Source organism: Pelodiscus sinensis, chromosome 3, assembly GCF_052426305.1.
Source record: "Pelodiscus sinensis isolate ZL-2025 chromosome 3, ASM5242630v1, whole genome shotgun sequence".
Classification (NCBI taxonomy): Eukaryota; Metazoa; Chordata; order Testudines; family Trionychidae; genus Pelodiscus; species Pelodiscus sinensis.
This window is the reverse complement of record NC_143054.1, coordinates 124958200-125080095: the sequence shown is the minus strand read 5'-3', so window position 1 is coordinate 125080095 and position 121896 is coordinate 124958200. Positions and strand designations below refer to the sequence as shown.

Here is a 121896-nt window from a genome sequence, read left to right as displayed (position 1 = left end):
TTGGTACAAAAACTCCCTAAAAACTAATGCACATACCAACCTAGGTTCAGGACCAGGTCGGAATTGACAACATGAAGGATAGTAAGTAAGCCCCCCTTCTATAAGGTGAGGGGTGGTAACTAGGCAACAGAGGGTGGTAACCTGGTATGTAAAGAAATGATGTAAGTTGTTTGTACCTGTCTATAAAAGGACACAGCAGAGGGTGCTCTCCAGCCGACCTTGGGGGGGGGCGCACTAGGCGCCTAAATGGCAGGTGGTATTGCCTAAACTTACAGAATTCACAGTAGCTTAACTTTGACTAACTGCTGTTAATATCTGATATATGGCAATAAGCCTGCCCGGTGTTGGTACCTTGTCAATGTGGGCCATAGTGCCCAGTGGTGTAACATTGTTCTGATCTCTGTTACCAACTGGTAGAGCTTCACATTTGACAATAAACCTGCTCGATTGATTTCAAACCTTGCCTGCATCTGTCATTTCCGGGGCCTCTCAGAGATCTCCTGTGTTGACCCAAGTGAACGGGGTCTAACACTCTAGATAAAGGGAGTACCGATTGTTACGCACGCAGCCGAAAGTTTATCAACGGAGTAGAGGTCCTGTCAGGAGCGCGCCAGGACGACCCTGACCAGACGACGCTGACAGTGACAGTCCAGACCACCGAAGGTACCAAGGTACAAAAACACTGAGGTATGACATTACTTTAGCTCTAATGTACCCCTAAATGTCTTCTAAGAGCCCAGCAAGCAGTGGAAGTGTTGGTAATGCTTCTAGACAATATTGATCTCCTGTGGTTTGGTATTGCTCAGGTCCTGAAGGTGCCAGACTAGAGAGGTTCAGCCTGTGTAAGTGCTGGCATAGACTAGGCTTTGGCCTTTGTGCATGAAGCCTTAAGAGGGATGGGGAATGATGGGAAGAGAGGAGTGGACTGTGAACTCAGCCAGGGACAGGAAAAATACATAGATGGAAACGGAGAGGCAGCTTATAGAGAGGGCCTTTCCCCTAGAAGGGAGATGTCCCTGAAGCTTTCAGGAGTGAGGGCTACTAGGTGTGTTGCCTTCCCTGGAGAGAGCTATGGGAGAGGTAACCCGTATCTTTGGAGTGTTGCAGTGGCGGGAGCAGGGGTGCGCAAATTTTGGATTTTTTTGGTTTTCTGCTGGTCCTGCAGAAAATCATTTGCAGAAAATCATGCCAGTCTAGATGTAGCCCTTCTGTGTAAATGCATCCTGGGTGATCAAGGTTCTAAAGGAGCAGTTCAGGAAGAGAAGACCAGTGTGGCAAAGCTGGATGAATTCTTTGCATCAGTCTTCCCTACCACGGATATGAAAGAGATTCCAGCATGCATGCCATTCTTTGTAAGTGACAAATCTGGGGAACTGCCCCAGAACGAGGTGTCAATAGAGGAAGGTTTTTGGAACAGCTTGATTAATTGAAGAGTAGTAAGTCACCAGGACCAGATGGTTTTCACACAAGTAAAGGCACTCATGAAATTGCAGAACTACTGCTTAACTCAATCCCTCTGCCACTTAACTGGCAGATAGATAATATAATACCCGTTTTTTAAAAAAAGCTCCGAAAGTGAGCCTGGCAATTACAGGCTGGTAAGCCTAACTTCAGTACCAGGCAAAGCAGTTGAAACTATAGTAAAGGAGACTTAGCAGACACATAGATGAACATAATATGAATGTGGTAAAGTCAGCCACATAGTTTTGTAAAGGAAAATGATGCCACTAATTATTAGAATTGAGTGTGTCAACCAGGGTTATCCAGTTGACACAGTTGGGCTTTCAGAAAGCCTTTGACAAGATCCCTCACCACAGTAACATAAGCAAAGAAAGCTGTCCTGGAATAAGAGGGAAAGGCTCATGGATCAGTAAATGGTTAAAAGACTGGAAGAAAAGGGTGAGAATAAATGGTCAGTTTTCAGAATGGAGAGACTAATATTGATGTCCTCCAATTATCTGTACTGGTACCGCTGCTATTCAACATATTCATAAATGATCTGGAAAAAGAGGTAAACCATGAGGTGGTAAAGTTATCAGAAGATCCTAAATTACACAAGATAAGTCCCAAGCAGACTTCTAAGAGTTACAAAAGGAGTTCCCAAAAGTGGGTGACTGAGCAACAAACTGGCAATAAAATTCAGCATTGATGAGTGCAAAGTAATGCACATTGGGGAAAAAAATCTGAACTAAAATGAGGTCTAAATTAGCTGTTACATTAATGAAAAAGATCTTAGAATCATTATGGCTAATTGTCTAACAGCCACTCAATGTGTGTCTGCAAACAAAGTGCATAGAAACCATTATTAGAGCCCACGTTTGTGTGTGTGTAAATACCATGTCAGAAAGCTTGTGCCCCGCTACATCTGTTAGTCTCTAAGGTGCCACAGGACTCCTCATTTTTGCAGATACAGACTAACCCTTGTCACTAATAATAAAAGGATGGAGGTGGCAGCTGTTGCAACCTCCCAAACACATACACAGTGCTTCTGCGCTGACTTCTCCAACTGCCAAAGTTCAAATACAGGAAGCAGAGTGAGGTGAAGATCCAGCATTCATAGATTCAGCTCCTGTCAGGCCAAGCCTGCATTCTGGTGGCACTAGGGAGGGAGTGCTATGAGTGTACTCAGCAGACCACTTTGGGACTCTGGATGATGAAAGGTGCCATATGAATGGAAGATGTTATCCAGATAAATCCTTACCCTTTGAGGATACATTACAATACAAGGCCAGATTTCCTCCCACCCAAGCTGGCGGTGCAGTATACATCATTCCACTGCTGTGGGTGTATCAGAAGTAGCTTTTTCTCTTTGCCAGCAGGTAGGTGTCTGCCATGACAGAGCTCATGTGGATGTCTCTCAGAAACGGTGGTTTCCCTCCATCAGGTCTCTGCAGCACCAGTTTCCTTACCAAAGGCAGAGATGGCAGTGAGGGGAATTGTCTGGTGATCATCTTGTTCCAGCTTCTCCCTGTTGGTAGAAACAGAATTTGATTTTTCTCACATTATTACAGGCTGAGAATAACAGCTCTTAAATTAGCCCTGCAGAGGTGGGGAGATAAACCCCTCCCCCATGCTTACTATGAGCACTGAGATGAGAACATAGAACTTGATGTGCCAAGTAGCCAGCACCGCCACACAATTTGATGAAACCTTGTCAAATGAGGAGTCCTCTCCTACTTTACTAATGACTCCGGCCAGCCAAGCCACACTTCTGTGGGTAAGTCTGCAGCTGCACCACATTGTCGTTGCCGAGTTATACAGGGAAGGCTTTGGGCCAGGTCCCATGCTACCCCCACATAGCACTCCGGCCAGTTCAGGCATTGCAAAGGTATCATGCGCTGCAATGCTCCACTGACCCTGGGCCAGTTTGCTCTAGAAACCTCTCCACAGAGCAACTTAGAACAAACTAAAGGCTAATCTTAGGCCAGGTCTACACTAAAGGGAAAAGATGATTCAAGATACACAACTCCGGCTACATTCATTATGTAGCGTTGACGTGCGTTGATTCTTGTATCCCCGCCTTCCCCACAGTGGGAGGCCAATGGGAGCAAATGCTCCTGTCCGCTTCCCTTACTCCTCACAGGGGCAGGAGTACCGGCCAATGATGGGGGCACCCTCTGATTTATTGGTCTTTATTAGACTGGCTAAATCGATCGGCAATTGATCACGGCAGCATCGATCTTCCCTAGAGCGAAGACTTGGCCTTGGTGGTGCTGGCTGCCTGGGGCTCCAATGGACAGTATTGGTGGCTGGCATTGCTAGGGGACACTTCCCAGCATTGCCTACAGGAAGTGGGGAGGAACTATAGCAGCTCCTCACTACCCAAGTTTCCCCCCACACATGACCTTTGGGATGCATTAATCCATCTTACGGGCAATTGAGAACTTAGTCCTTTGGATGAGCTGCTGTGGAAGGTATGGCCGAGGGGTCTGTTCTTTCCACCAGGGTTGGCTATAAGAAATGCGGGGCCCGATTCGTGGGGGCGGGGCTGTGCATACCTGGGGCACTGCGCACACGTCACACGCCTGGGGGCTGCACTGCACATGTGCGGTGCGCCCAGGAGGGGGGCCCTCTTAAGTGCGGGGCCCCCCTCTTAGTTACAGGGCCCAATTCGGGGGAATTGGCCCAATCGGCCTAAATCCGGCCCTGCTTTCCACCCTGGCCTTTGTATGCCACAATGGAGGTGGGGAGTGTACAGAGACCATTAAAGGGCCTTTTAAGCCAATCTCATCATCTTGCAAGGGGGATGACTCATGATTCCTGAGCACTTGGGGTTAGCACGACTCTCGTTCTGTGCCAGCCCCTAGGCAGCTCTCAGGGGGCTGCTGTAAATTAGAGCAGTCCAGGAAGCTACTCTAATTTATGCTTGGGGGAGAAGAGACACATTAATCACTTCAGCAGCATAAAATGTGGGTGGCAGAGATGTGGCACACAACTACCTTAGCCCATCCTCCCTGTCCACCAGGCTGTGTTCTCTGCTGCTCCTCTTTGAGGGCAGAATCCTTCCCATCTAAACCCAACACTAGGAGCCAGGCAGTATGGGGCAGACGCATCCTGTTTGGCCTGGAAAACACTCCTGGTTCAGCAGAAGCGGCGTTTCCTTGTTTTGAATGTGGAAAGGTGGCTTTGTGCCCACCTACTTGAAGTAAATCCATGCAATGTCTCTGTGCTGATTGCTGCAGGGGCTGCATTCGTTTTAACAAGATAATGCTACAAACCCAGGCACGGTTGTTTGGCTCATGACCTGTAAACTCCTAGGGCAGCAGTGGTGAGAAATAAAAATCCAATTCACCACGGTTTTTCATTAGCTAAGTAAAATTGGGTTAAGCTTGCCCACGCAATATAATGCTGCAGGCTACTGTGCAATGGTGTAGTTAAAGGGACTCCACAATTGAAAAGAATCACATTTCCATCTGAAAATGTTGCACGTGAAATGGTTATAAGTAAACCCCCGCAGGTTAGCAGGAAAGAGCCAGGTTAGGAAAAAAAAATGTGGCACCGTTCTCTTTCCCACTTGGTTCCCATTCTGGATTTGACAGCTGGGGGAAGAGCAGCTAGTCAGTGTCCCTGGATTCTGGATGCATGCTGCTCTGAAAGGAGCTCCCAGCCGTTCTGCTAAGGGTGTTTCTTGGGAGCAGCAGCAGCGCAGCTGACTTTGTGTAAAGGGATTGCACATGGAAAAACACTTTACTGACAGTGCAATAACATATTAACATAGTGCAATATTAACACAGTGCAATAATAATTTCCTCTGCTGCTGTATAACTGTGTGTGTGTTATAGTAATCAAACAGGAAGTAAGGGAGGGGTGGAGCATAGCTGCAACCCCCAATACTCCGCATAAGCAGTTATGACCACTTGACTACACCCGCCCCCTTAATTTACAGCCTGGATGCAGTCTTTCAAAGAACTAGACTCTTCTGTCACAGCACACAGGCACCGACGTCCCCCCAAGTTCCTGCAACCAGTCTCTGTCCAGTAGATTTGGCCTTGGTCCCCATATCACTGGCCCTGGGAACTTAGTCTTTTGGCTCTTATGTTTTACAGCAGGGGTAGGCAATATTTTTTACCAGGGGCCACTTCAGAAGTTTTTGAAGTGGCCCCGGGGCTGGCTGCCCTGGAAGGGGCGGGGCCTCAGGCAGAAGGGGCAGGGCCAGGACACTTCTGTGCTTCCCCACCCACAGACCCTGATTGGTCTGGGGGAGCGTGCAAAGTCTTTGCCCCCATCCCCCGAGAGAAGCGCTAGCTGTTCTGAATGGCTGATGGTTCCCCCCAAGTACTTGTGCCCCTGGCTGTGGGAGGAGACTTCACATGCTCCCCCCTGCTGCTCCCAGGTCAATCAGAGCCTGGGGAGGGGGAGCACATGAAGTCTCTTGCTCCCTGCCCCCACCCTGCAAGGGAGCACTGTGCTTAGAGTCAACTGAGCAGCAGCTGGTGGTTGACTTTAAGTGCTGAGCCCCTTGCAGGGCAGGAGAAGACTTCGTGCGCTTCTCTCCTGCTCCCAGCCCCTGATTGGCCTGGGGCTGAGGGGGAGCGGCAGGGCCTCCATGGGCTGGATCAACTTGCTTGGCAGGCTGGATCCGGCCTGCACCGGCCCCTTTGCCCACCCCTACTTTACAGCAATAAGCCCAGAACTGACCCCTTGGATGGGTTCCCCGGTGGAGGTTGGCAGGGTCACTCCTATGTTGACATGTTCACATTCACTCATTGCAGTAGCTGAAGCCTGTGTCTACTTCCATATGTACTAACGGCTTAACTCTGCCATTACCTGATGAGGCCCCACCTCCCCCTCTGACTCTCCCCACTCCTCCCCTGCAAGAGTAAAAAGCATTCTGCTGCCTTCCTTTTCTTCTGCTCTTTGGGTCTGCCCTCAAGGATGTGAGATGCCATCTAGTCACCTTTGCATTTGCTATCTGAGTGTCCAGTCTTGAGGCATTAATGACACTGAGCTGTTTTCAATTTACAAACTAATGCAAATTTTACTCCTCTGCTCTGGAACATCCTCCCTCCCCCATGCTCCAGGAACCTGAGTCCCTTCCAATTGGTGTTGCAGTTTGTTTATTGATTGGCCCTGCATTGTAAGAGCAAAGCCTTGTCAGTTTTACATGGCTGCTTCTGCAGGTTTTGCTAATTCTACTGCTTTGGGCCAGGTTAAGTTCCCCACTGCCAGCAGCTGTAATTGAATTTTCTCATTACCAATGCCACAAACAAATCTATCCTGCCGTGTAGCCTCTAGGCCACTTCCAAATGAGCAATAGTCTGTTCATGTTTTTGACTCTGCCACATACACAGCTGCACATCACCTTGCCCTCTCATTCTGGTACGAAATCACAGCCAGGTCTAGCTTTGGGGTGCAGTGCTGGGGTCGGGTGTTTACCCACAGCCAGACAGAAGGGGTTAAGGCAGGGGTGGGCAAAATGCAGGCCAGATGCAGCCCACCATGACCCTCCCACCTGCTAATGTCCAGCAGCTCAGCAGGATACTCAGGCTGGTTGTACAGCTGGCTGCTGTGGTACCACTGGGCAGTAGGACTCCACATGCTTCCCCCCCTCCCCCCCCCCAGCACTATCCTCAGCTCCCATAGGGCAGTTTCCAGCCAATAGGGGCTCATGGGTGGTGCTTGCAAGCACAAGCAGTGTGCCATGCTGGAGTCCACTACCCCGAAGGAGAGCCCAGAAACATACTTGCTCCAGCAGCTAGATGCTTTGAGGGGCATGTAAAGCCATGCCAGGGAGCTAGCCTGAGTGCCTCACTGGGCCATCCATTGATAGCTGCCTATGGTAAGCACCTCCCAGCCAGAGCCTACACCATCTGCCGCACCCAAACTCCCTCCCTGATTCTGGACCCCCTCCCACACTCTAGTCCCCACCCAGAATTCACCCCTGCACCCCCACTCTGTTCCAGACCCCACACGTCCTCCACTAATGTAGTGGCCAGTAGCCACTTACCACATTCTTGGAGTGTTCCCTCTGCAAAGATGATTGCCTATCCTTGGCTTGAGGGAAGCTGAGAGGCCAATTAACTGCCTAGGCTGCACCTGAGGGTAGGGGGGGAGCCAGTGCTCAATAACAGTTAAGGAGGCTGTTCACCTGGGCTGGAACAGGCAGAGCTTTCTAAGGCTAGGAACAGGAGGGGGCTGGGATGAAGGAGTTTGCAGTCACTCCCTGACAAGAAGGAGATTTGTTAGAGGTTACAGGGCCTGGCTAGAATTTAAGGGGAGAAATAGCCACAGAGAGCAGCAAATGCTCAGATGGGGGGTAAACTCAGAGGCTACATCTACACTGGCAGTTTCTTGCACAAGAACTGTTTTGCAGAACGGTCCTTGTGCAAAAAGTCTTCCACCAGAGCGTGTCTACACTGGCATGTGCTTTTGCGCTAGAGTGTCTATGGCAGTGCGGACGCTCTCATGTGCAAGAAAGCTCTGATGGTCATTTTAGCCATAGGAGTTTCTTGCACAAGAAATTCATATTGCCTGTCTACACTGCCCTCTCGCGCAAGAGTTCTTTTGCAAAAGGGCTTATTCCTCGTGGGGAGAGAAATAACTCTTCCGGAAGAAGCCCTGTTTTCCGACGCTGTACTGTACATTTTCTTGCGCAAGAACGCGCGTGCAGTGTAGACACCTGGCAAGTATTTGTGCAAGAAGCTGCCAGTGTAGACGTAGCCAGAGACTAGAAGGAGGAAGCAGGAGAGAGCCCAGGGAGGTAGTAATTAGGTGGGGCGCAAGCATACATAGCATAGGTCCCTAGGTTGGAACATGGAGGCGTGTGAGTGGAGCCGGGTTCCCACACTGGCCCCTGGGGAAATGGTACAGCCTTGGAGAGCAAACAGAAGCCTGCCTGGAACAGCAGCTTGGCTGGAGAGCCCTTGGCAGAGCCTAGAAAGGAAGAACTAAAATGACCTGGCCAGAGGGCTGAGTCACGGAGAAGGTTCTGCATAATACTGAGGGTGTGGTTGAGAACAGCTGAACAGCCACAAGCAGCGATGAGTGTCTGACTGCGGCGCACTAATCAGGTGGGCAGTGAGGAGACATGCCAGCGGTGAGTAGTGAACCCCAATACCCTGCTCTGTTAAGATCTTTTGCAGGTCTTCTGAACTTGTATCTCCTGGTTTCTGAGGCTGCAACAAACCCCCGAAGAGGGAGGGAGTCTTATTGCCACAGGTACTTAACATTTCGTACAGGTACTGTCCTGTCTCAACCCGGGTCCCTGCCAACTCTTTCAATAGCTCCCTGCTGGCTTTTGCTGCAGCTCAGCCAGCTCTTGCCAGAGCGGCGCACCCACTTACGTTCCCCTCTGGGCACTAGGGAAAACTGCTTCTGTTTGGCCTTATCGATCATCTACCTTGCAGAGGAATAGTGGCCCAACCTTTTGGTATATTGCTGTTAATTCTCATTTTCTGACTAAATACCTCCGTTTTCTCATAAACTGCCATTCTTACTTTTTCATCACCAAATGTGTCGGGGGACCACTCTGGGTACGAGACGCACACTTCACCTGCAGGACTGCAGGCTGGGAACCTGCTGTTTTATTCAGCCACGTAACAAGCTGAGAGCCGGAAAGCCAATATTCCCTCGAGAGAGCGCGAAGGCAGAGGGGCACATGGCTCTCGCTTGTAATGTTCAGCATAACCCCGTGAGGTTCACTTTCCTCCGTGGGCCTGAAGGCTCAGACATCACGAACAAAGAGAGGAGGGGAAAGCCTGAGGCTCTGTGGTGGTGCTTGTACACCAGTGGATCTTGGAGCCTCTGACACTGATCCTGACTGGTTTGGCCAAGGAGCTATCCAGCATTGACACTTTAGCTGCCCCTCCCCCACTGTCATGCTGCTCCTGCCCTTTGTCTTGGAGCTACCCCACTGGGAGCCTCCTGCTTGTTGTGCAGCATGTGGGAGGGAGAAAACGTGGGACGCTGATGTCAGGGAGTCCCTCCTCCCCCCACTTCTGTACCTATCTCCACACCGAGAGAAGGGGCTGGAGGGAGCTTGGCAATGCGAATCTCTGTCGCTCTCACACCCTGTGGCTGCGTCTAGACTGGCAAGTTTTTCCACAAAAGCAGCTGCTTTTTCAGAAAAACTTGCCAGCTGTCTACACTGGCCGCTTGAATTTCCGCAAGAACACTGACTTCCTACAGACTGAAATCAGTGCTTCTTGCGGAAATACTATGCTGCTCCCGTTCGGGCAAAAGTCCTTTTGCGCAAAGCTTTTGTGCAAAAGGGCCAGTGTAGACAGCTCAGATTAGTTTTGCACAAAAAAGCCCCGATCGTGAAAATGGCGATCGGGGCTTTTTTGCGGAAAAGCGCGTCTAGATTGGCACGGATGCTTTTCCACAAGAAGTGCTTTTGCGGAAAAGCGTCCGTGCCAATCTAGACGCTCTTTTCCGCAAATGCTTTTAACGGAAAACTTTTCCGTTAAAAGCATTTGCGGAAAATCATGCCAGTCTAGACGTAGCCACGTGTGTGTGTCTGTCATTCTCTGTCCTTCGTGCTCCTTTCCCAACCCAACGCATACGTGGAGGTCGTTGTTACTACTTGTACTGGATTATTTTTGGTTTTTGACTGGTCTGTGCATTTCAGAATTTTCATTTCTCTCTTACACGTAAGTGTAATTCTTTGAGTAGTGCGTTCTCAAATGCCGAACCTGTTGTGGCTGGAGTCATTATCCCTGTGGTAATTGTTGCTTCTGGAAGTAGCTGGCATGTCCCTGCAGCCCCTGAGAAAGGCAGAGCAGGGGGTCTCCACACGCTGTCCTTGCTTGCAGGCACCACTCCTGCAGCTCCCATTGATCAATAACGGGGAACCGTGGCCAGTAGAAGTTGTGGACTCAGTGCCTGTAGATAAGGGACAGCACATGGTGCCACAGAGCCTCTTGTGTACATGCCAACTGCTTTCAGGAGTGGTGCAGGGCCAGGCCAGGATTAAGCCTGCAGTAGCCCCATGGCTCCACCACCCAGAAGCCATCTCAGTTAAACGGTGCCCAGGCAGAGCCTGCTTCCTGAACCCCTGTCCCATCCCTGAACCCCCTCCAGCACCCAACCTCCTGCCTCACATGAGCCCCCCTGCCCCCAGACTCCTTCCCAGAGCTTACACCTTGAACCTCCTCCAAGATCTCAATTCCCCACCCTGGGTTAAGCTTGGAGCCCCTCCCACACTCTGAACCCCTTAGCCCAAGACCAGACCCTGCACCCCAACCCCCTAGCCCATCCCAGTGAAAGTGAATGAGGTCTGGGAAGATGGAGTGAGCAGAGTGAGACCTCGGAGAAGGAGTGGAAGGCCTCAGACAAGGGGCAGGAAGGAAGCCGGCCGGGCAAGAGTATTTGGGTTTGAGGTAGATCTTGCATTGCACTTAAATTGAAAAAGTGATCCAGGTCTACAGCCAAGGCCTTTGGGCTGAGGCAGCCCTGCCACTGCTTCTGGGGGAGTCCTCTTAAGAAGCAGCCACAGAGCACCCTGGGCCAGCGCTAAATGGAACGGTGGGAGTGGCAGCTTCTCAGCTCATTATCATTCAATCCGTCTGAGTCTTCCCACGGAGTGTGTCTGCTTGCCACCGAGCAGTCTGTATAGAAACATACTGTGCCGCGCAAATGCTTTTCTTTTTTTTTAAATCGGTCTAGTGCACAACACCTTGAAATTGGCTGTAGTCATCCCAATTAAAAGAGAGCCCTCATAAATATTGATGACTTATTAAAGCCATCTGGCTGCTGTTTACTTTATCAACCTCAGCCAACATTGTGAATATAGATATTCAGCAACTTGTAAAATAGCCAACTAAAAAACATATTTCAGCAACGCTAATAGCTTCCCCAGAACTGCATTGCATAGAACAAACTCCTGGTTAAAACTCTGCTTTTCTGGTTAAACTAACTGCTTATATCTTTGATTGTTTGTTAGGCTTCATTTGCGGCATTTAATACTGAGGATTGCTTGGTAGTGCTCTGAGCCATGGATTGTCACAAGGCACATTTAAGGCTCAGAGCATTGTAGCAAACCAGCTGCATGGGACTCAATGGTAGAACACCCAAGCTATCAAAATAGGTTGACTTTTTTTTTTCTTGCTACTCCTGCAGTCAGTGACGGGCATTTCATTTTCTAAGCATTCCATTTATACTCTGAATATTTACTATCATTATCTCAATGGCTTTCATTCGAACTGCCCCGCTAATCTTGCAGAGAGTTTTTGATGTAAATATCTCCGTGTATCCACAACCAGTGGTGGCCCATCAATACAGGCGAACTAGGCGGTCGCCTAGGGCGCCAAGATAAACGGCCATTGAGGGCTTTGGAGGTGGGGGCGCTGATCACGCGTTTCGCCTAGGGTGCCAGTTGCCAGCAGCTCACCTATGGCTGCTTCTGTCTGCAACATCACTCCTCTCAACTTCAGGGACATGAAATACAGCACCAAGTGCCTTTTCCCCCTACAGATCTGCATAGTTTGAAGATAACCGTTATCTCAAGGAAAAACTAATGGTTAAATCTACCGATGGGTATAGTCTTCAGGAAATATTTATATATTTTGCAAAATTGTAAAGAAAAGGCCAGTCTGGATCTGAAGACTATCTGTGGCAGCAGGCGGCAAACTGTTAAATTGATGTGCCAGGCAATGGATGCATGCTACATACATCTAGGTATCCCTCGTCTGAAACATTTTCTCTCTTCTTTGCCTTGCAATCCTCTTTGAACTCTGATTGTGACAATGGCCTCTTCATATCGCTGTGCAGACAGCCCCGAACTACAGCGCCTTCCTACAGGCAGTCCCATGGACAGCTCCACACAACCTCACCTCCTTCATTTCCCCAGCTCTGACCTCTGACAAGGCTGGTGGTAGGAAGCCAGAAATGTCAAAGTGCAGGGCAGCTGGTGCCGCAGAGCCATGGTGTTCCTCCTCCTCATCCCTCCCCCAATCTCCTGCTGCTGGCACTGCCAAGGTTTGCAGCTGCCCCTCCACTCCCAGCCCTCTGACTGCTCACACAGCCTGTTAGTGCTTCCGGGGTGTGTGTGTGTGGGGGGGGGGGGATCCTGCTTTGGGTGCTGGCAGAGCCCTGAGGAAGCAGAAACTGCATGGGAGAGGGGAAGCTCCTTCCACTCATCCCTGCGCTGTCACCCTGCCTACACTCAGCACCCAAGCCACCTGACTCCTTGCACCCTGCCTGAGCTACTGCCCTGCCCATGCACAACTGAGGAAAAGCTAGGAGCTGTTTTCCACCTTGTAGAACTGAACACCCCCCCCTTTGAGTTACAATTTTTGGTTGTGCACCCCCCCCCCCAAAAAAAAATACTCCATGTGCCTGGAGAAGATAGGGAAAGCTCTAAAAGGAAAAGGTTGGAGAAATCCTGTTCTAGACCTTTTCATTGTTGGACTCCTCTGGAAATGCTCCAGTTTTTCTACATCTTTCCCAAAGTGTGGTGCTCAGAACTGGACACAACACACCACTTGAGTCTGAGTGCTGAGTCAAGTGGAAGAATTAATTCTTGTGCCTTGCTGACAGTGCACCTGCTTATGTTTCCCCAAAGCATGCGCAAGTGCTCAGGTGATGGGAATTGCTGTCAGGAGCCAGTTGTATTGGATAGAAATGTCAGAGAGCTGCTTTCTTGTTGAATCCACACACATACAGGCCCTCTGGTTCTGCTCCACCTATAGTGGGGTGGGGAACCTCTTGTAGCTCGGGGGCTGCTGACCCACAGACAAATCAACCGGGGTCTGCACGCAAGTGAGGAGCAAAACAAAAAAACCCCTGATACTTTTACCAATGTGGCTCCCGCCTGGGAAGGAGAAAGATGCTCTACATGTTCCCCTTGCACACCAGAGCCAGGGGTCAGGGTGGGGGACTGGGTTAGTAGATTTTGTGTGCTGCAGCTCTGTGGAGAAACAGTTGGGGGGGGGGGGGCTGGAGCACCAGCATGGGCTCCCTAATGCTGGGGTGGGAACCCTTAGCCTCGGGGGACAGGTCCAGGCAAGCCAGGGGTCACATCTGGCCCCTGGGCCTTAGGTTTCCCCACCCTGACCTATAGGATATTTGGTTTTGTTGGTTGTTTACAGGATCTTTAGCTGTGCTGGTGTAACCAAACCTGGGACCTCTGGAGCTTAGTGCATGAGCCTCTACCGCTTGAGTTAAAAGCCTCTCCACTAAAGCAGTAGACAGAGCAAACTTATTCTTCCTCTTTGACAGTGGTCTAAGTGCCACTACATGGGACAGTGAACCACACCCAGTAGGTGTGTGAGTTACACTGATTTTAAGCAGTGGTGGTGGTGTTTTTTTCCTGGAAATACTTGATGGTGCAGTTTGAGTGGTTCTGCTCAAATCATTTTACTGACTTGATACAATGACAGATTCCTGCTTCCTGGACGAAGATGCCATTCTTGACTTTCTGCTGATGGCAGGTGTTGATCAGGGAGTTGACAAAACAATGTCTGCTGCTTAGTTCTGCAGGAGCAGTTTGTATTAACCATATTTGTTTTCTTTTTGTTTTGTAAAACCAGACCTGTGTTTATGCTTTTGACTTTGACATTTTCCAGTATGAGTGCTAGTTGCAAGCAAAGGCTTAAACAAAGTGTGTTTGTGTTGCTTAATTTATCCTTTAATAGCAGGGCTAATCCTAAAAAGTTTTGGCTTTTCTGTGTGCTTTTGGTGTGCTCTGCGCAGAATGTAGCCGAGGCAGGACTAGCATGGGACTGGCTGGGGAGAATGCAGCACAGTAGGCTGGGAAGAATCTGGAGCAAGAAGACCCATGCCTCTGAGCCCCACGTCAAGGGGAGGCTATGGAAACAAATTACATTTTCCAGCAGCAGCCCCTTCAGCACAGGCCCGGTGGTTGTGATCTCTGCAGGATGAGACAGGAATAGGGTCCCACCAAATTCCTGGTCCGTTTTAATCCATTATATGGTCGTAAGACTTCTAAATATCTGAAACTATGAGACTTGTGATTTTTAACGTGAAATTTCAGTGTTGTGACTGGGAGGGGCCAAACCCAAAAGGGGATCATTGTGGGAGGGTCACAAAGCTATTGAGGGTTGTACTGCCACCCTTACAGCCTTACTTCTATGCGGCCATCAAGAGATGGTCAGCTGGAGAGGAGCTACCGGCCAGGGGCCCAGCTCAGAAGGCAGCACTGCCACCAATAGCGGCACAGAAGTGAAGCTGGCAATAGAGTTGCCAGATGGTTTAAACAAAAATACCGAACACCCCGCCCCCCAAAAAAAATCCCCCTGAGGAAAAAAATTCTGTTGAGAGGAGGAAAAAAAAAGGGGGAAGACCACAGTTGTCGAGGGGGAAAAAAAAGGGGGGGTGGGAACCCCAACAGCAGTTAAGAGAAAAAATAAAATAAAAAATCAGCATGGCACCTTTAAGAAGAGGCTTTTTTTGCTGGTGGCCATTTTGTTCCAGCCACAAGACAAGCCCCTGTGGAACCAGGTAAGCGGGGAGTAGGCTGCTGCCATTGTCGGTGGCTGCTGGAGTGTCTAGGAAGGGCAACGTGCTGTTCCCCACTGCCATGCTTGAATTCCCCCACAGAGGGGACTTCCACAAGGGTGGCTCGGCCATTAATTCTGGTTAGTGGGGCGGAGGCAACATGTTGGTTGGAGGCCCCTACTTCCTTCCGCTGCCTGGGCAAATTGAAAAGCAGGCAGCAGGACCTGGGGGTGCAGCTCTTCCTAGCGGCTCTGGCTCTAGCTCTGGTGGCAACAGGTGTGATGGTTCACGGATCTGACACCTACAACAGCAGTGCTGGCTTTTTGCAGTGGTGCTGGCTGTAATGGCAGCAGTACTGATACAGGGCCTGGGCAGAGGAAACCATGTCAAGACTGGGACGAGCATGGAGGCCAGATGAAAGAAGTGAGTTATTTGGACACGTGGGAGTGCCCAATAACAACTTGACTGGGGGCTCGTTTTCCTGCCTCTGCCAGTGGCAGATGGGAGAAGGAATTAGGAGGGTCTGGACCAGTGGGATACCAATGAGCATTTGGCTGACCTTGCTGGCCATGACATCTGCCACTGGATTGTTACCACGTTTAGCTATTAAAACTTTTTTTGACCAGAAAGATGAGAGCTGGAACCCTACAAAGACATTTTTGGGATCACTTCTCAGAACAGCAAAGAACACTTTGCCCACTTATTTGTTCAGAGGGTGGAAATATAAAAGATGGCTATTTAGAGGTCAGGATGTTTAATCGTGAGTGGTCCTGTGGTACCTTATGTCTAGACTACTGAGTTTTGTCGACCAAAGTGGACTTTTGTCGACGAAACTATACCAGCGTCTACACTACCGCTGAGTTCTGTCGACATAACGTCGACAGAACTCAGCAGTTTTGTCGATGCTGGTATACCTCATTTTACGAGGCATAATACCTTCTGTCGACAGAGTTCTGTCGACAGAAGGTGTTATTGCCTGTAGGGTTGCGTCTAGACTACAGGGTTCTGTCGACAAAGCAGCTTGTTTTGTCGACAGAACTCAATGTGTCTGGACGCTCTTTGTCGACAGAAGTTTTGTCGACAGATACTGTCGACAAAATTTCTGTCAACAAAACCCGGTAGTCTAGACGTACCCTTAGAGACTAACCAAAATATATAGAATCCCGAGCCTTCATGGGCAAACCCCACTTCAGCTGAAAGCTCATGATTCTATATATTTTGGTTGGTCTCTAAGGTGAAACAGGGCCACTCGTTTTTAAAGTTATGGACTAATCTTACCTAGCTACCCCTCTGAGATTTACTAACTTAATTGTTTGGGTGTTTCAATTAAATCCACTTCCAGAAGGCCTTATGTATGGAAGGGAACACAGAAAAGAAATGTCAGAAAAGAGTCAAGCCATGGAAACCATGGCGAAGGAGAAGGAAGGACAGCATGTGCTGAGGGAGACTGGCAACAAACTGAATTTTTCCACATATAGGATGGATAGGGGATCATACTGCTGAGGCTGACCTCAGAATCTGGAGATGCAGCTTAAGCTTGAGGACCTGCATTTTCCACATAGCAGGAATTGTGTTGGCAAAATATGAGAGAGAATTTATGTGTGGGTGTATATAAAAGGGCCTGTTGGTTTAAAACTACAGGACTGGGAGTCCAGAAATTCTGATCTTACTTCTATCTTCTCCAACAATTCAACTGTGAAATCTTGAGCAAATAGTTTAGGTCCAAATTCTCAAAGGTATTTAAGCTACTAACTAAATCAGTAGGAGCCTAAATGCCTTTGAGGATCAGGGCCTTGCTTTCACATTCTTTATCTGTATAAAGAAAGATAAGGTTTTTCTGGCTTCACAGGGGTTTTATGAGGCTTAAGTCATTAATGAATGTCACGTGCTTTGAGAACCTTGGATAAAAGGTCATTTAGAACCTGTATCTCTAATACTTAGGGATGTTTTCTCTGCCGTATCTGCGCCTAGACATCTTCCTCTCTATAGCTAGGAAAGTAAAGAGGATCAAGTCAGCAAGCAATATTAGAAGGAATCTTAAATTTAGTTTTAATTAAAAGGTTAAATTGTGGAAACTAATTGAAAATGCTCAAGTTAAATTTCATGGAAGATTAAGTGAGTTAGTACAGCCCCCTTGTCTAAAATAAGTGGATGTGCATGCATCTGGCTTTCAGTGGTAATCCGATTCTGGACTTCATGATTTCCCAATTTAAAGTTCTTTGCTTTATTCAAATAGCATTCTGAAGATTATTTGCATTGTTTCTTCCATCTCTGATCATACAGAATATTACACGCCTCTTTGGCTGATGTCACTGAGAAGTGTGGGGAAGAGAGGGAAGCTTTGTCAGCTTGGAGAGATCTCAAATCATGATGGAGGGGCCGGGGGAGAAATGCTTTGATACTGACTGCACAAATCAGGGGTGCTGAGCTGGTAACCTCACAGAAACCTATGACTTTGGCTTTGACTTCCACACACTAACAGTGGTGTGTGGGGAGGAGAGGTGGGCGGGGGGCTGCTTGACATTTTTCTGAAAAAACTTATTTTTGAATAGCGTCTACTTTCTGTAGGAAACATTTGGGTTTGTTTTCTTTATTAAAACGCTTACAAACCAAACATTTTTGAGTCAGAAATGCTACTACTGTGTCTCCTGGGAGCTGTAGTTGAGGTGTGACTTTAGGCATCATTCTTCCCTATAGGGCGTGTTCCTCCTGCTGGAACACATCCCTCCTCCAGTGTCTTTGCCAGGAACATGATGGCTCAGCAAGAGAAGAACTGTAAAGCATCATAAGTGAGGGGGAGGGGGAAGTCTCACTAGCTAGGAGCTTTTCTTGTTCCCCAGCCTTTGACACCCTGAATGTCAAACTGCTGTGGAAAACTTTGAAAACTAAGTTTTTACCAATTTTTTTGTTGACTTTTTCCATGGGTGTGTGTGTGCAGAATTTTGACCAGCTTTACTGCTGAGCTAGTGACTTTACAGGGAGGAATGAACCTTCGTTTCAACCTAACAAGAGGGAAAAGGGGGGAGCTAGTGACATTACATATGCTTTGAGGGCTGAATTGAAGCCTGTTACTGTAGTTCAGGACATGCCTTCTGTACAGTAGTAGTGCAATCAGGAGCATGGGGACAAACTAAAATCTTCCTTCATGGATTAGATTCGAATATACATGAGGGAACTCAGATTTGGCTCTTGTCCACAGACTAATCACCACTTCGATGGATTTTTCTTCCTATACTGGGAGGGAACCAGGGTGTCCAGTCTTCATGGACAGTGTGTGGAGCTGGGTCTCACATCCTGAGAGTCCCAAGCTGTAGGATAGTTGGACCATTTACATGCTCCTGGTGTTTTAGTCCCAGATTCCTGGTACCTGAAACCATGTTTACACAGGGCTCATGCAGTCAGTGGCTGCCCTTGGTGCTGCTCTTAAATGGAAGTTGAGGGGATTGGTGTGAGGAAGGCTAAATAATATAGATAGACCCTGTGAGTCCCTGTTCACCTGTTTCCTTCTCTGATCCTTTGTCAGGGAAGTCCTTGGGACAGCGGCAAAATGGGGCCACGGAGATGGCCAAGTTTCCTTCCCCCGGAGGAGAGGTGTGATCCGTGTGCCGCCCAGCCTGCAAGGGAATGATTTAGGCCCTCTGTTACTCAGCAATTTCTCGGGTCAATATCCCCTTGGAGTTCAGTGAGTGAATAAAGATGCCAGGCTTTGGCTCCTAATCCTTTTAAAGTGAGAGCATGGAGTACAGTTGGACTTTGTTGCTCCTCTTTTGAACAGGAGACAAGAAATGTCGTCGTTTTTCCTCCCCCACAAAAACATTTAAAAAACGAGGCACAAAGAGGCAGCCAGTACTATTTTGACTGTATTTCAAAGTTGCTGATTGTAAACAAACTTTGTTGAAGAAATAAAATCACATGACAAGATTTGAGTGATATTATAAACCCATTTTTGTTGTTGTTGCCACACTTCACATTTTGGAACTCAGAATTTAGCTCATGGTGTACAAAATTCGTAAAAACTTATTGCAAGCGTGCCTTTGTGTAGAACAAGAACCATTGTCACAAAAATAGTTTCCTGCTGCACTGAGAAATGCAGCTGTGGGCCTTACCATGCATTGGGGCCCGCACATGTTTGTCTGAAAGATGTCTATTATAAAATTGCTCCGAGATGTTTCGAACCAAAGAGAACAAAACACGCTGTACGTTTACTCAATGGTCTTTACAGTTTCAACAGAACTCTAGTTTTGGAAAGAGAATGGAAGTTTGCAACTAAAATGCAATTGTGTGTTGTGAGCACAGTCTGACAACAGTGGTGTATCATATCAATTGCACTTACAGAATTATGGACTATCCTTGTGTCCCATACAGCCACATTATTTGATGGGATGTAAGTTGCACAGGTTAAAAAACATAATAATGAGGAATTCTAGGTGATAGGACTCCCTTAATCTCTGTGCCTGTTACTACAGTTGGGCTGTGTCTAGACGGGCCAGTTTTTCCGGAAAATCAGCCGCTTTTCTGGAAAAACTTGCCAGCTGTCTACACTGGCCGCTTGAATTTCTGCAAAAGCACTGACTTCCTACTGTAAGAAATCAGTGCTTCTTGCGAAAATACTATTCTGCTCTCATTCAGGCAAAAGGGCCAGTGTAGACAGCTCACATTTGTTTTCCGCAAAAAAGCCCGGATCGCGAAAATGGCGATAGGGGCTTTTATGCGGAAAAGCGCGTCTAGATTGGCACGGACGCTTTTCCGCAAAAAAGCCATCCATGCCAATCTAGACGCTCTTTTCCAAAAATGTTTTTAACGGAAAACTTTTCCGTTAAAAGCATTTCTGGAAAATCATGCCAATCTAGATGTAGCCTTGTTGGCTACATCTACACTGGCAGCTTCTTGTGCAAAAACTCTTCCTCAAGAGTGTCTACACTGCCATGTGTTTTTGCGCAAGAGCATCCATGGCAGTGTAGACGCTCTCTTGCGCAAGAAAGCTCTGATGGCCATTTTAACCATAGGGGCTTCTTGCGCAAGAAATTCATGTTGCCTGTCTACACTGACCTCTTCTGGAAGAGCTTGTGGGGAAAGGATTAACTCTTCCAGAAGAAGCCCTGTTTTACAATGCTGTACTGTAAATTTACTTCTGGAAGAAATCTCGTGCAGTGTAGACAGCCGGCAAGTTTTTGTGGAAGAAGCTGCCAGTGTAGACATAGCTGTCCTCTTCAACCTATCCTGAGAGACTCAGTGATGTTGAGACTGAGACCTATAACCATTCTGTCTTTCTAGGCCAAACAGTGGCAGACTGATGCCCCTGGTGGCTTCTCTGTAGCTAGAGCAGCTGCTTGCTGGGCTACATCAGACACAACCCCTGGCTTTTATATTTAAATATGGCAGTGATAATGGGGGGGGGGGGGGGAGATGACAACATAAGGCCGAAGGGGCAGCTGTTGGAGCTGAACAGCTGGATCTCTCTGCATTCCTAGCCTCTAACCCTTTGATCTCTTCCAAATGCAGCAGTGTGCCACTTGTATCCAGATCACTATTTCGGGATTCTATTGATCTTCCGCATACAGGGAGCTAGATTCATCCCAGGTGTAACTCCATGACTGACACAGGATCCAGCTCCCCACCTATTGTAGGGCTACTGTTTTTAGTGTGGCTTCTTTTTTTTCCTCCTTTAATAGCCAACATTTCTTCTCGCTCTACTAATGCAATTTCACCTCTGTATTCCCCCTCTTAGATTCAAATTAGCTGGTAAATTAGGGTACATCTACATAGTAGCATGTAGCTTGAAATAAACTATGCAATTTGAGCTATGCAAATTGTGTAGTTTATTGTGAGAGAGGCTGTCTAAACAGTGCTAATTTTGAAACAGAGCGCTATTCTGACAAGTTCCTTAATCCTTGTGCAACAAGGTTTATGGGACGTTGGAATAACGAGTCTATCTTGAATGTATTTCAGAATAACGGGTTTGCTGTTAATGCGCAGAATGCTATTTCGGGATAACGGACATTATCCCAAAATAGCGCTTCTGTACAGATGTACCCTAACAGAATATGACCTGAGAACAAATAAACCAAGTTGTAAAATTCTAACTGAATTAACATCACCTGCAACTTCTTTACCATCAAATAAGTAACTTCCCTCAGCATTGTGGTGAGGGGTGAGCTCTTCATAAGTCACTTTTGCACACACTTGGACACACTAATTGGAGGACAACACCACAAAGTTACTTTGACAGCACATGAGTTGGGATTTGGGATGGATGACCCTATTGTGACTGGATTCAAAATTTACTGTCTTGAGCTTTTTTGGGAACACAGGACAAGATGCTCTGCTTAAAACTTCCTACCCGGAAGAGATCTGTGGATACTCGGTGAGAGGAGAGATGCAGTAGAAATGCTCTCTGAGGCCCCTTTTCTTCACTCAAGAGTTGAATAGTTATGGATCTCAGAATACAGTTTTTAATCTGCCCCTGGCTTCATACTGGGTTTGTCTGTCCCTGTCTTTGCAGGGCTGAGTGTGGCTACTTCTAGAGCATCTGACATGACCCATGTTTGAGTATCACTAGACATCCTTCCACAATCCACTAATCCCGGGGCTTGGAACCCCAACACCGAGTTCTCTGCGCCTCGTTCCTCGTTACCATGTGTCCCTTTAGACCACTGAACTCCAGGAGTTAATTTCTTGCCTGTACAACCAGGTTGTCCATCCCAATCCCATACTTTTTAACAAAGGACCTTTTTTTTGCAGTAACACTAAATGAGCACTTCTGCAGAGTAAAGTGTTTATATTGTGACATTTTGACACTACATATTGTATGAACCACCTTGACATCTAATACAAGCAGGTATTACTCCATAAGAGTACTATGGATCTTGTTAGGATAGTTTCAATAGAGTAGCTGAGGGCAGCATGGGGGTACAACAGAACATGCTAAGGTCCCATCTGGCAGCAATGACATGTATGGGAAATAGTGTTGCATTGAGTGGGTGTGATACCTCTGGATCTTTGTGTTGGGAAGCACCGTTGGAGCTTGGCACGCAGGACCTGTCCAGTGACTGCAGTAAATACAGCCTTTGAAAACGATACCCTGTTTTGCTATGAAACTTAAAAATGGCAAAGTAATATTTAAAAAAACAAACAGATGATCAACCCTGTCTGACATTTCGCCTTCCAAAATAAGCTACTGCATAGAGGGGTAAATATCAAGAACTAGTAGGATGATTTTCAGAGCATATATCTTCATTTTTTGAGCAGGAAAAACTTCCTAAAGGGATCTCTGTTAGCATGTGGACCAGCCCCTGCTCTCCTCACTTCTCCCCCTGACTCCTGCAAGCAAGGTTGAGGAACCTCTACTGAGTGGAACATTGATCAGTAAAGGCCGTGGTGTCCAACATGCTAGCCACTAGCCACATGTGGCTATTTGGTCAGTTGGGTGTGGCTAATTCACTGTAGCAATAGCCACTATAGCGGCCTGTGCTTCAGAACTGGTTGGATACCATGGCTCTAAAGCATACCGATTCTGCACTCCGCCCCAAGAACTAGATCTACCTGGGCTTTTCCATCTCTAGGTTTCAATAATCTCCCTAAGAGGATAGTCTTACATCATAGCCCGGACAAGGGGAAAGGTAGTGAAAAGAACTGTAAATAGAATTACAGATAAAATGATATTTGCAAAGATCCCTCTTCAAAGGCAGGCAAAATAAATACCTATTTCAAGCTACAACAAAGCTGTCTCACTCTGCAAATGTTGTTGGCTTTCAAGATGAGCTTTGGGCTCCATGGGAATTCCACAGCAGAGAAGGATGCAAGATTTTATTTAACCTAGAGAGCAGCTTGTAAATGCTTCCATTATTCCCTGGATTTCACTACACTGTACATTCCCTGGATTACAGCTGTGCCTTAGACCTCCGTCTCCCTGTTCTGGGCTCCTCCAGTCAAGTTAGTAGATCTCATCCACAGCTTGCTGAATTCAATGGGAATCTTTCCACTGCTTGCACTGGGCTATGGTTCAGATTCACAATGCCTCATGAAACATGAAATGAGTAAGGTACTTGAATCACGTGGTCCCTACACCAGAGGGAAAGGCCAATTTTGTTGAGTTTTTCATTTATTTTTCTAGTTTAGAAAAATACATCTCTTTTGACCTCTTGGCCTATCAACAAACTATAAATCTCTAAAAATTGCATGTGGTCCTAAGGACGGGGAGTTGGGAGAATCTAGTCCTCTTCCCAGCTCTGTCATGGCTTTTCTGGGGTGACCTAGGGTAAATCTCTTATTCACTCTACTTCCCCATTAGTATATGTTTTGATACTTCCTGCCCCCTCACAGGGGTTTACAGAGACGGGCTAATTAATGTTGATATTGTAAAGCAGTTTAAGATGCTTGGATGAAAGGTAGTATAATGCAAAATATTATTACAATGCTGTGTATTCCCCAAACCAGCCTAAAATAAGCTCCTAAGGTGACCTGTATCTAAAGGGAGCACTGGCTTGCGCTAACAGAGGCTTCATTCTTGCCAACTCAAGGAATCAGCCATTAGGTAGCTGCTCAAAGAACAAAACTCTGTTATAAAAGGAGCAAAGTGAGGTTTGCTGGAAATTGGGAATGAAAATGCTGGTTCTGGGTCAGTGCCCTTTGTGTAGCTGGTGGAAAAAGAGATCTGTTTTCCTTTGTGAGATGTGTTAGAACCTAAAAATTATATCGCTGAATCAATTATTGAGTGACACTGAGAAATCTGAGTTCTTAAAAGATCTGTTAATGAAAAAGAAATGGGAACAAAGATTAGGAGAGCTGCTTGGACAGAACATAGCCAGAACTACTGACAAAAAGAGAAACTGAAGAGATGTCTCTCTCAATCATTCCTTTTCTTTTCAAATGCACAAATGGGCTGAGATAAAAAGCAACAGGGTCAGAGTTCCAGTGAGCCCTTACAATCATTTTCCACGGTGGAACAAACTATTATACAACACAATTTGACATTTGCTTTTAGCTTCAGAGAATGTTATATAAATGTTGCACACCGTAATGAACCTTTTTCAAAAACTTATCTTGACAGGATGTGAAAACTCCTTGGAAGAGAGAATGTGCATAGAATACGGTCTGCATATCAAACTGTCTGACTTTAATTCTTTGAAGCAGTTTGCACTCTATAGCGAACAAAGAATTTCCAATGCTAGGAACTGCAGGCTGAATGAAAACAAATTTAACAGAAGAGGGACAATTTTCTCTACCCTCATTTGCTCCACTTTCTGAGAGGTAGGTAGAAGCTGATCTCAGGTAGTTGGGCATTTCCCTCAGTTTTTAATTTATGCTGACCTTTAAGGTCTTTTCCCAGAATGGGTTGAGGATTCCAAACCATACCAATCTCATAGCACAAGCCATCATGCAAACTATGTTTACACAATCTCAAATGGTATCACTTGCTCCTACAAAGTCATCATCAACAGTGTCCTTGCACTATTCTGAAATTTAGCCCTTTGCTTTATTGACCCTTAAACTAGGGAAGAGTCTCATATTTCTGTGGTCAGGTGGGAGAAATTGCAAAATCTAAAACAGAAAGGGAATGAATAAAGACTGAGATCTGAGCTGCTATTGACACTAAACTGTTCTAACCAAGAGAAGGCTTTTCCGTGGCTTGTAATATTTAAAGAAAAATTGTGAGATGCTTTTTAACAACAAAATCAAACCCCACAATATCCCCCACACTTCCTCCTCCCAGTTAAATATAATGGGAAAGACATAGTGGATCACAGTCGTTTTATTAGCAGAGGTTAAGTTTTACTTTGTATTTTTTGCTTGTAAGCTGTGAAACCCAAAGTCAGTCATTTTATATAGAGTACAGTGGATTTTTTTTGACTGTGTAGCAATCTTAAGGAAACCAGCTTAAGTTGGTGGGAGAAGCTTGGTGGTGCTGGTGGATTGAAAAATCAAGGCAAAGCAATACTTTTGTCTGTCTTTTTTTCCTCCTCCTCTGCAAAGGAGAAAAACTAACTGGATGTTGCATTATGAAGCCTGTCTCCCCTGCCCTTAACACCTCGTTTTGACATCAAACCCTAAGAATGGGGTACTACTTAATTAGCCTCATTAGCACCAGTCCTGCAACTGACAGGTAGGTTTTTTGGTGTTATAAAATATTTGGTGTTATTCCTCTCCAGCTCATCTGAGAAAGTGGGTTTTGTCCATGAAAGCTCATGATACCACATATATGTTAGTCCTGTGGCACCTTAGAGGTTATTTCTTATCTTCCCTGTAATGGTCAGCCACTGAGTAATCCCCCCTGTCAATACCAAGCCAAGGGAGAACCATTCAGGAGCCAAAAGTAGGACCTGGTAACATTTTAGCTCAAGCTATCTTTATGTTGAGCAGAACAAGCTTGTGAGAAATTATATTTCAAGGCTTTGGATGTGCTGCCTTTTTTTTTTTCAAGGCAGTTTCTGTAGTATGAGAGCCTGACCCAAAGCCCACTGAAGTCAATGGAAAGTCTGACTTCAAAATTGTTTTGGGTTAGGCCCAAGTGCTGAGAGAATAGGTGCAATGCATTTAGCTAGCCTGAGGCTTGCTCATGTAAAGTGCTGGTCGCCTCCTGTGAGGTGCAGAAAGCCCTTCTCTTCTGATAGCTGTGGTGGTAGCTACTCAGGATGGACCCAGTCCTCCCCCTGCACTCTCAGCCATGTTCTTGCGCTGCAAACAAAGAGAGGGAGGTTGTTCTAATCAGACCGTTGCCACGGGGAAGCTGTCTGTTTATGAAAGTTCCAACCAGATCTCATCACAATGCTCTTTCCTTGGTAAGTCCAGGTACATGACTAGCACTAATCATTCATGACAAATTCTGGCTACGTTTTGAAGTTACAGGGCACAATGAGCCCATCAACAACTCTTTACATAATTTATGCCAATTATTTTTCAAACACGCTATCGTATGCAAACAATGGAAATTAGATTATCCCATATGATTTCATCCTAGTCCTGGGAGATATGGCTCATGTTTTATGCCTGAGTTCTATATCTCTTCCAATACTCTTCTCATTTGCATTTCTACCTGTATCCTCATCTTATCCCCATGTGTCCAATTGCTCCTTCCTTACTGCATTTTCTGGGTTATAAAATGGAACAATTGTGGGTTATGACACCCTATACAATACAGGAGCTAATTGGCTAATTAGTGTGTGTAACCCACAAACCTAGTGTGGTTCATTTGTGATCTAGGCTTAATCATGAAGAGGAATATTCTACTAAAAACTTGCACATGGGGGGTGACGCTCCACGTGCAGCTCTTTCTCCTACACAGAACGGGGCATGTGGCTACCTTCCCAGAGGGCTGAGACTGGCTGTAGGGATCACCACGAGGCAGAGGAGAAGGAACATGGGCAATATGCATTTTCTCCTTTGAGCCCCACAGGGCTTCTATGCAAAAAGCTGAATGCCTTTTTGTAAGGTCCCCATGGGATGGGGTAGGAGAGGGACATGCGTGAGAAATACCCTGACAGCACTGATCTACTAGACTCGCACAGCCTGCTAATTGGGAAGAGGGAGGAAGCAAGGAGGCCTCAGTGGCTGACGCTAGGCACAGATCAGTTCCAGTTTGGGTGCCAAACGTTTCACCCACCCATCAAAATGCCGCAGGAAAAAGCAAGCTCTATGATGCAGTGTAAGAATTTGGCAGAAGTAGACAGTTTTCACCCCAACCCAAGAGAATGATCTTGTGCATAGCTGAGCTTTAAATTGTATAACCCCACTCCTCCTAAACCAGGGTTTCCCAACCTATGGGTCGCCATTACAGCTCAAAAGAGTCACCAAGTGTCTCCTCAGGTGGCTCTGCCTCTCCTTCGCCTCCTCCTGTTTTTTAATTACCGTAGGTCACCAAGTCTTCCTGAATTGTCAAAACGGCTCCCCATCTGGAAAAGGTTGGGAACTGCTGTCCTAGACCCTTACTAACTATTTATTGCTTCTTATAACCCTGCTTGTAATTATGGGGCATGAGCAAGATCATGCATATTTTCAAAATTCCTCTACAGCCCTCCAAAGGCCAGGGAGCACTGAGCAAAGAGTTTTTTCCAGCCAACATTTTATCCTTCCCCACTTATGCCCTTTGGATGGTGAATTTAGACTGCTCAAATTTTCCTTTTCTTTATAGCTGGTTTCACTTAAGGGTCTCCTATACCAGAAAGAGGCAGTTGTTCTGGCACCCTAACAAGGGCGGGAGGGGATGAAAAAATAAACCCTTCTTAATTAATGACAACCTCCCACTGTTCAAGTAAAGTTTGCGTTAACCTACTCCCCTTTTTCCCCCAAACAAAATCCAAATTTTAGGAGCACAGCTACTTGTGCCCCTTTAAAAACGAGCAGTGACTAGCAAGTAAAACGCCCATCAAAATCAATGAGAACTTTCCTATTACTTTCAGAAGGAGCTAGGACAAAACCTTTGCAAGAAAAACTTAAGGAATATTTGTGCCCTATAAATTAATGTGTTCCCATAAGTTCTAAAGCTTTAATTGTTCCAATTCTTCTAGCTTATTAGACTTTGGGTTTAAACAATTAGCCAATAATAATGTGACAAACGGTATTTTATTCCAGTGCTGGGGTTCTGCCCCTGTTACCAGATTTCTTTCTCTCTTTCCCCACGGAAGCAGCCTGGTGGCAGGGAACCTCTGTCTTGTGTTGGAAACATTCAGCCAAAGATTCTTGTCAATACTGGTCATTCTCACCAGACTACACCAATTAAAAATAGTTCTAGTTCTCTAGAGAGTTGATCAGAACAAGGAAAGCATTTGGGTCTTGTTCTGCTTCAGTGATATCAGTGCTCAGTTGCACCTGAACAGTGTTGTTGTTGTTGTTGTTGTTTTTAAATAATGAGACACTATTTTTCTAAATATATAATTTGTAGAAGTACAACTACTGTGACAAATCTCAGATTCTAAGAAGGGTTCCTACAGAACACCCAACAGTGAAAACACACTGCTATCAGTGAACTATTTTTTCTTGCCAAATGTGTGTTAATAGGAAATGAAGATCTAAGATGAAAAATGTCTTGATATTTTAAAAAAGGGGAGAGGGGAAAAATGAAAACATCCATAGAAATTTAAGTAACAGTCCATTAAGGTAGATCTTAAGCAACATGTAAAAGAACCTGAAACACAACTGAAATCAAGAAAAATATAATTTTCAGTTGTTACTTTGAGAATTCTCACCCTGTACACTGGCAACATGGAAGCTTATGGTGGCAAGGTGAAATTCTCAGTTATGTTAAACTTTATGCATCAATTCAGCTTTCCCCATTTTTTTTAAATTCTCCAATTTGTTTACTTTTCCCATAATTTTTTATTCCTATATTGCAATGTGATTGCCTTACACTACTAATAAAAAAAAGTTCTTAACTGATATGCCAAGTCTTTGTTGTCTTTGCCTTTTACAGCTCAATCTGTCAAAATGCTTGTGAAGAACACATACATATGTTTCCTTCACCATGTCATTCCTTGTAAGGTGTCAGGGAGTGTCATCCATAACACAACATTGCTTGACCCACAGTTAAAGAACTCTGGCAAAGGCATTGTTTTTGTAATGCCCACCTAGGGCCACAGAGCTACATCCCTTTGCGGCAAGCTCCTGGTAAGCCCTATGGGAGCCTTAGGAGAGGACCCTGTTCAACAGATATGGCAGACAAATGGCTACTAACTTAAATCTTTTTGGATGGACAAGTACCCGCAGAGCATTCACAGATGCAGCTGTGTGTCGTCTTTTCCTGTGGCTCTCTCTGCAGGACACTCGACAGCCAGCTGCTACTTTTAACAACATCTCCACCCCTCGACTGGCATCACGTTGATATAGGGAGAGGCATTGGTGATGTCATGAGTTCCCTGCTTTGACATTCCAGGGCTTTGGGTCTCCTCTTCTGGTCCCCTTTCACCCTCTATCTAAGCCACAAGGAATAATGCATCAATGAGAAGGTGAGGTATCCTCCAAGCCCAGCAGCTCCTTTATGAGTCTCTCACCAAACTGTGCCCGGCTGTACCTTTTCACGTGATAGGCATCTGACATTTTGTAGAGGATGTAGGCATTGTTTATGGCAATGCTGATGGTAAACCAGAACACTTGTTGCCAGGTCTTGTTTGGTTTATGAGAAATGAAATACCTAGGAAAGGGAGGGAGAGAGGGGAAAAGAGAATTTAACATTCAAACACATCTGAGTGTCCTGCTGGAAGAAAAAAAAATTACCCAGACGTTCTGCAATCCTGAGTAGTGAACAGGCTTAGGAGCTGTCATTCGGATGATATGCCAGCTATTCCTTGATACTGTGTTAAGGAACATGAGCAGTGTGTTTGGTAACTCTCTTTGTTGTAGTTATGTTATCAGACAGTTTCTAGTTATTTGACACAATGTCCGTTTATGTGTCTTGTATTTTTCTGCCCTCAGGCAGGGTTGCCAATAGACCGCATTATTTTGACCAAAAAAAAATGAACTCCATCCTCTTTGTGTGCCAAACAATGGCGCTTTCACCAGTTCCCTTGGCAAACTGTCTTGGAGCCAAACCAATCTTGCCTTCAGGAAACTTTTCTTGAAATGTAGCCTGAAATTTCCATCTCATACCATCAATCCTAATTCATCCCCTTTTACCACCTGACAATATCATAGTCTAATGTGCACTTCATTCACATACTTGTAGACTTAGGACCCATGCCCCATTATTCAACTTCCTTGACAGTACATATTAACATCCAATTAATCCCTCTGGTCCAATGATAATTTCTCTTCTCTAAACCTTCTTTCAGTTCAATGTCTTTCTGGCAATGAGATGCCCAAAACTGAGTCCACTATTGCACTAATGTATGATATGGCAATATCTCCTTCTTGCTCCCAAATAGTGATCAGTAGGCAATGCTTATCCTTACAGGACTCAACCATAGAGGCAGAGGAGGGGGACAGGAAGGGGAGAGAATCACTAGTCAAATGCTTATCGGATAATTGACTAGCCTTTAACATCCCTAGACAGAAAGCTTGTGCACAGCTGATTACGCTGCTGTTAGTAGCACAGATAAGGAACAGGTTTTTTTTTAATGACTTTAAGCAAAGGCTATGCCTTCAAAAAGAATGATACAGAAACCCCTTGTTCCCAGATAAGAAAGGCAGAAATTAAGAATCTTTGAAAAGACCTGCCTGGCTCCAGGGACAGTGTAGAGGCGGCTAATTCTGGAGAGTCCTGCAGCAGATGCTCATTAAGGGCAAATTGCATAAAGAGAAGGCAGCTATAAACTGGTTGGCCCCTTGCAAAGAAAAAGAATCTCTCTTGCTTTTGTAGTTATGACTTGGATCGAAGCTGCTGTAACTAATTCTTGGTGCCTGGGAGCAGCTGGACTATAGCAGGGTGAAATGGTTAGAGACAGTATATTGGAGGGCAGTAGAAACTCCTAGGCCTGCGTCTAGACTGGCCGCTTGATTTTGCACAAAAGCACTGACGTTCTACTGTCCGAAATCAGTGCTTCTTGCGCAAATACTTTGACGTTCCCATTCGGGCAAAAGCCCTTTTCCGGAAATGCTTTTGTGCAAGAGGGCCAATGTAGACAGCTGAAAACTGTTTTGCGCAAAAAAGCCCCAATGGCGAAAATGACGATCGGGGCTTTCTTGCGCAAAACCGCGTCTAGATTGGCACGGATGCTTTTCCGTTAAAAGCATTTGCGGAAAATCATGCCAGTCTAGACGTAGCCCTAGCAGTCTTAGGCTATGTTTACACAACCCCTTAGGTTGGCAAAAACTTATGTCACTCAAGGGTGTGAATATTCCACCCCATGAGCAACGTAAGTTACACTGATCTAAGCAGTAGGGTGTCTCCTGCCAACATAGCTTCTGCTGCTTGCAGAGGTAGTTTTATTATACCAATGGGAGAGCGCTCTCTCGTCAGCATAGTGTCTTTACCAGATGCACTGGCTTGACCCTCTTTAGATATGCCATTTAAATACTCCCAGGATGCAATTCTCATGATGCTTTGGCTGAGGAACGGACAGATAGGAATATCAGTGTTTTGGATCCAGTCTAGCTTTGCTGACTTATGAAAGATGTGAAGGGGGGAGAAAAGGAGAAAAGAGTTTAATCAGAGCTATTTATTCATATCTAACTCCCACACAAATTCCCAAGATAATGGCCAGCAAAACAGCTTGCTCCCCTTAAAAAATTTTTTGCAAACATATAGAGCCTGATTCCATTTTCTTTAAAGTCAATAAGAGTTTTGCTATTTAATAGTGAGCAGGTTCATATTCCCACTATCTCCTCAAGGAAGGTTCAAATGTTCCGGCAATAAGGGATTCACCCACTTACTTGCTGTATTTGTCGTCATATTTGCAGATATAGCTAAGATGAGCAGCAAAAGCCTCTACTGCCAACGGGCATGGGATCTCTCCACTTTTTCTCTTAATTATAACTCCTGCATCAATTAAAAAAACACAACAAAACAGCTGTTGAGTTTTAAACTGTTGTGTTAGCATTAGTGTTACCAACTACAATCCACTTTCTGAAAAGGAGATTTGACATCAACTGCTTAATGTGCCAACACAAGCAAGATTTCATTAATCATTAGAATTTCTATTCTGAAAATAAACCTTGTTGATCCTGAATTCCCTTGTCTCCCCCCGCCTCCCTTCTCAGTCCAACGGGCATCTGGAAGACTGAATCCTATGTAGGGCCCTACCCAGTTCAAGATCCAAATTCAGAATCCATTCAGTCATAGGATTCTAAAAATAAACTAACTTCATGATTTCTGGTGTTTAAATCTGTAATTTCATGGTGGTGTAATTGTAGGTGTCCTGACCCAAAAAAGAGTTGCGTGGGGGTGTCAGAAGGTTATTATGGAGTGGAGGGCTGTGGTACTGCTACCCTTACTTCTGCACTCCTGCTAGTAATGGTGGTAGCACCGCTTTAAGAGCTGGGCTCCCAGCCAGTAGCTGCCACTCTCTAGCCACCAAGCTGCAAAAGTAACCTTCTGGCTGGGAGCCCAGCTCTGAAGGCAGGGCTGCCGGCCAGCAGCACAGAAGTAAGGGTGGCATGGTATAGTATTGTCACCCTTACTTTTGTGTGGCTGCTGAGGTGCTGCCTTCAGAGCTGGGCTCCCAGCTAACAGCCACTGAACTGCAGCTGGCCAGTTCTGAAGGTAGCACAGAACTAAGGGTGGCAATATTGTGACACCTCCGCCCCCCCCACACACACCCTTTTGCATCAGGACCCCCAGTTTGAGAAACACTTATCTCTGTATGGCACAGGGTGTTAGCACGCAAGATCAGATTTCAGGATCTGCGGTGTGCTTCTCATGGCTGTGAATCTGGTACCTTTCTAGTAGTGTGCATGCCAAAGCAGCTGTGGAAGAGATGCATGAAAGGTTGGTCAAAACACAAACTTGAACTCTTTCCTGAGCTCTAGCTATCAGCCCATCATGGTGGCAGCACTTGTTGCTTAGGTGTGATGCGGTAACGTTTGCTTCCTGAAGCACCAAACTCTTGCCGAGATGCTAAATCAGAACTTGCCGAAGTTCCGCTGTGATTCACTGGGCGGAGTGCTGCGGGTTTGGCTTCCGGTGTGTACGGTTTACCTAGCCCTTCTTCAGGGGCTGTGACGCTAGCAGGCACTGAAGAGCAATGGGTCCCATGGGATGGGATAATCACCTCTGTTGCAGCTGTGAGCTTTAAGGTAGTGGGGTCTACAGGGAGCACTGTGAGCGAAACAGCTGGTGCCAGATATACAACCTACAGCAGTTTGCAGCCCTATGCTACAGCCACCACCTGCCTCACCATGGTTCATCCTGGCGGTGAGACATTTTCCCTATTCCCTGCTGTACTACCTCTACATTGTCTTTGCTATTATACTTGTAACTCTTGCTCTCTCTCCTGCCAGACCTTTGGCTTGGAAAAGGGAAAGGTTCATAGTAGGGATGTAATAGTATAGTCGATTAACCGATAAGCAAAAGCTTATCGGTTAATGCTATAGACCACATGCATTCCCCTCCCCCAAGTACATTTTTTTAGCAGTTCTGGCTTGCAACAGCTCCAGGACCTACCCTGCTGCAGCTCTGCATTTAAAGTGTATTAGGAGCTAGGCTGGCAGGCAGCCTGGCTCAGTTCTGGCTCATGCTAGGTCCAAGAGTAGACATTCCCCTCCTCCCGCTGCTGCCACCTTGTGCTGCTGCCTCTGTATAAGAAGCAGCAGCATGGGGTGACAGGCAGCCAGTCCACAAGGGGAGCTGGTTTTTAAACTGGCTCCCCTCGCAGACCAGCTGCCACCAGGCACCTCACAGAGGCAGCAGCACAGAGTGGCAGGGGGCTCCTCGGAAGTGGGGCTGGAGTGTAGTGGCTACTGTTCCCCCCCCCCCCCCTCGGCACTACAAAATAGTCCACTAACTGATAAGAATTCATGGTGTTACTCGACTATTCAATTATCCAATATTTAACATCCCTAGTTCCTAGGTGATGAGGTGAAGAGTTAGAGAAACACTTGTAATTTCCAGATGTCTTGTACGAAGTTACTGCAGGAGGCACTTTGCTCTGCTACCAGCCTATGTTCAAGGAAATGGAGCTTGTGCATATTTTATAAATAAATGGCACCTAGAAAACACTGGATTCTACATCACTGATAGCTGCTTGAAATAGGGGCACTGAGAAATCTGTTACAGCTCAGTAAAGGTGCAACGCAATTTGCTAGGCAGCAGCAGTTCTGGGGGCCTGGAAGGTTATTTTCCTGTTTGGAGCAGACATGGTGTCTGGTGTTTTCTCACTGTACATTTAGAGTGGGATCCACAAAGGGACAAGGGTGTTGCAATCCTCAGCATCATGGAGCCTAACTTTTGGGCACGTAGGAAAAAAAAATCACAGGAACAATGTCAAGCTCCCCAAAGCCTTGGTAGGTGGTTCTCTCTCCCCATTCATTACATAGGGAGCCTACACACCTAAGAACGTGATCCACTAGCCCCAGCATGCTAGGGGTGGGGTGCAGCTAAGGAGAAATGCCAGTGAGAGGAGTGGGTGCCAATCCCCTCCCCTCTCTTGGAGATAAGGGTCTACATCTGGACTGCAGGGAGATGCCTAGCTCTGCTTAGGGATCCATGAATAGTAACCAGCCACCGAAAGTTAAGCAGCTCAGGCGCCTATGTAATTTCTTGTGAGGAGTTTGGCTCCTACCTAACTTCACACACACTACCTAGTGGTGGTAGTGCCACCACTTCCCTCATAATTTTTAGCCCAGTGGTTAAGCACTCACCAGCCATGTGAGAAGCTATTCTGATATGGAGCTCCCTCAATCTCATCCTGTTAAAGTCATTTCACTATGGCTAAAAAATGAAAGAATGATTAGAGCATGGGACTGGGGTCGCCCTCCTCCCAGGGCCTACTGGACTACACAGGCATCCCCCCCTAATGCCTTCTCTCTGGTCCAGTGACTGCTCCACTATGGATGAATATTTAGGGTATGACAACACAGCCCATGTTACAGTAGGTCTATAATGGCACTTTTCAGTTTTAAAATGTCGTCCAGGGAGGTGTTTTCTCATGCCCTGAACAACTAAAGTTCTACGTGGGAACATAAATACCACCTACATCACTGAGCCAGAGAGAGGGCCTAGGTAGTCGAGGGAATGACTAGCCCTTTGGTTAGGGTACCCACCTAGGAGGTGGCGCTTCAAAGCCTGTGTTCCCAGCTTCAAAGCACTATCTACTCAGCTATTTTTCAGTGCTATTATTGCCTGCACTAGCACAGTCACTCTGGGCTGTGAGGCTCACGGCTGCATAGACTTAATCCCAGTGACTGTAGGGGAGTGATGTCATTAGGCAGTGTTGTACAGTTTTCACTCTGGTCAGTCTAACCCCGTGGTCCCCAACACGGTGCCCGCGGGCGCCATGGTGCCCGCGGGGGCATTTGCATGCACCTGCCGGGTGTTTGGGGCTGGCCTGGCCCTGGGCGTGCGGCGCTTGGCGGGGGGGGGGGGGAGCGCTGGCCCCGGGCACGCGGTGCTTGAGGGTGGGGGTGCCGGCCCCGGCCGCGTGGCTATGGGGGGAGCCCCGGCCCCAGGCATGCGGCTATGGGGGGGGCCGCCCCCCAGGCATGCGACTATGGGGGGGGCCGCCCCCGGGTGCGCAAGTGTCCCCGCCCCCTGGTGCCCGGCGGGCGAATGGCCACGCCCCCTGGCGCCCGACAACCTCAAATGGTCTAACCACTGGTCTATGCTGACTGGCTGTTTAGTCCATCTTCTTCCCTCGGTCACTTCACCCTCACCCCATTCTTCCTCCGTGCTCCCCCTTCTTCCTATCTTCTCCAGTTTGTCTTTTGGCTTAAATGTATCCCTCACAAAAAACATAAACAAAAACCCCTCCCAAGCACCCAATTTTAAATCAAGATGGGATGTTTTTCTAAAAGCTCTGCTGTAGGAATGGCTGTGGAGACGTTCTCTGGCCTGTTGGATGGGAGGTCAGATGGGATGACCACAATGTTCCCTTCTAGCCTTGGAAGCTATCAGTCACTAGCCTAATGGAGCTCTGGGCTTCACTGCCTTCAAGGCATTATCATAATTCCTCCTGGAAGCCAGCTCAGGTTGGCTAAAGTCACTGAGAAACAGAGCATTAAAGTTGTTCTTGGTCCCACTTTTAGTCACTATTTCAATTTGGACGAGATCCCATAGTCCTGATTCTTTTAGTCTTTCCTGAACCTTCTAAACCATTGAATTACTTCACAAGACAGCCAGACCAAAACTGCTACTCCTGTTCGGATTACAGGCTTCAGAATTAAATTCTTTGGCTAACAGTTCAGCTCCCTCCATTATCTCTGTCAAGCCCCTTATGACACCCTATGTGGCAGGCCCTTGTTTTGGATTTCAACAGTGTCACTTTTATGACAGATCCATATGATTTATTTAAAGTTCTTGAGTGTTAGATATTATGTTAGAGTGAAGTAGCAGGAATAATGGGTGTAAATACAACATGGGGGGTAAGACTCTTAAAGCTAAGGAAAATAATATTTCTTATTACCTTCTACGTACCCAGTTAGGGTGTTTTTATTGTCTGATGGAATAAATCTGAAATCTAGTTGACTGTATGAAGACAGATGAGGAAAGACAGACCTTTCCTTGTAGGTCCCCTATGGTTACCTGTATAATCCAGGTGATATTTTTGTGTAAAGAAAAAAATTGCTTCCAGAATTTCCTTTGATTTGCTTTCCATTTACTTTCACTAAAAATGCTTGCTTACAGCTCCATAGGCACCACATAGTCCCCTCTTATTTTCCATTCCTAAAACTTTGTTTTTTCTGTAACTCTTCAGAGACTTATTCAGACCACAGGTCTGAGCTAGGAGGAGGGTCTCTAGCAAGGTTCCCCAGGAGGAGGCTGAGGTGGCACCAGTTGCTCCCAGCTTTGGCATTGCTCCGGGAGCCCCTCTGGTCAACAATGCCCCAGTTGACAGTGCTGGCTAAGAGGTGGCATGGCCAGGATATGCAGATGGTCCAATTCGCATTCCTTTGCCAGCGGGGCTCCTTACGTGGTGGAGAGCCCAGAAAAGTTCCTCTGGTAGAGCTCCCAGAAAAGCACTGTGCTGAAGAACCTGCTTGTTCTTTCCTGGGTACTGGACAGAGGTGCAGTGCTGTCAACTCTTGTGATTAAAAAACAAAACAGATCTCATGAGATGGTGCGTGGTGGCTCTCCATTAAAGATCCAGCATCATGTGAGTGTGAGAATCTGAGTGGCTACATCTAGACTGCAGTCTTCTTGCGCAAGAACTGTTTTGTGGAAGAGTTCTTGTGCAAAAGGTTTTCCACAAGATCACATCCACGCTGCCATTAGCTTTTGCAGAAGAGCGTCCATGGCAGTGTGAACACACTTGCGCAGGAAAGCTCTGATGGCCATTTTAGCCATAGGGGTTTCTTGTGCAAGAAATCTATGTTGCCTGTCCACACTGCTCTCTTGTGGAAGAGCTCTTGCGCAAGAGGGCTTATTCCTCGTGTGGAGAGGAATAACTCTTCTGGAAGAAGCCCTGTTTTCCGACGCTGTACTGTACATTTACTTGCCCAAGAACACGCGTGCAGTGTAGACAGCCAGCAAGTTTTTGCACAAGAACAGCTGTTCTTGCACAAGAAGCGTGCAATGTAGACACAGCCAGCTTGTATTTGGGGGAGGGGGAGAAGCAGCAGCCATGGTTACAGAGAAGCTTGGAGAGGTTTCCCTATTGCATACTATAAAGCTTCAGATCCCAGAAAGCAAACAAAAGCTCCCAAAATGCGTGTGTATTAAATCATGACTTTAAACTAGGGATGTAAAATCCTGTAATTGTTTTGGAGACCTGACTCATGATTTGAATACCAGAGCTGGTAATACTAAGAGCAGCTTGCATCTTCCTTGGTGTAGGGGCTGGTATTGAGATGCATGAAAGGGTGTGTGTAAAGGGGTGAACAAAGCCCTGTGGGTTCAAAATGCTGTACAAATATCTAACAAATCATCACAAAGTCCCATGACTTAAGGAAATGCGGAGACTTTAATTTCCATATTTTTTAAAAGGACTTACACAGGCCAGCGAGGTAGACTGGAATATCTCCTTCCTTCCTTCCCCACTCAATCCACTAGCTTAGCAGTAGCTTTGCTACAGTCTAGCCGTGCTTCGTACAAATGATTTCTCTTCTGTGCTCCTGACATTGGGAAGAGACCTCCTGGGCCAGGTCCTTAGATAGCATAAACTGGCATTGCTCCACGCAGTTCAATTGAGATGCCCATTTACAACACGTGGTAAACGGATTCTCCACGTGTCTCAAATCTCAAACCAAAGCCTTCATCTTTTCTCCCTAGCCTGGATCTGACCCGTTCTATCAGTTTGCCATTTGTTTAATATTCTTTCACGGGAATCCCTTTGAAGCATTTTGGTGAATGGTGTACTTCAAACATGTCACACAGCACACAGGCTACATTTTGTAACAGATCAAGTTCCATAAGTGGAACTACACCAGTTCATTCCAGCTGAGGTTCTGGCCTGTTTGTGACTTTACACTGAAATGGGTCCTAGACAGGTGCAAATTTTTACACCCATGCGTGAAATGTTGCCAGTGTCTGGTCTACTTCTATTAAAGGGGCATCCAACTAGTGTTTCATTTGTTTGTAAAGGTGGTGATTGTTAAGCTTTATGAATAGATTTTTTCCCCCCTGAAACTTGTTTAGGTTTTTTCTTTAGTAATTCTTGACAAAAAGGCACTTGTATACGATGAATCGATTTTAAATCCACAGGAGAAACCAATTGTAGAATCTGGTCAAAGAGCTTTAATTCTCAGTGTGGTTCTTATTGGTCCAAATTATTTTATGCATTTAGGAGTTTCTCTTTACACAGACTTATCCTGCAATTATCCCAGGAGACAACTTATTACATATCATATTTTAACAGTAGTCGTAACTCTTCCCCACCGCCGCAGGTCAACTGGAATATATGTAAAAACTTCAGCACCACAAAAGGAACAGCTCTGTGGCAGAAAGTAGTAACTATTCACTGGTAGCAGTAGTAAGTTTTTTGGGTTTTTTTTTAAGCCTTTATGCGGAGAGGACATCAGTTTGCAAACAAGGCACTTTTAACCACTGTTAATGCACTTAGCTAGTACCTTAGGAACAAGAGCAGACAAACAATGGAAATGGCCACCCATGCTACGGTTTATCTAGGATTATAAATGATCAAGCTTCTTAAACTGACTGTCATCTATAGCATGGCCACATTACAGGTAGGATGATACTGCTGACTGCTCACCTTGCTGAACTGGAGAATAGGCATTAGTGAGAAAACGAAAGTGCCCTTTGTTGTACCAGCAGATCAGGGACATGTTTCCCTTCATTTTTATTCTGTACTGCCCTCTGGACTGGGGAGCATCTGGGTTGTGCAGCATTGATGGAGGTAGACCTGTGCAGTCGCTTTTCCTGGAACTCAGCAACCCGCAGCAATAGATCTCTGTGGAAGAAAAACAATAAATTCCCATCAGCAAGTCATCCTAGAGAGTTAAGTCACTGTCATTTCCGTCTGACTGGACGAAGAACTGGTCCTAATGCTAAGCAGTTGACAACTCAGCTACAACTTCACTGTACCATCTTATCAATGCTCAACAATTCTACTCTCCTTCAACCTGCAGTTCTTGTCTCATGCCAAAGGGGCCAATGAGTAAATTCATATTTTGTGAAAAATTCCATGTCTCACTAATGATCCATGCAGCCATGTCCAAATAACCAAATCATGCACATTAGTAACAATTCCTGACTTGTTTTGAGTGTGTTTGTGATAAGAAAAATATCAGAAGATTAACTCTTCCTTTAATCTGATTTAATTTTAAGAGCATATAGTAACAGAATTTCTTGCTATCAGAATAGAGATATTATGCATGGGAAATATAGTCAAACTCCCCAAAATAAACAGATGATCAATTGGATTAAAGAATCAAATCCAGCTTTGGCCAAGAATCTAGTCTTTCAGTGCTTAGATACTCCTTATTGCCAAGCCATGTCCTTTTCCTGATGTGAGCTTTATAAAATCCCGGAAATCTTAAATCCAAATCTCCTTTCCATCTCCCTCGGCTTTGTTTTGACTAGTCAAATGTAATGAGACTACGCACATCTGTATGTGTGTCATACTTAGACTGATCCTCTTAGATTTGAGTATTCCACTGAAATGACAGCAGCCCAAAGCTGCTATTTCAGGTAAAACAAAATAGGCCTGTCAACTGAGAATGCTGACCTAAATTGTTCAGTCTAAAATCTACTTATTAAACTGTCATCCTTCAGCAAATAGAGAATTAAAAATCAAACTGCTCAATCAAGGGGAATAAAGAGGCTGTTACATACTGTAAGTCTCTTCTGCCTCTTTCGTTCTGGTATTCGGTACATTCTTTGAAGCAGGGGCAGTCTTTTTTGGCAGGGGGTCCTATCTGTACAGCACCTAGCACAGTGCGATGCTGGTACTTCATTAAGGCTCCTAGGTGCTATGATAATACAAAATAATAAACAGTTCTCATGAACCGAGTCAAAGAGCAACACATGACCAGCAACTGGTTCTTGAGATTTTCCCCAAAAAAGTGCTTTGTAAATCCAGGAAAAAAAAACCCCACAGGCTGAGACACCATAGGGGGGGAAAATATATATAAAAAATTATAGGTGCATTATCTATTTTATAAATGTCTGTGAATTCATTTGTTCAAGAACTCCTTCTAAATGGTAAGAGGTAGGACCATCAAATTTAGTGTGCAGCTTCCTCTTATCCTAACTTAGGCTACATCTAGACTTTCAGGAAGATTGACACTGCAGCGTTCAATCTTCTGGCATTTCATTTAGTGGGTCTAGTAAAAACCCGCTAAATCAAATGCTAAGGATGCCGCTATCACGAGACGTAAGGGAAGCTGACGGGAATGTTTCTCCTGTCAAACTTCCCACTCTGGGAATGGTGCCAAATTTGGCTTAAGGTACATTGACTCCAGCTATGTTATTTATGTGGCTGGAATTGCTTACCTTAAGCTGACCTTCCCCCGTAGGATAGACCTGCCCTTAAAGCAAGGTCAGGATTTGGTTGTGCTAGGATAATGGGATGAGCAGGGAATTAAATTGTTTCCTCATAAAATGGAAAGGGAGAGGTTTGGTAGGAGGGTGTTATATTGCAGACTGAACACCGGGGAGACAGCAAGGGGCTAGAGATTGTAGCTGTCCCAGTTCCTATCCCATTGAGGGGCAGGGAGTAGGGGTGGAGAAAGGAACAACTATTTTGGAGTGTTTGTGTATCTGTCCCCCAGGTGAGGAACATACACCCCTCTCCCAGCTGTGCCCTGCTGCTGCTGTAGCAGCCACAGACAGGTGCGTCTCACCTGGCCCCAAGCTGCTGCAGTTGGAGAGGGCTGGGGTTGTCCTCTCTCCCAGAGCAGCCTGCAGACTGAATCCCCCATCCCCAGCTCCACCCCAGAATGATTTAAATAAAGGAAAAAAAACCTTAGAGATAAGGGCCTGTGCAATGCCAGGTAAATCTTCTAGTATTTGACATAAAAATATAATTGCTCTGGTTGCCCCAACAGTAAGAATGGAGCAGTGGCTCTTCACTTAGAAAACATGAGCATTTTAAATGTCAAAATGGAAAACCAACACGTCAACTTGACTCTGATTTTAGGGAAGGAGCTGTCTAATGCATCATATATGGTCTGCCAGTTCTGGTTTCTTAACCACTAGAATGCCACTCAAATCTCTTCTAGCCATATCCATGAAGAGACCTCTCTCTGCAGTGAGGTAGACAAATATGCATAGGATACACGTGTCCTAAAATGCTTCTTGCTACCACTGTCTCTGAAACTTCCTTTTAACGGGTCTGTGATCACCTGGGATTTTATCTGTTACTATGTGTCACTGAAAACATCACGGCAGCAGCTCGATTAGAATTCTGCTCCAAAAGCACAATACCTTAAACTAGAGAAGAATTGCCTTTAGCTGCGAACACTCTGACTCACTGAAAGTTCTGTGTTTAGGACTGCTGAGGTAAATACATCCTTTTCTTCATGTTGCAAAAGACAAGTAGATGTTTTGGTCTTTTCCCAAGATAGAGAACTACCTTGCCTATCTCTCAGGAAAAAATAACGAAGCATTCAAAGAAATTAGCGTCAATTATGGAAGCTGCTGATTTAATACCACCGCTTGCAGAAGATGGCATATGTAATTTGTGGGTTTTTAAAAAAAGCTGTAATTAAAACAATCAGTTGCTATGGTAATAGCAGCAATAAAAATTAAGCCTACCTGCCACAATGGCATAGTCCAAATTTAATTAAATGCTTAACATCTTATTACAGCCCCCCACCCCAAAATAAGTTTCACAAAATTTAAAAGAAGGTTAATTGAATAACCCCCAGGCCCATTCTCATAAGTTGCTGGTTACATTCTTGCTGTCGAGGGAAATGTAAGAGGACTTTATTCATAAAGGATCCATTCCAACTGTCATTTCTTTTTCGAAATAAAAATGAAACCCACAAAGCCTGTGCATAGGAGCCCATTAGAGATAGGTGAAGCATGGCACAAGGGATAGGTGGAAAATCTCAAGTAGTTCAGTGGCTCAATTCACAGAGATCCCTAAACTTCATGAATGAGTTTTAATCTCACAAGGACAGGCAAAATCACCACGTTTTTAGCATCTCTACTTCCAGTCATGTCGGAAACTCCTTGTAGATCAGCATTTCTGCTGGCATTTCAGTGCCTGGTTCCAGTTCTACTTGGACACGAAAAACTTAAATAGAACTAGCTTTATGACTATGAAGGATATCATCCCCCTGATCCCTGAAATAATCAGAGAGGATGTTGTTTTTCAGAAGAATCCCATGGTCCAGACCTAATGAGTTCTTGGGAATGGAGTGTGGCAGGCCTCTTTTTATATTCCCAGAAATACACTTTGTGGTGGTACAATTAAGGCTATTACTATCTATATTTTCAAAACAGCAATATTGTAGTTACGAAGCGAAGGAAGATAATTTTGTAGTGAAGGCTCCACAAAAGTCTTCAAAGTTTTCCATAGCAGAGAGTGATCTCTCGGTCTGTCTGCTTTTGGACTCCACCAGAAAGGAATCTTAAGGGCCTGATTTTCAGAGGACAGGTGACCAGCACTTTCAGAAAATGCAGGCCCTTTCAAGGTGTCAGTTCAGGCACCTATCCACTAGGGCACTTAATAGCTATTTATTATTATTATTATTATTATTTTATTATTAAAGGTCTTGGTTCAAATCTTTCCCCACTGCCCATGTTAATGATTGACAGAAAACACCTATAAAAGCATTGCAAAAAATGGATGAACAGAAATTCCTCTGACTCAAATTTCTGTGGATTTTTTTTTCTCTCCACTATTCCTTCAGCACTAGCCCAGGAACTATATCTTCTCTAGAACAATAAAAGTTAATCCAATATGTTAAGAATGTGTCTTAATTTTGTATAGTTGCTTATGCTCTTTAATGAAGCAGGCTCCTCATGAGTCATTCTTAGTTGTATTTTAGCCCTGAGTGTCTTTAATTCCCCAACTAAGCATTACTACTGTTAAAGCATTGATCAACCTGATGCCACTGTTTGCTCTAAATGCATGGAATTAGGATACAACAGGAGAATCATTTTCTAGAGGGGCACACTGGGCTTTCCACTGGCAAATCTTTGCTCTGCTCCAAATTCCACAGCTAATACCATGTGATCAAGCATGTGCTGATTACAGTACCCATGGCACTGTGGGTAGTGTCAGGATTCACAATCTCCTTCAAAGCTCTTGCTTGGCTTCACCACTGTTGGAACATATCAGAGGTCTGATTTCCCTGAGAATTCAATATGCCCTTCCACGCCAGAAAGCTCGCCGTTATCATCCTCAGAGTAAAAGCCAAAACTACCCTCTGCCCCTGTTTAACCCAAACTGTGTGTTACATGTTCCCACTACAACCTGCTTTGTAAGGTGTACGAAAGCTACTTACCAAGAAGACGGAAAAGCTAGTAAGTCTGTTCTGAATCTCCTTTGCATTTCATTCACCAGCAGAAGCGATAGTGGGTGTCAAATTGGGAATTTAATTTTGGAAACAGTGGTCATGGATCATAGAGTCACATGAAGCCACATAAACCATGAACTAGGAACTGAAAATGATATAGAAGGTTTTCATTTTTGATCAGATAAACCTAACTTTGACGCTCTAGAAGGCATTTAGTGTGTCAGCTACCTGTTAGCAGTTGGTCATTTGAGTTCTCTTCAATGCAATGCCTGTGAATAGCGGACTACTATAAATAATCTGAGTTTCGTGTGATAAATTCCACAGTAGCCATGATTCTGTTCTACTGTGATTCTAGGGACCAAAAGGAGAACATTACTCTATTCTTACTCTTTCACACATCAGTGATCATAAGAGTCATTTTCCAAAAGTCATTGTTTTAGGTCTGAAGAACTAGCAACCTTTTATTTCTTAATTAGATACTCCCTGGAATATTTGGATTCTCTTATGCATAATAACTACACATTTGACAGAATGGCTAGAAATATAATGCTAGAAATGGCTGGCTGCCCATAGCACCATTATAACACTTACGAAAAAAATTCAGAAGGAATATTCTCCAGTCATTAAACTCTATTGTAATATAAATAGTCTTGACCATGTGGCCATTCTGTTTGGAGAACCCATGATTACTTCTATATAAGCAGGGAAGCATTTTAAAAAGTGCTCTGCAGATTTTACAATGGATATACAATAATTTACAACTCTATCCCGCATTGTGCTCCATAAGAGCAGACCTGTGTGCACATACTAAGCTAGTGGAAAATTGAAGGCATTAGCTAGCTGAGGTATTGTAACTAATCACTGGCATTTTTCTTTTAAGTATTAATCAAAGTAATGGCACAGTTCCAATCTCTGCATTTTGGGTCAAACTCCAGTCTTGAATGCCCCACATGGATGTAGGTTTTTGTGAGCAGAAGCCATGCTGAAAATACAACTTGGCTCCCAAAGGTGAACAGTAGAGGGGGGGGGGGGGGAAAGAAAAGAAAAGAAAAAGCTTTTGGCCTCTTTTTATTTGTATATGAGAAAGGAAGGAAGTGTTCATCTACAGAAGAATTTTTTCTTGATGCTAGAAATTTAAATCTTGTTTACAATGGAAGACCCTAACTAGGGAACTTGTGAAAAAGTTCTATCACTGTAAAATAATTTAAGGTGGCCAGCTCAAAGGGGGTGAGGGGATATTCAGTAAACTCTTTCTACAACTACAACTGTAGTCAACAGGAAGTGTGAATGCTCAGCATATCTGAAATTAAGACCACTTGTAAAACACTGATTTAACACCAAGGATTAACAGGCACTTGGGTCTAACATTAGTCCATACCTATGCCTGTATAGCTAGCTAAGCAAACCCACCAGTGTAGATGTGGCTTCAATGGGCAAAAGAATGCTTGCTAACAACTTTGTCTATGATAAGGCATTTGCATTTAAATGTTTTAAAAAAATTACTTCCCAATTGACATTATATTGGCAAAAGTTTAAGGTAGACCTTGCCTTAAAGATTCAGCACATTCCCTTACCCCACCTACCCTTTTTCCAAGAAAACTCCCAAACATATAAAGACCCCCCCCCCCCCCAATAAGTCTTCTAGGGAAGGGGACAGGGATAACCAGTCTAAATTCCTAGGGTAAAAGTGGGGGGGAAAAAGCCAGAGCTCCCTATCCCTCCTCCCCTTCAAGTAGCTTTCTTTCTATATGATGAAGACTCTGCAGGTCCCTTTATAATGACTAGACTAAATTACCCTTAGGGTGTCTCTAGCTTGGCTGTTCATGGCTATGCAAGGAGACAAAATGCTTCTGGCAGCATGATATTCATAAGCCTTTCTGCATTAGCAGTCAGTGGATCAGTTGTCACAAACCTTGCTTCTCAAATTCTTCAAAAAGGTTCAGGCTGGTAATGCTAGGGCCAGTGAAGATGATGTAGTTTTTTCCAGACGCATTCTGACAGAGGCTCTTAGCCACCATACTGTGGAGCTGGGGCTTGTTCTTCAAAGCTTCCAGTCCGTCAGCACCTCCTTCTTTTAGATGGACATAAATCTTAAACGGAGCAAGTAGAAACAAGAAGACAAGTCAAGGTGGTTAGAAAGGGTCAGGCAGGAGCACTGAAGTTGCCCAAACCCCTTGTTTGGCTTTCACTGGAGAGGAGCTGAAAAATTAAGGCAATAGATACATTTTAAATGGGTAACTCCTAATACACCCTTATCATGACCATTGCCTTTAAATGGGGCATCTTTGGAATTTTCTGTTGGGGCAATTATTGGGAAATACAGAACCATGCCTAAGATTAAGGACTGCTTGAGGCCACTGTTGCTATTGGGTAGCTGGAAAAGCATCTGTCTGGCAGTAAACCATCATTGCTAACGAAAATTGCATAGGCTACATCTAAGACTGGCATGATTTTCCGCAAATGCTTTTAACGGAAAAGTTTTCCATTAAAAGCATTTTCGGAAAAGAGCGTCTAGATTGGCACGGACGCTTTTCCGCAAAAGCACTTTTTGCAGAAAAGTGTCCGTGCCAATCTAGACACGCTTTTCCGCAAAAAAGCCCCGATCGCCATTTTCACGATCGGGGCTTTTTTGCAGAAAACAAGTCTGAGCTATCTACACTGGCCCTTTTGCACAAAAGCTTTGCGCAAAGGGGACTTTTGCCCGAAAGGGAGCAGCATAGTATTTCCGCAAGAAGCACTGATTTCTTACAGTAAGAAGTCAGTGCTTTTGCAGAAATTCAAGTGGCCAGTATAGACAGCTGGCAAGTTTTTCTGGAAAAGCGGCTGATTTTCCGGAAAAACTGGCCAGTCTAGACACATTGTATTGACCCCATGTAGGCTTCATTGTCGGCAGAAAAGGGAGAAATTAGGACCTTCTCCAAAAATGTAGGTCCCCTCAGATGACCAGAAGGAACCTGTCCACTAGCTTTACTGTAATAGAGTTCAGTTTTATATTCTCTGGCAGCAGCCACTAAAAGATGACATGTCCACACTGATGCCAGCATGACACTTACTCCAGTACAAGCCAGCGGGGGTGCCCTTACGTACCAACCCTCCATTCTAACTAGGATCTTCAGGGATAGCTCTAATTCTCAGCATTTTGTACTTTAGAAGCCATCCATTGAAACAGGACTGAACTAGGGAGAGAGGTGCATTACGCAGACTTTAACAATCTGAAGCGTCTAGCTCCTTTCTAGTTGACTGCAAACCTTACAGCTGTTGTATTATTGTCATAGCATCTTAAAGCAAAGAGCTGCCATTCTCCAGTCAATGTTCCTTCTGTCCTTCATAATACTCGCTCACCATCCACACAAGCCCAGTTAAGTGACTACACCATGGCAGGAATGTGTGTGTCCCTGGTAAAATGAGATGCTGATGGCCTCAGTCCAATTGTGAATGGACAACTGGCCTGCTTGTTGAGAGGTGGAGGACTGAAATGGCTAAAAGGCCTGACTAAATGCTTCACTCTGGGAATGGGTTATAGGGCATATTAGTTGGGCACTAGGGGAAAGTGCTCTATTTCTAAAATGAAAAGGGTGGATTTCCATTTTTTTATTCATATTACCTGAAAGAAGCTGCCCTTGGCTCTGGTTGCTCACTCAAACCAAACATGTCCAAGTCCAAGACAAATAATTTAGCAATCCTGTCCCCCGGCTCATCTGCCCACCCTGTTGTTGGATCCACTTACTTTCCCCAAAGCCAAAATATATATACAACCTGGGTAAGCCTCCAGACCTTTAGGTTCTGATGATCCAAAAGGAGTGGCTTCCAGAGTTGAAGATCTACGTAGGGTTTGTGAGCAAGGCACGAGAAGTCGCTCTAATCTGCACTGATTAGGCCTCAATTGGAGTATTGTGTCCAGTTCTGGGCACCACATTTCAGGAAAGATGTGGAGAAATTGGAGAGGGTCCAGAGAAGAGCAACAAGAATGATTAAAGGTCTAGAGAACATGACCTATGAGGGAAGACTGAAGGAATTGGGCTTGTTTAGTTTAGAAAGGAGAAGAATGAGAGGAGACATGATAGCGGTTTTCAAGTATCTAAAAGGTGTCACAAGGAGGAGGAAGAAAATGTGTTCTTCTTGGCCTCTGATGATAGGACAAGAAGCATTGGGTTTAAATTGCAGTAAGGGAGGTTTAGGCTGGACATTAGGAAAAACTTCCCACCTCTCACAGTGGTTAAACACTGGAATAAATTGCCTAGGGAGGTTGTGGAATCTCCATCTCTGGAGATATTTAAAAGCAGGTTAGACAGACACCTATCAGGGATGGTGTGATAGGACAAGCTCTTATTCTATCACATGAAAGCCCTGTAATACAAATAACTACAATTACAATGCAGAAAAGCAGCTCATCTGAGTTTCAGTACCTCTAGTCTGGAGTCAAACAATTCTTTTTCCTCCTCTTTTAATCTTTGACTGACTCATTTCTTCCACAATAAGCACTTAAATCGGAGCTCAAATTCAGAACCAACACAAGGGACTAAATGATTTCATAGATGGGAAATGAGTGACGTTTCAGGTGGCCATTAATGAAAGTGAAATACTGTTTTGCAAGTGAACGGTCTGTCAGTGAATGAAATGAAATGGGAAACCATTGAAGTCTGAGGGTGGGTGGAAGGGGGAGATTGCGCATGGCAAACTCAGGGAACAGATTTAAATCCCATAAAACTTGAATGCAGAATAGACTATTAGTCAGTGTATTGTGGAATAACATAGCCCTAGGATGCCAGAGCAATATGCTGATCTGGTACAAAAACCAACTCCACCCCTTCCAAAAAAGCCCAGTCACATTCTGGACATGCTGGGTTTGCATGTTGAAGTAATTGGAAAAGACAGCATAGGAATTCACTCACCTGCCTGTCACCAGGGGCTTGTCTATATTTGGAATGCGACTGCTGCCACTGCCTATACTGAAGTGCTACAGTGGCCTACTGCCTACCCTGATGGGAAGGGGTTATTTTGGCTAGGTAATCCACCTCCCTGAGAGGCAGTAGCTAGGTTCAGGGAAGAATTCTTCTCTGGGTTTGTCACACCCCTGCATGACGTAGCTGAATCAACAACTTTTTCCATGTAGACCAGGCATGTCCAAAGTCCGGCCCGCGGGCCAAATGCGGCCCGCGGTCGGATTTAATATGGCCCCCCGCTTCTCCCAGCTCCCCGGTGCTTTTTTTTAACTGGCGCGCACAGCGCGCCGCTTCAGGCCACCGCCGCCGCGGTCCCAAACCCTGCCCCTGCACTCTGCTTTGGGGCTGAGAGTGCGGGGACAGCCCCCGCTTCCTCCCCCTCTCCTGGCTCCCCGGCGCTCCTCTGAACTGGCGCCACTTCCGGCCGCGCCGCCGCCGTCCATGGCGGCCGCTGCGGTCCTAAAGTCCTCCATGTAGGGCACGTCCGCAGCCCCGCTCCCCCACTTGGCTACGGGTTCGCCCTGCCCCCGGGCCGCCGTGAGGCCAGCGTGCCCTGCGCTCTCCGCCCGCCTCTGACCCTGCAAGCCCTCTACCTTTGGGCTGAGAGTGCAGGGACGGACTCCGCAGCTGCTCAATCTCAGTATCTGTGATTGGCCCTGCGCACTGTCAGCTTCCTGGCGGGCTCAGGCACGTGGAGCTGCGAACATTAGAGACTTCGCCACAAACGGGCTCAGGCATGTGGAGCTCATCATTAGAGACTTTGCCACAAACAGCCACAAAGGCAAGAGAATTCTTGTTGGGCAGTGTATTAGTGCAGTGTATTACTTGGGCAGTGTATTAAACCTCTGGCACTGCGCTCACATGATCCCTTCCCCTTCTGGTCAATTTAAAAAAAATGGCGACTGTAAATAAGAGAAGGAAAGTTGACAGTGAGGGCCGCCGCTTCCAGGACAGGTGGAAAGTGGAATATTTCTTCACTGAAATAGAGAATCACTGTGTTTGTCTGATATGCCAAGAGACTGTGGCTGTTTATAAGGAATTTAATGTCAAGAGACACTACCAGTCGAGACATAGCACATACGACAAGCTTAAAGGGCACGACCGCAGTGAAAAGTTGAAGCAACTTGAAGCTGTTTTAATGTCACAACAGAAATTTTTCATAAGAGCCCGTGAGTCAAATGAAAATGCCACAAGGGCGAGCTATGAGGTGGCAACGTTAATTGCTAAAAATTGCAAATCTTTTGCTGAGGGTGACTTTATCAAAGAATGCGTTATGAAAATGGTTGAGAATATCTGTCCCGAGAAGAAGCAAGAGTTTGCCAACATTTGCCTGGCTCGTAACACTGTAGCACGGAGAATTGAAGAGATTTCATCAGATATTAAGAGACAGTTGACATCCAAAGGAGTGGATTTTGACTTCTTTTCAATAGCCTGTGATGAAAGCACAGACCTATCTGACACAGCTCAGTTGCTGATTTTTATGAGAGGGGTGGACGATGAAAGGAATGTGACTGAAGAGCTACTTGACCTCCAGAGCCTTACGGACCAAACAAGAGGAAAAGATTTATTTGTTTCTGTTAGTTCCGCCATAGATGACATGAAACTGCCTTGGAACAAAGTTACTGGGATTATTACTGATGGGGCACCTGCCATGGCTGGTGAACGAAGTGGATTATCAACCCTAATCTGTAACAAGGTCATCGAAGAAGGAGGCAAAGCTATTAAACTCCATTGTATCATTCATCAACAAGTTCTGTGCTAAACATCTCAAATATGATCATGTTATGAAACCGGTGCTAAAGACTATTAATTTTATTCGCTCTAAAGCCCTGTGCCACCGCCAGTTTAAACAGTTTCTACTGGACATCCAGGCTGAATACGAAGATGTTTTATATCACAACGATGTAAGATGGCTCAGTCGGGGGTCTGCACTGCAGCGTTTCTACTCTCTCAGAAAGGAAATCGGAGAATTCTTGGAAACAAAGGGACAACCAATGCGAGAACTATCTGATCCTATTTGGCTGGCTGATTTGGGGTTTCTAGTTGACATAACAAAGCATCTGAATGTACTGAACACGAGTCTTCAGGGGAAAGATGCAGCGGTGAACCAGCTTTATTCACACCTCAAAGCCTTTGGGACAAAGCTGCAACTTTTCATAAGGCAGTTGTCACAAACACATACATTTTTCAGCGTTGCAGGAAATAATGAACAGTTTTCCACAGGACAATATCAGTGCGCAAACGAGCAGGTAAGCAGCAGACATTGCATCTCTGGCTGGGGAGTTTAAACGGCGCTTTCAGGACTTTGCAGCTATTGAAAAGGAGATCAGCCTTTTCTCCTCTCCATTCTCTGTTGACCCCGAGGATGCTCCAGATCAGCTGCAGCTCGAGCTCATTGAGCTGCATTGTGACAGCGAGTTACGCAGTCGTCACCAACAGCTCTCTCTTGTGAACTTTTACCGCCAACTGGATAAGAGCCGGTTTCAAGAGATTCGAACATTGGCTAAGAAAATGCTGAGCTTGTTTGGCTCAACATATATGTGTGAGAAGACATTCTCTGCTATGAACTTTAACAAGAACCACGTGAGGACAAGACTAAGTGACTCTCACCTGCGTGACATTTTGCGCATCAAAACCACTGCCTTTGAACCAGACCTAGCCTATGTGCTGCAGTCCAGATCTCAGTTTCACCCTTCACATTAGTGTAGGCAAGTTTTTTTTTCAATTGAGATGAATACATTGTAAAATCTCAGTTAATGTCAGTTGGTCTAAATCAGTTATAAATATATTTGGACACAACATGTATAGTTGGTGTTATGTCGTTTGCCGTTTGCAATAAACTTTGCATAAAATAGTTAATTTGCATTTCATTTTAATGGTTCAAAGAATGTCAGGCAAAATGGTCGGCCCTCACGCATGTTCACTTCATCAAATCTGGCCCTCTTTGAAAAAAGTCTGGACACCCCTGATTTGGACCAAGCCTCAAATTCTCAAGCAGATCTTCTCAGCCAAATGAATAATGCAGATTGTTAAAAGGCTAGTGGGGAAAGGAAGACCACGAGAGAGAATCGGCCAACACTCCAATGTTAGGAACGTGGAATAGCCATGAGCACAATAGGCCAATAAATGCTCTCTAGCACTTGTGCTGAGGACTGGTAAAACACTTAGAATGCTATTGAAAAAGTGATAGGAGAGCTAACTGATACTTATTAACTTTCCCTTCCCAAGTAGTTACTGGCCTAGTTCAGCTGGCATGTATATTTGGTCATCCCCTGTGAGCCACCTAACAAAAGGAACGATGGAGCTGGAAGCGTTCTACCAAAACAAAAAGCTTCCACAGTTCTGCTTTGAATCCTTTGGCAGCAGGGCCATGAGGTCCCCTGCAGGACTGGACCCACCGACCTCTGACTAGAACCCAGGATGCTCAGGGCCCATGCTCCCCACAGAACCATAGGGCAAGTGACCCCAGCTAGAGCAGGTTCCTTGGCACTAAGATCCTGCTGGGGTAACAGGCAGGGTGCTGAGGGCCAGTTTGGCTCCTGCTGAGCATACTCACTGCTCAACTTCTACTGAAGCTGCTGCCTTTGCTAGGAATTGAAAAGGGGGCAAATAGGAGAAGGGATCCCAACAGTTGGAGGCAGAGGTGCAGAGAATTTTTTGGGGGGGGGCAGGGATTAGAGATGAGGTTCAGACCAGGGGTGAGGTGTTGCCATATGGTGGGAGAACACAAAGCACCAGTGTGTGGGGGGGAGGGGGGGAGGTACAATGGGATTAATGATTACCCTGCTGGGATGAGCCACCTGCCCTATTTACCAAATGGTGAGGCAGGGAAGGCAGAAGGACTTCCGTGCTTAGGGGGCAGTGTTCAGAGAAGAAAAATGAAGAAGCTCTGGGTTGCTTGTGATTTCCAGCTAGGAGGAAGCAATAGTAGAGAGCAAACCAAATGAAAGTAAAATCTGTGTTAGTCAGCACTTAGTAGGGGTGAAACACCCCCTGCTCTAGCTGTGTTTTCCTGTCCCTATGACCTGCCCTTGCTTGTTGCTGCCCCAGCCAAAGTCAATCATTATTACAGAGGGCAGAATAAGGCACCTCCCTCTGGCCCATTGTTCTAATGCTCCATTATCTGGCCAGCAAAGTGCACTCAGACATCAGGAAACTGGCATGGTCAGGGCAGACTGGCCCAGGATGCTGAATACACCTTGGCTTCTCTTCTAGAAAGGCCCCTCATTTTTGGCTGGAGCCAATTTTCAGTTGTGCCCCCAAAATAAAAATCCTGGCCTATACAGGTGAGCAGACCAATAGGGAAAACTTTATGAGGGCAGATCTGGTTGGAGGGCCTGCAGGTGAGACACACAGTGGCAAAGAAGCAGGTCTCCTGTGCTTGTAGGATTCTGGGCTGGGACCTAGCCAGTCTGTTCCTGACACCTTTCTCTAAGAGACTAGGTCTATCAGCTTGTGGCTAGATGGATCTCTCACCAATAGCCACGGCATTCACATTCTCACCCTAAAGCACAGCGTAACCTGATTTTGCAATCACCACTTACACTGGTCATTCTGGCTCCATACATAGGTGTGAGGAGGATATTATAGGGAAAATGAAGGACTATAAAAATTAATGTGTTGCATATCAGACAATAGCTTTTATTGTCTACATACTGTACTGATACACCAAAATAAATGCATGATCAGAACTCTAATGTCCTAAAGCATAATAAAAAAAAGTAGGGGGTACATATATGCTTGCTTGCCCAAGGCACAAAATGCCTAGTTACAGCTCTGTTTGGTAGTTCCGACAGTACACAGTGAGCAGATGGGAGTGTAGTTAGCACTATTAAATGACCTATTAATCATTTACATTTACACAGGTCTGTTAAGTAAAGCATCTCAGAGTGTCGGTGAGGGAGGAATCAAAGAGGAGTGAAATCAAAAGGCATGTCTAGGGTTTTGATTTAAATGGGATTCGCTGACATTTTAAGAAAGAAGACCATTCCACAGGACTATAGCCAGAAAACTGTACTTAAAGAATTAAAGCCATGACTTGCAAAGCATCTCAACAGCAATAAATATATTGGGAACTATGTTGGAAAGAGAGCCTGCTGGCTCAGCATGAAAAACAGACAGCATACCTAAGTTCAAAACCCAGCCTCAGTGTTACTTCTGCAAATCTGGCAGTGTTACTTCCGCAAATCTGGCATTCTCCAGGGGAGGCAAATCCAGTCTGCAATGCCTGTAATAGTGCTGCTAACAATTCACACTTGGAGTGCTTTCCACCTGTGCTCCCACGACACTTTGCAAACATTCACTAATCCTCAGCTATGAGGGAAACTCAGCAATGTAGGAAACTAACTAGTGTGTGCATGTACCAATCAAACTCCTTATCTCTGTGACAACAGCCATGTAAAGCTGATAGGCTATGTCTACACTACGAGTTTTCTGGACGAGGCAATGCAAATGAAATGCAAATTAGCATTCTCATGCTTCATTTGCATAATCTCTTCCGATCTGTTTTTGTGCAAAAACAAGCAGTGCGGACGTTTCCTTTTTGCACAAAAACCCCTCTTTGTGCAAGATTGGTATGCCTCAAAAGAAGGGGGTAGAAGAATCTTGCACAAAAAGGGTTTATGCAAAAAGGCAACGTCCACACAGCTTGTTTTTGTGCAAAAACAGATTGGAAGAGAGTATGCAAATGAAGCGTGAGAAAATGCTAATCCACACTTCATTTGCATAGGCTCTTCTGTCTACACTATGAGTTTTGCCACAGCCATAGAGATTCTCCATGCATTGTAGCTGATGGTGCAAAAGGACCTGCACTGTAGGACTACAGTTATGAAGAAGTTGACAGGAATGCAATGCAGTGGTAGCCATGATATCCTAGATGGCCTCAAATATTGCATCCTGGTTTTAACAGATGGAAAAACTGAAGTGAGATGCCTAAAGTGACACAGTATAGTCAAGCCTAAACCCAGAGCTCCTGCCTCCCACTCACAGACTTGAACCAAAAGACCCAAATTCCCTTTTTCATTTGGCAATCTAATTAATTAATTTCGCAAAGAAGAGAACAGTTCTGCCTCACTCACCTAAATTAGCTAAATGTATGATACTAATGATAGGCAAACGTTAAAAGGATAATTAGGAGTCTGTGCAGTGGTTACAATCCTTATGGCCACTGCAGGTATAAAAGCAAAGGAGTAGTCCTTTTTCTAGTACAGCAATTCTAATGGAATAAGATACAAGAGAACTAAACATTGCTTTTAGCACTTGGTATATAATATTCATAACACACATGGAATGAAAAATGGAGATCGGCAAATGGAAGAAAATAAGAGAAATGTTAAGCCTCCAAAAAGCTTGAGTGCTGAGCAACTGTACAGGTAGATTGCCTATGCTTAGCTCATAATCCTACTTGTTTTAGTTGAATGGCTGAGCTATATTAGGAAGACATTAATAACTGAGAGGTGGTGCTTTGCTTAGGAACTTGAGGCAGAGACGTGATACAAAGTGGAAAATTCATCCCAAAGGACCTGATTCCAGAGTTGGCAATTTGAGTTCTTCACAGCATAGAAAAAAATCAAGCTGGGCCAATGCTGTAACATATAAATTAATGTACTTTGTGTGGGTTTAAGGCCTTTTATGTTCCATTAAGTTGGTCACAAATTAGTTTGTTGACAGTCAATGATCACATGTTGTAGAATATTATAGATAATGAATGTTGAACATGTAAACATGCGTATTTTTTGTTTACAACAAAATCTGATTGAGTTCTGCTCATCCAATATTACACGATCATTGAAAAAAAGCCTAAAATTTCATGTACTGAAAGCTACTAACAAACGCCAGTGAGTTACGTGCCAAGTACTGTTCACAGAAGTGATTCAATGAATAACTTCACATAACAATAAGAGCAAGCTGAACCTGTTTGTAACTTGGTTCTCATCTATCGCCGCCTCTCCCCCCGCCCCACCCCCCACCCCCCAAGTTGTTTTTAATTCAGTTACTTAAAATTTCCTATACACAACATGTGTAGTGCCAAGTTCTGCCCACAGGTAAGTGGCCATTGTTCCCCCTGAAATCACTCTCCATGAACGTGTGAGGGTTGAATAGGACCCCCCTGTTACAGGATTTTATGCTGTGTTTCCTGGAATATGGGGAGCTTCTTTTTTGAACATATAGAAGGAAGCTTGGTCACCTGCTCATTGTGTATCAACAGGCTTTTGTTTATGTTTGCAGACTTGCAAGTTGGGTGTGGTGATAGGGCGAGGTGGGGGCATAGTTCTATTATCTCTATCTGAAACTTAGCTAAAAACCACATTAACAAAATTGTCACTTTTTTGGCACATTACAAAAATTGCAGTTTTACTCCTTCACAGAACAGCAGGCAGTCACCAAACAAGTGTCTGGCTTCTGCAAGGCCTTGATGACTGTGTTGGAGAGGGAGGCAACAGTGCTGAACATGGTACTTTAAGGCTGCAGTTGGTAGGGTTGCCAGATGTCCGGTATTGGTCCGGACAGTCCAGTATTTGTGGCTTCAGTCCAGTTAAAAGAAAAAACCGGACATTTTTAAAAGTGTCCAGTATTTTCTGGTTTTTTGGACAGAAGGCCGCTTGGGACATTCTTCCACTGCCACATCTGGTGGGAGGAGCGGGAAGTGTGGGGATTTAAAGGTGCAGTGACTTTTTGTGAGGGTGGGTTTTTTTGGGGGGCTCAACCAATTTTTCCCCTGCCATGTTTGGTATTTTTTGTGAAAGTATCTGGTAACCCTAGCAGTTGGTTCTGTAATTGGCCAAGTCATGTAAGTTTTCTATTTTGGAATGAATGTTCATGCTTCAGTAAGTGCTGGAACAGTGTGTATCGTGGAGGTGCTGTATATAATGGAAACCACTTCAAGGTAGGGGGTGCTCCTACACCCCCTAGTTCCAACACCTATGTATGCTTCTCACTATCCATTCTCCCCCTTTCCCCCCCTTCTAAGAGTGCTCTCCTTCAGCCATTTTAATAAGATGATGAAAGAGTGAGTCACATAATGGAAAAGGTCTAGAGGCCATTAAGAAGATTCTGGTTGTTCTTTGGATGCAAGTCAGGCATGAGTGTCAACTTCATAATTGTGAAAGCATCCAGATCTGATCCTATGAGGTGCCAAGTGTCTTCTGCTTCCACTGACTCGTCCTTTTAAAGAGAGTGCATTAATGGAAAAGAGCGGGGGATAAAATCTAATTACAGCTCAGCATATCTGAAATCTCTGGCACATCTGCAGCCTTATCAGGGTTTTTTGAATAGATTTGTGAACTTTATTCTTCTATCTCTGTCCCTATTACCCTTCAATCGCCTGTATGTAGGAAAAGGAAAGTCTTCTTGGAAACTAAGGACATTACTGCTGTACAGCACATGGCCTTCCAAAAGCGGATGAGTGGAAACTTCCAGGGTTGCTACATAATATAAACCTGGCCTGTGACACAGAAAGATGCTTCTGGCAAAGCTAGCAGGTGGCGGTATGATATTCTAGTTTTCGTCCCATTCCTTTGTCAGCCTCCTGCACCACTGAAAATGCTGGCCTCTATGTCCACCTAACCGGTCTGTAGCAGGGCAACCACCCCAATCCAGGGAGCAAAAAGGGTTAAAACAGCCTGAGAAGAGGTCTGTGGCTGGGAGCCAATCAAGAGAGAGCTTGTGGCAGCCAATCAGAGCCCAGGAAGGCTGTATAAACGAGATGGCTGGCCAGGCTGAAGACACTCTGGCTCCAGCTCTGGAGGGAGAAGGACTTTAGCTGCCTGCTAGCATAGGAATCATGGACAGAGCAATGCTGGGGAAAAGCCAGGGGAGCCCCAGCTTGAGCAGTTCCAGGCTGAAGTCCAGCAACAGAGGCCTGAAGGGTATGAAGGCTACAGGGAGGCAGCTATGGCAGGTGAAGGCAGCAGGTCCCACCCCCTTGCCTCTGATGAGTGACCATTTCGTATGGCAGTTTGCCCCCTGAGCCAGGGGCTAGATGACAACTGGTCACTGAGGCAAGGTGAGTATAAAAGGTTGGGGGGTTCCCTGAGGGGGAGAACCCCAGAGTGTGGGGCATGGTGGTAGAGCAGTGTCCTGAGGCAAGGGCGGTCTGGGAGGAACATGGGTCCTAAGGTAAAGTGGCAGAGCCATTAACACACAAACTGGTAGCAGCAAGTGAGAAACCAGCTGGGAGAGGGTGCTCCAGCAGTGAGCTGAGCTAATTCCCATGTGACCAACAGGAGGTGCTGTGGCAGAGAGTCACACGGTGTTACACAATCGAACAAAATAAAATGCTTTCCTGGAGAGTTATCCAAATAGCCTGCACCATTGGGGACATGGACCAGAGTTTTCAAAAGTGCTTGGCCCTCACAATTGGAGCCATTTCTCCCCTACCTTCCCAACACCAAAACAAGGGGCCATAGTTTCAAGCAAGCTCCCTGGAATGTCTGGCCCCAATTGCGGATGTTGAGAACTTGTAAATCTGGTCCTAGGCTCTTCTGAAAAATCTAGCTATAAATACTTTACAACAGACCCACCCAGAAGCCTTACCTTTTCCTTACGCTCCCGCTCTTATCCTCAGAGAATATCAGATTTTATTTCTAGGAGGGCTAAGGGGAGAACCTAAGATATTGGCCACAAAATGCAAGCCATCAAGATGATATATTGTGACTAATTCTATTGTACAGATGGATCTAATTTAAACAGTCTGATATATGCAGTGTTATGCTTGGCAAAAAACATATGATCCCATTAAAAAGAGGATCTAGACCCTCAGATATCTTTGGGATGGAGAGATTCCCTATTGTTGTGCTTTTTTTATTTTTATTTATTAATGTATGGCTGGGCAACCAACTGCACAGCTCCAGAAATGGAAACGCTCTGCTTAGAGAACAGGAATAGCATGAGTAATGGTAGTGCAAGCTTCCCTGGATGGTATTAGAAACAGGCCTCAAATCCATTCAGGAGGTACCATCTGCAGGGATCAGAGGCCTAGTTCACACACATCTTCTCTGGTCTCCATTCAGAGTCTAGCAACTGATGTAGAACCTACCTGACAGATGAAACCAGTAGAGGAGCACTGCCGAACCCACAGGCTGAATTTCCGTTTTTTCCTTTTGCGTAGCTCCCGCTCTGTACACGTGGCAATGAAAACTGGGTCCTCATCGATCAGGGGTTCATGTAGCACCTATGATCAAAAGAAGTGCAGTACTTTGTTCAGAAGGAATGTACTGTAAAGTCTCGTGAGGCAACACGCTGTTTGTGATAGCATTTCTTTTATGAGGTGGTGAGTGCAAAAGTTGCACAGTTCTCTCCTCTAATAGAAGCATCATGGCCCACCACCACAAGCCAAAATGCTCTCTTGTGCATTGAGAACTATATGAAGAGTGAGGTGCTTATAAATCTCTTCCTCAATCTATCCACCTTAATTCTAATTTCCCTCAAAGTTATTAGATTGCATTCATGCCCTTGTCACAACATTATATGCCTCTCCAGGTGATTTATAATGTAAAACTATCCCATGAAAACTGCAAACACGTGCTTATTCATAAAATGTTCCTTTATTTTGCAGAGTGGTTTTGGTGCCAATTACATCCTACAGTGTTGCAGGTTTACATGACATTGTTGTTGAGGGGAGAAAAAACAAAACAAAACAGTGAAAGAAATTTAAGAGGTACTCAAGGGAGATAAAAGATGCTTTTGAGGCCAATTGAGAAGGGAAGGGATGAAGGAATTCTGATCCCAATGCGAGGTAAGGTAGAGAAGAAGGCACTTGCAACAGTTACAATGCAATTCTGTTACAGGAGGCTGGAGCTAGATGTGTTGAGAGATCAGGAATGTAAAGAGGTCAGTCCTATGATGCAGACTAGAGCAAATCCATGGAGTGTTTAAAAATGGGGCAATTTTACACTCGCAATATAGTAGTGCATGGGGAGCCAGAAGAACTGATGGAGAAGATAGATGATGTAGTTTGTGCTTTATTAAGTGGGTTTATAACAGCAACAGCATTCTGCACATGGTAGGAGGTGGGGAGGCTGTAGAAAGGAAGGCACAATAGCCATGAGGAGTGGAAACAAGGACATGAAGGTGGGACACTATAAATCTATAAAGATTTGCACTGGTTGCAAATTACTTCTATTAAATACATTTCCATACCGGAACCAGAAACTAGATGGGTCAGTTCTCTGAAGCCATCACCACTAGCCACTGTCCGATAGAGAAAGAGGGAACAGGATATGGGGGCCTAGGCAAGATTTAACAGTTCACTGGCAACCTTAATTCCAGCACTTCCTACCTCGAGTGCTTGACTCTGCCATCTTAATATTCTTTAATATATTTTGTGGGTGAAATTCTTTACAAAAGGAGTTCTTTGGGCTTTCAAAGTCACTTACAGAAGAATGTTCCTATCACTCATCACTGTGTGGGCAAACCCTGTGCCCCAGGTTTTTTCAATATAGTTATATGCAGCTGTTTGGTATGAGGACCAACACAAAGAGCAATGTGTAAGCGGTAACCATAGTAATCCAATAATAGGAAATCCTTCTTAAGAACCCCCCTGGAACACATCCTGGTCTTTAGTAACTGTGGAAGATCAGAAACTCTAACCATTCCACATCTCCTTTTTCCTGATAATAACATATGAATGGAACAAATTATAACCTATGTGGGTCATTATAGTGTGCGCGCGTGTGTGCACACACACACACACACTTCAAAATAAACTTCAATTTAACGTGTGGATTCATCTAGCGGAATCGAATGATTTAAAAAAAGTACAAACAGTACAAACAAAAACCATAAATATAAATATTTTAAATAGTCCATAGGTTTAAATATATTAAAACTAGGGATAATTAACAAGGAACAATGCTTATGATTTAATATGAAATTAAATAAAAAGAAAATTAACACTACCCTTGGCTGAAGAAGTGGGTTGTGCCCACAAAAGCTCATGATGCTATTTATATATTTGTTAGACTAAGATGCAACAGGACCAGTGTTTATTTAGTTACAGACTAACACGGCTACCCCTGAGACCCTGGAGTACATGTATCATCATCCTTTCTAACAGATGAAAGGATGTTTCAAAGATCTTGAAAATAAGGTTTCATTGTACAAAACAGCATCACACTTAGTATTTTCTACTTCTGACTCATAAGACCCAGAACGCCATTAGATAGCAAAGATCTGGCCTTACTAATACATGATATATTGTATTGTATTAAGACAGGAGTTTAAAAAAAACCCATTAAGATCAGAGTTTTAGATATCTACAACACTCAAAAAATTCTGTTAAAAGATTATTTTAACTTTCCTACTTTAAGCCATTACCGCCTAGGGTAAACTTTGCTTTAAATGTAATCATGCAAATGTCCTGCCTCCCCCCCCCATACCCCCCATGAAGCCTGCTTCTCCTCAGGTCTTTTCCAAGGGAACTCTTATGGTACTAAAAGTAGTCCGTCCATCTCCCTTAACTGCCTGAGAGAACATCTACAGAACACATTTCCCAAGGAAACACATAGATTCACAATCATCTTACTCTGTGTCTTGCATTTCACCTCTCACAATGTCTCCTTACAACATGGGGTTCTTTCCCTTCCCCAAAAAATCCTTACCAATGTCTTTATTCAACCAGAAAACCATCCCCTCCCCCGACCCATTTGCAACCTCTGCACATGTAAAGTTTGGCTGTCCTGTTTCATGAAAAGCTTCCCTCCCTGGCTACAGGAAACAGAATTAAAGAGGGGCTGGGAGTGATCAGAGAGATGGCTGAAACTGGGGGAGGGATGGTTCCCATTTTCAGTGACAACACAGAAAAGTTTGGTCTTGCTCTCATTGGAGGAGAGCCTGACCTGATTGCAAATGGGGTGAAAGTAGGAAAGCACTGGGGAGGGGAAGAGAGAGGTGCGGTCTTGTTACTATGGAGCGGGGGGGGGAAGGATACAAATTGGAGAGAACAGGGGCAAAATCAGAGAAGTAAACAGAACTGTCTGATCAGCAGGAGAGTGTAACACAGGAGAAAACAGGGAATCCTTGCTGGGCCAATTCCCCAAGGGGAGGCTAGGGGAGAGGCTGCTGCCCTGTTAGTAGTTGACAGGGAAGGGGAGGAGTTGGGAGCAAAGTAGAGAAGTTGACCTGATCTGACAGCACCAGTAATTTACCCAGCTTTTCCCATGTGGCCAGTGGCAGGCAATTAAGCACCCATCCTGCCTCCCTAATTGGAGAACTTGCTCACCCCAGCAAGTACAGACCCCCGGGGGGGGGGGGGGGGGAGAAGACCGGAGTAGAGGCTGGAGCCAGAACAGCAGGCAGCTGCTGCTCCTCCAGTCAGAGTGTAAGTGCCAGGCCCACCCATTCCCCAGCAGAACTGAGCTCCCTGCCTGCATAGGGAGCTCTGAACCTCTGCGCATGGCTCAGAAAAGAGCTGTGTGCCCACACAAGTATAGAACTTACAGGGAACCTTGACCTTACTGCAATTCCACGCTGAATTAAATATGGTGTATGGGTGAAGGTGTGGCACATCCCTGGTTAAAGCCACCTCACAGGTAGCTACTTGTCTCTCAAATACTGAAGTTGTTAAGACATCATTCCTTCAATTCTGAATAGGCATACACGCTCTCAGCTCCCAGGCTGCTGCATGCCTTCATTTAGACACACTCCAGCTTTTAAGGGCTCATAAAACATTCACAGCTCCATCTGAAAGCACTCTTGCAAAATATACAGATTACCTACAAAAATATAGATGCAGACATGAGGAGGCATGCAAATTCCCCTTGCTGTTTATGTGAGCTGGCAACTGCAGATTCCCAGTGCCCATTATCCCAAAACAACTCAACTGTCTCTCTTTAGGATCAAGTCAAATAAGTATATACCTAACACTTTTCACTTGGGGATCTCAATGCACGTTGCAAATATTAGTTGAGTCTCAACTCGATACAAATAGCTATACATATATTCAAAAATGGGGACACTGAAGTACAGAGAAGTTGTGGTTTGCCTAAGATTGTCCCACTTAAACACCTGGCTCAAGACTATATTCAGTCATAAGCCTTCCAAAAAAGTAACCCCACACAAAGAGGAGTTGATCAGTTATTTATTACTCCTTTTCTAGTCTCTTAAATTAGCTATTGTTTAGTATTGGCAGGGGGGGGGGGGGAGGGAGAGTGTGTGTGTGTGTGTGTGTGTGTGTGTGTGTGTGTGTGTGTGTGTGTGTGTGTGTCCATTCGTACACATTTCCTTCCTCTACAGGATGGAAACCGCACTGTGTAATATTTAGTCAGATCCTAATAGCTGACACAGATACCCTTTTAGACAAAGTGGCCAGACAAGCAAATGCACGGATGGGAGCAGAAGCTTCAGAGAGCTGACTGTCATCATCAGGAAGTTCTGAATGACCATGTCATGTGACCTAACAAATGCTGCAGAACTAGGTACCCGTGGATTTGTTTTAATAGATTCTCTTAGTACACCACTGAGAACATCCTTCTGCCTACAAGGTTCCACCATGACACAATGTTCACTAAAGTAAATTGTATCCAAAGTGACAACAGATGAAGCCTGATCCCCAAGACCTTCCTCCCGCTGATTTTTCCAGGTAAAGACAGTGATTTTTTTAATGTGTTTGTAGGGGAAGGATGAGACACTGAGCATTCTCCTGTCCTCTGACCTAGACAATGTGAGCCAGATCCTCTGCTGCTTTAAATCTATGTAATTGAAATAAATGGAGCTACAACAGGATCTGGGCCTCTGTTAACTGGTTCTGGTCTTTCAATAACTTCCTAACCCAGAGCAGGAAGGGGTATTATTTCCTCTGTGTGCGTTTCTATGCTAAACTGAGGGATTGTTCATCCGTTATGGCAAATGGTCCTGTTGATGCCTTAGTCGAGGTATGGAACATCGAGGTAGCCTGGGCAGTTGACAGGATTGCTCCTAAGTGCCTTCTTTGGTGCTTTTACCAAAGCCACGTTTGCTCCCTGGTTTTCTGGGGAGTGGATGGCAGCAAAACGGTCTGGGACACCACTGGAGGAGAACTAGAGCTGAGTCCGATTGCAAGTTAGAGCTGAATTGCGAGCTTATGCTGTGGCAGTGCTGACAGCAAAGGAAAGCTACTTTTCCACCCATATCGCGTCCACACATTGCCATCCAGTGGAACTGTTTCAAGTGGTGCAGAGCTTGTTACAGTCTGGCAATCGTGATGTAATGGAGGAGCTCTTGGCTCCCCACTGTGATCTGTTTGCAAAGCACTTTCCAGATAAGATCGCTCGCATTCGGTCTGATTTGGACTCTGGCTGCTAGGTAAGTGGGGTACAGAATGTGTTGAGTTGTTTCTTTGGAACAGTTTCAGCTACTGCGGATTGAGGATGTGGACAAGGTGCTTGGAGGAGTGTGATTGACCATGTGCTCACTCGACCCCTGCCCTTCATAGCTTATTCAATCTAGCCGGGAAAGAATGGCTGGCTGGGTCCAGGGGATTATTAATACATCTTTTAGATCTGGTATGGTTCCTGCCACTTTGGAAGAGGCAGTGATAAGACTGCTACTTAAGAAGCCTTCCCTTGACCCACATGATCTGAATAACTATCACCCAGTTGCTAATATTCCCTTCTTGGGCAAGGTACTCAAGCGGGTGGTGGCATTGCAACTCCAAGCTTTCTTGGAAGAAACAGATTATTTAGCTCCATTTCAGTCTGGCTTTAGGTTGGGTTTTGGAACTGAACCTGCCTTCTTATCTGGATTCAACTTCAGCTTGTTTGACTTCATCCAGTCCATCTCTGCCTCCGGACACTGGTTTAGATCAGTCACCGCCACACCTAGTTCTGATGTTACAGGGAAATAGAGCTGGGTGGCAGGGGGAGCGTGTCCCTGTTGATTCCCTTGGATCTCCGAGTCACACTCTAAACTACAGAAAAAAAAATAGTACCCCACCCCAACAATGATGATAATATGCAAATAAGATGTCACAGTACGTTCTAAGGCATCTGTCATTCTGGATTTGCCCTGCAGTGCACCTATTGTCTACCCTTATCATATTACCTTGCTCTGTTTAGCTTGTTCTTCACCTTTGAATATTAGTGTAGCTTCTCCATCCCCTTGTACAAAAGAGTTCACAAGCCCATTCCTTCCCCTCCCCCAACATGTTGTCTCCAGTAGCATATGCACCTCACAAGACAGCATGCAAAATTTTAGCATCTATTTAAAAAGTGTGAGACCTGGACTTTGGAATAGAAGGCAGGAGTTTGTGTCTCTGAAAATTGGTAAGCTGCCCCAGTAATATAAGTAATATGATGCCCCAGGTAGGTTATCAGCAGGCATTGAAGGCAGGATGTCTAAGCATGAGCTTTTACTGCCTGAGCTGAAGAATACAGGAGTCATAATTCTAAGGCTTTACCAGACTCAAACCTCTATGTGGACTAGCCTCTGAAGGTGTCAAGCACCACAACATTGGCATAGATTACACAAACTGTCTAATCAAAAGGTAACAGACAGGAATTGAAAGGTCAGAACACACATCCGTTTGGGAGGCTGCGGGAAGAGAAGGACTAGAATTAGGCTCCTGCCGAAACCCAATTTGGGGAATGCAAGGTTTGGTGGTACTCGAAATCCACATACGGATAAAAAAAGTTGCAGTTGGGCACCAAAACTATTTAAGAAAAAAAAGAGCCATCCAATGAAAACTGGTGGGCACACAAGTACCTAGGCTGCCTCAAACCACTCCAAAGCAAGTTACAATAGAAACCCCAAGGTTTTCCAAAAATCCACTGGTTCAGGAAAAAAAGGGAGAAGAGGGTTTCACAACACAAATACCATAGCTCAAACAGGACACATCTAACTTCCCATCAGAAGGAGCACTTTCTTGCCATATCCCCTTGTAGCTGTTCAACAGGATTAGTATTTATGTTTTCACTTGGTCCTTACGTTCTGGATCTGATACTTAATCTACACTCTGGACAATACCAGTTTAGAGATTTTACCTCTTACTTCAAGCTGGTAGAGTCCCGGACCTTAGGATATTGGGTAAACCATTCCTATTGACTTCAGAGACCTGGAGAACTCAGTCCCTAGTCAGATCAGATCTGGAATGTACTCCAATAGGATTCTTATTCCTGTGATTGTCTTACCATTTTTAGGAACAGACTTAAAACCTCTCTCTCGTCTCTAGTTATTTTTGCTGCACTGTTGTGCTGTTTTATGTTCAGCCTGATACATCTGAAGGTTGTGTTATAAAAATCTGAAGGTTGTGTTATAAAAATCAAATGCACTGACAGGTGATTCTACTGATTAATTTTCAAACCTTGTCTGGGTATGGGTGGGGTATATGTGGGTGTCACATTACTTTACTAATGAGATTTGTTCTTTTCAAATGTCTTAAGAATGGTTATACTGCATCACACCAAAGGTCAATCTAGCCCAATGTCCTGTCTTCTGACAGTGGTTAATGCTTCAGAAGGAATGAACAGAACAGGTAAATCATCAAGTGATCCACCTCTTCTGTCGATCATTCCCAGCTTCTGAAAAACACCTTTCCTGCTCATCAGGGTTAATAGTAATTGATGGACATATCCTCTATGAATTTATCTAGTTCTTCTTTGGACCCTGTTAAAGTCCCAGTCTTCACAACATCCTCTGGCAAGGAGTTCCACAGATTAACTGAATAGTGGTGAAATACTTCCTTTTGTTTATTTTAAGCCTGCTACCTATTAATTTCATTGGGTAGCCCCCTAGTTCTCGTGTTATGGGAGGAAATAATTAACACTTACTTACTTTCCCAACACTATGCCCCTCTGCTGAGTACATTGGACAAATTGGACTGTATGTAAAATAAGCAATATACACAATTCAGACATTAAGAATGGCAACATCCAAAAAGCCAACGGGGGAGCACTTTAACTTCCCTGAGCACACAGTTTCAGACTTGCAAGTTGCCATTCTCAGACAGAAAAAACAGAATGCAGAGAGAAACCGCAAAACTGGAATTCATATGCAAATTTGACACCCTGAACCAAGGTCTAAACACACACATGGAGTGGTTTCTCGCATTACAATAGGTAAATTGCCCATTCAGGGACTCACTTTGTTATCACTGTTGGAGATGAGCCACATCTACTCTAATTTAATTAGAAAGATGCCATGGTCCCATCTATGTATCCTATTTTTCTGCCTTTCTTTTTCTCTTCAGCATCTGAGGAAGTGAGTTGTAGCTCACAAAAGCTTAAGCCTTAACACCCTAATAAATGTGTTAGTCTTTAAAATGCCACCAGACTCTTGTTATAGTTTGATCAAAAAGGCAAAGGACATGGCTCAAAAGATAGGGCCAAACCCTGAAAGGCTGAACACTTGCAACTTCTGCTGTTGTGAGAATTGCAGCCTCTCAGACTTTTGCTCAAGAGAGCAGAGCTAGAAGGACAAGAAGGTGCCACTTATGCTCAGTAATAATCTCACTGCAGTGTCTCCATACTTATGTCTAAATCTTTCTACAGGCAACTCCTCTGCCGTTTCAGTATTAATGGTCACTGGTAAATAATCTAGAGCAAGCTAAAATAACTGCCAATAAGTTAACTCTTACCTGGGTTTGTGAAGGTCTGAAAGCAGCATCAAAGCTATACTGCAGAGAGTCCAGAAAGGGCTGGATTTTGTAGAGGCCATGTGTCGTTTGGCTGGAACGGAAGGCCACAATGTGGAAGTATTTCAGGATTTTCTCAAACCGTGGCTGCGTCATGATCAGTGCTATGCTCTTGTTGCTGTAGAAGCCACTGCTCCAAATGCTGAGGACGGACTCGCAGTGGTGAATGCTTGTTGAGATCACGTAACCTAGGAAGGCTTTCATTTCTGTTAGCGTGACGTCCATCCAAGCATCATCTCTGCCAAATCTCTCCTGGTATTTCTTGGCATACATGTTGGTTTGTACCACCATGTTCTTTAGTACATTGTCAGGGACAAAGAGCTGAAAGAAGTCCATGGCACTGGCAGTTGGGGGCATTTTACGGGTTGGACCTAGAACAAAAGTGGGGAGGGGAAACAAGCTCATTTCTGGTGAACTATTCATCCTGGTAGTCAGTCATATTGATAACGAACAACTATTAGATCATCCACTCCTTTGCTCTCAGTCTGTGCAGGAGAATTAACTACAGCACATTGGTCTAGTCTTTACACAAAGTTCCAAGTAATGGGATTTGGGCCACTTCCCTTGTTAGTAACCAATCAGTAAGTATCCCACTGAGTAACCAGTTTGAGAGAGGAAATTTTTCCTAAAATTCAGCCTTAGTTTCCATATTATTTCTGGTTACATCCCCTGTATAACACTAAATATTTCCTCCCCTTCAGTATTTATGCCTATCACATTCTCTCATAGGCTTAATCTACATTTAAAATGTAGGTCAACATAGCTACAGCACTCAGGGATGTGAAAAATCCACACCCCTGAGCAATGCTGATCAGAGCAACTGAAGTTTTGTTGACCTAGTTACCATTGCTCGAGAAGGTGGTGCCCTTACAGTGGAAAACCCCTTCCATCACTGAAAGCTGTGTCTACACTACAGGGTTATGCTGGTATAGCTGTAGTTATGTCACTGTAGTCCCCATGGTGTAAACACGGCCTTAGTCTCTAAAAATGCTAGACATGTGTAGCTTGGCTTAATCTTTCCCCACATATCAGTGTTTCCAGCAATCAGTTTACCTAATTGTTGTCATTGCTCCTCTCTGAATTCTCTCCAGTTCGTCTGTCTTCTAAAGAAAATTGTACCACAAATGCAATGTACTAGGCACACCACAGTCACACGGAGACAGATTCTTGTCTCTGTGCCAGGTGATGTAATTCTCTTGTAGTCAAAACCTGATTTTTTAAAAAAATCTTTACTACATTTCTAGCTCCTGTCTAATTTGCTGTCCACTACCATCCCTTTGTCATTTTCCAGTGTTATTCTTGGATGCCACTACCAGCATATTGCTGATTACTACTCATTGGTGCAACATTATATACATCACCACAGGATATAGGCCACAGGATCTGTCAGTCTGATTCTGTACCCTCTGAAGTTATGGAATGTTGCCATTGACTTTAACCAGAGCAAGATAATGCTTTTGTACAATACTAAAGAAAGCAGCATAGGGACACGCTTTTCTATCTTGCATTATATAGGATTCTTGCTGAATTGTTCCTTATTCAGCATATCATCCACGCAAAGGATAAGCCTTCCACTCCTTCCCTCTAGTTACTTTGGTTATTGACTGAAAAGCAGAGAAAATGGAAGGTTCAAGTCTTTTTTTTTCCCTGTTAGATAAAATAAAATGTACACTGAAAGCATGACAATTAATGTTTTAATTAGCTTTAGGTTCTTAACTCAGTACAGTGTCTCCTACACTAAGTATGTGTACAGGCTCCAGTTCCTCTAATAACGTTTGAGCAGACATTAGCATTTGAAGTTCTGGTTAACAACAGGAAAGGGTTTTCCTTGCCAGCACTGACTGCTTAGGTCCTGCTTCAGCATGAATGTCAAAGACTCAAAGGAGAGAAGTGTGAAATCCTGTGATTTTTAGATCATAAAGATACATTAAAACCCCCTTTAGTTTGGGACTGCACGGTTAGATTTCTCCTTGAGGGCTTCCTCCTGACTTGGCAATAGCTAAGGGTATGTCTGCTCTTGTACCCTAGTTTGAACTAGGGATGTAAATGCAGGCATTCGAAATAGTCAGTGAAGCAGGGATTTAAATATCCCACACTTCATTAGTGTGATCTCGCCGGCACGTTACTCCGATCAATAGCTGTTTCGAAAATAAAAGTGCACGCTGGGATGCATTAGTTCGAACCAAACCCCTTGGTTTGAACTAATGTTAACATTTATATTCCCGCTTCATTGACTATTTTGAATGCCTACATTTGCATCCCTAGTTTGAACTAGGGTGCAAGTGTAGATATACCCTTTGGCTGTGTCTACACTGGCATGAATTTCCGGAATTGCTTAAAACGGAATACTATTCCGTTTTCAGTTTTTCCAGAAAAGGAGCGTCTACATTGGCAGGCTGCTTTTCCGGAAAAGCCCTTTTTCTGGAAAAGCGTCTGTGGCCAATGTAGACGCACTTTTCCGGAAAAGAGCCCCGATCGCCATTTTCGCCATCAGGGCTTTTTTCCGGAAAAGACTACTGGGCTGTCTACACTGGCCCTTTTCCGGAACAGTGTTCCGGAATAAGGACTTATGCCCGAGCGGGAGCAGAATAGTTTTTCCGGAATAGTGGCTGATTTTGTACAGTAGAGCATCGTTGCTTTTCCGGAAATTCAAGGGCCAGTGTAGACCGCTCGCAGCTTATTCCGGAAAAGCAGCTGATTTTCCAGAATAAGTGGCCCAGTGTAGACACAGCCTAAGAGATTAAGGGCTGACTTAATATCAAACTGTGTTTGCTTTAGATACTTTTTTCAGCTTCAGTTTTCTGTTAAGCTCAAGCTATTTAATAATGGTCTCTAGAAAACAAGAACCACCTTTAAGTTATTCTAACTCCATCAAAAATGATACTAAAAATGCTAAGGTTGCAAAATTAAGCAATCAATAGTCAAGAAATGTAAGTTCTGTACACCTGTCTGCCCAAGCTGGACTGAAATAATTTCTGTAAGGCAAAGTGGACTACAAAGGATCACAAAGCACAAGTCACAGTGCAACAGCACACCCTTGTCTTCACACCCTACATAGCATTGTAATAATCTTTCTGCAAAATATGCCTTGACAGGTATTAGAAAACCAACAACTCGTTGGTCAATAACATTACATATGATAAGAATGCAAGCTGAAATGACTCAAATGTGTTTCAGACAAGTCTGGGGAGGGAGTAAACCTGTTTCACAGACAAAGGACAAGGTGATGTTTTATCCAGGTGTCAAAGCTGATTGCCAATCACTAGTCAAGTGGTCATTCTTTGGCAGCCAATGGAGGACAGGTGCAGATTGCCAATCACTAGTCAAGTGGTCATTCTTTGGCAGCCAATGGAGGACAGGTACAGATTAATCTGCATTTTAGAAACCAACATGGAATCTCTCTTACCACAAGGTTCCCTGTTACCACCCTCATGGATAGCAGGACTTTTATCTAGAGAGAACTCAGGAAGATGCATTTCCAAGGGTGACAAAACTACAGAAGTAAGGGCCAAAACACCCCCCAGATTCTCTCTTTTGCTCACTTTTTCATGTAAGATGACAAAGAAACCAGCCCTTCAAACTTTAGGGACAGAGCCCCAAATGAGAACTTGGTCAGCTTTGTTGCTGGGAACTCGTGCTAAGGAATTTCACCTCAAAGTAAGTAATTTAAGTTTATTTACTAAAAAGCATTTTCTGAATTCAATACCTTGCATTTGTACTCCCTTAAATTTCCAATCAAAGTAATCCAGTGTTGTGTTTACACTGTATTGTTTGGTAACTAACTCCAATTAAAGTAGCAAACGGTTGCATATTGACCCCTTACAGCAGCAATTAATCTATAACATCTGAACTATCCAGGAAAGGGCCGGACAGTGAAGAACACATGGTCAGGGGAGGTTGTAAACTGGGACTGGGAGTGTATTGGGGTCACCTTGCAAGTAGTAACAAAGGCTGCAGGAAGTCAGTGTATCTGGTGTTTATTGACAGGCTGTTGGGGTCAGAGTTGCTGATTTAGGGCTGTGGTTATACACAAACTCAGGGTGTGACCTAGTGGATTAACTGTGAACACTACAGGTTAGAGGCTGCAGCAGCAAAACTTGGAGAGGTACCCTAAGTTGCAGGGCAGCTCATAACACCTCACTACTTTGAATTACACCCTCAAATGTGATACTTAGGAATTATCCACAGGCTGATGTTCAGAACAGCTGTGAAGGAAGGGTAGCACCAAGCAGCTAGAAACAGAAAAAGGATCAATATTTATGGAAACATTTACATTTTCTTTTGGATATCACTTAATTAAGCTCCTCTGTTGCCCACTAGGTATGGCTCTTTGATAATAGGGACATTGTGAGCAACCATATATACTGGTTATATAAAAAGCCTTGCTTAATTATACTCCTGGGAGAAGCTGCAGTTATACCTTTTGCCCACCAAGGGCACCAGAAGATAGGACAGTGGGCTCTCAGACCCAAGCAGCCAATCTCAGAAAGGGAGAGAAGAGCCTTTCTTCACTGTGCCTCACCAGTGGGGCCAGATGAGAAGTCATGATATATAGCGGGGGGAGGGGACATAATGGGGCAGTGGGGCACAGAAGCTAGTGGGGTGACAGCATTCAGTTCCTGACTCAATTGGAGTACAGGGCCACATGGGGACAGAGGCAGTTATGCCTGGATAAATGGGGAGGAGGGGGTGCAGGGACACAGGACTGGGGCAACTATGCCTGCCTGAGATGTGCAGATATAGGAGAGGCTAGGGGTCAGCATGGGGGCAGCTCCCCAACAATCTTCCTCCCAAAAAAAACACCGCTCCATATTTCTCCCTCCCATACCCAACCATTTTCCAGGTTCACCCCTAAGCTCCTCCGCTGCCTCCCAAGCCTTTGCTTTGTTTCTGAGGGGTGTAGAGAATGCATTGTATACTGTAGTGTAAATAAATTATTCAATTTTGGCATGTACTATTACAGGCATACTTATGAATGAAAAATTATCAAAATAACTGAAACTGGCATGATTCTGCATATTTTATATGTCAAAATAACACAGCATAATCAAAATAGTGTGCAGAATTTTTAGGCATGGAATTCCCCCAGGAATACTAGTTATAAGCATCCTATAGGGGGTGATGAGGAAGGCAACTCTAATCACTGCTCTTACTAGAAGCAGGCTGGGAGCAGGGCAACAGATATGTTCATATGATAGAGGACTTTATGAAGGTGAAATACTCTGTTTGAGACATGGGGATATTGAGAGTATGTATATATTGGGCTCCATTTGCAGGAGGTTGGTTATGCAGTCTGGAGTACAAAATAGACAGTTGTGTGTAATTACATTTTCAAAAGCTGTCACTAAAGTGTGGCTTTACTTTGAAAAGTGATTGTGTAAAAGCAACACCCTTTTATCTAGCCCTTTTACCTCTGTGCTTATACAGAGTCCTATTTGCTTTCTATGGTGACAAAAATAAGATTTTACTACAGTCAGCCATGTAGAACTCACAGCTATGGAAGAATGAACTGAATTCATCTCTGTCCTGCACATCTACACAGTGTTGGCTAAATGTCATTTGCAAGGGCATCTGTCCACCCCTATTGTCTTAAATTCATTTGTTAAATTTTTCCAGTTAAAATATGGAACCCCACAAGGTTCTTTCAGAGGATTTTTTTTTAAAGGCAACGATAATTGCACTTTTACACTACAAAATGTTACATGCTGAAGTGGCCAGCCTAAAGATAAGTCAGCAAGCTTCTTTAGGCACCTTCTTTAATAGGCGTGCCACCTATTAAAGTACACCTGTTATTCTGTATACAGGGAGTAAACTGCAACAAGCCTTGATCTGTGGGTTTGCCCCTTTAGTTACAAATTGCAGCAGAACTTTCTTTGAGTCATGCTTATCCAAAAGTTCTCTGAAGTTGGGTCAAATCCAGGTGTATAGCTTTTACACAGAGGAGTCCCTATTTATCCAAAATTTATTTAGCTGAACAAATTATAGATCCTCCATTATCTTTGAATAAATGGGACTTCATTACCCTGGAAAAAATCCGGGGAGAGCGATTCTAGCACTGTGGTGTCCAACTCGCTAACCATGCGTGGCTATTTGGCTTGAACAATGCGGGTATTTGGTTGGTTGAGTGTGGCTAGGTCACTCTGTAGTGCCTACTGCTATAATCTAGCATGTATCCCATAGACAAATGTACAAAAAGTTCAGACATATTGTAGGCAGTATGGCTTAATTTGATGCCTTACGCTTTTTAAAAAGCACATGTTGCAGTACATGGAAAATTCAAATTTTCTGAATCAAAATACAATTTGTCTCTCTATCACCTTCCTTTTTCAAATGAGGTACCAAATCAGCTGCAGATGGCTGAAACAACAACAACAACAACAACTTGCCCCACAAATGGGTTTAATTTTATACTATGCATGTGGAAATAATGTCCATCTCCAATGGCTTCTTTGCTTCGGTGGGAAGGGAGGGAAAAAAATCAGTCATGAAGACAGTGAGGAAGCAAAGGCAGAGAGAGCCTCTACTCTGGAGCCCTGATTCAGGAACAGATATGGGACACTAGTCCTTATACTGTGTGCACTAAAGAGTGAACTCCAGCTTTATCTGGTTTCTCTTCAGCTTGTATAAATCTTTTGCCTTTTATTGCAGCTGTTTTGCTCAATCTGCACACACAGTCTGCCACAAGAAATACATTGCACACACACAAAGTATACTAGGAGGCTTGAGAAAACAAAAAACAAGAACATTTAGGATCTGATCATGCAAATAAAAACAACAGAGATGGTCCCCTGCATCATCTTGGAACCCTACTCAGCAGGTACAGAATCTTCACTGGGGCCTTAAGAACTAGTCTTCTGGCACTTCCAGGCAAATTATATTCAGCAGATTATTTTTAAAAAGTGAAATTCAAATTAATTTTTCTCTATTTGCTTAATTAATAAGGCTGGGGAAGCACATGCTTAAACTAGCTTAATTTCATATATGCAAAATATTTGACATCCTTTCCTCAGTTCCCATTACCCTCCTATCATTCATAACTCACCAACAACGTTTATAACTGGACGGCAAGCAGTTTGATAAGGTGCATGTCAAAGGGCATTGCTTCAGCTACCTAGGGAGCAATGCTGCCTACACAGCTCTCCTTGTCTCTCAGATACAAATACATGCCCTCTCTTTCCATTCCATCACATGCCCCTTCAATCATCTGTTTCAAACCAGGTCAGGACGTATAGGCTACGTCTACACTAAGAGTTCTCGCTGCAAAAGTATGCTAATGAGGGACTCATTTGCACAAGTCGTGATTTCATTTGCATATCTTCTGCCAATCTGTTTTTGCGCAAAAAGAAAACATCAAAACCCCCTTTCCCGCAAGATCCTTATGCCCCATAAAAGGGTTTTTTGTGCAAAAAGAAAACTTCCACACAGCTTGCTTTTTCACAAAAACCCCAGTGCAAAAACCGATTGGCAGAAAATATGCAAATGAGATCACGACTCATGCAAATGAGTCACTCATTAGTATAGTTTTTGCCGAGAAAACTCGTAGTGTAGATGTAGCCAGAATGGATGTATAGCAGAAGAAGCCTTTGACCCTCTGAGCTTCCCCATTCCGATTACAAACCCAAAGAATTACCTTGTTAGCCCAACAACTGCCACCAAGTGTCAATCCACACTAGTAACTGGTTGCTTGATTCTAGTTAAGCCTGCAGCCTTCTCTGGGCTACAGCAACTTCAGTGACCAGGGTGATTGATACAACTTGCACCTGTCAAAGTACGTTGGTAGGCACTGATAGAATCCTAAACCGTCCACCTTTGAAGCTTAAATAATAGATAATTATGCAGTAGATTGACACACCATCTGATTTGTAAAGACACAGACAAATCCCTGTTTGGGTTGTTACATAATAAGGTTCCTTTTTTCACCTAGCACTGAAACTTTGAAGTGTCAGAATTTCCTATGAAATGGAAATAGTTTTTAACCTTCCCTGTTCCCAGTAGTTGGGGAGGAGTTCCCATGAGTCCATTCATCCACTTAACTCTGACATTACAATGTAATGGGAAGTTTAATTTGGGGGACTATAGATAAGCACTAAAGAGTGCTGGTTTTTTTAATATATGGAGATATACCTCTCATAGAACTGGAAAGCACCTTGAGAGGTCATCAAGTCCAGCCCTCTGCCCTCACAATAGGACAAAGTACCATCCCTGACAGATTTGCCCTAGATCCCTAAGTGCTCTCCTCTTCCCCCCGGATTGAACTCACAGCCCTTGGTTTAGCAGGCCAATGCTCAAACTACTGAGCTACCCCTCCCCCCATTATACTGTATTCAACTGTTGGTGCAGGGATTTTTCCCATTCCTTAAAAACTAAGCAGCAGTGAAGCCAAATCTGTTTGATATTCCAAAACCCAATGGATATTTTATAAATATGGAACCAGATCCCAGCTAGTATAAACTCATGTAATTCTATTGAACTGGCAGATCTTTCCTCCACCCAAATCTATGCCAAGCTAGCTTCCTTCTAGAAACTTATATCTTGCAGTTCCCATCACACCCTGCTCTTAAAGGGAGATCACCCTGTCACAATATCCTTTTTGTTTTAATTTTCTTTTCAGGTTAGCTTGTTTGATAGTACTTTAGTGAAATATGACTTGACTGCAGCTGCTAAAACTCCATAAATAAATGGCACTCTGTCACAATGCTTCCATTCCACCTCAGTAACAGCATCATAAAGAATTGTTCAGAGCCTATTCCAGTGAATTGCCCCTCTCCTTTCCTCCCCAGCATTAAACCTGATAGTTTCCTTTACAGCACTAGCAATAAAGCGATCTACACATGGCATCTTGAGTACTAGCCATAAACAGAATGTAGAGCTGGTTGTTGTGGGCTAAAGCTGAATGCAAAACTGCATGTTTAGATTCTCTAGTTCCCCCCCCACACACACACCGAAAGATAATATTGCACCAAGGTATGGACAACGTAGCTTCACTTCTAAAGACGGCTGCATTGCTGTTACCTCCATAGCAGAGTGAAATTATCTGTGATGTGTTAGATTAAATGTCTTAGCACAATGAAGTCTGGTTCTTTGCCAAAATTAGGATCTAATTTTACTTTCACCTATGAAAGTATAAAACAGGATTGATTCCTAAATTATAAATCTGGTGCAGGTAAGAGGAGAATCATACTTGTACTATGTAGCTCAAAGTGGTCTTGATTGTTTATAATTTTTTTCATTACTGAGTGTACTGCAGGTGTGTGAGCCCTATTTAACTCCACAGATAAATGCTAAACCCAGCTGCCAAAACTCACCCTTCAGCCTCCACACAGCCTATTTCTTGCCTGGCCTAAGAACACCAGCTCCATTCAGATGGGGCAAACAAACATACATCGGTCTGTAGTTTGCTACTGCTGTTAATGAATCCAGTCGGAAAAAGTCTGGGCTGCTGAGGCTAACAGCTTTTGACTCAGTCAAAAAGTTACCAGAGGTTGTCTGTTAACTATATGCCACCAAATGTTTTGGCACGAGAAGGGGCGGGGATAAAGAGTAAAGTCGTTCATATCACTTGATTTTCTTTAGCTGATTTAATTCAGCACCTAAACATTTAATTAAATATTTCCTTGTGTTTATCATTTTGAAAACAAACCAAACCTTCAGGCTGGGACCAGTGAGTTGGAAAGAACAAAAAGCCCACAGCTGATAATGTTGATCTATTTAATTATATGTATAGCTTATTTCTAGTGGGCGGATCTGCCAGTCGGCAGCATTAGCACCCAAACAGGACCTGTCCTCCCACTACTTGTGCCTCAGGATTCATGGGTAACGTTATACAAACAAAGTTAAGGCAGCACTACTGACATTAAAACTAATGCCTTACATTGTAGTCTATACTTCATGCATCTGTTTACCATTTGGACACAAGGCTAGGAAAATATGCTCCTTGTCAACTATGCTTGAGCTTTATATTTTAACTGTTCCATCCCCTCTTTGTGTTGCTGCATTTTTTAAATTAACATTCCACTGCACTCTCCACCGGCTGCATCTCACAGTCCAGCAAACATACCTAACAGGTTTGGGGCAGCGTTCAAAAGAGGGGACTTCAAAAAAGCTCGCAGACTGCTTTCAGTAAATCATAAAGAGTGCTGTTGCACAGCTGCACCTACAGCCTGATGTGTGCACATTTATGTGGCAATTCTTCAAAGCAGCACTGAGGTATTTATAGCAGAGTCACGCCCATTACAATTAAAAGGGACTCAAAGCAAAATCCCCAGCATATACTGCTTTGGATTGGAAATATCTGCTCATGAGAAGGATTTACTTTGTGAGCGCTTACTGACATGAAGTACCTTCAGGCTTGTTATTCCTGGTAAAATATGATTAAAGAAATATATTCAATTCTACTGCTCCTCGGTCAGCAGAATCATTAAAAACCTGTCACTTACTAATATTCTTTAACCATTAAAAGAGAATCCACCCCCATCAGCCATTCCCAGCTCATTATTAGGAGCCTGCTTACAAAAGAGAGAGGTGTGTGTGAAGAAGGGAAATGGCATACTACATTTTCCATGCCAAGAATTAGGACATTTAATTCTGCTGATACCATTATTGGACCTAACCAAGTGAGTTATAAGATCAAGAACACATATTCCTGCGCATCCAGAAATATAATTTATGCTATCATGTGCCAAAGTGTCCGTCTGCTATGTACACTGGACAAACGTCTCAGACACTTCGCCAAAGGATCAATGCCCTCAAAACAGATATCAGACAGGATCACAAAGAAAAAACAGTTTTTTGCCATTTCAACCAGAAAGGACATTGTCTCAACGACCTGCTTCCCTGCATCCTGCTTCAAAGACCTTTTAAGACTTCACTTCAAAGAGAATCCTCTGAACTGTCATTCATGCTTAAATTCGACACTTTACACCTGAGTTTGAATAAATAATCTAATTACCTTACCCATTACAAAGATAGCTTCCCCAATTATCACCTCTATCATTAGCTCACAGACATTTACCTCCCCCCCCCCCCATTCCCCCTTTTGTTCTGAAGTTTGATTTGTCCTTTTCATGTGTATTCATCTTTTTAATTGTATCATTTGGTATACAGGCAGTCCCCAGGTTACGTACAAGATAGGGACTATAGGTTTGTTCTTAAGTTGAATTTGTATGTAAGTCGGAACTGGCTCCAGATTCAGCCGCTGCTGCTGAAACTGACCAGGGGCTGACTACAGGAAGCTGGAGGCAGAATTGCTCTGCCCCCAGCTTCCTGGAATCAGCCACTGATCAGTTTCAACAGCGGCTGAATCTCGAGCCTGGGACAGAACAGCTGGGCTGCCAGGTAGGTCCCTGCAGGACCAACCCGGCAGCACCCCAGCTGCTCTACCCCAGGGTCCCCAACAAAAGCCTGGTCTGCTGGGGAGGGGGGCACACTAGCTGCGCCCCTCCCCCCCCCCCAGCAGACCAGGGACACGAGGAGCAAAGCCACAGTGGCGGCAGGGTGCCGCGCCTCTGAGGCTTTGCTGTGGCAAAGCCTCAGAGGCGCGGGACCCACCACCGCTGCGGCTTTGCTCCTGGTGCCTCTGGTCTGCTGGGGACCATCTCCAGCAGACCAGAGGCACCGGGAGCAAAGCGGCAGCGGCGGCGGGGTGCCGCGCCTCCCTGGCTTTGCCAGAGCAAAGCCTCAGAGGCGCGGGACCCCTCCGCCTCCCCGGCTTTGCTCCAGGTGTCCCTGGTCTGCTGGAGACGGTCCCCAGCAGACCAGGGGCACCCGGAGCAGCTTCTCTCGCCCCGGAGGTCGAGGTGGCGGGACCGCTGCGCTCTGGGCCGTCCTGCTGCCTGCGAGCTCCGGGGCGAGAGAGCCCCGTTCGTAAGTGCGGATCCGGCGTAAGTCGGGGACTGCCTGTATATGGTTGTGACAATTTTCTTCCACTATTTGATCTGAGGAAGTGGGTCTGGCCCACGAAAGCTCATCACCTAATAAACCATCTTGTTAGTCTTTAAAGTGCTACATAGTCCTGTTTTTTGATTCAGCTACACCAGACTAACATGGCTACATTTCTATTGACATTTAATTTGTCATTCATAAATAAAAGTCAATGAAGGAGTAACCTATATAATGAGATGCTAAAAGCTTTGAGGTTAATGCCTACATGTACATGCAAAACACACACATGCCACAAAGAAATGGACTTATTGCTGTGAATTAATCTCATGAAGGATTTGTATGGGGCTTTGTTCACATTGATTTAAAATGTAAATCACCTGAAGTAAAAATATAAAATCAATTGAAAATCCAGGCAGCTCTGCAGTGCTTTAACTAGAACTGGGGTGTCCAGCTTTTTAAAAAACAGTACTGTAGGTTGAAACTCTCTGGTCTGACACACTCTGTTCTGGCAACATCTGTGGTCTAGCATGCTTTTAGTTAGTAGGATGTCTATTGTAGGTGTAGTGACGTTTCCCCCGGTCCCATAAAATTTGTTTACAGCCACCAGTCCTGCTCTCACTGTTGTGCTGTTAGTTAGCTTTAGTTTACCCCAAATGTTTAAGAGCCCAGTAAGCAGTGGAAGTGTTGATGATGCCGCTAGACAATATTGACCTTCCATGGTTTGGCCGATTCTCTGGTTCAACACCAATCAGGTCCTGAGTGTGCCAGACTAGAGAGGTTCAACCTGTAGTAAGGTAGATTTCAGGCGTGTCTACTCTACAAAATTTAGATGACTTAAATTAGGGGATGATTCGCAGCCCCCACAGTAATTAAATCGGCTGTTGGCACACCCTCGTGTCAGTGGTGCACATCCTCATCAGTAGTGCTTGCACCAACTGAAGTGGGGCACCAACAGCTGACACAGTAGGGTGCTCTCTTCTCTTGAGAGCTCAAATATAAAAAACGTTTCCCCAATTCTCAAACTTCTGGCTCCCTCCATTGACAAATAGGTGGTGAGCCTCAGACCAGCTTACGGTCATGAGATTTTTCTCTAGCTCTAAATCTCTTTTTTTTTTTTTTTACACAGGAGATTAGTGTCAAAACAAAGACATTTGTCTAGCTAGAGAAACTTATGTGCTCTGTTAGGGAAAGAAAAGCAGTCATCTCTGAGATGGGTATTCAAACCCCACACTAGAGACAAAAGGGTTAAGGAGCAGCCCTTAACCTGGATAAACCCACCCTGTTGCACCTGCAAAACCTACTCTATATATACACACACGCTGTGTTTACCTGTGTGTATTCTCCTTATCCCTGTTCCTTTCCTCCGCCCCAGTCTTTAGACATGTTTTTCATTGGGTACACTTCTGTTTTTCTGTCCTATTGTTCCCACTGGATTTTCTGCCCCTCTTAAGTTGCTTTTACCATTCTCTCTCTCTCTGGACACAAACCCAGCCAAGTGGGTTGTTTGCACTTCTGAACTCACGCTATTGGAGTGGCCAAACAGGTTTGCCACTCCTTTCTCTATTCCATGTGTGTAAACATTCTTAATCCTCTTACCACATGGAATGCACAGTGAGTCATGTACAGCTGACTGCTTAGTCTTTCCAGTAAGCCTGCTAAATGCTAAATTAATCATTCCTTGATAAGAGAAAACAGTATTTCTTAATTTTAACTGCACAAGAGGCACAATTACCAGTGCAGAGGCACTGCTGGACTCAGTGAGCTGCAGCCTACACTTCCGGCATGCACCTGTTAAATTCAGGGTGAAGTGTGCATGTTTACCCCTCCCCCCCCCCACACACACACTTCTGGGGAAGGATCTGCAGGAGTGGCCATTGCAGAGTGAGCCACACAAATCATTGGCATTCAATGCAGTGAAAACAGAGCAGTGTCTCAAAATAGCATCAGCTTCCCTCCGCAACAGAACACTACCGTTGCAACCTCTTTCCAATGACTGTGTGCAGGAGGCATAACTGATAAGCACCTGTCATGATGCTTCTGTCGAGTCCGCCACGGCACTGCACAGCTGTCACAGGACATCAGAGCGCGGGGGGGGGGGGGGGGGGGAGGGGGGGGGGGGGAGGTGGATGCAGAGGCTGAGCCATGGAGACAAGCTCATAAGGAGTAAAAATCCTGGCCTCTTTTGGAGGGAGGGTTTGTCAGCTCAGACCTACAGTCGGCTCCCTTTCACCCAATTTCAATTTTATATGGCTGAGATAAGAAAAGGAAATAGTGTCCCTCAAAAGGTTCAGTTTACCCTATTGCCATGAACCTCCCTGTGTCTGTGTGTGTTTGCAGACAGTGCTTGTGAAGGGCTAACAATCCTGGAGTGCCAAGAAGCATAGGATAGGCAGCACCACAGCACTTCTCCCCCACATACACACTTCCCTGCCAATTGGTCCCAACTCTGACTCCAACAGATTCCATCCGTTGAGACTCAAATTCCATATACAGTCAGTGTTTCTCTTCTCTGCTTAGTCTGCCAACACAGAGACCAATAATGCCCACAGTGTTCAAAACTCCCTACATTCCTTTTGGAATTGTAATAACAGGAACGTCTTGAAGCTTGTAACGGAAGCAAGCAACACACATCCCTCACTGTGGATTTCATAGCAGTTACAGAGCAGTGGCTCTCAACCTTTCCAGACTACTGTATCCCTTTCAGTCTGATTTGTCTTACGTACTCCCAAGTTACACCTCACTTAAAACATGACTTGCTTACAAAATAAGAGAAAAACCATGAGGGTCACAGCATGCTGTCACTGAAAGACTGCAAAATTTCTCATATTGTTACCATTGATTATGTTAGCTAGTACAACTTGGCTAGTGTTTATGTAGCCTGTTGTAAAACTGAGCAGATATTTAGATGAGTTGATGTATCCCCCAGATGACTCAAGTACCCCCAGGTGTATGTGTACCTCTGGTTGAGATCCACTGTTCTAGCACTTCATGAAATAGGCACATTAAAATGAGAGATCTGAGTTACCTCCTTAAAGTACTTAACTCGGTGACTCAGTAGGAAGGAGAGAAGACATCCAAGAGGCTTATAGAAGTATAGCCAAGAGCATGGCCAGCATCTCTTTTGCCACTATAAACCTGCTGGGACCCAAAGCTTCATTTCCTTTGGTCAAGGACGGTAAGATGGCATGTGGCATCAGCATCTAGACAAATTAAGTAAGTCGTTCATTGTAAAAATATTCAGAGCAGAGATTCTAGGTCTTGGATAGTGCCTAACACAACAGGGAACCCTGATCCTTAGTGAGGCTGTTTATATTTAATAATATTTCCTTCTCTGTGCCACAAGTTTAGGGCATCTGCAGATGGAAACGTGCGTGACAGAAGGTTTACGTCATTTACTGGCTGCATCTTTCTTACAAGTGTAAAATACCCATTGCATTTTTCTCCAGTTTTCCTTTTCATGTTGCTCAGGAGAAGAGACACAGATATAAAGATGAAAATTATTAGGGACGAATCTCCAGATCTGAATTCTGCAGAAATTCACCTCTTGATTCACCTCTGAATTTTGTAACTGGTCCCTGTCTCTCTATTGGGTTACATTTTGGATAAATTTGGATCAAAATTTTATGACATGGACTCAATTTCTCAAAATTGTATGAGGCTCAGGGCCAATGTTAATAGAATGTTAAGGTGAAGTTTTAATTACATTGAAATATGGAAGTTTCAGATTCAAGGTTCACACAGCAAAAATATTGATTGGAATGACCTGAACTTTTGTGAAAGTATTGCCTTAATCATGAAAATGGTGCAGTGTTGTTTGGCTTCTTAACTGTATTTATTGTTTGGGTGTCTTAAAGGAAAATGTTTAAGATTTCTTCCTTGTTAAGGCTTGTTTACAATCTCAGGCTATAATTCAGAAAAGTATATTTGCTCATAAAATAAATATCCTGGAAGTTTTATAAAGACGACACATTACACCATGCAAAATTCTGAACTCCACGTGGAAAGCAAGCAGTGTCTTTCTGTCGGGCAGTGCACAAAATCAGTGAATGCTTCCTTTTGGAACTGCCTGAACACCAAAGAATGCAAATCCAGTGTTACAGAAGGGGACTGGGAGTTTGAGCTTTTGCTTTTTATCCTGCCACTGACTTGCTGCATGCATGGAGGCAACTCCCATCACTGGGGTCGCACTTTCCTTTCCCCAAATGAGTAACAATAGAATTTGCCTCTCTCTCTTCCTCTTTCAGCCACTCCACATCCCTCACTTTTTTTCTTTATGTCTTGGTTCTTATCCTCTACCAGTCTTATCTTCCCTAGATTTCCCTTTCACTGCTTTCTCATTGTAATATAATAGGTTTCCGAGGCACAGATGAGCGGGTTAGACCAGGGCAAATTGCTTAGAACCAGGGCTACTTACAGCCCGAGACTGTGGGTCCTCCATTATCAGGCACCAGATCAGTCACAAAAAGCACTTCCCACTCACCACACTGGCCAGCAAGAAGCCACACAAGCAATCCCCTCAGACACACCAACTTCTCCTGTGCCCCCACCACTGCCACACCTTCTGCAGATGAGACGATGAAAGCCAATCTCACCAAATCCGAACAGGTTCTTCCGATCCCAAAGGACCAGCCACACAGTCCCAGGTCAATTTATACCTCAGATTTTACTCCAAAGAACATGCTGTGTAAACATGAGCAAGTCACTTGTCTATGCTTGACTCAGTCCTTAGTTTACAGAAAAATTTCTCCGATGTGGACTGGCACTATTTAAGTCCACTGTCAGTCAGGTACTTCAATTCCCTTGACTAGACACCCTTTCACAGTAAGTAGGTGAAACCTGTTGATATCTCCGAAGCAAATATGTGGAATACCAGTACATAGTAGGGATGTTTATCTAAATTTAACTAATTGAATAGTCGATGGGATTTCCAGCAGGGGCTCTTGTGCATTTCAAAGACTGAAATGCTGCATGGAGCCTGGGGCCAGCGGGGAGTCCCCTGCTGACCCCAGGCTCCATGTGAACGCTTCTGCTTTGAAGTGTACAGGAACCCCAGCCGGGGCTCCTGTACATTTCAAAGTTGGAACACTGCTGCACCCCTGCCCCTCCCACGGAGCTGGAGCTGGGGGGGGGGGGGGGAACGGCTTTTAAGCCAGCTCCCCCTAGCACCTCCTCCTCTTTCCCCACCCTTTGCTGCCTGTTTGTGATGGAGGCGGGGGGGGGGGGAGGAGTGATTAGTCAACTAGTGTGTCGACTATCAGATGAGTTTTTGCTTATCAGATAATAGACCAGTCAATTAGTCATTTACATCCCTAGTACATAGCCGATACTTAACTTCAAATACAAAAATTATACAGTAATGTAGATAGCATCAATAGATTCAGCAAAAACTAAGCTTTTGATAGACCCCTCACTTGACCCACTTTGTACAAAATTTGGGGCAAACATACAAGAGTGGGTACAACAATGATCTATCCGAGTGTAACTTCACCCTCATCCCCTCTATCCTCTTTTCCTCCTCCCTCTACACCGCATTTTGCAAAGCCTCCATTCCTACTTGTAAGCATCATTCCCCTAAGTGTTATTTCAGTGATGGGGAGTACATGTGACTTAGGCGTATTCTAGTAAGAGTCAATTAAACTTGACACTGCTGCTTCCATGGATTTTTCTTTGAATCAAATGTTTACTTTCAAATAAATGGATGGTCAACCCAATTTGTGCTGAGTGACTAACACTCAGGGACCATTGGGAGACGCACTCTCCTGTGCAGCCATAAAAAAAAAAACGGACTTAGACTTTGGTCCTCAAGGATATTTAGGCTTCTAACTCACACTGAAACAAAGGAAGTTTAGGCACCAAAAAACCTTTGAGGATCTGGCCATAGATCTCCTCTCTAATCTCTATGTTTACAGCAGCTCAAAAACAATGCAAGGTACCAACTACCCTTATGTCCACAATGAGTATCCTAAAAGGCTGTAATGTTAACACGCTAACGATATTGCGTGTGTGTTCCTACTTAAACATACCAGTTTTCTAATGATCAGGAGTTCCAGCCAAACAACCTGCAGAAAGATATACACACAGCAGAAAAATAGATTGTCTGTGGCTGAGCTCTGTAACTGAAAGAGAAAAAAATCAGGAAAAATCCATTATTTTCTGTTTAAGTCTACATTATATTGCATGATAAGAAAAGATTTCACCCCTCACTTCTTTTCCCACAATGACATATACAGATGTCTGTACTGTGAGTACACAATTTTTTCCCCTCCTCCTATAACACCCTTTTAAATACTTTAACTGCTATCATGTCCCCTCTCAGTCTTCTCTTTTCTAAACTAAACAAACCCAGTTCTTTCAGTCTTCCCTCATAGGTCATGTTCTCTAGACCTTTAATCGTTTTTGTTGCTCTTCTTTGGACCTTCTCCAATTTCTCCATCTTTCTTGAAATGTGGTGCCCAGAACTGGACACAATACTCCAACTGAGGCCTAATCAGCGCAGAGTAGAGTGGAAGAGTGACTCCTCGTATCTTGCTCAGAACACTCCTATTCATGCATCCCAGAATCATGTTTGCTTTTTTTGCAATGGTAGGCTAATGAAAGTGGCATAGCAGATTCAATACAGCCAAATATTTAACAATGTGCTTATGTCCCATTAGCTCCAATGAGACTACAGGAATAAGCACTCTGATATCAGTACAATGGCATCCGCACTGACTAACAACTGCATTTAGAAACTATGTACGTAAATGCTTTCCTGGATCAATGCCTAACATGTTAGATTAAAATCTGAATATTGAGAGATTTTACTCTGTGTCACTAAGAATGAAAATGGGGTTTAACAGTCTTCAACTGGTGCTCTAGCGGAAATTCATCCATAACACAATCACTGTACAATGGGCTGTCTCATAAGTAAAACAGAATTAGTGATACAGACTAGGAAAAAAAAAAGCTTTCCCTTTGCCATTAAAGCCACCAAGCTCCAGTCTTTCCTGCACTCTCCATTCTTCCCTTGGGTTTATTACATTCTTTATCGGTCTTTATCATAGTCCTGTTTTTATCACATCAGTGTGTCCTGTTTACTCGTCTCAAGCCTAAATATTCCAATATCACTTGCTTGTGTTGTTCAGCAAGCTTCAATTTTCTCCACAGATTTTCCTTCCTGATGTAGATCTTAAAATATCAACCTCTCCATTTGCTCCCAGACCTCCCACTGAAAGTGTTACTTTACACTTTTAAAAATCTGAAGCGATGCCTATAAAAATGCGACTAAGTAGTGGGACAAAAGGCCCAAAGAGATGTCTGCGAGTAAGTTAAATTTGTCTTGGTTAAGCTTGTGACCCTTCTATAGTCAGTTTAACATGAACATTTGAGCAGATGAATTTTACCTACCCAAATGCATGAGGAGAGAGACAGCAATGGCTTATCTTGGGAATTAGGTGGCTGTGGGTATGTCAACACTGCAGCTGGGTGGTGTAATTTCCAGCTCATGTAGATGTTCATGGGCTAACTTTGATTGAACCAGTGCATACCAAGTATACCCTAGCAGTGGTGCCACAGTGTCTCAGGCGAGCTGCCCAAGTTCATGCTTAGGATCCAGGAGTGAGTCTACATTACCACTTAAGCTGATCTAACTTGCATCGCTCCATGATATGCCAAAGACACCTCCCTGAGTGATGAAAGCTATGGGGACACAAGCACTAGCCATACTGCCTCAAGCGGAGTTGGAATAATTATGCTAATGGGAAACGGTCTCCTGTTGGCATAGACAATCTTTACCAGACCAGCCACAGCTGTATTGGTGCAGTTGCTCTGATATAGCACATCTAGGCAGGTGCGTTGACAGGGATGCTAGGGGGGAGGCAAAGGGAGCAACTGCCCCAGGGCCCAGTGATTCAAAGGAGCCTGGGTCTCCGAGCCACTGCTGCTACTGTGACAGGCTGTGGCTGGAGCCCTGCAGCAGAGACATGGGCAACATGGTCTGGATGATGCAGGAGAAGCGGAGGGTGGCATGGTCTAGGAGGCACTGAGGGCTGGCTGCCCAGCTCCGCCCCTTCCACCTGAAATCCCATCCCTTCTGGGAGTGCAGAGCTAGACAGCCCCTCCCCGCGACCCTGTCTAGGGGCCCGGAGTCTGTCTTCTCACTTGCTTCTTAAACAGGATTGTATTCAGCCCGAGCCACTGCAGCTATGCTCATCTTAATACACTAGCTCAAGCAAAGCTATCGTATCTACTTTTCCACAAGTTGGAAGCCCTATGTCCTAGCTGTCATGTAGACATACCCTGTAAATGGAGTCTCACGCCATGGCGTGATCTGCATTTGTGTTTATACTCTTTAGAGTTGGCTCTTCATCCTACACAAACTAGGGGACAGGACTGGCTTAAAGGTTCAAACCAGGTGGCAGACAAAAATAGAATGTGATTTAGGCTAGTTTTTATAGCTCATGACATTGTTTGGTCCCACACGTGATTTTTGCACACAAAGGATTGGCAAAACTGAGTGAGTCATTCTGCAACTCTGTTTTGCTTCAGTAAGATGCATTGAGCACGACTATTCCCAGAAACAGACATGGACTGAGCAAGAACTTCCTCTCCTTGACAAAAATTGATCTGTTTTCCTTTGTGATTATTAGTTTGGCCTGTCTCTGACTTGTTTACTTTAATTGTCTTTGCAGTTTTGAGCCATTCATGAGGATTAGCAGGAAACTCCAAAATACATGCATGGGAGCCTAAGTTCAATTTTCTTCTCCAGTATTTTTTTTCCCCTTTTCTCTGAAGTAAAGGATTAATCTTCCTTTATCACATTTCCAGGCATTGTTAGCAGTCATAGCAGAATCCCTTACGCTCTCAGATTTGTATTACATTTGCTTAGAAGCATGCCATCAACTTAGAAAAAAATTCACACATCTGTCTGAACTTCAACTACTATTGCTGCACATCACCTCTAAGTTTACTGTAGCTGAAGGAGAATAGAGAAATAAAATCTTGGGTTTGGGGGATGAAGGAGAGACTCAGGTATAATGTTCTGATGTACTACTCAGGTCATCCCGGTTCAGTTGTTGGGAGTGCCACAGATCTTCTCTCTCACCTTGGGCAAATCACTTAAGCCCCGATTCAGAGAAGCCCATGCTTAACTTTAAACACATGAATTGGACAACTCTTATCCTAAAATTAAAGTACCTGCTTGTGTTCTTTGCTGGATCAGGGCCTATAAAGTGGAGATGCTAATCACACATCCCTACCTCACAGTGTGGAGGATAAACTCTTAATTTTTGCAAGGCCAGGCTGGGAGCAGAGCTCAGTGGCCAGGGCTGACAGCCAGGAGGGGAGCCCTGAGCTCCCCTGGTCCAGCAAGCGCCATGATTCACGACCACTCAAGGTCCTGAGGGTGCTGAATCGGGGAAGTCCAACCTGTACAACTAATTCTAACACTTTTTTGTATCCCTACATATTTTTTAAAATGTCCAACCCACTCACGACTCACCTAGCATCAGATCATAGGTTCATGATAAAGTGCATTTATCACATGACCATCTCTTTATGCTTCAGCATGCTTTGTACCGTAAATGAAAAACGTGCACCTAGTCTCTTCCGCAAAGCTCTTACACGGTAAATAAAATGGACAGAGGAAACAGGATGCACAGAGAAGACCAGAGAATTAGAGACCAACATGATTTTACATCTAATTTTAGATACCAAAAAAGCATTAAGAGAACAGTAAGGTTGAAAAGTCAGGCACTCAAACATTTGGGAGTGCCAGAATTAAAGTCACAATTTGACCTCCTTGGGCATCTGCATTATGATACAGTCTAATTATATTACAGTTTTTTTCCTTTACACTGCCTGATCCCCCCTGCACAGGAGTCAGAGAGCACAGGAGAGGGGGTTCCTGGCTCTCATTTCAGGTGCCAGAACCAAACTTCAACCCGAGGCAGACATCTGACATGAAAAATCAGCCTAAACAGTTAAAAGTGTAACTAAGATATAAGCAACTGAAAGATTGTTAGATTGTGTCCACTTTTATACTACTATCTGTGCCCCCTCCCAACAAATTATATTAAGCATAAGATATAAACATTAATTTGGAAGCCTGCATGCAGCATTCTAGAAAGCTAAATGGTACTAGACAACAAACCAAATACTGTAGCATAGTCAGATCAAGAAAAAGCCACAGCACTGATTAAAAGGAGACAGTGGATACAGATAACTTTGAAGTAAAGTTTAGTACAATTTTGCTGTTCTTGCTCCATGTGCCATTCCAGATAAAAAATGTGGGGCTTATGAGTTTCTTCAACAGGCAGTCACAGCATAAAAGAAATGGATTCCAATCTTGGTCTCTCAACAGGCAGTCACAGCATAAAAGAAATAGATTCCAATCTTGGTCTTTTTTATCTTAGGAAAAAATCATGCATTAGAGTAATTGGTGATCTACTGCTTGAAGTCAGCCCTTTTCAGGTCAATATCCAGCTGCCTCCCTTTGTAGCCATCTTTCCAAAAGGTAGATGTGGAAAAAAGAGCTATCAAGAAGTTAAAAGGCACACTGAGTCTATCCCACAATTTCAATATATACACCCACAAAATGCTCTTAGATCCTTTCCCTTAATGTAGGTGACTACCTTCAGATGTCTAAAAGGAACTTTTATTGTTAACCTAAGATTTCTGTCCTTCATTAAAAAGGTACTGAGTCTGGTACGTAAAAAAAAATACAGATGGAGAATTCAGTGCTGGTCCAGTCTAGGCATCAGCACTAGCAGCTTCAAGGATTTATTTCATGTTCATTATTATATGCCTAATACCCCATCATTACTTGCTATTAGTTTCAGGACACAAATGCTTTATTGTGCATTTATTTTGGACCCCGCAGTCTGTCCCCCAAGAGCCAACTGCTCTATCATGTTAGTGCAAAATCAGTTAAATGGCTTGCATCTTCCTCTCCAGAGGTTTGTGGGTAGACTGCTTTCCTTATGCAACTCTGGAGATGCCCATCTTCTCCCATTCCCCACTGCCACTGTCACATCAGTTCCCTGGTTCATTCTAGAGCTAAGCCATCGTTCTGCTGGGAAACGTTCATTTGGCAGAGCCTCTCAGCAACTGTCATGAGAAGTTCAGCAGCACAGGGCCTATGCATCACTTAAGCCCTATTTTGAAGGCTTAAATGGAGCTAAAGAGCATGGTTGCCAGTCCTCTAAGCACTAAAAACAAACTGAACCTCTCTAACCCAGTACTCTCTAGTCCAGCAACATCCACGGTCCGGCATGATTTTAGCTAGCTGGATGTCCATTTCTCATGGATGTGGTCAAGCTTCTCATGGTCCCATAAAATTTGTTTACAGCCACCAGTCCTACCTCTGTGTTCCATGCTGTTATTTAGCTCTAGTTTACCCCTAAATGTCTTCTAAGAGCCCAGTAAGCAGCAGAAGTGATTCTAATGCTACTGGACAATATTGACCTCCTGTGATTCAGCACCGGTCAGGTCCCGAGGGTGCTGGACTAGAGAGATTCAACCTGTACTAAGTAAGCCCTCCCTCCCCCCAAGTCTTAAGATTGGCTTAAAAATCATTATATAAAAATTAGGTATGGGTTGCTTTTTATTTGACCTCTGAATAATATAGCGTGCCAATGGGTTGTTTTCAAACATTTCTCTGGTATCGTGAGGGCTAGATGTTTACTGGTGTGGTTTGGTTTTTTTTAAAATGAAAATTGACAGTCATGTAATCACTTAATCGAGCACTACGGCATTGAGGAAAACCCCCACCTAGCTTTCACAAGACTTGTGATAAAAAAATTGCAAGAGTTGAGAACAGAAAGGGGCATGTAAGACGTGGGCTGGCTTTCAACACAGGAGAGTTTTACTCTAATGGAATAGAAAGACAGGTTAGAGAAGATGTTAACAGCAATCTCTTCTGGCCTTGTAGTCTACAAATGTACTGAGCACTTAAGACCCTTTCCAGAGGCTAAACCAGTGGTGTTCAACCCGAGGATCTGGCTGTCTTGAAGAGGTCTCAGCACCCGGCTGGCCGCCATTTTTCTTCCCGGCGTGGCAGATGAGCGGAGCGACATTTAAAGGGGCCACTTTATTTTGCTTAACCAAAATTTTCCCAGGGGTCACGCCGGGAAAAAGGTTGCACACCACTGGGCTAAACACAAATTCTTGCTGTTCCCGATGTAGGGAAAGCAAAAGTTGCATAGACTGCAATTAGCATGGTACTACAGCTTGGAATCACACTGCCTCCCCAATGCTTGCGTTTTATCTTCAAGTGCAGAATCTGTGTACTACATTTAGAAAATGTAGCCAGGCAGATACAGCCACAATCCCAGATTTGAAACATTTCCCCTCACCACCACCACCACGCAGCGTAAACGCCAAACTAGGATCTTACTCTTGCAAATGAGCCTCTACCATTTTCATGGACCAAACTAAACCCCCAGGTTGGCAGCCACAAACCATGAAGTATTTCCAGCTAGAATGCTGTGGCTTCAGCCCATCTCTAAATGCCACACAGAAGAAGATTCTGCTAGTGGAGAACACAGACTACTCAAAAGGTGTGGCTTTGCAACCAGTTCTTAAAGATACCAGGCTAGGGTAACTGGATGTCCTATTTCTAAACAGACAGGCCTGTATTTAAGCCCTTCTGCACGTGTCCCTATTTTTTTAAATGGGCAAATTGTCATGTATTTTCCCGTCTCTTCCCTCCCCCCACAACCTCTGGCTGAGCTGGCATCCGGGGAAAGCTCAAAAACCTTTGGCCCAGGGCACTGGCCAGGAGAAGCCAAGCCTTGCATGTGCTAAAGCCCACACAGTGCTGACATGGGGTTTGGAGTAATGGGAAGGAAGCTATTTCCAACTTATGTGCATCTTGACCCTGCAGATACCCAGGAAGGGGTGCTTAGCACCCTTGTCACATGCTGTTCCTGCCCAACATTCTGCTCCAGGGAGCGTAGGGCTGCTCTGTCCCCTAGACACCTTCCCCTGCTGAGCCACCTCTCTGGCCTGATTCACTGAAACCCTGCAGCCAGGATCCCTGGGCCCTGGTGCTCAATGCATCCTTAGGGCTTAATCCCATTCTTCCCATGCTTCACCCAGGGAATAGGAGGCTGCTGAGTTATGTCGATAGCCAGCGCAGTTTGGAGGGGTTAGCTGTCTTTCTACTCTGCCCGGACAGGAAGGGACAAGCTGCTCCTAGCCACAGGGGGACAGGGAGTAGGAGGGAAGAGATGACCTCTGGGAAAACATAAGCCAAGTCATCTCTACCTCACCCCCCTTCGGCTGGAAGCAGCTTCCATTCTTTCCCTCCCACACGGTGCCAAAAGGCTGCTGCTTGCCACATTCTGATGCACAACCTGACAAATCTGTGGAGGGGGCCTCTGACCCTGCATTTCTTCCTCCCCCACTCCCCAACCACACACATGTTGCCTTAAGAAGACGTGGCAGCAGGAGCACCAGGTCTGGCCTGTGGGCTCAGCCAAGCCTGGAAGGTGGAGACTGGAGAGCGCTCTGTAGGGACAGTGGGTCAGGTTGATTACCCCCATCCCCATATGAGAGGTGTATGGGAATGTACATGTGCAGCACACAGTCAACCTGTGGAACTCCTTGCCAGAGGATGTCAAAGACCAGGACTTTAACAGGGTTAAAAAAAAAAACTAGATAAATTAACGGCAGTTAGGTCCATCAATGGCTATTAGCCAGGATGTGTAGTAATGGTGTCCCTAGACTCTGTTTGTCAGAGGCTAGAAATGGATGACAGGAGAGGAATCATGGGATGATTCTCTATTCTATACTCTCCCTCTGGGGCATCTGGCATTGCCCCCTGCCAGAAGACAGGATACTGAGCTAGTTAGACCTTTGGTCTGAGCCAGTATGGCTGTTCTTATGACTTCTCCCTGTGCAAACCTTCAAGGTAAACAAAGAATCAACCTATGCAGTATTTCTTCTTTTTTTTAACAGGGGCTCAGTTAACTTGATGCTAATTTGAACATTTGCACTGCATAGTTCTGATTGCCATAGAACTTGCTTGAATAAATCAGAGTAATTTTACCAGGTGTCCTATATTCAGCATAGGAAAATATGGCTACCCTATACCAGATCAGACCCTCTGATAGTGTATATCAGGGTAGCTCCATTGATTTCGGAGTGATAAAGACTAACATTAGTAACAATGATGCAAAATCCCTTTTGGGCACTCTGACCAGAGTGCATCTGTTATATCAGATGTTCTTGCACTAGGGTGTCTGTTACATTGGGGGGTCTATGGAGCATTTAACCCACAGCGGCACTTTTGTCATTATTATTTCTTCTGCAGTAATGCACTAAGGCGATGGCCTCATCGTGCTAAGTTCTGTCCACACAATAAAGAAATTGCAATCTAAATATCTGAGTGCCAACAGTCAGATGCAAACAGAAACAGGAAGCACAAACTACTAAAGTTATTTCCTGCAAATTATAGGACACTGCCTAACAACTCTAGGATATCTAGAAGACTTCTCTCAACCCCTGTCCTGCAAAAATAACCAATACTTTGTGCAACTGCCTTATGCCTTTCCTTGTTAAATATTTCTCTAATGTAAATTCAGTCAGCTAGCTTTGCAGATGCTCCCACGCTAAAAAGGCAGCAAACACATGAGAAGACAGGATTTAAAAAAAAAAAATCCATAAAACAGGCTGAAGGAAGTCTACAAATACAGGCTTCAGAAGTCAGAAGAAGTCTACCACCCAGGAAAAGACAGCATAGCTGACAGTCTAACCAAGCAGAAACCATGTTATTTTTCATTTTTTCAATGCGGTCCTGTCTGATGCAAGCAAGAATTGCTGCTGCACAGATGGTGTGTAATCAGTGTGAGAAGGACTGGTCATTCTTTCTGAGTAACTGACAATATTTAAAAGTTTGAGAATCCCTGGCGTAGCTTGTTACTAAGACTACGGGTTAGGTCACAAGAGATCATGGAATCTGACTTCTAAAGACCTCTAAGACATTCTCTACTTCCGCCCCAAAGAAAGAGGGCTGGAGCTCTCAGCTGGTGGCTCTGCAGCTTGCAGCCACCAGGCAATGGGGGATTACAGAGCTCCCAGCTACAGCTGAGGGTCCTCCAGAGAAGGGATGTTAAATTTAGTTGAAACAACTAATTGAGGGGTTGATGGAATTTCCATTGACTAGTTAATAAGCAGGGAGCTGAAGTGGGGTTAGCTCCTGGTCTCAGGAGCTAACCCCCCTGCAGCTCTGCCTTTTAAACGTATTAAGAGCCTGCTGGCTCTTAATACATGTAAAACGCTGAAATACAGCATGGGGGACCCGGAGCGAGCCTGGTTCCCCTTGCTGCGCTTTTGCTTTCTAAATGTATTAAGAGCCAGCAGGCTCTTAATACATTTAAAAAGCAGAGGTGCAGCATCTGAAACTGGGCACGAGCCTGGAATCAATGGATTTCTGGCTCGTGCCCAATCCCCGCTATCCCTCTGCCTCCCCTGCGGAGACAGTGCTGGGGAGAGCTGGCTTTTAAGCCGGCTCCCCCCAGCACTGGCTCCTGCTCCTCCCGCCCGCTGCCTCTGCTAGAGGCAGCGAGGGGAGAAGCAACTAGTCAAATAGTTGCTATCTGATAAGCTTATGCCTATCAGATAGTCGACTAGTCACTTCTATCCCTACGCCAGCGCTCCCAGGCACTGGGTGTGGTGTGGGAAACATAGGGCATCCAGCTGCTGAATTTGGCAAACCTCAGAAGTTGCTCCAGACACTGTGGGCAGTGGGGGGAACCCCTGACTTCCCAGCCACTTAGTGGTGGGGAGACCCTTGACCTCTCAGCTGCCATAGGGAAAGGACCTTGCAGCTCCTAGTCATTGCAGGTGGAAGGGTGCTGGACCCTCCTTCCTCTCTATTTTCTCAGGGATATTTTTAGGGAAAGTCAGGGACAGGTTATGGGTTGCTGCAATTTTTTGTTTATTGCCCATGACCTTTCTGTGACTTTTACTAAAGATATTCCTTTCTTTGAAAGGGACATGGCCACGGCTAGAGATGGAATACCAAAAAGGCACTTCATAAGTCTTTCAAATATTTGGCTGCTGTGTGTTGCTCATATGCTCAGAGTTATACTGATTGCCATGTTTGGGGTCAAGTAGGAATTTTTGCCCCCAGTCAGATTGGCAGAAACCTGGCAGGTTTGTTTTTTCTGTTTCTCTCTACCATACAGGGTGCAGGTGGCTTGCTAGGATTGTCTGAATACAGCTCACTAAAAGCAATTCCTCTGGTACTGTTGCATCATGGTCCCGCCTATTGTCTGTCCGTGGTACATAATAGCGAAGTCTCCTGAGGGCTGTAACACTCCAGTATAATATAGGTTACTGTGTATAGCAAGGTAGAGTTTGGAGGTTTGCGATGTGCAGGATGTCAGACTAGATGATCAGATGGTCCCTTTTGACTAAGCGCTCTCTCTCTCTCAAAGACAGAAATCCATATTTTAAATGTTTTTTCTTTAATCTACTTGGTATCCGACTGCCTCTGTCCTATACAATCAGAGATCAATGCCTCTTACAACAGCCACCTGTTAAGTTTTTGGTCTGCTTTTGCTTCACAAGAAACACAATAACTAGAGCTGTCAATTGAGATGCGTTTACACCTGCAATTAATGCAGAGAAGGATTAATGCGTTATTTAACGCGTTAATCGCAGGCATTAATGCTGTGCTGCCTCTTTGAAGCACCAGTCCGGAGCTTCAAAGGGGCAGCACAACACGGAGCCAGGGATCAGCTGGGGACTCCAGCTGATCCCCGGCTCCCAATGCACTGCCCCATGGAAACGCCGGGGTGGCTTTTCCAAGGGGCAGCGCTGCACTGAGCCGGGTTCAGCTGGGGACTCCAGCTGATCCCGGGTTCCTGCAGTGCTGCCCTTTGGAAACACTACCGCAGCGTTTCAAAGGGGCAGTGCATGCGATTAATAATTAATTTTTTTAAAATCGCTTGGCAGTCCTAATTTTATACCAATTCAGTAACCTTCCCTGTTCAATGCACAATTTTTTCTTAGCAATGCCATACACAGCGTTCTTTGCTTCAACCCTCTTGTGTATTCCTGTCTGATATGATTTTTCCATCCTCTCAGAGTGCCTCAGTGGACTACAGTTAGGGTTGAAAGGGTAAAGTTACACATGTGAGCTACAGAGCTTACTCAGTCCCCTTCGACGGCACAAACAGTCTAAAGGGCTGAAACAATTCACTTCCCCCCCACTGAGGTCACATTTTCTATCCTGTCAGGGACTCACCTGCTGTGCCTCCAGCTTAAGCGTATCGCACACTGATCAGGAATTGTGCAAGTTTTCTTCCCCTCGACTTGAAAACATGAAGTGTCTGCTTTGTCTGAGCGGCTGTTTACATGGTGGCTGCTTGGACCCCCCTGCAGACAGGGCTTCTACCACCCCACACTGCTGCCTCTATATCAGAGGCAGCAATGCAGAGTGGTAAGGCAGCCGGTCTGTGTGGAGAGCTGGCTTTTAAACTGGCCCTCCTCACGGGGTAGCAGGGGCTCCCCAGGAGTGGGGTCGGAGCACACTGGCAGACACCCCACCCCCAGGGACTATAACATAGTTGAGAAACTGATAAGAATTCATTCCGTTACATGACTATTCAATTACCTGCTATCTAACATCCCTAACTCCCACTCCTTACCCTGTAGGTACAAACTGATCAACTACAGCTTTTTATTGCTAATGAACACAATTTCTGTTGAACTGTCATACAAGAATGAACACAGTTGTGTTCATTTTATCAATAAAAGCATGTGAAATCTATGCCACGTCTGAGGAAGTAGATGTGGAAGGCCAGGGGTTGGACCAATGCTTTAGTTAATACACTATTCACACATGGCTTCAGTTTTCCTGGTCTTCCCCTTAGGAAGGTGCCAGACACCACTACTGTGTGGATTCCTTGTGCCTGTTCTCTTCCCACCCACTCAAGTTATACAGTAGACAGAAGGTCCACTGTTTAACCTGTAATTTGGGGTGAGGAGACTAAGTGGATCTAACCATCCTTGAAATATGAAACGGGAATGATATATTTGTCTCTGCAGTAGGATGCTCTCCCTGAGATGAATGCCAGCCCACGAGAAACTGAAACAGATTTGACTTGTGCTTGCAAGCTGTTCTCTATTTTAATGTGTTCTGCTCTGACAATATTACCAGAGGAACAAGTTAACCCCAGAAGAAATATTTGACTATATGGAATGTCTTCATTAGTTGGCTTTGATGCCCTGTGCCAAAGGTCCCTAACCATATTTCCGCAATAACCACTCAGTCACTGTGGGTTCTGAGTGCAGAAAAGACCGATCCTGCAACAGGTCTTCTATGGGAATCCCACTACACGCATAGTTAGCATTCCTTTGAGGCATACTTCATACTGGGGAATCCGTATTTGGGCACAATTCTTTGTGCTCCTACTGAATTTGGTGGGATGTTGAGCAAAACAATTCAAAAGCAAACAATTCCGCTGTGTAGGAAAGATAGAAAATATGGCAAAAGACCAGCTTGGCTTAACAATCTGATAGCTTTCTTTGATAAGATAACGAGCCTTGTGGATAAGGGAGAAGCGGTGGATGTTATATACCTAGACTTTAGTAAGGCATTTGATACGGTCTCGCATGATATTCTTATTGATAAACTAGGCAAATATAACTTAGATAGGGCCACGATAAGGTGGGTGCATAATTGGCTGGATAACCGTAGTCAGAGTTGTTGTTAACGGTTCTAAATCCTGCTGGAAAGGGATAACAAGTGGAGTTCCTCAAGGGTCTGTTTTGGGACCCGTACTGTTCAATATCTTCATCAATGATGTAGATATTGGGATAGAGAGTACGCTTATTAAGTTTGCAGATGATACCAAACTGGGTGGGGTTGCGACTTCTTTGGAGGATAGGGACATAATTCAAAATGACCTTAGCAAGTTAGAGAAATGGTCAGAGGTAAACAGGATGAGGTTTAATAAAGAGAAATGCAAAGTGCTCCACTTAGGAAGGAACAATCAGTTCCATACATACAAGATGGGAAGCGACTGTCTAGGAAGGAGCATGGCGGAAAGGGATCTAGGGGTCATAGTGGACCACAAGTTGAATATGAGCCAACAGTGTGATGCTGTTGCCAAAAAAGCAAATATGATTCTAGGTTGTATCAACAGGTGTGTTGTAAGCAAAACTCGTGAAGTCATTCTGCCGCTCTACTCTGCACTAGTTAGGCCTCAGCTGGAGTACTGTGTCCAGTTCTGGGCGCCACATTTCAAGAAAGATGTGGAGAAATTGGAAAGGGTACAGAGAAGAGCAACAAGAATGATTAAAGGTCTAGAGAACAAGACCTATGAAGCCAGGCTTCATGAACTGGGCTTGTTTAGTTTGGAAAAAAGAAGATTAAGGGGGGACATGATAGCAGTTTTCAAATATCTAAAAGGGTGTCACAAGGAGGAAGGAGAAAATTTGTTCCTCTTGGTTTCTGAGGACAGGACAAGGAGTAATGGGCTTAAAGTGCAGCAGGGGAGGTTTAGATTGGACATTAGGAAAAAATTCCTAACTGTCAGGGTGGTCAAATATTGGAATAAATTGCCAAGGGAGGTGGTGGAATCTCCCTCTCTGGAGATATTTAAGAACAGGTTAGATAGACATCTGTCAGGGATGGTGTAGGTGGAGCTTGGTCCTGCCTTGAGGGCGGGGGGCTGGACTCGATGACCTCTTGAGGTCCCTTCCAGTCCTATTATTCTATGGAAAGAAAAACTTCAACTGAGTGACTCCTAGCTTTTCAATTCTGTGCCACCTAGGCAAGTACTCTCTGTGACCAAAGTCTATACATAGAGCCCTGTGCGGCTCTAAACTAGTTTCCGTCTCTGCAAAAATGATCTGCGGATTTCTGCATCCACAGCCGCAGCTACCCGTAGATAAAAAACAGATATCTGCAGTAGGGATGTAATAGTAGAGTCGATTAACTGATAAGCAAAAGCTTATAGGTTAATGCTACAGACCAGTGTTTCTGAAAGTGTACTGCGAAATCACTTTGAGAAGCACATTAACTGGCTGCCCTGGTTTATTTACTGGCGCTGCAGCCACGGAGCCTTGCGGCTCCCATTGGCTCCGTTTCGTCCTTTACAGTCAAAGGGAGCCACGAGAAGTCCTTGGCTGCAAAGGAGGAAACTGAGCCAACGGGAGCCGCAAGGCTCCGTGGCCACGGCGCCAGTAAATAAACTGGGGCAGCCAGTTAATGTATTTCTTAAAGTGATTTCGCGGCACACTTTCAGAAACACTGCTCTAGACTACACATTTTCCTCCCCAGTAAATTTTTAAGCAGGCTGGCCAGCAGCCCAGCTCAGGTCCAGGACCCAGTGCTAGCCGGGACTACCCTCCTGCAGCTCTGCATTTAAAGTGTATTAGGAGCCAGGTGGGCAGGCAGTGTGGCTCAGTTCTGGCTCGTGCTAGGTCCCTCGCCCCCAGACAGGGTCTGCCCAGGGACTATAGAATAGTCAAACTATTAGAATTCATGAGGTTAATAGACTATTCAATTAACCGATATTTAACATCCCTGATCTGCAGGTTTGTAGGGCTCTATCTATACAGAATAACTAAGCTAATCAGTGATTGGGATGTGATTGGTATCCTCATTAGTCTCTCCCACCACAAGGTGGTTCTCTACCCTGCAGTCCAAGTTTGGGACTTACTGACAGCAATGCAATGAATGCTCTGCCCTGTTTCGTATACTGTTCCTGTATTCTTCAGAGAGAGGACTGCACTTCCCAAAACTGCTCATCCACCACCTTTAATCACTTCATTTACTTTAAATTGGAAGTGGGAGAGAGGGGTCATTTGGCCAGCTGCAAGAGATCAGTCTGGCAGTCAACAGGCTTCTCCTATATAATAGGCTACAGATGTATTGCAAAGAAAAGCCCTTGATCTGCAGTGTTCACCAACTTTTGCACATTAAGTATGAAATACCAACGCTTGGTCATTTTCAGAGCAGAAAAGTTAACGAGCATTTTGCTGCTGAATCTGAACATGAATAATGCAAAGTGAGGGCAGGGAAATGACAGTTACATTGCATTACATTTTAAGATCAGCAAGATTGTCTTGCATTGGAAACACTTATTAAAAATGGATGGAGAGATCTGCTCTAGGCCCATTAAAACCTTCAGAAGCACATATTTAGATTACATAAGGTCATTGTAGACAATACTGAATTTTTTTTTAAGTAATGGTGTGGATTATGCTCACCATAAAAATCTTATTTAGACCATCCTATAGACACTTCAACAGATGCATTCACCAGTATTCTACAAGCTCTATATACACACTTTTTTTATTATCTAAAAAACATATACAGGAAAATATTAGAGTTTTCCCCAAAAGTGAATGCAAAATTTCCTACAACTATTCTATACTTATGAACCCTAAAATTATTTCAAAGTCAAATTACTCTGATGGAACAAATACGCAAGATACCATTGAAGTCAGAGGCGTTGCAGCCGTATTCACAAGCAGAGAGCTATTTGGGCCAAATTCTATAGCAGAATCTGGCATAGATGAATAAATTATGCTCAGCGTTGGTTTCACCTCTTACAGTCGCTCACCCAGAATTTCAGGGCTTTTTGAAGATTCAGACCAAAAATGCCGTCCTTATTATAAGCCTTTATGGATATGATGCAGCCTACCTAGAGGGCTCTCCCTCTCTCTCCTTCCCCCATGCTCCTCTCACACGATCTTCCTCTCGGCCTTTCCATGTGATCTCTCTCTCTGACTCTCTTGCCTTCTGCACAGTCTTCCTGTATCTTTCTGCTTCGAGATTCTGTTCTTAAAGTCTGAACTAAAAATCGTTCTCTGGTCCCTTCAGCTATGTCCCTCCCTCCCAGTGCACCTCTTTCAGATACTATTAACTCTTATAAAATACAGTAAAACCTGTGTTGTCCAGCATGCTAGGGGATTAGGGCGTTCTGGTTATCTGAGTGTCCCATCAACCTAGGAAAAACCAATGGACAATAATAGTAAAACTCAAGTTTTTAATATTAGTAGTTTTGTAGTGTGAGGCAGTTGGTCTCACATTTCTATTTTGAGTTAAAGATGATTAGTACTACTTAAATAAAAAATTGTTAAGCCAATCATGGTAAACCAAGCCAGGTCTGTGCACCTGAAGATGTGACAGTATTGTGGCTGGGGGAAATGCTGGTTTATAATGTTTTGTGGTTAACAGAGTGCCGGATAACAAAGGTTTCACTGTACATTGGAATACAAGCTATATGAATGACTTCATACTAACAAAATGTTGTATTGTGAGGTTCACTAGAGACTAGATGGAAGGAGCTAAATACATTTTCCTTATTATTTGAAAGGAGTTAAATTCATTTTTTGTTTATATAAAACCAGTGCCAAGAGAAACCAACGAAGACTAAAGCTGTATTGTATGAGACACTATACAAACACATCACTATGCAAATGTAACCTTCATCCTTACAACTGGAGACTGGTTCATTAGCCCTCTGCACAAAATCATCTTTCCCCCTCCTCAGCTAATCCAACTTCAGCAAATATTGTCTAGTTACGTTAAGAATGGAAGCTAAGTTTAATGATTGCATAATCAAGGAGACAAATTGCACTTCTCAGATGTGCTTATGCTGCTGCTCTGAATAATGTAATTTGAATGGACATGGCCCGATGTAATATCATATTTGTAAGGAAATAAAGCGGCTTTAATGCACACCTATAAATAATCCTTTTCATACTTTTTTTTGTTGCCCATTGGTGAACAGAAAAAGTGAAGGGAAAGTTCTTAAGTGAAATCTCTAATGCTCACCAACCTGCTTATTCAACATTGAGCTGCAGATGAAACTAATAACTGGCGAACTCCCAAAAGTCCAGTTCATTGCAAAAATCAAAAGCTATCCTTTGCTTTCTGACATGCATATTTAGAGTATTCTATGCTGCTGCATGCAATCCTGATATTCATCTTCCCAGCAAAAGTGATCTTTTGCATACAGGGGTCAAGTCACACCTGACAACCACTTTGCAACAAATGAATATCTCCTATAATCTGGCTTTTAGAAAATATTCTGCCCCACCATAAATATAGGTTAAAGAAGAATATTTAAAGCTTGTTTAAATCTCTTCAAAGTCATTAGAAAACATGGTTTTAGCATGACTGCTCTCTAACAGTTCTCTCTTCTACTTAGAAAAGTGCCTTCAAAAGTCAGTGCAAAACTAGAGTTATGTGCTACACACCATACTTTGTCTGCTGGGGGTGTCTCGATCATAATTTTCAAGGGGGGGGGGGGGAGAACCTCTAGTGTATCGTTTTACTAACATCTTTGGGCAAGTACATATAGAGCAATAGTGTGCAGGGACAAAGGAGAAGTTGCCATCAATGCTAGCCTATCTTCTGATTTCTACAGTAACATTTCTTGTTCCTCCCTCAAAATGTTCTGCTGTTACTACCACTGATTCAGCTCCACACTGGCAGCCACCATAGAAGGGCTAGTTTAGACCCTGTGCCAGCAGCCAGTATTAATAGGAGAGATGTGAAAAGTTAACCGGCAATAGGGATGTTAGATAGCAATTGACTGAATAGTCATGTAACCGCACAAAATATTTGTGGTTACATGACTATTTGATAATCCCAAAATATTTTCGGTTCCATGACTGTGCTACTGGCTCCACTCCCCAGGGAACCTCCTGCCACCCTGCGCTGCCGCCTCTGTATCAGATGCAGCAGCATGGGGTGGCAGCAGCCTCTGTCCACAGCAGGCCTGAGCTCCCCACAGACAGAAGCTGCTCCATGGCAGCCACCCCTGCCCCGATAGAGGCAGCAGCACGGGGGAGGAGGCAGGGGTCTCCACAGAGCCAGCATGCAAGGAGAGCTGGCTTAAAAGCTGGCTCCCCCCCACATACATCAGCTCCCGCCTGCCCCCCTCAGTCTCCTCGCTCTTGCCTCTCTATCCAAGGCAACACTGCTGGTGGGGATGGCTCCATGGATCTGGTGAGCCGGCTTAAAAGCCAGCTCCCCCCAACACTGGCTCCCGCTCCCTGTTCTTTGTTGCCTCTAATACAGAGGCAACAACAGGGGAAAATGCATGTAGTTGATAAGATTAACTGATAAACGGAGGCTTATTGGTTAATAGTGTACTACACACTGACATCCCTAACTGGTAAGCATTACTCTGAATGGGTGATGCTTACCAGGTCTGGTTAACCAGTAGGGGCTGGAGTAGCTCCCCACCCATCGTGGGCAGGGGGCTGCTCCAGCCCTATAGGGCCTGCCACAGACAGGAGCTGCTCAGGGAATCCGGAGGCAGGGGTGATCCAGAGGGGCAGGGTTTTGCCTGTCTTGAGAGTGGGCAAAATAGCAATAGCTTCACCTGATAGGGGAAGAGCTGAGATCCTCCCCTGTGTATCATGGGGACTTGCCAGTGGCAGAGGGCCACCATGGCATGCAAACAGCCTGCTTGAGTGCCCTACTGCGCCAATGGCCAGGAGCCACCTATGCGGTAAGCATCTCCCAGCCAGAGCCTGCACCTTGCACCCCAACCCATGTTCCAGGTCACAACTCCCTTCCAGACTCTGTCCCCCTCCTGCATTCATGCCTCAGGTCAGAATTCCCCCTTGTATCCAGACTCTCTCCCAGATACTGCCTCCTCTGCACCAAGTCAGAATCCCCTCCTGCACCAAACTCCCTCCCAGACCCCACATCTCCTCCTACATCCCTATCCCTGCCTGGAGCTCTCTCCTACACCCGAACTCTAACCCAGAGCCCCACCTCCCATTAATAGAATAGAGAGTATAGTCTGTGACCACTTCCAAAATTCTTGGAGTGGCACCCCTGCAAAAAAATTGTCCCTCCCTGTACTAAGTAATGAAGTCAATGGGAGCCATTGGTGCTCATCAACTCTAGTATGTGTGTTTTCCTTATGGTAACCAAAGTAGCTGCAGCTTTTACAGAAGACACATTGTGGTAGTTTCCATTGCTTGGAATTACAGAATTAATTAAATCTGGAACTGCTCTTGCTCATGACTCACGTATGAAAGAACAATATTTTAAGTTTATCAGAAGCAGGAAGCCTTCTAAGCAATTATAGGAATTGCGGGATGATTGAAATGCTACAGAAGCATCCAAGGAAGACAAGGCTGTGGTGGGGAAGCTAAGTGAATTCTTTGTATCAGTCTTTGCTGCAGACAATGAGGGGAAGGTTCCTATCCTTGAGCCAGTCTTTTTATGTGAGAAAACTAAGGAACTGTCCCAGACTGAGGTGTCAATAGAGGGGTTTTTGGAATAAATGGATATATTAAACAGCAATAAGTCACCAGGACCAGATGGCATTTACTCAAGAGTTCTAAATTAACTCAAATATGAAAATGCAGAATTACTAAATGTGGTATGTAATCTATCACTTAAAATTAGCCTTCACACTAGAATACAGTTAGATACCTAATGTAACTCTGATTAATTTAAAAAAGGCTCCAGAAGTGATCCTGGCAATTACAAACCAGTAAGCCTAACTTCAGAATCAGGCAAAGCAGCTGAAACAAGGGATGTTAGTGACTAGCTGGATAATGTTTAACCAATAAGCTATTGCTTATCAGTTGATGGTCTCAGTTAACTTCAACAACCCCACCTCACACCAGTGCTGTGCATTTAAAACAGACTGGAAGGTTGGCTCAGTCCCAGACCGTCGGTCCAAGTTTACTGAAGAGCACACAGGGAAACTGTCGGCCGCCCCATGCTGCTACCTCTGATACAGCAGCAGCAGCGGGGGGCAATAGATGGGAGCCAGTCCATGTGGGAACCAATTTAAAAATCAGCTCCTGCCTGCCACCTTGATCTGCTACCTCTGTACAAGAGGCAGTAGTGCAGGGCAGCAGCAGTCCCTGTCTGCAGGGGGTCCGAGCTCCCCATGGCCAAGGCTGCTCCAACATCCCATGGAGCAGCCTGTGCCTGGGGGGAGCTTGGGCCCCTGTGGATAGGAGCTGCTGCCGCAGAGCAGCTGCCGTCTGAGGAGAGCCATCTGAGGAAGTGGCTTTTGCCCACAAAAGCTCATGGTACTATCAAGATATTTGTTAGTCTCTAAAGTGCTACAGGACTACTTTTTTTTTAAAGTTACAGAGTAACATCTACCCCTCTGAGACTTATCCCTACTTTAAAAAAAAAATGAAACAAAGGATAGGAATAAGTTATCAGTTTTCACAGTGAAGTGAGGTAAATAGCAAGATCCCACAGTGTTGTTCAGCATATTCATAAATACTCTGGAAAAAGAGAAACAGGGAGTTGGCAAAGTTTACATGATACAAAATTACTCAAGATAGCTAAGTCCAAAGATGATTGAAGAGTTACAAAGGGATCTCACACAACTGGGTGATTGGTCAAGAAATTGGCAGATGAAATTCAGTGCTGATAAATGCACAATAATGCACAACAGAAAACATAATTCCATCTATACATACAAAATTAGCTGTTACCACTCAAATAGATCTTGGGAGTTATTGTGACAATTCTCTGAAAACAGCCTCTCAATGTGCATCAGCAGCCAAAAAAGCAAACAGAATGTTAGGCACCATTAGGGAAGTGCAAGAAGACAAATATGATATCACTATATAAATCCATGGTATGCCACTGCATGCAGTTCTTGTCACCCCATCTAAAAATGGGATATTAGAACTGGAAGAGAACACACAGAATAGGAACAAAATGATTGGGGTATGGAGAAGCTTCCATATGTGATTAAATAGACTGGTACTGATCAGATGACTTGGGGGGTTATGATAGTTCTATAAAACCATGAATGGCATGGAGGAAAAGTGAATAAGGAAGGGTTATTTACCCTTACACATAACACAAGAATCAGGGGTCACCCAATACAATTAATAGGCAGCAGGTTTAACAAACTTAAGGAAGTACTTCACACTACAGAGTCAATCGGTGGAACTCATTGCTAGGGGAGGCTGTCAAAAGCATAACGGGGTTCAATAAAGAACTAGATAAGTTCATGGAGGACAGGTCCATCAATGGCTATGAGCCAAGATGGTTAGGAATGCAAACCCATGCTCTGGGTATCCCTAAAGTTTTGATTGTCAGAAGCTGCAACTGAATGACAAGTGATGGATCACTCAATATATTTCACTGTACTATTTGCTTCTGAAGCATTTGGCAGCAGCCATTATTGGAAGACATGATACTGGGCTAGATGAACGGACCTGGGCTGGTACCAAGTTTTTGCTAAAGCTAAACACTATTATAGATACGGTATACAGTTCAGGCCTCAAACAGAATAAGAGGCAGCAGAAATCTCTCATCTTTATTACCAACTCTACTTGTTCTAAAAACTTATGCATTTACTTCTCTCACACAAATAAAAATCCTTTATTTCTAAGAAAATCTGAACTTATGAACTAATAGGTCATCAACTTTAAATTTTTCAAAGAACCAATTAAAATGTTAATCCCCTCTCTATATTAAATGCATATCACTGCTTGAAAGTTACACAAGTTTATACACCAGAAAAAGCAAAGAAATTAAATGGTAAATTATTTCATCCTTATTTAACTCCATGAAACCAACAGTCCAAACCTTGTCCTCGGATATGACTAAGAATGTTTGGATTCCAGAGTATCCATTAGAGTTCTCTTTAAAGGGCCACAGAGTTTTATATTAGCAGTAGAGATTCCCAAGGCTACATTGTATAACCTGCCCTGTTGTTCTGAGGACAGGAAAATGATCAGAGAAAAAAGTAAAAGAACAAGTGCTCATGCTCAATCACATCCTGCCCTCCTCAGGTCTCCTTAGACCCCATTTCATCTAAGTCCAAGCAATTCCCCAATTACTGCATGAATACCAGTCATGCCTTATCATGACTAAGGGATGAAAAATTCCAGTGCCCTAAAAGAGGGGAGCTATCCTTTATCATAATGAAATCAAATAAGGCTTCCAGACGGTGCACAGGGGAGAGATTGATCTGCTCCTTGCTGAACGGCAATGATTGAGTAGCCAGCCAGCCCTGGCTGCCCCTCCTATGCAGATGAACCGAGCTCTCACTCGCCCCGAGAAGGGGCTGGTCTCTCCCTAGCGACTTACATGCATAGCAGCATCCGCCCTCGGAGCGATATGTTTAACGAAGCCAAAAGGCAGGCAAGTTAGGTGGCAGACCGCACTCTCGCCAACTAACCCGAGAGATCCAGCCTCCCCTTCCAGGGAGGTTTCGTGCGCCAGGGGCTGAGCGAGTCAGCCGGTTTCTCGTGCACACTGCTAAGCCCGTTAGAGTCAGTGCCCTGGGCATCTAGGGCCAAGCGCTGGGTACTAACCGCGGGAGGAGGCTGAGCCCTGTAGACCTGCACAGGGCTGCGCGATCGGAGCCCTCCTGCAAGTAGCCGCCTTCCCTGCCTCTGCCTAAATTGCAGAAGTGCCTTCCCCGCCCCCTCCCCCGCCGCAAGCTGCAGCCCTGTCCCTCTGCGCTCCGCTCCCCCAGCCACTGGCCTCCGGACACCCCCTGCCGGCGGGGCGTGGGAGAGGACTCTCCCCCCCCCCCTCCTCCCACCGCGCTCCCCAGCCCCCCTGTTACCGAAGCTATCCTTGAAGTCTGGGGGTGGGGCGTCTCGTAGGGTCGAGGTCCAGTCCCCCGCCTCCTCCTCCTCCTCCTCCTCCGGGGGGCCGGGGCGAGCTTCCGCCGAGCTGCAGCCCCCGGGAGCCTGCTGCCGCCGCTCCGCCGCAGCCCTGGGGACACGGCGCCCCCTGCCCCGCGGGCCGGGCCCTTCCTCCATCGCCAGCTGCTCCTCGTCCTCGTCCTGGGAGGAGGCGGAGCGGGAGTCGGCCGAGGTGCTGTAGAAGGGGTTCCCGCTGCTGTCCTGGCCCGACTCCCCGAACACGTCGTCGGAGATCTGCAGGCTCTCGTAGCGGGAGCGGGCCGCCTCCAGCAGGGACAGCGCCTTCCGCCGCGGCCCCCCGCCGCCGCCGCCGCCCTCCGCCATCATCGCCGCCACCGCCGCCGGCAGCAGCAGCCCCCGCTCCCCGCGGCCCGGCTCCGCCGCCTCGCCCGGCCGCAGGCAGCAGCCCAGCAGCGAAAGCGGCTCGGACAGCGAGGCAGGGAGGCAGGGAGTGGCAGAGCCGCCGCCGCCACCCAGCCCTGCCTCCCTCTGCCGCCCGCGCAACCCGCCCCTGTGAGTGTGCAGGGACATGGGGGGAAGGAGCCAGCTCAGCATCTCCAAATACCACAGCCAGCCAATTATAGCCGCAGTCTTCACCCAAGAGGTGGGGTTATATGGCCGCCCCGGCCGGCCTGCGCCCGCCCACGCCCCACCCCAAAGGGGCGGGCCTCGGCGCATTTAAAATCACAGAGCCCTGTTGGGAGAGCCACGCCGGGAGCCCTGCTGCGCCTCAGGCGCGGTGAGACCCTCCTGTCATGTGGCGGGAGGGAGGCAGGTTTGCCGCTGGAGGAGCCCTCTGGCGCTGCGCTTCGCTCCCGCGGCGCAGGGAGCTGTCCGCGGGCTGGGGTGCTGAAGCCCACCTCCCTGCGAGCCCCACCCGCAGCCTGCACATCTCACTCGCGCCTTGAGACTTCCCAGCGAGGCTCGGGAGAGACCAGCGGGTGGCAGTGCTTGTTGCATAATGGCTGAGCGCCGGGAAGGGGCCGGTGGCAAGCAACAGGAACCAGGGGGAGAGGCAAGGACACAGAAACGCACACCGGCCCCTCAGCCGAATTCAGGTGTGGGAGGCTCGTAGAGACCGCTATCCCGTCACACCATCTTCGTCCAGATTAGCATGTTCAGTCCGTTCCCTTTGCATTCCTCTCTAGCGAAGCTCTGCCAAATCAGTTTCATCTTGATGAGAGCTACCTCCATGAAAAATAAGTACAATCCTCCTACCGGGCCTGGGAAAAAATGAGGAGGGGAAGGGGCACACTCTATAGGTTGCTCATGTGGGTACTTCTGTAGTTTTAGCTGTGTTCCAATGCTACCATTTTGTACTAAAATATTTCCCAATAAAATATTTTATTGGATGGCAGTACAATCTGTACTGGTTGTGTTACAATTTAGTGTAGTAAAATAATACATTCTGCGCTGGGCACTAATACAAGAAATACTACAAAACTAGCTTGTAACTAAGGTCTAATACAACAAATGGTTGTAAAGGAATACTATGCACAACCAATATATGGGGCCTGATCCACCTCTTATTGAAGTTAATGAAAGGATTCCCACTGAATTCAATTAGATTTGGATCCTGGCCATGGTGACTCAAAACCAGCTCATCATGATCTCCCTTGTGAGTTCACACTGTTACCAGTTTTGCAACATCATAGATTTACTTTTTCCTTGATTCAAAAACAGCTGAGATTCATATTCACAGAGTTCACAGGAACTAGCTGTCTTGCACAATAGAAAGACCATTGAAGAAGTAACCCTGTAAGCAAGGGCTTGACTCTGTGGGTATGTTAACATTGCAGTTGGGAACAAGCCTCCCATCCTGCATTGCCAGATTCATGCTCATGGGGCTACCTAGTACACTTAAAATAGTAGTGTGGTTATTGAGTTTTTTGCAATCACTTGACCTAGCCACCTGAGATCAAGCTAAAGGGATAGGGTGGCCTTGAGTTTGGGAGAGCTAGTGCTCTGACCCAATCCAGCAAAGCACCTAAACATGTATAGTCTGAAGCATGTATAGTCTAATCCATTGACTCGAGACTATGCACATGCTTACAGTTAAGCATATACCTATGTGTTTTGCAGGATCAGGGCCAAAACATTCAGCACCTTGAAGGACTGAGTATTTTAAAGTATTTTCTTGTGTTCAGTAAACAGTATGGTATAAAGTAACAGGTGTTCTAACAGGCATATGCACCTGCAACTAATTTTAAAAGCCATGTAATGGCACAAGATAAAATGAAGTGAAGTAAATGCTATATATTTTAGAAATGTCTGTTCATTTGTCTGTGAATCCATTTGTTCAAGAACTTCTCCTAAACTATAACAGCTAATTTGGTATGCAGCTTCCTTTTATCCTAACTCAAAGCAAGATGAGGGTTTGGTTGTACCAGAACAATGGGATGTGCCTGAAATTTGATTGTTTCTCACAAAATGAAAAGGGAGGGGTTTGGTAGGAGGGAGTTGTATTATGGAATGAGCATGGGGGCGGGGAGGGATTCAGCACTCCAGGGGAAGCCTACTGGCTGGAAGCAGCCAACCCCCCAGTCTGCCCCAGGGAGCAGATATCAGCCACTGTGCAGCCCCCGCTACACCTAGGGGAGTGCCAGTGGGCAGCCTGCACAGCCCTCACCTCTGCCCCTGAGATGGGTCTGGAGAGTGACAGCATGCCTCCCTACTTCCAAGCTGGGCTGAGGTGTGACCTCCCCACCACCTGGGTGTGCATCATCACTTCTGCCCTCCCCATCCCTAGGCAGTGCCCTCCGACCCCAGGGCGAAGTTGGTGGACAGAGTGCTTGGGTCCCCCTATCCTCTCCTGTTCCCTTGGGGCACCCTTAGGGCAAAGCCAGTGGCTGGGGTGTGCAGCCCCTCCCCCTCTCTCACTCTGGACCAATTTGGGAAGAAGCCAACAGCCAGGGAGAGTGGCCCCACCCCATGCCCTAGGCCAGACCCAGGCAACACTGGGTAAGTCTTCTAGTTAACTATATAATTGAGATAATCATTTTGGAGTGTATCTACACTGCACCCATAGCTCGAAATAAGCTACACAATTTGAGCCATGCAAATTGTGTAGCTTATTTCAAGTGTATTTAGAAATAGCTTATTTTGAAAAAAAAACTGCTATTCCAAAATGTCCCAAGATTTACAGAGATGGAATAGCTTGTTTAAAAGATGGGGAATAGCTATTTTGGGATACCGGAAGTATCCCAAAATAGCATTGCACTGTAGATGTACCCTTGATGACCGTTGAGACACAAAGATGTCTTTGAGTACATAACTGGACCTGCCACATATTTATTACTGGTAATGAATGAGAGGTTTAATTTGCAGAGTCCAGTTTGCTGTGCTGGCAGTTAGGAAATAAAATATTTGTATTTCTTTTCAAAAATTGAATTTATTTTATATTGAATCCACAAGCCACAATAAACATGGTTCCCCTAGATCCTGTTCTTACAGAATTACTTTCTACAGTAAAAACACACTTGAAAGGTGTTGGCAGGTTCTGCGTACTAAAGGAATTAGGAATGTAGTTTTGTTAGTCATCTTCTTTAATTGACTAATCTGATTGTTGATCACTACCTACCATCTTTTGCAAATGTGACAGAGTTTGTGATGTAGCTGGCTCTTTTCCTTCCTCTTCCTGGTTTGCCTGCATTGCTAACTGCTAGTATGAGTTCTGGAACCAAGCTGCAGTGTGTTCAGAAAGCAATGTGTCTGTAGAAAGATGTTATTTTCTTATCTAGGATCTCAAGGAATTGTGTAGTTTTCCACTAGCTGATATTATACAGAATGCCCAGTTGGTCACATCACTGTATCCACTACAGGCTGAACTTCTAAAATCCAGGACTCATTGGTCTGGCAACATCCGTAGTCTGGCAGGACCATGGATATTACTGGATCGGAGAGCCCCAGCTGGCCAGATTCAGAAGTGCAGCTCAGTCTGGGCCGGTGGTGGGAAGCGAGGCTGGGGCGGTGGGGACCTCAGCCCTGGCCAGGGCTGACAACAAAGAATGCAGTCCTAGCAGGGGCTGGAGGCAGTGGGGCCAGTGGCCAGGAATGCAGCTCTGACTAGGGCTGGTGAGGTGGGAAGCACAGCCCTGCCCAAGGCTGGTGCAATGGGAGAAACAGCCTCAGTTGGGGCTGGTGCGGTGGGAGGAGGGGAGAAGGGCAGCCTCAGTCAGGGTTGGTAGTGGGGAGTGCAGCCAGGGTTGGAGGCACATGGTTGGCAGCCAGGAGCGCAGTCCTCGCTGGACCTGGTGGCAGAGAGTGCAGCCTCGGCCGGAGCTGGAGTTAGCGGGGTCAGCAGCTGGGTGCACATCCTGGACTCGTGCAGCCCCAGCCTGGGCTAGAGGCAGCAGGGTCAGCCCCCGTGTGGGGCTGGTATGGTGGGGGACACAGCCCCAGTCAGGGCTGACACGGGCTGGGACTCAAGGCAGTGGCAGGGAGCGCAGCCCCAGGCAGAAGCAGAGCCTATAGCTGGGTAGGAAGCCTTGACCTCCTCTTGTCCGGCAAACTCCACGATTCGGGGCCACTCAGGTCCCAAGGGTGCTGGATGAGGGAAGTTCGACTTGTAGTCTATTTTACACAGTCCTGCTTGGGTACAAGGCAGTTGTGATTGCTAGTCAGATTACAAGGCTACTTTGCAGATTTAATTATGTAGCTTTCTACATCTGGTGGTGAGTTAACGGGAGCTAGTATTTCACACTGACCCCTCAACAGTTTCATCTGCTGCTCCACTGCAGTCTGTTAGCACCGGCCTCAGATTGTCCATGATTGCTAGCTCAAGTCACCCTGCTTATATCACACTTCACCTTCATAGATGAAGGTTCTTCTGCTATCCACAATCCATGGATGCACTCAGTAACAGATGCTGCTGCCTCTGGAAGGATTACCCAGCCCCGAGTTTTGTTAGTAACGAGGAATTCTCCACACACACAGTATGGACTTCACCCCTATTAAGAGGATTTGGGAGAGAGGAGTGTTGGGGAGAACTTGTCAGTAGGAAGCTATGCCAGGGCAGAGGAAGGGAAGGTCTACTAGACAGAGTGGACTACCCCCAGGGCCGGATTACCCAATAGGCAGACTAAGCATGTGCTTAGGGCACCAGCAAAGCAGGGGTACCAAAAAAAAAGAGATTTTACAATATAGTATTGTTTTTATTTTGAATTACATATGGGGGGGCATCATAATCTTTTCAGTGCTTAGGGCCACTAAAGGTCTTAATCCGGCCATGGATATCCATGCAAGTGGTGCAGGAGAGCAGCTTGTGGTCTGAGGTAATGCCCATAGAAGAGCTTCTCTGCAACATGAAATCTAGTTGCAAGTTCAAGGACGGAGTTTCTCTTCCAAGCCTTGCCTCCTTCATACAAAGAGCTTACACACCGCAAAGGCTGGATTAAGGTATAGACACACGCATAGGGCCGTGGTGCCTACAGCACTGCGATGATGTCCGAATTTCAGCTCTCTTTTTGGAAATGTATCTTTTTAGGCCAGCCCACCTAAAACTGGGAAATGGAAGCCCTGACAGAGGGGATAATCCAGCCTGCCCACAGAGGAGTTGTTTGGGGGCCCTTCCCACCAGCAGAGCAGTCAACTCTTGTGTAAGGGGTCCCTGCACTTATTATTCCAAGTAGGGGAGGGAATCGTGGTGTGAGGGTGGGGTCTCAGCTCTGAGACTGGGAGGATTCTATGATGGGATGCCTGGTCTCCTAGTTTGCATTAATGGGATCCTGCACATAGCTTTTCCTGCATTCCTGTCACATCACACTTGCAAACCACTAACTAGATTACTGTGACCTGAAATGGGAGAGTTTAAATACTAGATCTGTCTGAACTGAGTTGTCTGAAGTGTTAGGAGCAATGGGCTCCTATCTGATACAATTATGGAAATGGAAAGAAAAGGCAAGGCAAATTATAAAATAGATAAGGTCAGGCTTATAAAAATGAAGAAAAAATCATCAGGCTTTTTAAAAAAAAATTGAACTAACTACATATAGAGCCTGATGGACATTGCAAATATAGTCCTGCTTTCCTCTCAGTTATTTATACTTGTGTTTAGCTGAGAGGAAAAGACCACGACGACGGTAAACTGATCATTGTATCCATGACAACACGCAGTTCAGTTTTTAACTCCCCACATAAACTGTGAGAGTTTATTTTACATTGTTCAGGGTTTTTTTATAATAGCAATAATGCCCTTCAGCTGCATTTCCAAAATTTCCCTCAGCTTTTTAAACTAGCCATTAAATATATAGGAATTTTCTTGCGACCTCCCCAGTCTGGCAACATACTCCTTAAATTAAATGATAAAATCTTTGGAGACTCTCACTTATTTCATCAGACGATACAAAGCAGAGCACATGGAGCAGAGTGACAGCTTGTTAAATCAGACATTCCATTACATTCAGGTATTCAATTTGCACATTTTAGGACCTAATCTTGCTTCAATTATAGTAGGCGGAAGCCCAATACCACTCTCCTTCTAGGCAAAATTCCCATGGAAGAGGGATCAAGCCCTTGATTTGTTATTCAATTTGGCTATGTATACACTACACGCTAGAGGTCTGATGCCCCCCCTCCTTGCGTACATGTTCTCATGCTAGCTCTCCTCAAACTAGCCCAAGTATAAATAGTAATGTCACCACGGAAGCAAGGGTAGCAGCAGAGGAGACATGGCTGAGTCATGCTGAGTACATTCCCACCAGTTTCAGGTGGGTTTGTACTCAGTATGACTCAGCTGTGCTCTCTGTTTTGCTATCCATGCTACTGTGGCTACCCTGCTATTTATACTCGAGGAGCTGTCACAAATATGTGTACAGGAGCAGGAGAATCATACCCCTATGTTATAGGGTAAACTAGGGATGTGAATGTTTAACCGCTGTATAATTAAAAGACACTACTTATAATTATCAGCTTCAGTTTATTCTCTAACTACTGCAATGGTTCTCCCCCTGAAGTCCATGGACTACCAGCAACCTGTGAAACGTTAGCTGTGGGTCCACAATGAGCTGGCTGATCCACAGTGAGCTCTCTTTGTGTTCACCTGCTAAAAAGTATTACAGACAGATAAAATATATCAGGACTTTCCTAATATTATTTTGTCATTTATCCAAACACTGTCACAGGGATGTTATTCTGTCATGAATGGGAGAGAAGATAGAAAAATTATCATGTGGGGATCTACGAATACATACTTACTAAGAGAAGGTTTTAATACTTGAGTATGCTTAGAAAAGTGATTCTGTAAAAAAATTACAATAAAGCTCTGTATTTATCATCTCAGTGAATTTCATATCATATTCAGGTTGCAATTTCTTTGGGGCACCTCTTTTTTTGCTCTGTGTTTTTACAACACTGAACAATACAGGATGCTTTAAAGAAGTATCAGGCTACAAGATATAATTTTGTCTAAATTCCCAACTCTACAAATCCAGCCTAAAATCTGAATTCAAGCTGCTGCTTCTCCCATCATCTCCAGCAGTGCTGGTTAGAATTTTTTCCTGGAAAATACCAACTTTTTTAAATGGAAACATTTTGCAGGAACATACACAATAAAACATGCAATTTATTGATACTTTCACTGGGAAAGATTGCTCAGTTCTAAAATGAAATTCCCAGGAACAGAGAGATACCCCGTACCAGAATAGTTAATAGTCCACTCATTTGGCATCCAGGAAACCCACATTTAAATCAGGGATTTGAATTTGGGTCTTCTTGGCTCTGCAGCTTCAAGCCCCTGATTCAGAGTGGGTTTTCTACATCCCTGGTGTATGCCCTAATCACCAGACAATAGCAATAATAATAATAGCAAGAGCCAGGTGCCCTGTTAGTCCCCTGAGCCTCTCTTCCTCATTAATTTTTAATCAAAACATTTCCAAAGAGCTCAGTTTCATCCCGAGGAGGAACAGGACAATTTTTGAAATATAATTTTTTTTCATGGGATGAGAAATCTATTTTCCACTCAGTTCTAGTCACCATTACTAACCATTATGCAATCAGAATGTAACAGACAATATTGGTGGTTGAAACAGAATAGATTCCAGTCCATTCTTCCTTAGCCTTATGGTCTCAGCAGGGACACATGTAAAACTAACAAAAATATGTTTTATCAGTAAAATGAGTAGCAGACACTCAGAATATACATTGAGTCAGAAGGTGCTATTTTTACACATTCACTTTTCTGATCACTTGAGACAGAAATAGCACTCAACTGTGGTCATACTACTAACCCTGAGATCAAGGACCACATTATGATGCAGAGTACCAAAGCAGGATGCCTGATTCTCCTGTTGCTTTAGAGGGAGTAGGAGAGTTATCTGTTTCAGCCCTATACTTAATATAGTAACATCCCCATACACACTGACTCAACTATGGTGGTTTCCCCTGCCTGCCCACTTACAGGGGAAGGAGAATACCAGGCCTGCAGAGGCTGTTCTTCACCCTGGTGTTACCCTGTGTGCTATAGTTTGGCCATGTGGGAGAGTTGGGAGCATCTTAAATCTCCCTGCTCCTCTGTCTAGCTGCATAATATGGACCACAAAATAATGCTGAAAACAACTGTACTTGGGGTGTGCCAGCCTGAGGCAACCCCTGCTTCTGCCTCAGGCCCTGTTCCTGCCTGCCTCTTCCTGACCCTTTCCTACTCTCCTCCACACCCGCATTCTACACCTTCTCCTAAGTCCCCAAGTGACACTGCCCAGGAGACTAGTGGAGGGCCTGGCACCGGCATCAAGGGTTGGGCCTGCCCCCCACACTCACCTGTGGTGGTGCGAAGTAGAGTGACCTGGCCCTTGGCTCCCAGCCATGTCTGCTTCCCTTTGCTGGTGACTATGGAGGGGGGGAAGTTACATTCCTTTCCCCAAATCCCTCTCTCCAAGCAACATGGCTGGGAGCTGGTGAGTGGAGTGGGCTGGGGCCCAGTTGCTCCACTTCCTGCCACCATCATGAGTGTGGGAGTAGGCCTGACTCCTGCTGCCAGGTCCAGGTGCCCTGTTAGTCCCCTGAGCAGCCCTAGGAGCACCATGCTGGGGAGGGTTGCAGAACAGGAGTGTTTAGCTGACTGCTATCAGACTGAGGCCCTGGAGGAAATTCAGATAAGGTGGCAACGGGGAAAAGTGGCCCAGGGAAAAGAGACAGCAGTTGGGCTGGAGGAGGGGCAGTGAGTAGCTGCCAGCTATAGGGTCCCTGGCTTGGAGCACAGAGTAGCAGGCAGGTCTGGTTCCCCTCACCTTTGACCCCACTTGACCTGAAGGAAGTGGCCAACACAGACTGCAGTTCGTCCCTGGAGCAAGACTAGACTGGTGACTGCAGCACGCCACTAAGGCAAGTGACTGGAGTATAGATTGCCGCTTCCCTTGAAAGCAGGGTGACAGGGCTTTTCCCCACTCTGGCACTTTGGGTGTGTCTAGACTACATGGCTCCGTCGACGGAGCCATGTAGATGAGTTTACTAGACATAGCAAAATGAAGCGGCGATTTAAATAATAGCGCTTCATTTACATCAAAATGGCCGCCGCGCTGTGGCGATCAGCTGATCTGGCACAGCGGGGCAGTCTAGACGTGCTGCAGTCGACAAGGGAAGCCTTTGTCGACCGCTCCGGTAAACCTCGTTTCACAAGGCATACTGGAGCGGTCAACAAAGGCTTCCCTTGTCAACCGTGGCGTGTCTAGACTGCCACGCTGTGCCGGATCAGCTGATCATCAGTACAGCGTGGCAGCCATTTTGATGTAAATGAAGTGTGATTATTTAAATTGCCACTTCATTTTGCTATGTCTAGTAAACTCATCTACATGGCTCTGTCGATGGAGCCATGTAGTCTAGACACACCCTCTGTGTGCAGGAGGTGAGGGCCTGCAGGAGAGCTTCAAAACCTTGCCTCTATAGGCACTGGTTACAAAAACTTCCCCCCAGAATCATTATCCACAGATTTTGGGGAATTGCTGCCACCATCAAGTGCTTTTTATCCCTAAAAAGCAGGGGTGAACACTTGAAATCATGTCCAGGGGTACCCCAAGCTCTTTTACCCCCAAACAGCTTGAAAAAATAAAAGAGAAAAACAAGCTGCAGTCTTTGGTAGCGGACGCCTCAGTCAGAGGCATGCAGATACACACAGACCGACGTTCCAGGACACAAGAATCAAATCATCACCTTAAAAAAAAATGATTTTTATTACAAAACAAAAGATAAACTTGATAAAAGATATTTGATTGCTAGCACTAAGGAAACAAATTATGGAGTACTAAGGAAACCAATTTTAAAAACACAGAGAAAATCTCTAGGAACAATGCTTAGATAGTAATGGGAGAGGGGAGGTATGGAATCACACAGAGCAGTTCAAACCAAACTACAAAATTAAGAAAAATACCCTGAACGTGACTGGATTCACTTTTCCCTTTACTTAGTTCTAATTTTCTCTTTGTTCAGTCCATTCCCATGCCCTGAATTCCGTGGAGGCATGGTAGTCCTGTTTGGGTTTAAATCATTTTGTCTCTCTCAACTCCTGGTCTTTCTCTCCCACACAAAGAAAGCAGGCAAGGAACCTATATCCAATTCAAATTTCAACCCTCTACCATATTGGTTCTCCCAGGCCCCTGGCCAACACCTTGTTAGCTACCGAGCTTAACTCCTTAGTCACCAGATGCTGGTCAGCACTCCTCCTGTCCATTACGGGGGGGAAGAGAGCAGAGTGAGGTGTAGATAGAGAAGAGGACATCATGGTCAAGGGAGCAACATGGGTCACAAAGTGGTGAAGAAAACTAAGTAGGAGTAATGGCAAGCAAGACATCACCAAAGGAGGGTGCCCTGCAGAGGGACTTAAGATAATTCCCAGAAGGACCAGTAGGAAGGTAATGAGTCACTGCCTCATTACAAGATTCTACAGTGACCATCAACCTCTTGCTCGATGAAGAACTAAATGTTTGCATCAGAATGGCTGGCACCACCTTTAGCAGACTAAAAGAGCATGGAAAAACTCAGAGCTTACCATTAAGACCAAGATGCTAGTGTACCAAGCTTGAATCCCCTGTACTCATGCATGGTGGGGAAACATGGGCAACATATGCTCATTAGGGGAAAAGGTTAAATAGTTTCCACCTATGTTGTTTACGTTGCATATAAGCAATTCCTTTAGGTACGCCAGTTCTCCCATGCAACCACCAGTACCACCCCTTATACAAATGAGAGGTTATGAAAAATCAGTCTCACTAAATAAAAAAGTTCTTCTGATCCCAAAGGACCAGTCACAATCCCAGGTCAATTTATAGCTCAGCTCTTACCCAAAAAAAGCATGCTGTGCCAATCCTTTAGAATTTAAAATCTGAAGGTTTAAAGAAAGAAAGAAAGAAAGAAAGAAAGAAAGAAAGAAAGAAAGAAAGAAAGAAAGAAAGAAAGAAAGAAAGAAAGAAAGAAAGAAAGAAAGAAAGAAAGAGTTAACATTGTTAAAGGAATCAAATTACATACACCAATTGCAAAGTTGTTGGTACAGGCTTATAGTGGTGATGAAATAAACTGCTGGGGAGAAGTGGCCCAGGGAAAAGAGGCAGGTCAAGTCTCTAGAGTAGAATCATAGAACTGGAAGGGACCTCGAAAAGTCATCGAGTCCAGTTCCCTGCCCTCATGGCAGGACCCAGTACCATCTAGACCATCCCTGATAGGTGTCTAACCTGCTCTTAAATATCTCCAGTGATGGAGATTTCACAACCTCCCTAGGCATCTTATTCCAGTGTTTAACCACCCTGACAGGTAGGAAGTTTTTCCTAATGTCCAACCTAAACCTCCCTTGCTGCAGTTTAATCCCATTGCTTCTTGTCTTATCCTCAGAGGCTATGGAGACCAATTTTTCTCCTTCCTCCTTGTAACACCCTCTTAGATACCTGAAAACTGCTATCATGTCCCCTCTCGGTCTTTCCAAACTAAACAAGCCCAATTCTTTCAGGCTACCTCTAGACTGCAGGCTTCTTTTGGAAGAAGCTTTTCTGGAAGAGATCTTCTAATGTTGAAACAGCTGTGGCCTGAAAGTTAAAATTTGGCAGAGAAATAGTTCTCCTCAAGGCCAAATACTTGGAATGTTTGAGTGAGAAATGGGTTTGATTTGGTTGATGTATGAGCTTTTGAAAAGAAATTTACATTTTTTGCATGCGCTGGACATGGCAGTATTATTAACAATGTTACCTAACTTTCTGAGGAAGGCAGGGTGGGATTCTCATGCATACACAGATAATTAGCCAGGTAGACAACAATTTATGGAGTGTTTGTAGAGAAGGAGGCAATCCATCCATTGCTTTCCCCACTTTTCTCTAGGTCTTTTTGGGTATGTCTACACAGCACCATTATTTTGGAATAACTGATATTATTTTGAAATAACAAAGTGCGCGTCTACACACAAGCAGTTATTTTGACATAATGTCAAAAAATGTCCAGCTGGAGGATTTCTTACTCCGACTCCTATTACCCTCAATTTATGAGGATTAAGGGAAGTCGGAGAAAGAACGCTCTATTCCGAAATAAGTTCTGTGTAGACGGGCCCAAATTCGAAATAAGCTATTTTGACTTAAACTATGCAATTAGCGTAGCTCAAGTTGCGTAGCTTATTTCGAGTTTACCACTGCTATATAGACATGCCTTTTCTTACCACGATCTATTGCCATGCCTTCCTCACCGGGTCTTTTTCACTCTGTCTGTTTAAGACAGCAAAGTTCAAACTTCCAGGATTTTGTCAGCCACATCACTGACTTTAAATTCCATCCTTCTGCTTTCATTTAAAAAATCTGTCTCTTCTGAAAACTCTTTTTATAGTATCTTTTTATCTTCTAAAATATACTTTTAATCCATTATGAGCAGTGATATTCTATTTAGTATTTGCTAGAAGGACACATTGGACACATTTCAGACCATTAACAATTTTCATTAAACCTTCTCATAGAAAGGTGTTTCCTATTTAACTTAATAGCTAATCAGGTAATTAAATCTTATTGAACTACATAGGCCAGCCAAGTCTTTGCAAAACAGCAGAGATTAGAGAAGAAGCTTAGATTCTGCTACATTTCATCAATCAGTTTGTATTTTGGTCAATGTCAACTCTCTCCTTTGCATCTTTCAGGGGATCAGACCCTTCCCCAAAGACTGGGAAAGGAGCCTGAAAAGCAGGATTTTCTTCTGTTTAGGGGAAAATAGAGTTGCGTAAGACTCTGAAATGGTCTTACGTGTAAGAGGATGAATATTAATCATCTCGTAAGGCAGACAGAGGGCTGTTCATCACCACCCAGAGAACACTTCTCCATTCTGTTTACTCTGGCTCTGAAGATACCAATCCACAGATCCATTTCCCTCAGAAGAAGTCCTTTAGATGCTAGCCTTGATCATAAAAAGAAGCAATCTTGAAAATGTTTGAGGGAGAGGGGTGACATGAGAGATAATGTGTCTTTCCATTAATGAAGATAATTGCTAGTCTCAAAAATGCCTTTTATCTGGTAATTTGCCCTTGTTTTAGCTTCTAACAGTTAAGGACAAGTAGACGTTGAAACATCACAACAAATATAGGGTCAATTCTTGAGGATTATTGAACATCTGCAGTGCCCATTGAAGTGACTGAGATTGACAGATGCTTGAACATCTCTCAGGATTTGTTCTATAGAACGAATCCTTCCAGGGAATTTCAGTGATTATTAACTCAGCACACTTTCTGATTTCTATTCTAAAATGAACCAATGAATTCTGGAGTTGTGATATTTAAAGACCTTGAAATGCTGTGGGGAAATAGGATACTATTTGAGAGTTGACATCTGGAAGGAAATGCCTATGATTCTTTATAGGAGGCAATTTATTTAAATTCTAGGGGTTTTTTTTTTTAATAAACTGTAATCAGGATGCACAACAGAAATATTTTGCAGGGACACTGTCAAGTTAAAAATCAAGAGTCCAATCCTAAGTATGAAGAGAAAGACTGACACACATACATGTTGTTTTTATTCTCTGGATTAAAATGGGAAGAATGTTTAAAATGAAGTGCACTTTTCACTATTCATATCCTCCCTTGAACTTGACTCAGGTTGGACAATGAAGTTAATTTAATTTCTTATTTATAGTCAGTTTCCCTTTGTTTTTTACAGGAGATAGCACATTGGGTAGCTTTGTTGCACCGGGATTCTTTGTTGTGTTTGGGCTTCTAGCATTTCCAGGGCAATGTTTAAATTGCCTTAAAACCTATTTTATTATATTAAGTAATAAAACATTTCTAACTGGCTCAACTCCTGCGCATGCATCCATAGATGCATGTGGCCGGAGAGCATTGGAAGCAGTGCAGGGAACTCACAGATGGGGACACCGTACCCTCCATACAGCTAAGATCACTGACATATGAGGGATCAATCCTGCTCCCATTTGGGGTGGGGAAGCATGAAGGCAAATCAGAGGGAAGGCAAATGTAGATTGGGGTGAGGAACCTTTTTTGGGATGGGGGCCGCTGACCAAAGAAAAATCAGTCAGGCAGGAGGCAGCGGGGGCTGGAGCATCAGCACGGGC

General features: G+C 44.8%; 1 protein-coding gene across 3 annotated transcripts; it reads right to left on the bottom strand.

Moving 5' to 3' along the window:
- Positions 1-16022: 16022 nt before the first annotated feature.
- On the bottom strand, positions 16023-107974 carry PGBD5 (piggyBac transposable element derived 5). Of its 3 annotated transcripts, XM_075924718.2 has the most exons (8): positions 107301-107974; positions 66835-67262; positions 58324-58458; positions 45257-45434; positions 38628-38825; positions 31198-31303; positions 28901-29020; positions 16023-25572 (listed from the first exon to the last, which is right to left on the bottom strand). In XM_075924718.2, exons 1-8 carry the CDS (start codon positions 107935-107937, stop codon positions 25521-25523), a joined length of 1854 nt encoding a protein of 617 aa, XP_075780833.2. In that variant the 5' UTR covers positions 107938-107974; the 3' UTR covers positions 16023-25520. The 3 variants fall into 3 exon arrangements, with proteins under 3 accessions (XP_075780833.2, XP_075780832.2, XP_075780834.2); XM_075924717.2 differs by having other exon boundaries at positions 16025-29020; XM_075924719.2 differs by lacking the exons at positions 16023-25572; positions 28901-29020; positions 31198-31303; positions 38628-38825 and adding an exon at positions 38858-39846.
- Positions 107975-121896: the final 13922 nt, after the last annotated feature.

What these genes read in the sequence shown, in the direction of transcription:
- PGBD5 (XM_075924717.2), bottom strand. Translation starts at nt 107,937, where the DNA reads ATGCTGAGCTGGCTCCTTCCCCCCATGTCCCTGCACACTCACAGGGGC. An exon ending in TCAGACCTTCACAAACCCAG is followed by an intron (nt 58,459 to 66,834) that starts GTAAGAGTTAAC and finishes TTTTGATCATAG; the next exon opens with GTGCTACATGAACCCCTGAT. An exon ending in CTATTCTCCAGTTCAGCAAG is followed by an intron (nt 31,304 to 38,627) that starts GTGAGCAGTCAG and finishes TAATTGATGCAG; the next exon opens with GAGTTATAATTAAGAGAAAA.